Raw genomic sequence first — 144,179 nt, forward strand, 5'->3', positions numbered from 1 at the left:
TTACAAGCTTTTCCACTAATGGCTGTTTTATTTCTGTTCCGGGATCCCACATAGCATTTCTTTGTCATGTCTCCTTGGCCTCCTCCAATCTATGACAATTCTAATCTTTCTTTGTCTTTCATGACCTTGACCTTTTGAACAGTACTGGCCACATATTTTAGTAGAATGCCTCTTAATGTTGTTTTCATGATATTTTCTCAAGATTAGTTTGAGTTATGCACTTTAAAGAAAAATACTCAAAAGTCATGTGGCCTTCCCACTTCATCATGTTAGAGGAGTGCATGTTGCCAGTATATCTTCTTATTGGTGATGTTAACCTTGATTACTTGAATAAGGGCTTGTCTGACAGTTTTTTCCATTGCTAAGTGACTGTATTTCTCTTTGAAATTAATAAGTATTTTGGAGGGAATGTTTTGAGAATATGCAAATATCTTGCTCTTCCAAAACTCTTACCCACCAATTTTACCATTTATTGGTGGATTTTTTTTTTCAGAAATTATTACTATGGCATGCTAAGGATGCTTTTCTATGTCACTTGTTCCTTTTTATGTATTAATTAGAAATGTTTGGTAAGGAAGAGCTATCTCTTATCCCTTGATTATTTATTTGTCAATGTATTTAATAATTTAAATCAGTGTGGATTTATAGATATTTATTTTATTCTTTGGTTTATATTATTTTTAATTTTTTTGGAAAAATTGTTCCAGTTTTGGCCTTTGAAGGCTCTTTCAGATTGGCCCTTGTGTCTACTGGGCCTTTTGGGTAGGTCAATGTCTCCTTAATGTAGATAGAAAAGAGGAAGATTTACTTCCATTGATTCTGTTTGCTTATTTTATATCTGCCAGGAGATTTTATTTTTAAATGAATTTTTTAATATATATTTTAAAAATTGCTAAAACATATACAAAGGATACAACATGAAACGTGTATTAAAGAAAACCAAGCTACTCCACCAATATGTGACTGTTAGATCTCTCCCAATTTAATCAGGAATTATGACTAAGACTGGGAGAAAATGCTCCCTAACAGTATACGATTCAGTGATTGAGAATATACCAAAGCAAAGGCATCATCTAATCAAATATGGACAGCTGAGCAGATATATTCAATCACAACATATTGTAATATTTCCCACATGTCCATAGTATCTTAGCTGTTATAATTAAAAGTACATTATGGCATGAAGACTGACCATCTCTTTGTTCTATTTTAAGAATTATATTCCTCTGTTCACAAGTAAAGTTGAACTATATTATTTACATGTTTTTAAAATTTTAAAATCTATGAGTCTTATAAACAGAATAAAATTTGTTTTAAAGTCTTAATTTCCTTCAGTTCCATCATGTTGCCATGAATAACAGGAATGACAGGATATCATTCTTCTTTATGGCTGAATAGTATTCCACTGTGCATATATATATGCATATATATATATGTGTGCTTATATATATCACATTTGCTCTATCGATTTATTTGTTGTTGGACACTTTGCTTTCTTCCATATCTTGGCTATTGTGAATAGTGCTACAGTAAACATGTGGGTGCAGATAGGACCTTACATTAAGCGAATTAAGCCAGGAACAGAAAATTAAGCACTGCAAGTTCTCACTTATATATGGAAGCCAAAAAATGTTGATTTCGTAGAATCAAAAAGTAGAACAAAGGATACTAGAGGCTGGGAAGGGTAGAGGGAAAGGAAAGATAGGGAGAGATTTGTTAAAGGATACCAAATTACAGCTAGGTAGGAGGAATAAGTTCTAGTGTTCCATACCACTGTAGGATGACAATATTAACAATAATATATAGTTCCAAATAGCTGGAAGGGGAATATTGAATTTGTCCAGCACAAAGAAATGACAAAACTTTGAGATGTTGGATGTACCATTTACCCTGATCTGATCACTATACACTATGTGTATCAAAAACCACTATATACCCCATAAATATGTACAATCATTACCTGTCCATTCAAAATAAAATTAAAAAATTAAGTCTTAATTTCAATGGCACATTACATAAGTGCTCTAAGAGATCTTTTTCTATGTATTAATATTTTCTTGAGGCTGTCACATCATAACTTTGGTAAAAGAAGCTTTTGGACAAAATAAAATAACTTTTAAGAAATGCTCTAATATGGATACAGTTGGAAGTCATTATCCTAAGTGAATTAACACAGGAACAGAAAACCAAATACTGCATGTTCTAACTTTTAAATGTGAGCTAAACGATGGGTACTCATGGACATAAAAATGGCAACAGACACTGGGGACTGCAAGAAGGGGCATGGAGGGAGGGAGGCAAGGATTCAAAAACTATGCTCAGTGCCTGGGTGACAGGATGAATCACGCCCCAAACCTCAGCATCACACAATATACCAGCTAACAAACCTGCATATGTACCCCTGAATCTAAAATAAAATTAGAAACTAAAAGAAAAATAAATGCATAGAAAGGATCCCAACTCTTTGTTGCTTAGATGATGATTTCTCTGCACCAGCACACAGAGACTCATGCCATCAGGAACACTGGGCAGAGGTTGTTTTGTTCGTATACTGTGCTCCTGTAACAACTGGCCTCCCACTGTGCCCTGGGCAGTACAGCACAGATAGCACCTGCAAAGGTACAGAAACCAGGGCTCATGGGGACACCTATCAGCTGAGAAGAGTAACAATCTCACTTGATGCAATTAAGATGGCATAGATTTCAAGCAGTAATTGGTTTATTCTAATAGCTCCCAGTCTGCCCTATCCTTTGTTCCCCTCCCCCAGGCTATTTCTCCCTAATCTAGTATATCTCACCCTCAGCTTCCAGCTTCCTTGAAAAGGGAAACTTTGTTTTTCTTCTTGTCTGCCCCAGGATCCCTAAATCCCTCTCTGTTTCTTGCCTTATCCACTTTGAAACTCTTCCACTATCCTTCCTAACATGGCTGATAGCAGTGCACTGCCTACCACACACATCTTGACAGCTTGGTCCTTGGTTGACATCCTCATCATCTTATTATCTTATATTTAGAATAAGAGCTTGTCACCATCTTAGACCAGATCCATCTCATTCTCTTCTGATTTTTATATTGATGCCTTTTTCTAATATGCTAATTACCCAATCCTTCTCACTCTCGTTAACCTAATTCTGTGTACTCTTAAAATTTATATTTGAAAGAGCCATAAGAGGACCTTAAGATCCTTAAGAAGCATTTCTTTATTCTTTGTCCCATCCCCATCTCTCTTTCTCTTTCTCTCTCTCTCTCTCACACACACACACACAATTTTTTCTTTTTCTTTTTTTTACAACTCTGACACCTAATCCAACTCACTTTCATGACTTGCAACACAACCTCTATAAGGAAATATTGCCCGCTTTCCCCATCCCATCACTTAAATAGAACTTATGTTTCCTAGATTTTTAAACTTTTCTAGATTCAAATAGGCTGACAACTTTCAAATTTTCCTAGAACTCTTTTAAGTGTTTGGGATAGGGGAGTTTATTTTCATCACAAATGTGATAATGGTTGTCTTCCCCATGTGAACCTCTATAAGGTTCTGAAAGTTTAGTATAGTAAAATAACTTCCATTAACAATTTATTATCATTATGAAGGTATGCAAACTTTATTTGAACAAAATTCCATGTTCACTCTTTTAAGATTAAAGTATTAGTTTTTCCTCATGGGATTTTTTTTTCATGTTCTATATATGTTCATTCTTCATATTATATATGTTCTTCCAATTTTTAGCAAACCATTTGATGCAGCTTTCCTCCTTGATTTTATTTACTTACTAGAATAAATTTAGAGCCGAGGATTGGTTCAACATTGCAACAAACTGAAGAATAGCATTCACATCTCTGTATGAAAATCTGCGGTCTTAAACATAATTTCTTTTAAATAAGTGAGATTTCCAGTTAAAGAGAATTAAATGCAAGGACATGATAAAATATTGAGGAACGCAAATGATGTAACTCTACAAATGCAAAGAGAAGGTGGGAGAAGACATCAGTGGTGTGGAAGTTTCAATAGATCTTTGAAAAAACTGTAAGGTGATGGAGGAATTATAGTTGATTAAACAAGACACAGGAAGCCAAAGTTTAAAGGGTGTGCAGAGGGGAAAGAAATGATATGAGAGTCAGCTGTCCATAGGGAATCAGGAGAGGTGATGGAAGCAAAAGGTATGGGGACATGGGGTGAGAAATGCTGTGGAAAATTGGATGATTTGGATGTCTGTGTTGGAAACACTTCTCAAACATCCCTCAGCCCCATAACCCAGAATGCCAGGCAGAAAGCTGTAGGTCATTTAGGATGTTAAGCAGGATAGTCTTAGGACTCAGGGGCAGTAGAGCTGATGAAGGAAAGAGATGAGTCAAAAGGCTGAAAACTGAGTAGTGGGCATTCTGTGAAGGTGAAAATGAAAAATGAAAAACCTATCATTTCCCAACTGGAAATAATTTACTCTTCTCAGCCAAGCAGTTTTTGGAGCCAGCAGGCTGATGGAGATTGAAGCCCAGGAGCAAAGACCTGGACTCTTTTAGCAGCTCCTTGGAGAGAGCTCATGAAGGACTGTCTCAGCTCTGGATTCAATGGGGACCTGACATCCAGTGTCAGAAAGTCCATACTAAGCACAGCACATGGCAGGCTTCTAATGGCTCCTCAGAGAGAAGGCCATCAATCTATACGACTGTAACAGGTAGGACTGGAAACTGTAGAGCAAACACTGAACAAGAGGCCAAGCCCTCTCAATTTTCAAACCTGCAAACAAATAAACAAACCAAAGACAAGGGTGACAAAGACTGCCACTTGTTGTCTAAACAAGGGATTATTATACTGGCTAACGCTATACACCCGTCCCTAGAAGCAAAAACCAGTGTAATGTCAACATTTAAGATAACTCAGAGACCCAACCTGACAACCTGAGCCCCAGTTATTAGAAAAAGAATAATAATAACTCGGCTGGGCGCAGTGGCTCACACCTGTAATCCCAGCACTTTGGGAGGCCGAAGAAGGCGGATCACGAGGTCAGGAGATCGAGATCATCCTGGCTAACACGGTGAAACCCCGTCTCTACTAAAAATACAAAAAATTAGCCGGGAGTGGTGGTGAGCACCTGTAGTCCCAGCTACTCAGGAGGCTGAGGCAGGAGAATGGCGTGAACCCAGGAGGCGGAGCTTGCAGTGGGCTGAGATGGCGCCACTGTACTCCAGCCAGGGCGACAGAGCAAGATTCTGTCTCAAAAAAAAAAAAAAAAAAAAAGAAAAAGAGTAACAACTCACCCAAGTAGCCACAGCGCCACACAAACAACAATAAAACAACAACAAAAAACCAGAACTCTCAGAATAAGCCGCTGAAACCAGCACGTAACTTGAATTTAAAAAAAATGAGAATTTAATGAAATTTAGATAAGTGTAATTCCAAGGCCTTCACTTCATATACTGTGGTGGACAGATTTTTAGGTGGCCATCATGGTCCCTGCATTTTAATGATTGCTATTCCTTCCTCTTACATGTGGGTAGAACCTGTGATTTGCTTCTAATCAGTAGAAAACAGCAAAGGTGATGAAATGTATGTGACTATGTTACCTAAGGTTGAAGTGTCCGTTTCTCTGCCATTTCTCTCACCCTTACTGATTGTGAGGAGGAAAGCAGCCATGTTGGGGAAACCTACATGGCAAGGAACTGCCGGTCACCTCTGAGAGCTGGGAATGGCCTGTGACCAACAGAAACTAAAAGCTCTCAGTTCTGCAGTCACAAGGAACATAATGCTGCCAGCAACCATGAAAGCAGGGAAGTGGCTAATTTCCCATTCAAGCTCCAGATGATACTGCAGCCCTGGGTGTTCCACCTTGATTGCAGGCTTGTGAGACCCTAAAGCAGAGGACTCAGCTAAGCCATGCCCAGGCTCCTGATCCACAGGAACTGTGAGATAATTAATTTGTATTTGGGCCTCCAAGTTTGTGGAAATATTCTTATGTAGCAATAGATAACTCATGCATAGATCTCAATGTGATCTGATGTTTGCAATTCGCAATTTGCACAATCATGCATGGTAATCTTCAGTGGACAGGAGGAAGAGGACAAGATGGAAAGAGATACAGGTGAAAAAAGAAAAGACTTTATAAAAATATTTGGTACAGTCCCATTTGTGTTAAAATTATGTATGTTCATTAATAATTGGAAAATATGTCAGTGAAAAGCAGATGGTGTAGTAATGAATATATTCAGTAATTCTTTTTCATTAAAAATAATCAAACAAAATCAGCACATCACAATTTTCCATATGGGTAAATGCATTTATAGATTACTATGCATTTTTTGGCTCCATGACTTTTAGCTCTTTATAGCACAAGTATTCTGCCTTTGCAAACAAATCTCTAGTTTCATATAAGATGAAAATTTCTGAAACACTTCTTTCATACCTAGAAGATTCAGTGGTATTTCAGGGTTTAGGTTTCACACAACACTATGGCTCCGTGCTCTCCAGTTTTCTTTGATAAAATGTGTTTCATTAAATATTTTTCTATTGATTACTCAAGTTGATCCTCTACTCATTACCCTTCTGCGTTCCCTGTCATTAACAACACTTGCAATCTAAGACAGATGCAATTTCAATAGGCTGTCAATTACCTTTAATTTTCAAAGTGAGATGATGATTGAATTGTGAATTTATGTTCAATTTTAATCCCCTGGATTTGGAGAAGTTAATGATTCATTTTGATAACTTGCATTATTTCTTATTTCTCATCCTTGAAAGCACTTCATGAATAAGCTGTTCATTTAATTCGCCTTTTACAAAGGTATTAGCATTTTTACTCTCTTTTATAAATAATCTTGAAATGACATTTTATTTCAAAGCAATTCTAGGAAAATCACAGTAGGATAAAACAAAAGAAGGGTCTCAATAAGATGAAAGCATTTTTCATAATAGATATGTTTCTAGATTTTGAGTTCACAGATCACTAGGTTTGTAATCATGACTGCTCTCTGGAAAAAAGAAAGGAGGGTTTATATGTATTTTTTAAACAAACATGGAAAAATAATTTTACAATTTTTCAATAGCGTTGAAATATTTGTGCTACTCAGAATATAGCCTCATATCATTCATTAGTTCATCTAACCACTAGCTTTACCACACCTTTACAATCATGTATATGTATAATAAACATATATATGAATTGTAACTAAAGCATATGTGACTTTAAGATGTTTGCTGGTTTAGGTCTGTAGGTGTCAATTATTCATTTATTCAGCAAATTAGGCAACACTGCATTAGTTGGAAACTATGCAATACTGAGTAAGAAAACCAAAATATTCCTTAATCCCATGGAGCACACAGTATACACAATATATAGCAGAAAGAGTCTTATGAGAGAATCATACCAATAATTAAACTGTCACAAATATCGTAAGTCCTATTAAGAAGATACGTCTGTTGCCCTAAGTTGACATGTGGGAGAGACTTAGGAAGGTGGGTCAGGGCTTCCTTGAGAAAGTGAAGAGTGAGCTAACTCTGAAGGCAGAGCAGGATGACCCTAGTGAAAGTGTTTGGGGAGTGTTCCAGGATGGAGGAAAATCCTGTGCAAAGTCCTGGAATGAGAAGGAGCCTGACAGGTTGGAGGCACAGGACATCTGGGCAGGAGCACTGAGAGTGAAGGAAAACGGGGAAGACGTGAGCTGAAGGGGCCACAGGGACAAGACCAGGACTTCTGCAACAGGGTTGCCTTGGAAGTCACCTGGGTAGTGTGGGCCACCCAGACCCATTCAAGGAGGATCTCTAGGGCAGGACTTGGGCACTAGTATAAAGTGCCCCGGAGATTCCAAAGTCCATCCAGTGTTCAGAGATGCTTGACTAGGCCAGGCAGGGCCCTCAGCCATGTTAGGATTCTAGTTATTTTCCTAAGATCAATGTGTTTTTATTAAAACGTAACAAGTTCAGATTTGGGGGTTGAGAATAACATTTAAGCTACTATGTGGGAAATATATTAATGGCTCATGATATAGTGGATGCAAAGAGAATCAGGAGGCTATTGGAATAGTTCCCAAGAGGAGAAAATAATGAGATGGCTAGAGTACTGAAGAAATAAAATGAAATAAAAAAGTAATTTAAATACTATATTTTGACTGGGCACAGTGGATCATGCCTGTAATCCCAGCACTTTGGGAGGCCAAGGCAGGAGGACTTCTTGAGATCAGGAGCTTGAGACCAGCCTGGGCAACATGGCAAAACCCTGTCTCTACAAAAAATACAAAACTTAGCTGGGTGTGGTGGCGTGCATCTGTAATACCAGCTACTTGGGAGGTTAAGATGGGAGGATCACTTGAGCCCCGAGGCAGAGGTTGCAGTGAGCTGAGATCCAACCACTGCACTCTAGCCTGGGTGACAGAGCCAGACCCTGTCTCAAAATAATAATAACAGTTTTTTTTACTTTGTTTCAAGTGAGATTAAAGAACTTTTAAATAATTGTAATGGGTTTATTGGAGACATTACTCCACTGTCTTTATGTATCCAGTGTTGCTGTTGAAAAGTCTAACAGTCACACTCTTGTTCATTTTTAGGTGATTGCCTTTTTCTCCTCAGAAAATTTTAGAATATTCTCTTTTATGTTTGCAAGTCACAGTACAATGTGCTTAGCTGAAGTTTTAACGTTTTTAATTTTATATAATGTTTTCCTTATTTATCATGTTTGGCACTGTATGCATTTCTTCAGCCAGAAGTCTGATATATGTTTCTTTAATTCTAGGAAATTCTGGTTATTTTTTCAACTCTTCCCTCCTTCTTTTCATAAGACTTATATTAAATAATGCTGATCCTACTACTTCTAATTTCTCACTCTTTCTGTCTCTCACTCTGTAATCGGTATGTTTTTAAACATACATACTTTAAATAAACATATACATATGTGTTTTATATAGGTATATAAAATGCACATATATAAACATATATATATGTGTGTCTTTAACATTTGTTTCCTGCTTTTCATTATTTTTATCCCTTGTTGATTCATTCTGAGAGTTCTTCAACTTGAGCCTATAGTTTAAATCATTTTTCAGTGGTTTACATTCTTCTATTGTACCCATCCATTGCGTTCTCTATTTCAATAACAATAGATTTCATCCTAATATCTCCAACTGGATCCTCTCTATAATTGCTTGCTATTTCATCATGTTTCCAATATCTCCTCCTATTTCTCTGAGAATAATATGCTATTTTGAATATCTGTTCTGTGCATTCTGATAGTTTTCCAGTATAAGTTGTTTATTTGTAGTGTGGCTTTTTCCTCTGTTGTATTCTGGCTTCATAAGTGTGTTGAGTGGTAATATTGCTTTGGAGAAGGAAAAGAAAAAGAGCAAAAGTTTAGGTTTTGCTTTGTGCTCCTAAAAATGTCCAGATGTGCACAACAGGTGTGCACCTCAAGACCTATAATTTTGCAGTCAGACTTCTGCCATTCCCTTTTCATCCATCTACCTCCACTCTCAGTTCCCCACACCCCCCAACCAGTCGTCACCAGAACTCTTCCCAGGACTTCAGTCCTCCTCTTATGGGGTGGCTGCTTGTAACAGCCAATGGGTTGGGCTGTTCAGAGGCCAGCTAGGCAATCAGAACTCCTTGCATAAGGCTCCCAATTTAAGCTCACATATGGCACTTCCTTGTGTTCTCTCTTATCCTCATCTTTTGCTATTGCTTTCTTGTCCAGTATCAAATAGATGGAGAATAATCTAGGACTTTGGATTTCAAGGCAGTAGCACGGGCCTAGCCTGGGTAAAGAAATGAATGCAATTAGAATACTCTTCTCTTGCCATCCCCGGCTGGAATCCAGGCCACAGTTCCTCAGCTATGCCAATGCTCCTACTCCACTAGGAGCTTACTCTCAGTGATATACTTAGTCTTCTCAAGCTTTCGTCTTGGTTTCTTAGTTATTTACTGATTAGAGTTCTGAGATCTATCAGCCTCCCTCCTTCTGCTCTGCAGCCTCCACTGTTAGTTATATGAGTTGAGATAACAGCCATCAGAGCTTACCATTTCCTTATTGAATGATCCCCAGTAATTTAGAATCTCTTCTTATCTTTTACCAAGACCTTTTGTCAATATATGCATATGATTAATTTGCCCATTAACTTCTTCCACAATTAGTTTTCAATCTTCAGAAAACTCTCCTTCTTTTTCTGGGTTGTTTCTAAATACCTTCTCCCTGATTGCTTTACTTCTAGAAGAATGTAAACCACTATGATAGTTTTCCCAGGCATAAAAAGCATTACATTTTTTATAAAATTACACTGCTATCAATTTTTCTTATAGTTCCAGTTTTTACCTCATGTATTTAGATGCTCTGACATGTTTTGCATAAAAGTTTATGACTTTATGGGGTATTTAAAAATATTATTTATATGTAATGTTAAACCTTTAACTTAATACTGTGACTATACTTACAATATTTGTCAAATAAATCTTTTTCTTATTTGCTTTATATTATTTTTTAGGTATATCTCAGGTATAGATTAAATATTTTTAAAGATATTACATAATCTTTCACTTTTATGGAGGAGTATAAGCTTTCTATATTTATTACCATGTGATATACTTAGTTTTACTTTTGCCTGGTTTTCCTAATTTTGTTTATATTTATTTGTTTATATTTTATTGTCATTTTGTTTTGTCTTTTGCCACATGGATCATTTTATTTGCTAGTGATTCAGCAATTTGAACATTATATACTTTTAATTAATTTTAATTATTTTAATTAATTTTAATTATTTTAATTAATTTTTAAATAAGGATTTTCCTATTAAATGAAGGAAAACTATAAGGTGATAAATTTAACATATCATTATTCCTCTTACAGTATAAGCTCCCAGTAGTTTTAATATAATATGGACTTTGTTTTAAACCACTATTCCTTGTTATATTCCATATCCTCTCCTTGAGCAGCAATTTTTAACATTAGTAATCTTTTCGGATTTAAATTACAATGATTTTATCATTTCAGTTTTTAGCTGGTATAAATGCCAATTGCCAACTGTTTTATGCTATGACTTTTTCATTCTTGATGTTTGTATTAAATCGAGATGCTAACCTTGATTATCAGGATTGTAAGCATTTAAGATTCTCTAGTTGAAGTGCAAATATAGATTTGGCACAAAGCAATCATTTAATAAAACTAATAATTTTATTTATAGTCTTACTTTTTGGAGTGCATGAGAAGACTTTTTTTTTTTTTTGAGGTGGAGTCTCGCTCTGTTTTCCAGGCTGTAGTGCAGTGGCACAATCTCGGCTCACCACAAGCTCTGCCTCCCAGGTTCAAGTGATTCTCCTGCCTCAGCCTCCTGAATAGCTGGGACTACAGGCGTGCACCACCACAACCTGCTAATTTTTGTATTTTTAGTAGAGATGGGGTTTCACTATGTTGGCCAGGCTGGTCTTGAACTCCTGACCTCATGATCCTCCCGCCTTGGCCTCCCACCAAATTGCTGAGATTATAGGCATGAGCCACCATGCCCAACTGAGAAGACATTTTAAATAAGTAAAATAGTTACTATTTAAAAACTATTAATGACATTATTTGTAATTCGTCACATCAAAAATACATCTTCCGTAAGTTTTTTCCCAAGTAAAATTCAGAGTAGAATTTCTGTACCCTTGCACAGATAAACATTTTTTTCTGTCATCTGAATGCACACATTTGTTTAAGTATAATAGATTTGTAGCATATTTTTAAAATTTGCACATTTTTATCTTGAATTTGTTTCTGTGCTTAGTTTTTTAGAAGACAAATATGGGTTACCTTATTTTATCACCATTATAGCATGTTTTCTCTCCTCATTCCCCTTCCTCTTTCTTCTCTTCCTTCCTCTCTCATCTGGTTGCCTCTAGAACTTTTTCTTTGATGTAGTTTATGCTTTCATCTAGATGTAAATATATTTCTATCAACTCTGCCTGGGATATGGTTGATCCATTCCGGCAATACCTGTATCAGTGGGCCTTTGATTATCATTTCTTTTCAGTTATCTTTTTTGTTGCACTGGTTTCAATATTAGAAACTGTGATCAAGACCTAGAAACCAAAGTCAGACTCCTATCATCTCTATCCTCCAAATCCATCATCTTTTCTATAATCACATCCTGCACCTGTCTTTGTATTCTACATTCCTGGAAAAATTTTCAGAACAATTTCTGGTCAGTGTTCAGATTTTCTATTATCGCAGTAGTGTCCTTTACCGTATCCAAATAATTACTTAAACTTTGAAGTCACGTTATTTTTTTTTAACGATTTTTTGGCCTGTTTATCTACTCCTATTTTATATATTTTTCCCTGCTTCTCTCATCAATTTCCTCCCCTACCCCTGATTATGGGTGTTTTCATTCAGTTGCCAACATGCGAAAACAGATTTCTTAGAAATCTCATATGCTAGCTTTTTAGGAAGTAAGAGCTCTGACAACACTATATCTCAGATCCCACCTGTAACCATTGGCTGAGGCTCCCCTCTTTAGCTAGAACATTTTCTCTCCAATTTGTCACTGACTCCCCACTCCTTGACACTATGTTTCAGTTGTATTTTATTATTATACTTGTGAGTTTTTTCTTAAGCTAGTGCTAAATAGAAAATAAAATATTTTTATCTTATTTTGGACCCAAATTTCCATCAAAAGATAGGGGAGAGGGATGAAAGACAGAGTGAGGAGCTGCTTACTTAAGAAATATATTATAATGGATGTTTTCTTCTGTGGATGTGAAGAATGGTCCTTCATGGATCCTATGCAAGCAAAAACTATCTGTGCCTAAAGATCATGGGTTCAGACATCTTTATAAAACAAATCATAAAGAGACCAGGTAGAAAATACAGAAAAAAGCAAATGAAAAATTTAATAAGCTAAAAAACATTTAGCTAAAAATTAATAATCACATTTTAATATGCTAGAAGGTTTATTTTTAAAATGTTTTGGGTGATAAAATTGCCCCCAAATTAAAAGTTTCCTACAATGTTATGTTTATTTTTTAAAATTTATTGAATACAGAGAGATATGTTTTCCAAACAAGAACAAGCACTTACATTTAAAAATATAATTACAATTCTGCTGATTAGAATTTTTAATCTACGGTTTAGAAAAATTAAAGAAAAAACATGAATAATTTGGGGTGTTTTCTATTGCAACTATTGAAAACAGATAAAAAATATCACTGAGTTAGCCACATCTATAACCTTGATAAAAAAATTTAGCATGAACAATACATTTGGACATTAGTCTATGATAGGCAAAATTCTAGAAAATGCATTCTTTGTGTTAAAAATTTTGAAAAGGTGTAATGTTGTCCTAGCAAAATTAATGTTTATATATAAAGAATATTTCTGAAATTGTTGAAGTTGATCTCGGAACTGTAAGAAAACTTATATTTAAGTTGGTACATTTGGCAGGAATAGGGAACTTCAATTTAAAAACGATATAGGTAAATTTATTGACATAGGTTTGTGCTAAAAAGTTGAAAATGGAATACATAATGGACATAATAATTAACATTGTAAACAGAATTAATTCCCATGTCTTGACTCATCCATGAATTAGGTACACAGTAGAGTAGATAGTTGTGTTGCATTGAAGTCAGATCACAGACGGTGATGATGCTTTTTAAACCCTTGAAACAAATTAATTTGCTCATGCCTTTCAAAGAAGATTCGTACCTCATCTTCCCAATGGAAACATAGATCATAATTTTCTTTTTTAGTTTAATACCTCAACAAAATTTCCTTGAATATTTCTATGCAAGCAAATTTATTATTAATTACAAAAGTTTGTGATTTTCTCGTTTTAAATGAAAGCATGTTGTATTAGTTTTATGGCTTCTGTAATATATTACCATAAAACTTGGTGGCTTAAAACAACAGTCATTTATTCTCTTACAGTTCTGGAGGTCAGAATTCTTAAATCTGTTTCACTAGGCCAAAATCAAGATGTCGGCAGCTCAGGGCTCCCTCCCTCTGGAGGCCCTAAGTTAACACCTGTTCCTTGCCTCTTCCAGCTTCTGGTGGTTTCTGGTAATCTTCCATTTGTGGCTACATCATTCTAATCTCTGTCTTCATGGTCACATTGCCTCCTCCTCTTCTGTATGTCTAATCTTCCCCTGTCTCTCTCTCTTATAAGGACACATGTGATAGCATTTAGGGCCCAGCCAAATAATTCAAAACAATCTCCCAATCTCAAGGTCCTTAACTCTAATTACATCTGCAAAGATACTTTTTCCAAGGTAACAATGATAGATTCCAGAAATTAGGACTGGATATCTTTGGAGCCACTGTTCAGTTTACTACACATGCCTTTGGGAAACTCATTTGGCAAAGCAAAATCTGGCCTCTTTTCCTTTGCTGAAATTAGTTTTGAGAAATAAAAATAATTTTCTAAATTACATTTCCAATACTGTGGGGATAAAATTAAATTCAAAACAAGGTTTTATAGAGTTTATGAAAATGAAATAAAATTGATTAGTTCTCTTTCCCAATCAACACTAATGGTATGCATGAAAAAAATACAAATAAAAATTGTTGCACTGGAGGGCAAAATGGTACTGAAAAGTCACAGAAAGAAAATGGATATTCCTGATTGGTTGACAGCTTCTCTACAAATATTGATACAGGGACCAAGTGTCCTTCTGTCTCTTGACTTCATTATCTTCAAAACACAGCTTCCTGCACTGCTACAGAATAGAAAACAACATGGAAGCTGATAATGTGGGAGAGTTTTCTAGGCCAGGCCTGGCAGTGGTAACCCTCACTTTCTTTTATATCTTACTGTCTGTAACTCATGCTATGAACTGAATACTTGTATCTTCCCCCCAGATTTACACGTTGAAATCCCAACTCCCAAGATAATGGTGTTAGGAGGTAGAGCTTTGGGGAGGTAAACTGGTCTTGAGGGCAAAGCCCTCATGGGTGGGAATAATATTCTTACAAAAGAGACTCTAGACAGAACTGTCACCCCTTTCACAGTGTGAGGACACAGCAAGAAGGTGCCATATGTGAGGACGTGGACCCTCATCAGATAGGAGATCTGCTAGTTCCTTGATCTTGGACTTTCTAGCCTCCAGAACTGTGAGAAATAAGTTTCTGTTGTTCATAAGCTACCTAGTTCAAGGTATTTTTGTTACAGCAACCCAAATAGATGAAGACAACTCAGTTACACCTAAATTCAAATGAATATGAAATATATTATCTAACTGCTATCCCAGAAAAAAGAAGAAATGGATAAGTGAATAAGTAGCAGTCTCTTCCACAACTCTTCTTCCTAACCTAAAAACAAATAGAAAAGAAATTAAAAAAAATAAAAACAAGAATTTGATCTTCAATGAAACAAGAAAATGTCCCAGCCTTAAATCTTAAATCATACAATATCTGTGCATCAGTGATCATATAGAAACAAAAATTGGTAAGAACACAAAGAAGTAATATATGTTTTGAGAGTCTACATGCTTTTGTGAAAGAAGTTACAGTAAACAAAAGCATAGAATAGAATGACAAAATTTTCAACCAAGAATGAACCATTGAAGAACAAGATGATATCTCAGTCAAAACCCAGTTCATTCTGTATGATAGCAAGAGATGAGTAGTAGCTGCGGAAGAAGTCTTATTTATAAACCATCTTTGTTGCTAAATCATACCTCCTTTGTTTAAAGAAAGCACAGAAAATGAATCAATTTTTTAAAAAAAGAAGAAAGGAAAGAACTTAAATGAAAGGCAATGCGAACACACATTACAAGAAGAATATAAGAATTTCCCAAAGAAAAGGAAGTGTGCAACGAAACGGTTTCCACTATTCTCAAACAAACTATACGCACATGATTCCTTTTTAAAAAAGAGCTTAAAGATCACATGATAATGTCTAGGAAGAGATTGTACAAAAGAGAAAAACAGAAAACTGAACTGGGAGAACTTAGAAAAGAAATGGAAGAATACAGTGGAAGCATACAAAATGAAAAAATTAAAATAGTACAGATTGTAAAGACATATTTGAAATAATAAAAATACAATAAACCTGACTGAAAATGCCTTGGACATGGTGAATAGGTTAAAGATAAATCAAACAAAAGTGATATTGTGAAGATGGTAGATATTTACAAGGGACAAAGTAAATATTAAAATGACAATAAAAACAAACAGACAGAAACAAATAATCCAAGTTGTGGTATAAAAAAATACCTTCTTGAAATAAAGACAGAGAAGAGTTTTGAAATTTTAAGGGTCAAGACTTCCATTTAAAAACAACTCAGAGCATTGAAATTACTGAGCTTAAAGGGTTTTTTTTTTAAATTTTTGATGTTGTATAAGAACCCAAGCACATAAAGAAAATAGCACAAAACAGACTAGTGGGCTACCATAACAGAATGCCTGAGACTAGATAATTTATAATGAACAGAAATTTATTTTCTCATAGTTCTGGATGCTGGGAAGTCCAAGATCAAGGAATCAGCATCTGAGAAGAGTTTCTTCCCGCATCATTACATGTGGGAGGAAAAAAAAAAAAAAGCCAAAGAGAGCAAAGGGGGCAAAACTCACCCCTTTATAGTGGCATTAATCCCACCCAGAGGCCGGAGACTTTATGGACTAATCACCTCTTCACAGTCCCGCTTCCCTATACTGTCACATTAGCAATTAAATTTCAACATGAGTTTTGGAGAGGACAGACATAAAGATCATAACATTCTCCTTTAGCCTCCCAAAACTCATCTCCTTTTCACATACAAAATACATTCATTCCATCCCAATAGCTCTAAAAGTCTTAACTCATGATAACATCAACTCAAATGTCCCAAATCCAGAGTCTCATCTAAATTAGATGTGAATGAAACTTAAGGCATGATTCATCCAAAGGCAAATTCCCCTCCAGGTGTGAGCCTGTGAAATCAAAACAAGTTATCTCCTCCCAAAATACAATGGTGAGATAAGCATAGGATAGATATATCCATTTCATAAAGGAGAAACAGGAAAGAAGAAAGGGATAACTGGTCCCACATAAGTCCTTACCCCAATAGGTTGAATGACACTAAATTCTAATGGTTGAGAATAATCTCCTATGACTCTTGCCTGGGCACACTGGGGCAAGGGTTGGGCCCCTATGTCCTCAGGTAGCTCCACCCCTGTGGCTTTTCTGGCTTAGCCCATGCAGCAACTCTCACAGGTTGGAGTCTCTCTTGCCTGCAACTCTCCCAGACTGGCATTGGATGCTGATGTTGCTACAGTTCTAGGATCTCAGTAGTGACCCCACTCCTACAGCCCTACTAGGCCCTAGTGGATACTCTGTGCAGCAGCTGCACCCCACTGGCAGTTCTCTGTAGCGTCTTTTAAAATCTAAGTGGAGGCAAACATGCCACATAGCTTTCACACACCCTGTGCCTGCAGATTTAGTGCCACATGGACACTGCCAAGGTTTATGGCTTGCACCTCTCGGAACAGAGGCCAGAGATGCATTTGGACTTGCTTGAGCCACAGCTGGGAAGGCCAATGGTTGCTGTTTCAGAACACAAGGAACAGAGACTTGGGACATCACATGGCAGAGAATGCTGAGGTCCCACAGACACCCTTAGCCCCCCTCTGGAAACCTTTCTGTCCTCAATGTCTTAGCATTCTGGCCATGTGATGGGAAGGCAGCATCAAATGTATCTGAAATGCCTTTGGGATCTTTCTCCTCTTGTCTTTATGAATGGCACCTGGCTATCTTCTATCTGTACTAATCTGTTTATCAAGCTGTCACTTGGCCATAGGGAGTGTTTCAGGGAAGTTTCAGACTTTCCCTATACCTTTCCCCTTCTCCTGAGCCCTGACCAGAATCACTTAAAGCTCCATTAACGGCAATCTAGGCTTTTGAGGCTGCCCTGAGACTTCTCCACAGCCACGCTTCCTACTAGAAGACAGATATCAATGTCCTACTCCTCCAAATTCTTCCAGCTTCTATGCTTTACCCAGTTCCAAAGCTGCTTCCACATTTTTATGTATATGTTATAGTCATATCCCACTTCTCTAGCATTCATTTCTGTCTTAATCTGTTTAGTACTGCTATTACAGAATACCTGAAATGAGGCAATTTATAATGAAAACACATTTATTTTCTTACAGTTCGGGGGGCTGGGAAGTCCAAGATCAGGTGCTGGCATCTTGCATGGGCCTTCTTGCCACATCATCATATGGCAGAAGGCATCACACAACAGAAGAGCAAGGAGAGAGCAAGAGGGGGTGAACCCAGTTTCATGATAATGGACCCACTCCCACAATAATGGCATAATCCAAGCAGAGCCCTCATGGCCTAATCACCTCCTAAAGTAAAGGTTCCACCTCTAAATACTGTTGCAATGGCAATTACATTTCTACATGAGTTTTGTAGGGGACAAACATTCAAACCATATCACACATGGAAGAAATGTAGGTTGCCCTCAGACTTCTCCACAGCTACACTTTCTAACAGAAGACAGATATCAATGTCTAAAAATCATGAGAGAAACCATGACCCAGTAACTTTGTACTCAGTTAAATTTATAAAGGCCACAGAAAGACATTCCCAAGGATGGCTGAGGTCAGGGAATAAAATAACCATGAGGCTCTCTTGAAAAAATAAAAGATGATAATATGCAGTCTGTCAAGAGTATATTAAAATTAAAATGTAGAAAAGATATTGTTTAAGGATGGTTGTTGTATTTATGAAGATATATTAGTTTGTGCTGCAGTATGAAGCAATATTTGAATGTCAGGAGCTTAGCAAAACAAAGTCCATTTTTCCCCCACAGAATACATCTCTGCAGGTAAACATGGGTGTTGTCCATAGATAAGGGACCTGGGGTGACAGAAGCTGCATCTGCTCATAGCTGATCTGTGAACATGCAGCCTCCTCAGTTACTGTGGCTTGAGAAGAGACTGAAGAATCATATATAGTCTTTTCATTGCCTTTGCTCAGGACTGACACGTGCTACTTTGCTCAGAGTCGTTGTTCAGAAAGAGTCAATAGTGCCCTATAGTGAAGCTTGGAAATGAGTTTGAAACATTTTTACTTCAAAAGCGAGGTCACAAGGCCGGGTGTGGTGGCTCATGCCTGTAATCCCAGCAATTTGGGAGGCCAAGGTGAGAAGATCACTTGAGTCCAGGAGTTTGAAACCACCCTGGGCAACATAGCAAAACCCAGTCTCTACAGAAAAGAAAAAGAAAATTAGCCAAGTGTAGTGTCATGCAGCTGTACTTCCAGCTACTCAGGAGGCTGAGGTGGGAGTATCACTTGAGCTAAAGAGGTTGAGGCTAATGTGAGCTTTGACTGTGCCACTGTACTTAAGCCTGGGCAACAGAGCAAGACTGTCTCAAAGGAACAAAACAAAACAAAACAAAAGAGCCAAAAAAAAAAAAAACCCAGCAAGGTCATTATTTTCTCGGAAATGTTAGTGCAGATCCCTGGTTTTTTACTTATAAATTCAAACACAGAGTATATAGGCACATGTACATATGCATGCATATGAATACATGACAATATATACTGTATACACATATACAAATATATATAAAAGGTATAGCATTTACTGATACTAAAGGATTTTGGAAGCAAATAAGTAATATATAGAATGGTAGCTACAATATTATCTATTTTGGGATTTTGCATGTGTGTGTGTGTGTGTGCATTTCTTCATTTGGAGATTATAAAAATGTTGAATTGTTCTCTTTAGGTGTTAAGGTTACAGGCAAACTGTATGTTTTTCTCATCTGTTTTCCTCAGTTTTTCAAATTAACATGTATTACTTGTGCAATTAAGATTTTTTTAAAAAGAAAAAATGTATCAACTTATATTAATTGTTAAATAGGTGGAGAGAAATACGTATGGTTTTTAAGAACTGCTCAGTTTCCTACTTTGCACATAAAAACGTACTAAGGTAAATTAAGTAATGTACCCAATACCCTGGTGTCCTAAAATTGTGCTTTTACAACGGGCAAAGCAAAAAAATGCGTAACAAATAAACCCATTAGAACTCTTTGCAGAAAGTTTCCATTTTCTCTACCCTTTTCTTAATAAGAAATGTTTTAGCTCATGTGAATAGGCAAGGAAATTTTCCCAGCTGTTCAATGCCAAAAATTTTATGAAATCTCATCAGGCCAAACTATTTGTTCTCTTTTTCAGTTACATTGCACTGCGGTTTGCATTATTATTTACTAACTAGATTACAGTCTGCAGTTCTTTTCAACTATTTTCCAGTTGTTGTTTTTTTTTTTCCCATATGAGGATTTCTTTTCTCAAATGCTAGCAATTCATTCATTCAATTTCTGTGCAGAGGGTGAATAGCTACATAGCAATTTCAAAGCCACAAGAGAATGTCAAAGGCGTTTCTTAATCTGTTTTACAAATGATTATAACAGCTGAGAAGGAAGTCCAGGGTAGGAAATCACATTCTCCAACTAGGAATTTATTGTCCATTTAGGTCTAAGAAAAATCTAACTCAGTGAGGATGATTATATTTTCTTTTATTTTAAATATAGAAGATTTAGAAAAGACACACAAAGAGAAGTGCTTAGAGTTTTTGTATGAATATTTCAATCTAGCATGGTTTAGAGAACTGGAAATTTACAAGAGAATGCTGCCATAAGAAGACCCTTAGAAATATAGACATGGGAACAGCCAGCTAGATTCCATTTTTTTCCTTGAAACACGTTGCTTGTTTCTTATTTATTTTAGATGATACTAAGTCAGGTAGACCCACTCAGTGAAGGCCTTGACTTTCCTCACCTGTGACTAGAAGCAATAATTCAGAAGTATATCAGAGAGATAGGCAAGAATATCTTATTTCTGTAATACTGCTCTTTACAGATAAAAGGTATTTTTAAATATAACATATATTTAAATATAAATGTACTTGCATACTACATGCCTTTTAATATTTGAAAATTGTTAATTCTTTTAACTCTAAGTATTTTATCTTACAAAATAAAATGGGGTTTGCATATTCTTCAAACCCTCTCAATCTTCCTTTTTGCTCCAGCCATTGCTTCCCTAACCAGTTCTGCACCTGCTTGAACGAACCTTGCACAAGTGTAACCTGGCAAAACTTTTCTTGGGCCTACACAATGTACCTACTTATTGCTTTCTGCCCCAGGGCTTCTTCAACAGAGTGATGAGGGATACCTGTGGGAATTCATCTAACACTCAGGCATGTGCAATGAAGTGTTAATACCCAAAAGTCATCCTTGACCAATGGAAGATGGAATCCAAAGAGTGTGTTGCCCTTTCTCCTCTAAGGAGGACAGTTCAGGGACTTATTTCATTATACTCCCCAAGGGGTCTAATTGGCATTAGCACTAGTCACTTGCAGTGGTATTCAATGCAATTGGCTGTTATTTTCTTTTTTACTCTCCCTTTCTCTCACTCTTGCCTTCTGTGATTACTTTCCAGTTAAAATATCTGCAAACAATCGTTTGTATCAAGCTCTGCTTTCAGGGAAACCCAGATTAAAATAGAGATACCAAGAGCAACTTCAGAAAGCTATCAGGATAGATTTTGGAAATGGTAATAAGGACAAATTGCTGATGATGACTGAGGTAGATAGACATCATTCCTAGCCCACAGTAGCATCACAATGACAAAGAATCTCACTGGATTTGGGCTGAACTGAGATCCTGGTGGAAGGAGAAGCAAGGAATTGCACTGGAGCTGTGGCACTTGGATGAAATGGAGCTGACAGTAATTCTAAAATTATGGAGTTGCTTATTTTTATTTTCTAGTTTGGAAGGCTTGAAAAATGAAAATAAACTCAATTTAGTCAATTTTTAACTCAAGATATACCTTAAAACCAGAGGCCTTCTATGGTAAGGAAAACCCTTGTCTCCTACCACTGTGGGGGCAGATTGTGCCAAAAAGTCTGCATGCCTGTGATTTAATTAAAAGGGTGGAGAAGCTGCAAAGAAGAATCAGCACATGATCTCAAAAGTCACCTATATAAAAGACATCTCTTGCAAGGCAAAGAACAAGACTCTTGGTCTTGACATGGAGACATTTAGCTGGACAAGCTGGAGAGTCTTGAAATCTCAGATTGCCCAGAATCCTATGAGCCCAAATGAGAAGCACCCTCATTCTTGCTGTCAGAATCATGTTTACCAGTACTGCAAAGACCTCACCTGAGACATACTCACACAAGAGAACTTTTGTCCTTCCTAATATCTACTCCTGCTACTCCAAATGGCTGAGGCAAGCTAAGATAATTTACTTTGCTTTTAGTGGGATACACTTATGTGATTAACTGTTCCATCCATGAATAGTTAATATTACTGCAAAACATCCTGGCATAAAAAATGTTTCCATGAACACTCTTGCCATGTGATCTGTTCAATCACTAAAAGTCATGACACAAAAATGGCAGACTAACAGAGGTTGAACTAGCATGTGAAAATGTCTTGTGGTACTGGCACTATGTGGGTGGCAGAGAAGATGCAAATTTGAAAGATATCAAAACACAAATGGATCTGATGAAAACTCTTTCAAATTTTTAAACTTACATATAAAAGAAATTTGATAGAGGTTTTCATGTATTTGATAACAATCCTAAAAATAACATAACATTATGAATAAATTATATAACTGAAAGATACATTTCTAATCTACTACTAATAAAAGTATCCATTATGCTGAGAAAACATTTATTTTTCTATTTTCTTTATAGAAAACGTTACAAAATTGTCATATGAAGAAGTGATTGAAGAATATGTAGTCGAAAAAGAGTAACAGTATGATAGACGTGTGGTCGAGCACAGATTTGTTTTTTATTTTCTTTTTTTCTCATGTACAACAGACACTTTTCTTGAATTGATTAACTGGTGTATTCCATTTCTTCTTTTGTTAAGTTCTGGGATACATGTGCAGAACGTGCAGGTTTGTTACCTAGGTATATGTGTGCCATGATGGTTTGCTGCTCCTATCCACCCATCACCTAAGTTTTAAGCCCTGAAGGCATTAGCTATCTGTCCTGATGCTTTCTTTCCCCACGTCCCCACCGCCCACCCCAAACCCCCTGCCGATAGGTCCCAGTGTGTGTTGGTCCCCTTCCTTTCTCCATGTGTTCTTTTTGTTCAGCTCCCACTTATAAGTAAGAACATGCAGTGTTTGGTTTTCTTTTCCTGGGTTAGTTTGCTGAGGATGATGGCTTCCAGCTTCATCCAGGTTCCTGGAAAGGACATGATCTCATTCCTTTTTATGGCTGTATAGTATTCAATGGTGTATATGTACCACATTTTCTTTATCCAATGCATCACTGATGGGCATTTAGGTTGGTTCCATGTCTTTACTATTGTGAATAGTGCTGCAATAAACACACATGTGCATGTATCTTTATAGCAGGATAATTTATATTCCTTTGGGCATATACCCAGTAATGGGATTACTGGGTCAAATGGTATTTCTGGTTCTAGATCCTGGAGGAATCGCTACATTGTCTTCCACAACGGCTGAACTAATTTACGTTCCCATCAACAATGTAAAAGCATTCCTATTTCTCCACAGCTTCGCCAGCATCTGTTGTTTCTTGACTTTTTAATAATTGACATTCTCACTGGCGTGAGATGGTATCTTACTGTGGCTTTGATTTGCATTGTTCTGATCATGAGTGACATTGAGTTTTTTTTTTTTCATATGTTTGTCGGCCACATAAATTTCCTCTTTTGAGAAGTGTCTGTTCATATCCTTCGCCCACTTTTTGATGTGGTTGTTTGTTTTTTTCTTGTAAATTTGTCTTAAGTTCCTTGTAAATTCTGGATATTAGAACTTTGTCAGATAAGTAGATTGCTGTGATGGTTAATACTGAGTGTCAACTGATTGAATTGAAAGATAAAAAGTATTGATCCTGGGTGTGTCTGTGAGGGTGTTGCCAAAGGAGATTAACATTTGAGTCAGTGGGCTGGGAAAGGCAGACCCACCCTTAATCTGGGTAGGCACAATCTAATCAGCTGCCAGCATGGCTAGAATATAAACAGGCAGAAAAATGTGAAAAGAGAGACTGGCCTAGCCTCCCAGCCTACATCTTTCTCCCGTGCTGGATGCTTCCTGACCTCGAACACTGGGCTCCAAGTTCTTCAGTTTTGGAATTCAGACTGGCTCTCCTTGCTCCTTAGCCTGCAGATGGCATATTGTGGGACCTTATGATTGTGTGAAATAATACTTAACAAACTCCCCTTTATATATATAACTATTCCATTTGTTCTGATCCTCTGGCGAACCATGACTAATACAATTACAAAAGTTTTCTCTCATTCTGTAGGTTTCCTGTTCACCCTGATGATAATTTCTTTTGCTGTACAGAAGCTTTTTAGTTTAATTAGATCCCATTCATCAATTTTGGCTTTTGTTGCCATTGATTTTGGCGATTTCATAATAAAATCTTTGCCCATGCCTATGTCCTAAATGTAATTGCCTAGGCTTTCTTCTAGGGTTTTTATGGTTTTTGGTTTTACATTTAAATCTTTAATCCATCTTGAGTTAATTTCTGTATAAGATGTAAGGAAGGGGTCCAGTTTCAGTTTTCTGCATATGGCTAGCCAGTTTTCCCAGCACCATTTATTAAATAGGGAATAATTTCCCCATTGCTTGTTTTTGGCAGGTTTGTTGAAGATCAGATGGTTGTAGATGTGTAGTCTTACTTCTGAGATCTCTATTCTGTTCCATTGGTCTATATGTCTGTTTTGGCATCAGTTTTGGTTACCATGCTGTTTTGGTTACTGTAGCCTTGTGGTATAATTTGAAGTCAGGTAGCATAATGCCTGCAGCTTTGTTCTTTTTGCTTAGAATTGTCTTGGCTATGTGGGCTCTTTTTGGTTCCATATAAATTTTAAAGTAGTTTTTTCTAATTCTGTGAACAATATCAATGGTAGTTTGATGGGAATAGCATTGAATCTATAAATTACTTTGGCAATATGGCCATTTTCATGATATTGATTCTTCTGATCCATGGGGATGGAATATTTTACCATTTGTTAGTGTCCTCTCTTATTTCCTTGAACAGTGGTTTGTAGTTCTTCTTGAAGAGGTCCTTCATTTCCCTTGTAAGTTGTATTCCTAGGTATTTTATTCTCTTTGTAGTAATTGTGAATGAAGATTCAATCATGATTTGGCTCTCTGCTTGTCTATTATTGGTGTATAGGAATGCTTGTGATTTTTGCAATTTGATTTCGTATCCTGAGACTTTTGCTGGAGTTGCTTATCAGCTTAAGGAGTTTTTGGGCTGAGACAATGCTGTTTTCTAAATATAGAATCATGTCATCTGCAAACAGAGACAATTTGACTTCCCCTCTTCCTATTTGAATACGCTTTATTTCCTCCTCTTGCCTGATTGCCTTGGCCAGAACTTCCAGTACTATGTTGAATAGGAGTGGTGACAGAGGGCATCCTTGTCTTGTGCTGGTTTTCAACGGGAATGCTTCCAGCTTTGCACATTCAATGTGATATTGGCTGTGGATTTCTCATAAATAGCTCTTATTATTTTGAGATATGTTCCATCAATACCTAGTTTATTGAGAGTTTGTAGCATGAAGGGATGTTGAGTTTTATTCAAGGCCTTTTCTGCATCTATTGAGGTAATCATGTGGTCTTTGTCATTGGTTGTGTTTATGTGATGGATTATGTTTATTGATTTGCATAGGTTGAACCAGCCTTGCATCCCACAGATGAAGCCAACTTGATCATGGTAGATATGTTTTTTTGACGTGCTGCTGTATTTGGTTTGCCAGTATTTTATTGAGAATTTTCACATCAATATTCACCAGGGATATTGGCCTGAAGTTTTCTTTTGTTGTATCTTTGCCAAGTTTTGGTATCAGGATGATGCTGGCCTCATAAAATGTATTAGGAAGGAGTCCCTCCTTTTCAATTGTTTGGAATAATTTCAGAAGGCATGGTACCAGCTCCTCTTTTTATGTCTGGTAGAATTCAGCTGTGCATCTGTCTGGTCCTGGGTGGTTTTTGATTGACAGGCTATTAATTACTGCCTCAAGTTCAGAACTTGTTACTAGTCTATTAAGGGATTTGGTTTTTTCTTAGGTTAGTCTTCGGAGAGTTTATCTGCTCAGGAATTTGTCCATTTCTTCTAGATTTTCTAGTTTTCTTGCATAGAGGTGTTTATGGTATTCTCTGATGGTAGTTTGCATTTCGCTGGGGTCGGTGGTGATATCCCCTTTATCATGTTTTATTGTGTCTATTTGATTCTTCTCTCTTTTCTTCTTTATTATTCTAGCTGGCTGTCTGTCTATATCATTAATTTTTTCAAAAAACCAGTTCCTGGATTCACTGATTTTTTTAAGGGTTTTTCATGTCTCTATGTCCTTCAGTTCCGGTCTGATCTTAGTTAATTCTTGTCTTCTGCTAGTTTTTGGATTTGTTTGTTCTTGCTTCTCTAGTTCTTTTAATTGTGAGGCTAATGTGTCAATTTGAGATCTTTCCTGCTTTCTCCTGTGGGCATTTAGTGCTATAATTTCCCTCTAACCACTGTTTTATCTGCATTCCAGAGATTCTGGTATGTTGTCTCTTTGTTCTCATTGGTTTGAAAGAACTTCATGATTTCTGCCTTAATTTCATTGTTTACCCAGGAGTCATTCAGGAGCAGGTTGTTCAATTTCCATGTAATTGTGCAGTTTTGAGTGAGTTTCTTAATGTTGAGTTCTAATTTGATTGTACTATGGTCTGAGAGGCTGTTTGTTATTATTTCCATTCTGTTTCATTTGCTGAGAAGCATGTTACTTCCAATTATGTGGTCAATTTTAGAGTAAGTGCCATGTGGCACTGAGAAGAATGTATTTTCTGTTATTTTGGGGTGAAGAGTTCTGTAGATATCTATTAGGTTAATTTGATCCAGAGCTGTGTTCACATCAGGAATATCCTTGTTAAATTTTCTGTCTTGTTGAACTATCTAATATTGATAGTGGGGTGTTAAAGTCTCCTGCTATTATTGTGTGGGAGTCTTTAAGTCTCTTTTTTGGGTCTCTAAGAACTTGTTTTGTGAATCTGGGTGCTCCTGTATGGGGTGCATATATATTTAGGTTATATATAGTTATATAGTTAGCTATATATAGTTAGCTCTTCTTGTTGAATTGACCGCTTTACCATTATGTAATTCCTACTTTGTCTTTTCTGATCATTGTTGGTTTAAAGGCTGTTTTGTCAGAGACTAGGATTGCAACCCTTGCTTTTTTCTCCTTTCCATTTGCTTGGTAAATTTTCCTCCATTCTTTTATTTTGAGTCTATGTGTGTCTTTGCACATGAGATGGGTCTCTTGAATACGGCACACTGACGGGTCTTGACTCTTTATCCAATTCCTCTGAGCTAGTGGCGGGAAAGACTAAGTCTGCTGGTCCATGGAGACTATGGCCACCGCTCCCTCTAGGGGCTCAGGCCCAGGGAGATCAGCGTTCTGTCCCTGAGCCCCTGGCTGGAGTTAGAGTTCCTGCAGGGAGACCCTGCAGCCACAATGTTGGCTGCTGTCCCTCCCCCAAGGAGCTCAGATGCCTTAGACCACAAGCAGCCACAGTAGTGTTGATGGCCACCCCTCTCCCTGGGAACTCGGCAGGCTTAGGCCAATTCTAGCCGAGTAAGTGTTGAGAATCTGCATGGCTCTATGATTGGAGCTGAAGACCCTGGTGGTGTGGGCTCCTGAGTGGGATCTTCCAATCTGTGGGTTGCACAGTTTCATGGAAAAAGCACTGTTTCCCAGGCTGGGTAGTGCGCTCACTCACCACCTCCCTTGACTGGGAACGGGGGCTCCCCTACGCCCTGTGGCTTTCAGGAGAGCCACTGCACCACACTGTTCTTCCTTCCTCTCCATAGGTCATGCCAGCTGCCCAGTCAGTCCTAATGACAGAACCTGGATACCTCAGTTTCTGGTATAGGATTCGCATGCTGTTTTGGATATTTTTGATGGGAGCCTCTGATCATCATGGCTTCTAGTCGGCCATCTTGGCCCCCATGTTTTTTATTTGCTAGTGTTTTGTAACATTTTCTCAGGCATTCGTAAGTGACCACAGCTGGTCACATTTGAATCTAAGAATTCATAATGGTGATGGGACATTTTTGCGGGATTTAAGCCTGGAAGAATATCGTCCCTGGAGCTATAAGCTACTGTCTTTCAAGCATGTAGGGTTGGATAATGGATTCAATACCAAGGAGGCAATGCCTGATAATTAAGAGAAAGATAAATTATTTGAACCCTGGAATGAGCCATATCTGAAAGCATTTTTCCATTACATAAAGCAATATATTTCATTTTTCTTAAACATGTTTGAAAGGTTTTTCATCACTCAAAACAGAAAGTGAAGATACACATGCATCACTGTCATCTTGAACACAATGGAAGGCAGAGCTTTGTGCTTTCTGATAGAACAACCATATCCAATTATTTCCAATGTTGTTTCATACATGGCCCATGAGATCCTGAAGAAACCTTACATTTTCTTCATTGTATAGATTTCTTGTCACTGTCTCAGAAAAAAACTTTTTATGTTCTGAGTAGTTTGTTTTCCATGTTTTGCAGTCTCATAACCTTGTATTTCTTTTTCATGTTACACATAGATAAATGAGATATATAATAGATATGGATAAATTGATGAGATATATAATAGATAGATATACAATATGTTTTTTTAATGTCTTTCTCACAAGACATTAAGCTCCATGAGGGGAGGCTTTGTGTATACCTTTATTTTCAGAGTTATATCCCTAGCACCTAGCCCAATGTCTAGCATAGAAAGAATATTACTTGACTGAGGAAATACTGCTTCATGGAATAAATGAATGATTAAATTCAAATAAACATGAAAACCCAAAATCATGTAGTACTACTATGCTAAGTACATGCCTACATACATATGCATGTCTTTTTTTGTTTTCTTATTTTTAGACAGAGTCTTGCTCTGCTGCCCAGGCTGGAGTGCAGTGGTGTGATCTTGGCTCACTGCAGCCTCCACTTCCTGGTTTCAAGTGATTCTTCTGCCTCAGCCTCCCAAGTAGCTGGGATTATAGGTGTGTGCCACCACACCTGGCTAATACTTTTGTATTTTTAGTAGAGTTGGGGTTTTGCCATGTTGGCCAGGCTGGTCTCAAACTCCTGGCCTCAAGTGATCTGCCTGCCTTGGTCTTCCAAAGTTCTGGGATTACAGGCACGAGCCACCATGCCTGGCCCATATACATATCCATGTATACATATTTACATGTGTATGTGTGTATGTATATGTTTATATGTATGTGTATATATGTGTATGTACATGAGTATATATACGTATTTGTGTATATATGTGTGTGCACACACACATGCACATATACAGATATTCAAGAATGCAGAGGGCAGATTTATTTAGGCCTGAGACTCATGTAACAGCCACAGGGTTAAGATCTTTTCCAAACCCCACTTGATCTTAGAGTGAGATAGTGAGTAGAGTACTTGACAGAGAAAAACCAATGCGTGCAACTGAATGCAATTAGCAAATTTCTATTTTATTTTATTTTATTTTATTTTATTTTATTTTATTTTATTTTATTTTATTTTATTTTATGTTTTAGTGTTGTATTTCTTTACTAATTACATAAGAAAATGTTTAAATTAGCTTGGAATAATGTGTGATAAGAATAGCTAAACATTTGAGACAAGAATGTCATTAAGATCCTAGGCTAAAAGGATTAATTTTTTTTTACATCAAGAAATAACACTGAGCTTCTTGGTGAGTGTGGATAGCATGGGAAAAGGATTACTTTTTTTAAAATCAGGAAATAACACTGACCTTCTTGGTGAATGTGGATGACATGGGAAAAGAGTTCCACAGAAAGAGAAATTATTTGCTAGAATGACAATTTAAACCCAGGGGAGTGGGAGTGGGAACCCATCTTATCACTATTATAGTTAAATAAAATTCCTGGGATTTGCCAAATCAACCCCCTTACATACACACACACACACACACACACACACACACACACACACACACACACACACACACACATACATACACACACACACAAGATTTTATTCTGATGTAGTCAAGAAAAAGCAGTTGGGACTTGCAGATAAGATAAAAGAGAGTACAGCATTGTTGTTCAATGACGCTCTGGAGCATTTTGTTAATAGGCTCATCTGAGATTATTAATTCCCTTGGAGAATGTACCTGTGTTTAACTTTGCTATTTGCTGCTTGATTAGAACCCAGAATTTCTGAAGCTATATATTAACCTGGAGAATTTTTTCCCATAAAAAGTCCAGCCCAAAGTTTGTAGTGTTATTGGCCTGATGGACCTGAATAAGCTTTGAATTTTACCTCGACAACATGTTCATGTTTTAAATGTCCAAATAACTAGTTCCTGAAATATTTTTTGAACTAGGTTTGCCATTCTACTGGTTACATAATTAAGTGAGTTAACAAATTGGTGGTACATCTTCATTCTATATTTGTATAACTTTGTGTTTGATTTTTTTGAAAATTATCTTTCCAAAGAGTCTGTGCTCACTGTTATTTATCTAGCATGACAGTTTTGAGAAATAGTTAAGCTATTAGTAAATGTGTTTTGGAATTATCATTTTTCATTAACTATATGACAAAAAGTGTTTTATTTTTTGATAGCTAGAGCACTTTTTGTCTTTAGGTTGAGTGGATCTTATAAACTGGTTCTTCCATGTAACAGGGGGTCTCTCTTCTCATTGAAAATAGGTAAATTGGGGGTGGAGCCAAGATGGCCGAATAGGAACAGCTCCAGTCTATGGCTCCCAGTGTGAGTGACACAGAAGATGGGTGATTTCTGCATTTCCAACTGAGGTCCCAGGTTCATCTCACTGGGGAGTGTCAGACAGTGGGTGCAGGACATTGGGTGCAGCACACCGAGTGTGAGCCGAAGCAGGGTGAGGCACTGCCTCATCCAGGAAGTGCAAGGGGTCAGGGAATTCCCTTTCCTAGTCAAAGAAAGGGGTGACAGATGGTACCTGGAAAATCAGGTCACTCCCACCCTAATATTGCGCTTTTCCAATGGTCTTAGCAAATGGCACACCACGAGATTATATCCCGTGCATGGCTTGGAGGGTCCTATGCCAATGAAGCCTCGCTCTTGCTAGCACAGCAGTCTGAGATCATACTGCAAGGCGGCAGTGAGGCTGGGGGAGGGGCGCCCACCATTGCTGACGCTTGAGTAGGTAAACAAAGCAGCCAGGAAGCTTGAACTGGGTGGAACCCACCACAGCTCAAGGAGGCCTGCCTGCCTCTGTAGACTCCACCTCTAGGGGCAGGGTATAGCCAAACAAAAGGCAGCAGAAACCTCTGCAGATTAAATGTCCCTGTCTGACAGTTTTGAAGAGTGTAGTGGTTCTCCCAGCATGCAGCTTGAGATCTGAGAACGGACAGACTGCCTGCTCAAGTGGGTCCCTGACCCCTGAGTAGCCTAACTGGAAGGCACCCCCCCAGTAGGGGCAGACTGACACCTCACACAACCAGGTACTCCTCTGAGACAAAATTTCCAGAGGAACAATCAGGCAGCAACATTTGCTGTTCACCACTATCCACTGCTCTGCAGCCTCCGCTGCTGATACCCAGGCAAACAGGGTCTGGAGTGGACCTCCAGAAAACTCCAACAGACCTGCAGCTGAGGGCCTGACTGTTAGAAGGAAAACTAGGAAACAGAAAGGACATCCACACCAAAACCCATCTGTACGTCACCATCATCAAAGACCAAAGGTAGATAAAACCACAAAGATGGGGAAAAAACAGAGCAGAAAAACTGGAAACTCTAAAAATCAGAGCACCTCCCCTCCTCCAAAGGAACACAGCTCCTCACCAGCAACGGAACAAAGCTGGACAGAGAATGACCTTGACGAGTTGAGAGAAGAAGGCTTCAGACGATCAAACTAATCCAAGCTAAAGGAGGAAGTTCGAACCCATGGCAAAGAAGTTAAAAACCTTGAAAAAAAATTAGCCGAATGGCTTTCTAGAATAACCAATGCAGAGAAGTCCTTAAAGGACCTGATGGAGCTGAAAACCACGGCACGAGAACTATGTGAAGAATGCAGAAGCCTCAGTAGCTGATTGGATCAACTGGAAGAAGGGGTATCAGTGATGGAAGATCAAATGGATGAAATGAAGTGAGAAGAGAAGTTTAGAGAAAAAAGAATAAAAAGAAACGAACAAAGCCTCCAAGAAATATGGGACTATGTGAAAAGACCAAATCTACATCTGATTGGTGTACCTGAAAGTGACAGGGAGAATGGAACCAAGTTGGAAAACACTCTGCAGGATATTATCCAGGAGAACTTCCCCAATCTAGCAAGGCAGGCCAACATTCAAATTCAGAAAATACGGAGAATACCACAAAGATACTCCTCGAGAAGAGCAACTCCAAGACACATAATTGTCAGATTCACCAAAGTTGAAATGAAGGAAAAAATGTTAAGGGCAGCCAGAGAGAAAGGTCGGGATACCCACAAAGGGAAGCTCATCACACTAACAGCTGATCTCTCGGCAGAAACTCTACAAGCCAGAAGAGAGTGGGGGCCAATATTCAACATTCTTAAAGAAAAGAATTTTCAACCCAGAATTTCATATCCAGCCAAACTAAGCTTCATAAGTGAAGGAGAAATAAAATACTTTACACACAAGCAAATGCTGAGAGATTTTGTCACCACCAGGCCTGCCCTAAAAGGGCTCCTGAAGGAAGCACTAAACATGGAAAGGAACAACCGGTACCAGCCACTGCAAAAACATGCCAAATTGTAAAGACCATCGAGGCTAGGAAGAAACTGCATCAACTAACGAGCAAAAGAACCAGCTAACATCATGATGACAGGATCAAATTCACATGAAACCATATTAACCTTAAATGTAAGTGGGCTAAATGCTCCAATTAAAGGACACAGACTGGCAAATTGGATAAAGAGTCAAGACCTATCAGTGTGCTGTATTCAGGAAACCCATCTCATGTGCAGAGATACACATAGGCTCAAAATAAAAGGATGGAGGAAGATCTACCAAGCAAATGGAAAACAAAAAAAGGCAGGGGTTGCAATCCTAGTCTCTGATAAAACAGACTTTAAACCAACAATGATCAAAAGAGACAAAGAAGGCCATTACATAATTACAAAGGAATCAATTCAACAAGAAGAGCTAACTATCCTAAATATATATGCACCCAATACAGGAGCACCCAGATTCATAAAGCAAGTCCTTAGAGACCTACAAAGAGACTTAGACTCCCACACAATCATAATGGGAGACTTTAACACCCCACTGTCAACATTAGACAGATCAATGAGACAGAAAGTTAACAAGGATATCCAGGAACTGAACTGAGCTCTGCACCAAGAGGACCTAATAGATATCTACAGAACTCTCCACCCCAAATCAACAGAATATACATTCCTTTCAGCACTACACCACACCTATTCCAAAATTGACCACATGTTTGGAAGCAAAGCACTCCTCAGCAAATGTAAAAGAACAGAAATTATAACAAACTGTCTATCGGACCACAGTGCAATCAAACTAGAATGCAGGATTAAGAAATTCACTCAAAACTGCTCAACTACATGGAAACTGAACAACCTGTTCCTGAATGACTACTGGGTACGTAACAAAATGAAGGCAGAAATAAAGATGTTCTTTGAAACCAATGAGAACAAAGACACAACACACCAGAATCTCTGGGACACATTCAAAGCAGTGTGTAGAGGGAAATTTATAGCACTAAATGCCCACAAGAGAAAGCAGGAAAGATCTAAAATCGACACCCTAACATCACAATTAAAAGAACTAGAGAAGCAATGACAAACACATTCAAAAGATAGCAGAAGGCAAGAAATAACTAAGATCAGAGCAGAACTAAGGGAAATAGAGACACCAAAAATCCTTCAAAACATCAGTGAATCCAGGAGCTGGTTTTTTGAAAAGATCAACAAAATTGATAGACCGCTGACAAGATTAATAAAGAAGAAAAGAGAGCAGAATGAAATAGATGCAATAAAAATTGATGAAGGGGATATCACCACCGATCCCACAGAAATACAAACTACCATCAGAAAGTGCTATAAACACCTCTACATAAATAAACTAGAAAATCTAGAAGAAATTGATAAATTCCTCGACACGTACACCCTGCCAAGACTAAACCTGGAAGAAGTTGAATCTCTGAATAGACCAATAACAGGCTCTGAAATTGAGGCAATAATTAATAGTTTACCAACCAATAAAAGTCCAGGACCAGATGGATTCGCAGCCAAATTCTACCAGAGATACAAGGAGGAGCTGGTACCATTCCTTCTGAAACTATTCCAATCAATAGAAAAAGAGGGAATCTTTCCTAACTCATTTTATGAGGCCAGCATCATCCTGATACCAAAGCCTGGTGGAGACACAACAAAAAAAGAGAATTTTAGACCATTATCCCTGATGAACATCGATGCAAAAATCCTGAATAAAATACTGGCAAACCGAATCCAGCAGCACATCAAAAAGCTTATCCACCATGATCAAGTGGGCTTCATCCCTGGGATGCAAGGCTGGTTCAACATACGCAAATCAATAAATGTAATCCAGCATATAAACAGAACCAATGACAAAAACCACATGATTATCTCAATAGATGCAGAAAAGGCCTTTGACAAAATTCAACAGCCCTTCATGCTAAAAACTCTCAATAAATTAGCTATTGATGGGAAATATCTCAAAATAATAAGAGCTATCTATGACAAACCCACAGCCAATATCATACTGAATGGGCAAAAACTGGAAGTATTCCCTTTGAAAACTGGCACAAGACAGGGATGCCCTCTCTCACCACTCCTATTCAACATAGTGTTGGAAGTTCTGGCCAGGGCAATCAGGCAGCAGAAGGAAATAAAGGGTATTCAGATAGGAAGAGAGGAAGTCAAATTGTCCCTGCTTGCAGATGACATGATTGTATATCTAGAAAACCCCATCGTCTCAGCCCAAAATCTCCTTAAGCTGATAAGCAACTTCAGCAAAGTCTCAGGATACAAAATCAATGTGCAAAAACCACAAGCATTCTTATACACCAATAACAGACAAACAGCCAAATCATGAGTGAACTCCCATTCACAATTGCTTCAAAGAGAATAAAATACCTAGGAATCCAACTTATAAGGGATGTGAAGGACCTCTTCAAGGAGAACTACAAACCACTGCTCAATGAAATAAAAGAGGATACAAACAAATGGAAGAACATTCCATGCTCATGGGTAGGAAGAATCAATATTGTGAAAATGGCCATACTGCCCTAGGTAATTTATAGATTCAGTGCCATCCCCATCAAGCTACCAATGACTTTCTTCACAGAATTGGAAAAAACTACTTTAAAGTTCATATGGAACCAAAAAAGAGCCCGCATCGCCAAGTCAATACTAAGTCAAAAGAACAAAGCTGGAGGCATCACACTACCTGACTTCAAACTATACTACAAGGCTACAGTAACCAAAACAGCATGGTACTGGTACAAAAACAGAGATATAGACCAATGTAACAGAACAGAGCCCTCAGAAATAATGCCTCATATCTATAACTATCTGATCTTTGACAAACCTGTCAAAAACAAGAAATGGGGAAAGGATTCCCTATTTAATAAATGGTGCTGGGAAAACTGGCTAGCCATATGTAGAAAGCTGAAACTGGATCCCTTCCTTACACCTTATACAAAAATTAATTCAAGATGGATTAAAGACTTAAATGTTAGACCTAAAACCATAAAAACCCTAGAAGAAAACCTCGGCACTACCATTCAGGACATAGGCATGGGCAAGGACTTCATGTCTGAAACACCAAAAGCAATGGCAACAAAAGCCAAAATTGACAAATGGGATCTAATTAATCTAAAGAGTTCCTGCACAGTAAAAGAAACTACAATCAGAGTGAACAGGCCACCTACAGAATGGGAGAAAATTTTTGCAATCTACTCGTCTGACAAAGGGCTAATATCCAGAATCTACAATGAACTCAAACACATTTACAAGAAAAAAACAAACAACCCAATCAACAAGTGGATGAAGGATATGAACAGACACTTCTCAGAAGAAGACATTTGTGCAGCCAAAAGATACAGGAAAAAATGCTCATCATCACTGGCCATCAGAGAAATGCAAATCAAAACCACAATGAGATACCATCTCACAGCAGTTAGAATGGCAATCATTAAAAAGTCAGGAAACAACAAGTGCTGGAGAGGATGTGGAGAAATAGGAACACTTTTACACTGTTGGTGGGACTGTAAACTAGTTCAACCGTTGTGGAAGTCAGTGTGGCGATTCCTCAGGGATCTAGAACTGGAAATACCATCTGACTCAGCCATCCCATTACTGGGTACATACCCAAAGGATTATAAATCATGCTGCTGTAAAGACACATGCACACGTATGTTTATTGCAGCACTACTCACAATAGCAAAGACTTGGAACCAACCCAAATGCCCAACAATGATAGACTGGATTAAGAAAATGTGGCACATATACACCATGGAATACTATGCAGCCATAAAAAAGGATGAGTTCATGTCCTTTGCAGGGACATGGATGAAGCTGGAAACCATCATTCTCAGTAAACTATCGCAAGGACAAAAAACCAGACACCGCAAGTTCTCACTCATAGGTGGGAATTGAACAAGGAGAACACATGGACACAGGAAGGGGAACATCATGCACCGGGGCCTGTTGTGCAGTGGGGGGAGGGGGGAGGGATAGCATTAGGAGATATACCTAATGCTAAATGATGAATTAATGGATGCAGCACACCAACATGGCACATGTATACATATGAAACAAACCTGCACGTTGTGCCCATACATGTACCCTAAAACTTAAAGTCTAATAAAAAAAAATAGGTAAATTGCTCAGTCAGTGTCTATACATTTGACACTCACATAATAGGATTCAGCACATCATATAATCCTAATCACCCTCAGATACAGGCTGTGGGTGTTGGAAACTTCAAATGTTGGCCATTCTTGGCCTTTCTTTTTTCCACTTTGGTATTCTTTTTCAACTTTTAAAAGATCAGAAACCAGTAGGCAGCTCAAGGAAGTGACTTAGTAAGCGTTTGGAACCTCTTATTTCTAGATGTTATGGAAGCAATGTGAAATGTGACAGGGTCGCCAACATGGGTGAGTTGTTCCCAAGGCAGGAGGCCCAAGGGGGTGGTATTAAAAATGTCTTCTAAAGCCCTCTTTCTGGCGCCTCTGTCCCTGCAAAGCCAGTACACCATCTGGCATTTAGGCACTGTGCCATTTTAACAGATGGGTCTGAGTATTGAAGGCTCTCAGACTATGTACTACTATCAACTGTGGTGTTGGAACAGACATTTCAGTAGAAATACCCAACCAATTCTTTTTCACCTCATCTTTTAATTCTGCAGTAAAAGAAGATGATATTTCTTCCTTAGAGTGAGGAAAAGACAAGAAAGACCTTTCTCTTGGTGTCTGGCACTATCAGAATATGAGCTGATGCCAAATTTTGCACATGCTACATTATTCACATAGCTTTAACAAACTGACTCTTCCTTTAAAAAAAAAAGGAAACAGTTATTCCTTTCGAAACAGTTTACGACAGCCTAGATTTTACCCTTATAACTTGGTAGATGTATGGAAGCTTTTGGATGTGAATTAGAAACAAAACAGATTGAGTCGTATTTTTCCCTTTTGGATGTTCTAGAAAGTACTGAAAGGGAAAAACCTATCAATCATCTGCCAGTGGAAAAATTTGTATTGGACACTTAATTTAGGCATATTGATACATTATGATTCAAAGGACTAAATTACACAACTCTTTCCCTCAGGAAACAAGTTTGCTGAAGAAATAAAGTATATAACTAAAATGACAATATTTCTTCTTTCATTGGAAAAATATTGAAACTTTTCTTTGGTATAGAGTATTTGGAAAATACAGAAATGTGGAAGAAAAAAATCATTCATAGTCTCATCACACAAAAGCAATTTCTACTAATACTTTGGGGGTATTAATCTCCAGGGTATATGTTTTTGTTTTTGTTTCAATGCATGCTCTTTCAGTACGCTTCATGTATTTACGGTCTATTTATGGTATATATCCAGATTTGTATAATATTCTTTCTTAATATGCTATATCGCAAGCATATCTCCATGTTATAATAAATACTTTGTTAACATTATTTTAAAAACTGTATAAAGAGTAGATTAATTTAATGTACCATAGTTATTAAGTGTACATTTTGTTTCAGGTAGTAATATATAAGGCATTTATATCCACAAATCTTTCCTTAACATTCAAAACTACCAACCCAGGTACACATTTTAATTTCAATTTAATTGACAAGGCAACTAAGAGAGCCAGTAGTGAGTAAAATTCGAGGTCTACAAAGTTTGCCTTTTGACTTGTAATACAGTTCTCATTCCACCACACAACCCTGACTCCTTTAGATTGGATATGTTCAAAGGAAAGAATGCTTATTATTTATCTTCCTTCAAAAATGAGTAGTATAGTTTAATCATAAGCAAACATTTACTCCAGTGTGTTCTGATGACACTCCTACTTCTCTGTGTGAAGCCCTAGTCTTCTATCTCCCTAAAGATCCTTCTTTAAGTCTTCTAAGTCCTATCCTATGTCCAGGGGTTACTCCTGATGAAGGGAAGGAAGAATTATCAGTGGCAAAAAGTAGTTTGCACCCTGGTTGAGGAGCTCTCTGCAGAATGGAATCATAACTATACTCTGGCAAATTAGTGTATCTTCCCACTTGGTGATTTGGAAACATAAATGTATTACGAGAGCAAGAAATTTATAATGATGAGGATTCTGAATGTATCAAGTCAGAGTACATTTTCTGTATTTCAAGTTTTTCAAAAAACCAAATCAGAAAGATGCATTTGATTTATTAGTTTTGTTGTCATATTTTAATATGTGTTTTTCACGTACATGACTCATCTTCCCACCTCATTTTAACATCTTTGAAGTACAGAATCAGATCTCAGTTTCCTAAATATAGGAATCACTACAAAATTCCCATAGAATGGCATGCATTATTTACATGTTATAAACTACTTTTCTCTGGACAAAAAGGCAGATAAAATGTTGCACCACTAAATTATTCAGATATTGTTCTGGCCATGTTTGTACTCCTGAAAATTCATCAGGATGCATAAATATTCACATATCTTTTTATGAAGAAGTATTACAGATTATGTATATTTGTATTAATGTATCATTTTTTTTCTACTATATGGGATTTACACTGTCCTTGAATATCTCACAGCAAAAGTCTGGTATTTTGATAATACTCAGAAGGCCAGCTGTCATGGCTTTGCCACATTATTTTATTTGAGGCCATTTTATGTGTATTGACATTTCAGAGACCAACCTGTTGAAAAGTAGTGTTGGTGCTAGAATATTACTACACCAAAACCTATCTTGGTAGAAAATAATTCTGCAAATAAAATATATATTTGGATCTTTTCTTTCAGTTATACAAATTATGTGAACCAAAAAATATGTGAGTAATTACTGATGGATCAGAGATTCTTGTTGGGAATGTAATGAAATAAAGATTTACTCATTTCTCAAGTGGGATAAGTTTATAGTGGCTATTACTCTTCCATGACAAAAATAGCCACAAGCTTCAATTTTTAATGACCTTGACAGAATAGCTCCCTATGGTTCAATTTTAAAAATTTACCGAAAATACATTTTTGCTAGTGGAAAAGAAGATTATCACTCATATTCTTGCTATTGCAAGCAAAATTTAAAACATAGGTTTTATTCTAAATTATTCAAAATACTGACATAAAAAATCACAAGAAAACACAGTAGAGTCTTCTTCAAGAAGAGATGAAGAGCCAAAATGCTAGTAAAGAAAGATATGCACACACACCATCTCTCTGGCAAAATGAAATTCTTTCTTAGCTCTACACCCAGTGTCATTGATGCGTGCAGAAAAATCAAGCAAGGGACTTGCTTGAATAATAGTGCATCTTCTGTAGCAGGGTTGTTACAGTTCTCTCATCTAGTACTTATTCATATGGATCTTATATAAAAACTTGTTTAGTCACATTTAAAAACGCTATCATTGATTTCTATGGTCTGTAGTGAAAGCTCTGAGCATTTTCTTCAAATGTCACTTGAGAACTTCTAAAAATCTCTTGCACGTCTATAGTCCACCGCATGTACCAAAATCTTCACAGTTCATGATAGATAAACAGGCAAGTAACCACAGAAAAATTTTTAATCCCAAGCTGACAACAACTGCAAAATACATTTACAATGAAAACAGAAAAATTAAAATAATGGTATATTCATTTCAAAGAAAACTGGACATCAGTGAAAAGCAATGACCTACATTATACACATTAACATGGATAAATCTCAAAAGCTTTTATTTCCTAAAAAATATGAATGGATTCATAGAAACTTAGAAAATAGTAATACTTAACAAGTGGTAAAAATATAAATAGAAATATGAAATAATTAACTCAAACAGGTTTTTGGTTAGGTTAAATGCAATCTTATTTTTTTAAAAAGTTCTGTTAGGAGATCATGAGTTTTTTTTATTATTACTTATTCTACATAAATTTTATAGAACTGTATGTATGATACTTTCACAATAAGCAAGCATTTCAAAGTCTTATTTAAAATAAGTTACAAAAAATGCTTTACTACAATAATATTATTTAGAATAATAAATAATATAAGGGCATACAAATCATGAGAAATTCTCCAGAGAGCTAGACTTCGGACCCAGGTTGAAATTCCACTGCTGCCACTGACAATAAGAGCTTTGGACAAATTATTTAAATTCACTAAAGGCAGTGTTATTATATTTAACCTAAGGATAATTCACAGCCATTGCTTTATGATAGAATTGTTGTAGGTTCAAATGAGCTCTTGAAAAAATAGGTTAATATGCAGTTCAACTTTAGAGTTTAAAAAAATTTAAATTCATAAATGTTAAGAGAATATGGATTATACAGTCAAATTCTATAACATTGAAAACAATGTTTTTTGAAAACTTGGAAACATCTTCAAATCTAAGTCACAATATGCCATGAGTTTTTCAGTTGTCACATTTATTTCTAACATTCTGAAGTGTCAAACGCCATTAAGTCTTTGACTATTGATGAATAAAAAATAGCTTTCCACTTTAATATCAATTATAAAACTCAGGGAAAAGCAGAAGTTCCAGAATTACAGCTGATCAATATACCCAATGGCTGTTTTGCTGAAAATCAATTTCCTGAAAATGTCTTTACTGAGGGTTCAATATTCAAAATAGTGAATTCATGAATTGACAAAATATTCCAACTTGCCAACAATGTAGCTTTACCTGATGTACTTTTTCTGTTCCAGAATCCCACCTAGGATACATGACACTTAGCTATTATGTGTCCTTATGCTCCTCCTGGATGTGACAGTTTCTCAGACTTGCCTTGCTTTTGATGGGTATAAGAGTTTTGAACAGTTCCAGTCAGGAATATATTACAGAATGTTTCTCAAAGGGGATCTGTTTGATGTTTGTCCCATGATTAGACTGGTGTTAGGAGGAGGACCACAGAGGTAAGGGGCCATTTCCAACACATCACTTCGAGGATACACACTAGCAACATAACATTTACTGTTGATGTTGACCTGTCAGAAACATCACTGTCAGATTGTAAAATCACTTTTTCTCCTGGTCTCATACTGCACCCTTTGGAAAGAAGTTACTATATGCAGCCCACTCTTAATGAGTTGGGAGATTGCTCCACTTCCTTGATAGAAAACTCTCTACATATCATAAATTATTTAAAATTATTTTGCATTCTTCATTTTTTGTATTTTGTATTCTTTTGAAGTTTGCCTTTTTCAGGATTCCATGTAACCAGAATTATATAGTATGTAACCTTTTCTACTTAGCAATGTACATTTAAGATTCAACCATGTCTTTTTGTGGCCTGATAGCTCATTTATTTTTATCTTTTGTGACACAGTTTATTGATAGCTCATTCCTTTTTATGTTTTGTGACAGAATATATGTATCTATTCACCTACTAAAATACTCCTTTATAAATAAAGATTCTATAAACATTCACATATGGAGTTTTGTTGACATAAGTTTGTAAGGTTTCAAATTAGCTGGATAAATGCCTAATAGAACAATTGTATCAAATGGTGAGATCATGTTTAGCTTTGTAAGAAAATGCCAATTTGTCTTCCAAAGTGACTATGCCATTTTGCATTCTCACCAGCAATAAATTAGTTTCTGTTGCTATACATCTTCATCAGCAATTAGTATTGCCAGTTGATTTTTTTTTAATTTAGCCATTATAGTAGGCATATAGGGGTATGTAAAGGACAATGTGGAACTTGTTTCAAAAATTGAAAATGTGAATACCATCTGACAAGCAATTACACAGCCACCAATGTATGTAGTACATATGCTTGCAAATAGATAGACAGATGATAGACAGATAGATAGATGATAGATAGATGAATTGATAGGTTTATTATTGATATCTGTATCTATAAATAGTTATGAGCTGCATAACAATGTTTTGGTCAATGATTGATCACATATAAGATGATGGTCTCATGACATTATGATGAAGCTGAAAAATTCCTATTGCCTAGTGACATTGGGCCATTATAATACCCAAGTACAGCACATTACTCATCTCTTTGTGGTGATGTTGGTGTAAACAAACCTACTTTGCTGCCAGGAGTATAAAATGATAGCACATAAAATTATGAACAGTACATAATACTTGATAATAGTAATAAACAACTATGTTAATGATTATGTATTTAATATACTACACATTTCATCATTATCTTAAAGTGTACATATTCTACTTATAAAATAATGTTAACTATAAAATAGCCTCAAGCAGGTCCTTCTGAAGGTATTCCAAAAGAAGGCATTACTATCATAACAGATGACAGCTTCAGACTGCTTCTCTAGATTCTTCGTCTTTGGGTAGGGCTACTCTGAAAGAAAGGCACCCGCCCCAGGCAGGAGCTTATAGATAAAACTCCTATCTCCCTTGGACAGTGCACCTAGGGGAAGGGGCGGCTGTGGGTGCAGCTTCAGGGGACTTAAACATTCCCGCCTGCTAGCTCTGAAGAGAGCTGAAGATCTCCCAGCACAGTGCTCGAGTTCTGCTAAGGAACAGATTACCTCCTCAAGTTGGTGCTTGACCCCCATGCCTCCTGACTGGGAGACTCCTCCCAGCAGTGGTCAACAGACGCTTCCTAAAGAAGAGCTCCAGCTGGCATCTGGTGGATGCCCCTCTGGTGCACCCTCTGGCAGGTGCCTCCCTCTGTTCAAGAGGAAAGAACAGGCAGCAATCTTTGCTATTTTGCAGCCTCCACTGGTAATACCCAGGTAAACAGGGTCTGGAGTGGACCTCCAGCAAATTCCATCAGACCTGCAGCAGAGGGGCCTGACTGTTAGAAGGAAAGCTAACAAACAGAAGGGAATAGCATTGACATCAACAAAAAGGATGTCCACACAGAAACCCCATCTGAAGTTCACCAACATCAAATACCAAAGGTAGATAAATCCACAAAGATGAGGAAAAACCAGCGCAAAAAGGCTGAAAATTCCAAAAACCAGACGCCTCTTCTCCTCCAAAGGATCAAAAATACTCATCAGCAAGGGAACAAAACTGGAAAGAGAATGAGGTTGATGAATTGACAGAAGTAGGCTTCAGAAGGTGGGTAATAACAAACTCCTCCAAGCTAAAGGAGCATGTTCTAACCCAGTGCAAGGAAGCTAAGACCTTGGTAAATTGTTGCAGGAACTTCTAACTAGAATAGCCAGTTTAGAGAAGAACATACGTGACCTGATGTAGCTGAAAAACACAGCATGAGAACTTGGTGAAGCATACACAAGTATCAATAGCCGGATTGATCAGGTGGAAGAAAGGATATCAGAGATTGAAGATCAACTTAATGAAATAAAGCACGAAGACAAGATTAGAGAAAAAAGCGTGAAAAGGAATGAACAAAGCCTCCAATATGGACTATGTGAAAAGACCACACCTACGTTTAATTGGCATACTTGAAAGTGTCGGGGAGAATGAAACCAAGTTGGAAAATGCTCTTCAGAATATTATCCAGGAGAACTTCCCCAACCTAGCAAGACAGGCCAATATTGAAATTCAGGAAATACAGAGAACGCCACAAAGAAACTCCTCGAGAAGAGCAACCCCAAGACACATAATCGTCAGATTCACCAAGGCTGAAATGAAGGAAAAATTGTTAAGGGAGCCAGAGAGAAAGGTCGGGTTACACAGAAATGGAAGCCCATCAGACTAACAGCAGATCTTTCTGCAGAAACTGTACAAGCCAGAAGAGAGTGAGGGCCAATATTCAACATCTTAAAGAAAAGAATTTTCAACCCAGAATTTCATATCCAGCCAAACTAAGCTTCCTAAGAAAAGGAGAAAGAAAATCCTTTACAGACAAGCAAAGGCTGAGAGATTTTGTCACCACCAGGCTTACCTTACAAGAGCTGCTGAAGCAAGCATTAAACATGGAAAGGAAAACCCGGTACCGGCCACTGCAAAAACATACCAAATTGTAAAGACCATCGACACTATGAAGAAACTACATCAACTATCAGGCAAAATAACCAGCTAGCATCATAATGACAGGATCAAATTCACACACAACAATATTAACCTTAAATATAAATGGGCTAAATGCCCTGATTAACAGACAGACAGGCAAATTGGATAAAGAGTCAAGACCCATCAGTGTGCTGTATTCAGGAGACCAATTTCACGTGCAAAGACACACATAGGCTCAAAATAAAAGGATGGAGGAATATTTACAAAGCAAAAGAAAGCAGAGGTTGCAATCGTAGTCTCTGATAAAACAGACTTTAAACGCACAAAGCTCAAAAATGACAAAAAAGGGCATTACATGAGGGTAAAGGGATCAATGCAGCAAGAAGAGCTAACTATTCTAAATATATATGCACCCAATACAGGAGCACCCACATTCATAAAGCAAGTTCTTAGAGACCTGCAAAGAGACTTAGACTCCCACACAATAATGGTGGGATACTTTAACACCCCACTGTCAATATTAGACAGATCAGTGAGTCAGAGAATTAACAAGGATATTCAGGACTTGAACTCAGCTCTGGAACAAGCAGACCTAACAGACATCTGCAGAACTCTCCACCCCAAATTAACAGTGTATACATTCTTCTCAGTGCCACATCGCACTTATTCTAAAATTGACCACATAATTGGAAGTAAAACACTCCTCAGCAAATGAAAAAGAATGGAAATCATAACAAACAGTCTCTCAGACCACAGTGCAATCACATTAGAACTCAGGATTAAGAAACTCACTCAAAACTGCACAACTACATGGAAACTGAACAACCTGTTCCTGATAGACTACTGGCTAAATAACAAAATTAAAGCAGCAATAAATAAGTTTTTTGAAACCAATGAGAACAAAGACATGATGTACCAGAATCTCTGGGACACAGCTACAGCTGTGTTTAGAGGGAAATTTGTAGCACTAAATGCCCCACAGAAGAAAGCAGGAAAGATCTAAAATGGACACCCTAACATCACAATTAAAAGAACTAGAAAGCAAGAACAAACAAATTCAAAAGCTAGCTGAAGATAAGAAATAACTAAGATAAGAGCAGAACTGAAGGAGATAGAGACACGAAAAACCCTTCAAAAAATCAGTGAATCCAGGAGCTGGTTTTTTGAAAAGTTTTGAACAAAATAGATAAACTGCTAGCCAGACTAATAAAGAAGAAAAGAGAGAAGAATTAAATAGACAGAATGAAAAATGATAAAGGGGATATCACCACTGATCCCACAGAAATACTACCATCAGAGAATACTATAAACACCTCTACACAAATAAACTAGAAAATCTAGAAGAAATGGATAAATTCCTGAATACCTACACCCTCTCAAGACTAAAACACAAAGAAGTTGAATCCCTGAATAGGCCAATAACAAGTTCTAAAATTGAGGCAGTAATTAATATCCTGCCAACCAAAAAAAAGCTCAGGACCAGATGAATTCACAGCCAAATGCTACCAGAGGTAGAAAGGGGAGCTGGTACCACTCCTTCTGAAACTATTTCAAACAACAAAAAAAGAGGAATTCGTTTCTAACTCATTTTCTGAAGCCAGCATCATTCTGATACCAAAACCTGGCAGAGACACAACAACAAAAAAAAGAAAACTTCAGGTCAAAATCCCTAATGAATGTTGAGGCAAAAATCCTCAATAAAATACTGGCAAATAGAATCCAGCAGCACATCAGAAAGCTTATCCACCACGATCAAGCCTGTTTCATCCCTAGGATGCAAGGCTGGTTCAACATATGCAAATAAATAAATGCAATTTATCACATAAACAGAACCAATGACAAAAACCACATGATTCTGTCAATAGATACAGAAAAGGACTTTGATAAAATTCAACACCCCTTCATGCTAAAAACTCTGAATAAACTAGATATTGATGGAATGTATCTCAAAATAATAAGAGCTATTTATGACAAACCCACAGCCAATATCATACTGAATGGGCAAAAGCTGGAAGCACTCCCTTTGAAAACCAGCACAAGATAAGGATGTCCTCTCTCACCACTCCTATTCAACATAGTATTGGAAGTTCTGGCCAGGGCAATCAGGCAAGAGAAAGAAATAAAGCATATTCAAATAGGAAGAGAGGAAGTCAAATTATCTCTGTTTGCAGAAGACATGATTGTATATTTAGAAAACCCCATTGTCTTAGCCCCAAATCTCCTTAAGCTGATAAGCAACTTCAGCAAAGTCTCAGGATACAAAATCAATGGGCAAAAATCACAAGCATTCCTATACACCAATAATAGACAAACAGGGAGCCAAATCATGAGTTAACTCTCATTCACAATTGCTACAAAGAGAATAAAATACCTAGGAATAAAACTTACAATGGATGTGAAGGACCTCTTCAAGGAGAACTACAAACCACTGCTCAAGGAAATAAGAAAGGACACAAATAAATGGAAAAACATTCCATGCTCATGGATAGGAAGAATCAATTTTGTGACAGTGGCCATATTGCCCAAGGTAATTTATAGATTCAATGCTATTCCCATCAAGCTACCATTGACTTTCTTCATAGAATTAGAAAAAAACTACTTAAAATTTCATATGGAACCAAAAAAGAGCCTGTATAGCCAAGACAGTCCTAAGCGAAAAGAACAAAGCCTGAGGCATCACGCTACCTGACTTCAAACTGTACTACAAGGCTACAGTAACCAAAACAGCATGGTACTGGCACCAAAACAGCATGGTACTGGCACCAAAACAGCATTGTACTGGCACCAAAACAGATATATAGACCAACGGAATAGAATGGAGGCCTCAGAAATAACATCGCACACCTACAACCATGTGCTTGTTGACAAACCTGACAAAAACAAGCAATGGGGAAATGATTCTCTATTTAATAAATGGTCTTGGGAAAACTGGCTAGATATATGCAGGAAATTGAAACTGGAAACTTTCCTTACACCTTATACAAAAATTAACTCAAGATGGATTAAAGACTTAAACCTAAAACCATAAAAACCCTAGAAGAAAACCTGAGCAATACCATTCAGGACATAGGCATGGGGAAAGACTTCATAACTAAACACCAAAAGCAATGGCAACAAAAGCCAAAATTGACAAATGGGATCTAATTAAACCAAACAGCTTCTGCACAGCAAAGGAAACTATCATCAGAGTGAACAGGCAACCTACAGAATGGGAGAAAATTTTTACAATCTGTCCATCTGACAAAGGGCTAATATCCAAGGTCTACAAACAACTTAAACAAATTTACAAGAAAAAAGTAAACAACTGCATCAAAACATAGGCAAAGGATATGAACAGGCACTTATCAAAAGAAAACATGCTGCCAAGAAACTTATGAAGAAAAGCTCATCATCTCTGGTCATTAGGGAAATGCAAATCAAAACCACAATAAGATACCATCTCATGCCAGTTAGAATGGCGATCATTAAAAAGTCAGGAAACAGGCCAGGCGCGGTGGCTCACCCCTGCAATCCCAACACTTTGGGAGGCCGAGTTGGGTGGATCACGAGGTCAGGAGATCGAGACCATCTTGGCTAACATGGTGAAACCCTGTTTCTACTAAAAAAATTAGCCAGGCATGGTGGCAGGCCCCTGTAGTCCCAGCTACTCAGGAGGCTGAGGCAGGAGAATGGCGTGAACCGGGGATGTGGAGCTTGCAGTGAGCCAAGATCATGCCACTGCACTCCAGCCTGGGTGACAGAGTGAGACTCTGTCTCAAAAAAAAAAAAAAAAAAAGGAAACAATAGGTACTGGAGAGGATGTGGAGAAACAGAAACACTTTTACACCAATGGTGGGAATGTAAATTAGTTCCACCATTGTGGAAGACAGTGTGGCAATTCCTCAAGGATCTAGAACCAGAAATACCATTAGACCCAGCAATCCCATTACTGGGTATATACTCAAAGGATTATAAATCATTCTACTACAAAGACACATGCACACGTATGTTTATTGTGGCACTGTTCACAATAGCAAAGACTTGGAACCAACCCAAATGCCCATCAATGATAGCCTGGATAAAGAAAATGTGGCACATACACACCAAGGAATACTATGCATCCATAAAAAGGATGAGTTCACGTCCTTTGCAGGGACATGGATGAAGCTGGAAACCATCATTCTCAGCAAACTAACACAGGAACAGAAAACCAAACACCGCATGTTCTCACTCAAAAGTGGGAGTTGAATAATGAGAGCACATGGACACAGGAAGGGAACATTACACACCTGGACCTTCTGGGGAGTTGGGGGCTACTGAAGGGATAGCATTAGGAGAAATACCTAATGTAGATGATGGGTTAATGGGTACAGCAAACCACCATGGCACGTGTATACCTATGTAACAAACCTGCAACCTGCACGTTCTGCACATGTATCCTAGAACTTAAAGTATAATTAAAAAAAAAAGAAACAAATAACATTAGCAAAAAAATACAGCAACAAAATGAAAAGAAAAAAAGGAGATGATAGCTTCATGCATGTTATATCCCCTGCAGATTTTCCAATGGGACAAGACGTGGAGGTGAAAGACAAGGAGACTGGTGATCCTGACCCTGTGTAGGTCTAAACTAACGTGTGTGTTTGTGTCTTAGTTTTTATCAAAACAGTTTTAAAGTTTTAAAAAATTAAAAATTTAAAAATAGAAAAATACGTATAGAATAAGAATATAAAGAAAGAAAATCCTTTTGTACAGATGTACAATGTGATTGTGTTTTAACTGAAGTGTTCTTATAAAAACTTCAAAAACCTTGAAAAAAACTTTAAAATTTTATACAGCAAAAATGTTACAGTAAGCTAAGGTTAACTTATTTTTGAAGAGAGAATTTTTTATAAATTTACTGTAGCCTAACAGTACAGTGTACAGCAATGTCCTAGGGCTTCATATTCACTCACCATTTATCCACTGACTCACCCAGAGCAACTTCCAGCCCTGCAAGTTCCCTTCATGGTAAGTATTCTATACGCCGACGTACCATTTTTGTATCTTTTAATACTATATTCATACTATTTATACTATATGTTTAGGTACACAAATAGTTACCATTATGTTATCATTGCCTATAGTTTTTAGTAGAGTAACATGCTATACAGGTTTGTAGTCTAGTAGCACTAGGCTATGCCATATAGCTTTGGTGTGTAGTAGGCTATATAATGTAGGTTTGTGTAAGTACACTCTGTGATGTTCACACAATGACAAAATCTTCTAATGACACATTTCTCAGAACACATCTTTGATGTTAAGCGATGCATGACTCTCTCTCTCTCTCTATGTATATACACACACATATATGACTATATAATGTCTATACACGTATAAAAGTGTCCTAACTGGAGTATTATTTGTGAGTAAAAAAATATAAACTAATAATGCCCATCACTAAGAAGCTAGTTAAATTGATAATAACATATGTATTTAATAAATACTACATAGTGTTTAAAATAATAAGGTATATCTGCAAATAATGACATGAATATATATTGAAAATACATGATGAGATGATAAAAGATCAATTCATAGAATTATATGCAGAGTATGTTTACATTTGCATAAAAAGATATCTATGTAAATACACAGGACTTATCTGCAGGGGTAGACAGCAAACCATTACCAGTGTTTTCCTCTGGAGAAATTGAGAGCATTTAAGTTGGAGTTGTGGTGAAAAAAGAGGGAAGAACAGGAGAATAATTACTTTTTACTTTGTACCATCCTGTAGTGCTTCAATTTAACAAAAATATATTATCTTTTTAATAAAATTCAAATGCCTTACATTGGCTATAACTTTTAAAAAACAGTATCTCCCTAGAATCTGAAAAATATGGACTGAGATTATTTCAAAGTAATTCACTTCTTACATTTAAAAAATTAAGCTGAATTTCACTCCAAATTCAAATTCAGATTCTAATAAAATTTATGTTAAAACTAAGAATAAACGTTAAAATGATATGTGGACAATATTCTTACAACTTGTAGTTTATTCCTAACTTCTGACACTCTTCCTTTTTTTTTTTTTTTTTTTTTTTGAGACAGAGTCTCGCCTTGTCACCCAGGCTTGGAGTGCTGTGGCGCGATCTCAGCTCACTGCAAGCTCCCCCTCTCAGGTTCATGCCATTCTCCTGTCTCAGCCTCCTGAGTAGCTGGGACTACAAGTGCCCACCACCAGGCCTGGCTAATTTTTTGTATTTTTAGTAGAGACGGGGTTTCACCGTGTTAGCCAGGATGGTCTTGATCTCCTGACACGGTGATCCGCCCGCCTTGGCCTCCCAAAGTGCTGGGATTACAGGCATGAGCCACCGCGCCCAGCCCCTTCCATCTTTTTTTCAGAAGCTCCCTCCAATATCTGTGGCAATACTCCAAATCAAATCCATTATTTTTAGAATTCAGAAAGAATAATTTGAAGATTTGTAGATGGATGACTGAATATGTAGACAAGGTTAGGCAAGCCTGATGAAATACCTGTGCAAAAGAATTCAGTGTAAAGTATTTTATAGAAAAATAGACTTGGGAAACCTCTTTCCAGAAACAAACAAGAAAAGTAATCAATTAAGCAAACAAGACCATCTCAATCAGTCATCTATTTGGCAAACAGGTTTCTTCGTGTATTTTCGATGATGCTTAAGTGTACAAGGATTCACTGATTTTTCTGAGTTTAACAGATTTAATTCTTGATTTCCTGTGCTTACTCTTTTGTCCAGGCCAATTATGAAGAGAAACCAGCCAAAGATGAAAGGTTAGGTCTGGAAGTTAATGTACTTTTAAGAACATTAACCAACCAACCAAACAAAAAACATCATTTCAGTTAATAGTAAACAATAAATTGGAGCAGACATCTCAAAATCCTGCCAGTTGCAACCAGAATTTCTTCCCGAGTTCTGGAAGTGGTTGAGACTCATAGGAGAATTCAAATGATTCTGTGTAGAACCTGCATGCGGCTTCCAATACAGCAAGCTTTATATGTGCGACAGTACTCATAAAATGTGAACATTTGTTGGGAAAATCAATCTTAGAATTTTTAAAATAATAAATATTTGTAAATAATTACAATCATAAATGTGCAACAAGCTATCAATTTTTCTTCCTTTTCACCTTTTTTTGCCACTCATTTTTTTTTAAAAAAAATGTACCTTTTCAAGTTGCAGGTAGCAACTAATAAAGCTGATGACATGAAAATGTCACTGTTATGGAATGAATTGTATCCCCTCAAAGTCCTTAGTGTGAAGTACTTAGAATGTACTTAACAAACTATATTTGGAAACAGGACATTTAAAGAGATAATTAAGTTAAAAAGAGGCTCTTAAAATGGGCCCCCAAGCAATCTGACTTGTGTCCTTATAAGAAAAGGAGATTAGGAAAAGAAAAAGAGACACCAGAAACACATGCACCAAAAAAGACAGTGTGAGGACACAGCAAGAAGGTGGCCATCTGCAAGCCAAGGAGGGAGGCCTCAGAATGGGCTTGGACTTCTAGGCTCCAAAAGTGTGAGAACATAAGCTTCTGTTGTTTAAGCCACCCCGTCCATGATATTTTGCTGCAGCAGTGGAGCAAACGAATATAGTCACAGAAATCTCAGGGTCTTTAGGAAGAATTCTAATTACGAGTCAGAGGGTGCAATGTACATCTGTGTAAATGCCTAAGCATAAAATGCATTTTAGAGGAAGATTTTTAAGGCAGTACAAGTGTTAAGAGAACAAGCCTGACTTGATACCCAGTGCTCTCTCGAAGGAAATGGGAAGCAATCCATTGTGAGGAGAATACCAGGGCGTGAGGGCGAGGATACTTCAGCTTACAGACCCGAGTGTCCTGGGTATGCACCCCCCATGCCCAGAGCCCCTGCACAGAGAAAAGGCTAAGCCCAGCTACCTCCACAGAGAAGGCCAGAGCCAATAATTCCAAAGGACACAAATGTATAAATAACTCAGCAAAGTCCCCTTAATGTGATATTTTCTAATTATAATTTCCAACATGAAGGCTGCACACAATGTCAAGGTCTGAGATTTAATATTCACAGAAAGCATCTGAGAAATAAGTAGCATGTTTTCTCATCCAGCCTGTTCCTAAGCAGCTTATAGTTTTGGTATCTGACATTCTCAAGTTCAAAGCTAAAACCAGATCAAAATTTTCATTGTATTAAATGACCTCAATCAGCATAATCCTGGCAGATTTTAAATATATCAATCCCTTCTGAGTAGCTTCCCCCGACCAACACTAGAACCTTAATCAACTGTAAAACTAAACTGAGAGGTGAACAAATAACTTAGAAACGACACTGGAGGTAGAAGACTAAAGGAGAAGCCAGGCATGGGTTAACCCATGAAGCAGGACCGCATAGCAGGATTTAGTCAACTGCTGGAGAATGTCTGCATCGAACACTACTTGTCCAATTTATCTCTTGGTCCATTTTATATGGAGGCTATGTCCACCAGCCCTGGTGCAAATGCTTACAAATGATTCTGTGTAGAACTTGCATGCAGCTTCCAGTACAGCAAGCTCTCTGTCTGCAGCAGTACTCACACCATTTGAACATTTGTCAGGAAAATCAGTCTCAAAATTCTTTAAATAATAAATACTTGTAAATAATTACCATCATAAATTTCAAAGATTTCAAAGATTTTGATTGAGTTCTGAGTAGGGAAGGAATGATAAAATCAGAGAAATATGGCTATAAGTTGCTTTTGGAATAATGAAGGGTTTCCATTAGTCAAGGCACTTCTGTGCTACCATGCGCAATGCAAATTGTCTCTTTATAAACACACATCCTATGCAGAGTACCACAAAGTAGAACCAGTATGCATTATCAGCAATTGGAGTGACGTTGGTAAAGTTGTGGTTGTGGTGTGGGTTGGGAGATGATTCTGGAACTTTAGTCTGCCTGACTCTTTAAGGAAATCTAAATTTATTGAGCACTTTCCATGTGCCAACGCCTGTGATAAGCACTATGTATATTGCCTGATTTAGACATTCAATGAGGAAATGAGCTCAGCAAACTTGGATAATTCATCCCGGATGACCTATCTAGGAAGTCGTGAATCCAGAAACTGCACCCAGGTCTATTTGCCCCAATGTGTCCTCTCTTGAGTATTTTACTATATTTTTGTCTTTTTACTATGATCATTTAATTTATTTTAAAAATTCAACATGGTTAGAAAAGAAAGCATAGATACATGTGAGAAGGTGAAACATGAACTCTACTGCCAGCATATAGGCAAGGTAACTTAGAAGAGTGGAAGGTTGCTCACCTGTACTGACAAGAGAGGTGGCCAAAGAAAATGGAGCCATGAGGACAGACGGACAGCAGCATTGAACGGAAACTGATTACCTCACTCATCTCTTTACCTCCGCTTGTCTACCTGCTCATCTCCACTAACGCCAGCCTCCTCATTAGGGATCAAATATGTTGATCATGCTCTCACTTCAGGCCCTTTGTCCTTGCTGGTCCCATCGCCTGAATCATTCTTCCCCTAGACAGTCTCAGTGCTCTTTTTCTTGCCTCCTGCAGATCTTTGCTCAAATGGTAGCTTCTCCCAGGGCATTATTTGACATTGTATCCCTCTGGCATTCCCAGTCCCTCATTCCTGGCTCATTATATACAATATGTTTATTTTAAAACATCTATTTCTCCCAACATAATTAAAGCCTCTTTGAGGACAGGGATGTTTGTTTGTTATTTTGAATGTTTTATCCTTAGCACCAAGCACATGGTCTGACATATGGTTGGTCTGACATATGCCGTCAGTAAATATTTACTAAATAAATTCACTAATCAACAAATATCACAAAAATAATTCTTATGCCAAAGTGACATATTTTGGGGTGGCATACCCTGATCCCTTTCAGCTCCTTCCCCCATACTAAGCAAAGGTTACTGTTCTATATGGCTGCAAAAGCATCAGCCAGTGAAAAAGCAGTCATTCTATAGGCAAGCAGGCACATTCCTAGTATTCTTTAAGGTGGAAGTCATTCACTAGAGCTGACAAATCTTTGATTCTTTGAACTGGGGAATAATTGTTTTGGTTTCTAAGTCCTGCTTGGGTTGAGCAAACACATACCTGGCTTATTATCAATAACCTTCTTAGTTAGGCAAATAGGTGACAATGTCAATAGGAATTTCAAAAATATGTGTACTGGCAAAATAAACTCTGCCTTTGGAAACATCATCACAATTTAACTGGTTCTAAGTTACTCAGGCAGCCTAGGTCATTGTGTGCCACTGCACTGAAATTGCCCTTTAACAAAACTGGCACTGGCAGCTAGCAGTCAAAATTGAAATGTTTCAGCCAACAGAGCTGCTTTGGAATCTTTCCCACATACCAATAAATCTCTTGATCTTGGGAAAACATTTCCCGATATTCAGGGACTTTTCTATTGTTCCTTGCAACTTTCCCCAGAGGACACATAAGGCTTTCCTAGACCTTTTGACGCCCACATAACCTTCATATACTAAGCGCTCAGGTTAGAAGTAAGCAACATTCACTGGGGGCTGTGATTTGAACACTAACTTTCTGCTTTTTTAAAATGTAAGGGGTGAAGAAAGGGCCTGAGAATTTCTCTGCATTGAGGTGAAGTGTCATGTACGGAGTTTGAGTCTGCTCTGTCTTCATAGCGATGTCACTATAACATTGTCCCTAATGCACTCTCAGTGAGGAGCTAACTGCTACTGAAAGTTTCAAATTTTATGTAAAAATAAATCTGTGATAATCCCCTTTCTCCTGTTAACCAGCTTATTGTTGAAGTTAAGCATTCTTGAAGACACACACATTTGGTAATCTAATGTATGATCAGATTTTGGTGCTCTAAACAAATCACTTTTCCCACAGTATGTTCCTTAAACATTAACTCTATAAGGTCTCATGAAAAGGAAAGTTTTCTAAGACTAAGTGACTTATGAAATTCTGTATCTAATCCTCTTTTGTAGAGTTGTCATATATATTGGTGACCTGAAAAGGGCTACAAAGCCTAAATCTGTTTCACTTGGCTTATTCCAGAATTTGCCAAATTTGACTGTAATTCCCCTTTAGATCTAGTGACATTCTGCAGAACTAGCAAGCATTCTAGGAAACTCAACTTTGACAACACTATTCTAAATACAGCAAACACAATCAAACGTTGTTCAGAAGTCAGAGTTCTTAAAACTTCAGCTTTTGGTTTTTTGGCAGTCTCCATATGGGATTATTTTAGAATAGGGGTCTTCAAACTTCTGTAAAGGGACACATAGTAAATATGTTAGACGCTTTACAAGACACATAGTCTCTGTCCTTTGCAACTAGCTACTCAACTGTGCCATTGTAGTATGAAATTAGCCACAGATAATATGTAAACAAATGAGTGGCTGTGTTCAAACAAAACTTTATTATCAAAAACAGGCCACAGACTCAACTGAGCCGTAGGTTGTAGTTTGCAAACCTCTGTTTTAGAGTGGGGCAACCACATCTCATTCATATCTAATACCTAATCAGTTATCTAATTCATATCTAATATCATATCTAGTATCTCTCATTCATATCTAATACCTCTCATTTATATCTAATACCTAATCAGTTATCTAATTCATATCTAATATCTAATTATCAGTTATCTAATACCTTAAGTTATCTAATATTATACCTAATATCTAATCAGTTATCTAATACCTTAAGGGTACATGTAAGATTAAAAAGAAGGTCACTGTGACTTTGTTCGGCAGCCAAACTTGGCCAACCTTAACTTTTAAAAGACTGGAGCATAGTTCACTTAGGTCAGTATATAAAATCCATCTCATGTTAATCACAACCAAGATGAACCAGCATCCTCAGAGAAGATCCATAACTTGTCTGTCATTTGAAACTAAGAGAACAAGATACAGGTAAGTGCCCCACTGCTTTGATAATTTGCTTTAAAGCAAATGGCCAACTTTAAATGGCAAACTAGGAATTTCCCAGTAAAAAGCAAGTTGATTTACCAGCAGTACTCCAAACTTCGTTTTGGAGGTTAAGTAAAACAGGGAGGTTCTTAGAAAAGGAAATCTGCCTTAAGTACTAGAAAATTCCAAACTCATAATTATTTTAAGTCAAGCCCTATTGCAGAATCAACAGTCTCCATTATGCACAAGGGACCACCCACCAGAAGAGCATCCAAAGATAATAATCTATGAGAAAGGAGACCACAAAAATGCGGATACTGAATTTCTGGCAGGACCTTGGAGCTTATGTTTAAAGAAGTGATTGTCCCTTAGATACCAAGGCCATTTCTCTAGCTTTATTCTGGCAAGGTTTCTATTTATTGATGCTTTATCTTTGTGTGACTCTTTTTGTTAACCTTTTCCAATGCAAGTATTTTGGTTCCCCTGCAGTATCAACAACAAAAAAAAATACATATTTTTGAAAAGCTTTATTTTTATTTTTGTTGAAAAGCTTTATAAAAAGCTTCTAGATTAATAGAATAATAGGATTTTAGCACTGGAAGGAATCTAAAAATACCTAATCTAACTACCTTGAAAAGATCAACGAGGGATCTTGTCCGAGATACCAGATGATCATCCACGACTATCCATGAGAGCCAGGTTTCCTGGGTCATGCTGAAGGCTGTTCAGAGGACAGATTCTCAGAGTTGACATTCTAGACCTGTGAAGGTTCATTGTCAGGTTCTTGACTGGGTTTCTTTTCTCAGAATAAATGACATGTGCAACATCCCAAGGTAGGAAATGTTACAGAATGCAAGCACATTTGTTTCTACTTTGTTATAAATCATATGCACACTTTGAAAATAGTTAAGGCTTAGTGCCTAGGATATATGCATTCTCAAGTAGCAGGAGCATTTTGGCTAATACTCAACTGGGAAAGAAAATCTGGCTGTGCCTGCAAAACTAATGATCTGTACATCTTCTGCATGAGTTGGTGTGCATTGTGAAGAGATAGTGCTATTGAGAACTTGGGAAGAGTAAGTTTTAAGGGCAGTTCCCTGGAGGAGAAACAGGAAGTACAGAGGTTTGTATTTGTCTCCTTCTGCCCAGATCAACTAGACTAATGCATGAGCTTTCTGCAGGTAGAGGCCAAGAGGATTTTTTCACAAAAGCCTTTATAAAACTTGGGCTAACTGTGCTAACTTGAGGTCCAGAATTAGGGAAAATGGCTTTCTTTCATCTTATCTTCAGCATTGTGAAAGTTCAAGAGAACTCAGTGCATTTGGAGACTTGAGGGTTTTACAAGCCTTGGTAGCCAAAGGAGATGGCAGGCAGAAAAGCTGTTTTTCATAGAGTTGTTGGCAGCTGTGAAGTGTCCACTCAACTAAGCTTGAAGCATGCAGGGGAGGAAAAAAATGTCTTTTCTTTCAATCTTAAGGTCATAGCTGAAACTCCCATAAGAAAAGACACATTGACAAGTGAGAAGCATATAGATTTACTTAATAGAAGCTTTCTGTGACATGGGAGCCTTCAGAGATGAAAACACAAAGAAACAGGGAAACATAAGGTTTGATGAAGAGTGGACAGTCATGGAGAAATATGATTAGACAGAAGGGTATGGGAAAAAACTAAGGGCATCACAGCAAGGCCTGTTTGTTTAGATTCTCCTCTGTCTTCAGGATAAGGATGCACGTTTCCTCTGGGTATAGGGAGGGCACCCTCTATTGAGGGTCTTATGACCTGCTTTAGGGAAGAAAAAGGATGAAAGGAAGGTGAGAGTGGCCTTCCTGCTTCTGCTATTTCCTCAAAAGCTGAGTTGCCATATTTTGGAATAGTGTGTCCTGAACCCATCAGGAAGCCAGCATCTAGAGTCCCTGTGGCCTTGTGGGAGACCTGTCCTTGGGGCAGAGCACCAGGGGATTTGGGAAGGAGAGGGCTCTAAGGCCAGCCTACATTATACAGTTGGGGATGAGGTACCAGCAGCACTGGAACAGTCATATCAATGGGTTCCTATTTTTAGCCACAGACTACAGAATTCTGGGAAAGTTTTGGTTATACTTGGCAATATTAAGATTTAAACTCCACAAAGGAGTTTTAAAATACTTTACCCAAACAAAAGAGAAATTTTAACTTTCTGCAAGTCACGATTCATGTACTGTTGTTAAGCAACCACTAAAAAAGAAAAAAAGAAATAAAGGGAAAAACCCACTGAATTGAAAACTAAATATCTTAATGAAAACAGTCTATGGAAGGTGTGTTTTGTCTGCTTTCACGTGTTCGTTCTGTAGAGCAAATAACCTGCGGTTAATGTTCCTCTTCTCATTTAGATGCTAAGACACCCTCCCCATCAACAAACACCAAAAGCTTTGTACTAAAGGCAACATGGCCTGTCTATGGTGTTTATAGCACAGGACATTAATTAAAATATAGAGAAACATTGCTTCACCCAACCAATGCAAGAACATTAAATTCCAGCAATTCAGAACAACATCACTTTAAATAGTATATGCAAATTAAGGATATTTTGTGTTTTTATTTTAATTGCAAGAGGTAGAGTCTTTTGGTAAAGTGACATTTTGAAATGGTTCTTCTGTTAAATGCTCAAGAGATTTCTTTTCAAAGTGAATAATCATGCTTCGCCCAGGTGGTGAATCTCTACACCCACTAGACTTTTATATACTCCGTTGTTTTTGCCCACTCACTCAGCCACCCACATACTTGGAGTGGCTCTTCCTCCAAATATTCATGACACCCTGTGGGGCACTGAGAGGTTATTATGGCCATCCTTGGCCTCGCCTCCCAAATGAAGAACGTTCCCGGCTGAATTGCTCTTTCCGTATTTCCATCTACAGCTCATGCTTATTGGAGTGCACACCCTGCCCTCAGTATTACATCAATTTCTGGAGCTGTGTGTGATCTGGAGGTGGCTGACTGGGTATCTGTCATGTGATACGTCTAAGTGTTTCAACCCCGATGGCAGTCTTCCAGCAGCTGGGATTAACTTTCACATTTTGAAGATCAGTTTTCAAAGGTGGAAACCATGGGTGTGCCCACAACACTACCACATTTCTCATGCTCATAGAAACCCGGGCTTGCCTAAGCCATAAACCCTAACAGTAATGAAAATGCCACACATTCCAAGCCTGTCATCATTCCCCAGCTTTGATTATGCAATTGTAGCCTATGACTGGCCTCAACCATCCTGCCCATCAAAGGACTACTACCCACCATACTTTGAGTAGCCACATGCATCTCTACCTCCCTTTTGGCTTTCGGTCACATTATCACTTGAACTAAAATGTTCTTCCCAGCTTCTATGTACCCACATTCCATGGTCCCTTCACGCCCTAATTCCAGATCTACTTCCTCTGTGAGTTCTCTCCTAAATATGCCACCCACCAGGGTCCCACCTTCCTAGAACTTCCTCGCACTTACTGTCTCGATGCAGAGTTGCCTACATTCGCATTTTGCTTGATTACTTGTTTATTTTTCACTCTTGCACTTTTATGTAGCCTTTCTTGTGATTATGGTTTATGTTCACTGTTGTAAAACAGTTGGTTTATGTTTTACTCTTCAGGGTTTGCTAATTACCTTATCTCATTCTGTTAATCAGAACACTTAGTACGGATTTGGGCACAGAGTAGGTGGTCAGTGAACATAGTTTGAAAGACAGTCTCTGTATTTCCACTAGGAGGCTAGAAAGAAAAAACAAAATCTAGATGTTCCTTTTGTAAAATTTGTTGATTCCTCAGAATTAATTACTACTTTAATATCACATGATACAAATGGATCAAATTCATTTAATCCTAATCTAGTAATTAATTCCTCCAGCAAATAATGTGCCAAGTATGACATTACTGAATTGCAGAGTTTTGATGATAGAGTTCATATCCCAGTTTTTACTTCTCTTAATCATAAACAGTTGCTTAACTGTTTTAAGTCACAGTTTTTCTCCCTCTCCATCTCTCTCTTTCTGTTTGTGTATTTACTAGAAATTTAAATTATCCGATATAGATATAAATCATAGCGTTTTAAAAACAGCATTTTACAAACAACAAAGAAACATTTTTTGAATCAATTTTCTACACTAGGCTTTATGGAGGTACAAACGTGAGAATTTAAAAAATTAGTGAATTCAAGGAAATTCTTGTGAATTAAGAATTTTTTTATTATACTTTAAGTTTTAGGGTACATGTGCACAACATGGACACAGGAAGAATTTTTTATCTTTGCCTTCTTACAGCATATTCTTGTGTTTGCTTGTAAGTGTTTTTGTTATAACCCATGCACATTAATGCTGCCTCCAATGCCATTTTTTCACTTCCAGGAAAGCAACTTAATTCATTGATAGCTATTGTTGTTAACCCTTGTGTTCTAAAAATGCATAGGTCTGACAGGAGTATAACTTTGCACAATTGTTTGGAAAAACTGTCTGTCAGTATCTAGTAAAGCAAACCTATGGCTTAATAATTACACTTTTAGGTATACGCTAAGCAGAAATGCACACATATATTCACCAAAAAACATGTTTGTGGCAGCTTTATTCATAATACTTTAAACTGAAAATTACCCAAATGCCTATCAACAGTAGAATGGATAAATAAATTGTGGCAGTTTCATACAAGAGAAACCTACACATCACTGAGCATAAAGAAACTACATATCCATCAGCAGCATGGATGAAGTTCACAAAGATAATGTTGGACAGAAGAAGGCAGACACAAAAGACAGTGTACTGTAGGATTACTTACATAAAATAATTTCAGATAAAGGCAACATTTCCCAGGCCCTAGGAAGTTCCTCTTGGTGAGTAAGGGCATAGTGATAGAAGGGAAGCACAAGAAGGTTTCTGGGTTGCTGGTAATATTCTGTTTCTTGATTTGGGTGCTGGTTTCAACTGTGCAAATTCACTGAGCACTTTCCTGTATGTATATTATATTTGAATACAGTTTTTTTTTTTAAATCTTCCAGTCTGTCTGGACACTGTATGTTCTGGAATCACTCAGCACTCGCTGGCAGGCCACTGGCAATTCCTTTGCTCCTCTTCCATCATGCTGGCATCTCAACCACTGATCTGACTCTTGCCATGCCTACCTTTTCTTAAGACTCCAAACAGGAGGAAATGGCTGGTTGTCTCTCTCTGATTGTCCCAGTAGATTATTTTGAATTCACTTCTTGACTTCCATTAGCATCAATTCCAGGATTGTTTAGTTTGTGCTTCATTCTTTTCTCCATTTGCTAATTTTTTACACTAATTTATCTTCTTCAGTTGCTCCTCTTTCTTTCATATCCTTGACTGTTGTGAGATGCCTCTCGTCTTTTGCTTTACTTGCATTTTTCTTTTCTTTGGATTGTTACCTTTCCATTTGCCATCATTTCTCTGGTGACCAAGTGTTCTATGTATCTGCTGTGTGAATGGCACCATGAGGTGTCAGAGGTGGTCCAACTAGCAGCTGAAGACGTTCGGCTTAAGGAGTGTGTCATCTCCTCATCTAGCAGGGTACATGAACTACTATTTCTGCATTTCTGTGCTTGGATTCCTCTTTATCACATCTGGAGCTATTAATATGGTGTAACTGACATTAAAATGCTGGATTTTTTATCTTTGCCTTCTTAAGCACATTAAAATGCTGCTTAGAACTGTATTTGTAGCCAGCGTATGGCAGCCCAATGTGCAGAGCCTCCTTCTCCTGGGAAAGGCATCCAGGCAGGTAGATACTTCTATCATCCTGCTTAGTCTTGTTCATCATTATTATCCCTTGAGCACATCCTAATCTGTCTTTCTTATACAATTAATTTAAAACATGGCAATGTCTCAACTAATTTTGTTATTATATTTCAAGAAACAACTATATTTACCAAAATATAGTATGTAAAAATCTTTCCTCATAATGACAGTAAGGGATTATAACCCATTGAATAACATAAGAATGTATGGACCCGCAGAGTTAACACATATACCTACACATAAGTACATGAAAGGAGAGAGAGAAAGTTCTTCCCTATGGGAGGACACCACATAATAAATATAAAAAGAATAATGGAGGTAGAAAAAAAATCAGTGTTTCTAAAGAAATAGAAAAACATTTCACGCTCATGGAGAGGAATCAATATCATTAAAATGGCCATACTGCCCAAAGCAGTTTGTAGATTTAATGCTATTCCTATCAAAACTACCAATGACATTCTTCACAGAACTAGGAAAACTATTTTAATTCATATGGAACCAAAAACAGCCTAAATAGCCAAGGCAATCCTAAGCAAAAAGAACAAACCTGGAGGCCTTGAACTACCTGACTTCAAACTATGCTACAGGCCTACAGTAACCAGAACAGTATGGTGCTGATACAAAAACAGACACATAGACTACTGGAACAGGATAGAGAGCCCAGAAATAAGACTGCATACCTCCAACTATCTGATCTTCAACAAAGCTGACAAATACAAGCAATGGAGAAAGGACTCCCTATTCAACAAATGATCCTGGTTAGTAAAACTGGCTAGCCATATGTAGAAGACTGAAACTGGATGCCCCTTCCTTACACCATATACAAAAATCAACACAAGATGGATTAAAGACTTAAATGTAAAACCCAGAACTATAAAAACCCTAGAAGACAACCTATGCAATACCATTCTGGACATAGGAACTGGCAAAGATTTCATGTTGAAGACACCAAAAGCAATTGCAACAAAAGCAAAAATTGACACATGGGATCTAGTTAAACTAAAGAGCTTCTACACGACAAAAGAAACTATCAACAGAATAAACAGACAACCTTCAGAACAAAAAAAAAGTTTGCAAACTATGCATCTGACAAAGGTCTAATATCCAGCATCTATAAAGAACTTAAACAAATTTACAAGAAAAAAATCACCTCATAAAAAGTGGGCAAAGGACATGAACAGACACTTTTCAAAAGAAGACATACATGTGGTCAACAAGCACATGAAAAAAATCTCAACATCACTGATTATTAGATAAATGTAAATTAAAACTACAGTGAGATACCATCTCACACCAGTCAGAATGGCTGTTATTAAAGTCAAAAGATAACAGATGCTGGTGAGGTTACAGAGAAAAGGGAATGCTTATACACTGTTGGTGGGAGAGTAAATTAGTTCAACCATTGTGGAAAGCAGTGTGGTGATTCCCCAAAGAACTAAAAACAAAACTACCATTTGACCCAGCAATCCTGTTACTGGGTATATACCCAGAGGAATATAAATTATTCTACCATAAAGACACATGCAAGCAAATGTTCATTGCAGCACTATTCACATTAGTGAAGACATGGAATCAGTCTAAATGCCCTTCAGTGGTAGACTGGATAAGACAAAAATGTGGTAAATATAAACCATGGAATACCATACAGCTATAAAAAAGAATGAGATCCTGTCCTTTACAGGAACATGGATGGAGCTGGAGGCCATTATCCTTAGGACACTAACACAGGAACAGAAAACCAAATACTGCATGTTCTCACTTATAAGTGGGAGTTAAATGATAAGAATCCATAGATACATAGAGGGGAACAACAGACACTGGAGCCTACCTGAGGGTGGAGGAAAAGGATCAGAAAAAATAACTAATGGGTACTAGCCTGAATACCTAAGTGATAAAATAATCTGTACAACAAACATCCATGACAGTTGTTTACTATATAACAAACCTGCACATGTACCATGAACTTAAAATAAAAAACAGAGAACAAAAAAGAAAAACCAATGTTTCATCACATTATATTATGAGTGTATGTTTCATACACTCATCAATGGTGCCAAAACTAGTAGGTGAAAGTTTGATGGGGAACAGAGGGTTTGCATACTCTCAAAGTATCTCCCTGCAGAATATCTATTCATGAGAGAAAAAAGTAACTTTATTGCAGAAAAAACTGGCAGATTCCAATTTACCTAACCCATGATCAATCATGGAAAAAACTCAGCCCACTTGCCTTGCAATGTGATGTGCTGGGGACTAAACACCACTTATATTCCTGCCAAAAATCTACAAACTGAGTCTAATCATGAGAAGGATCAGATGAATCCAACTGACAGAAAATGTTCTCAAAAAATTAGTATTGGCTGGGTGCAGTGGCTTATGCCTGTAATCCCAGCAGTTTGGGAGCCTGAGATGGGAAAATCACTTGGGCCCAGGAGTTAGAGACAAACCTAGGCAATATAGAGAAGCCACTTCTCTACAAAAAAAAAAAAAAAAAAAAAAAAAAAAAATTAGCCGGGCATGATGGCCCATTCTTGTTGTCTCAGCTACTTGGGAGGCTGAGGTGAGAGGACTGCCTGGGCCCAGGAGGTCAAGGCTACATTGAGCCATGATCACACCACTGCACTCCAGCCTGGGTGACAGAGCGAGACTCCATGCCCCCCATTAAAAAAAGTATCATAAGAGAGAAAGAAAGACAGGAACTTTTCCAGATAAAAGGAGACAAAAGAGACTGAATAATCAAGTATGATGTGTTGTCTTTGATTGGATCTGAAATTCAAGAAAAGAAAAATAGCTATAAAGGGCACTATTGAGATAATCTGCAGAATTTGAATATGGATGGGATATTAAATAATGGCATTTTTATCAATGTCAAATTTCCTGTATTTGATAATTATACTGTGATTACATTATAATATGTACTTGATTTAGGAAATATTTGTTGAAATACTCTTAAAAATTCTCATGATACATAGAACTTACTCTAAAATACTTCAGGAAGATAGATAGATTGATATAGATAGATAGATGATAGATGGATAGTTGATAGATAGATGAATAGACAAATACTAAAATAGTAATAACTGGTGAATTCGGGTGAAGGCATACAACATTCTTGGGAACACTCTTTCAACACTTCTTCAGGTTGATATTCCAAAATAAAAAGTTAAAAATAAGAGTGGCACATAGCCTTTGAAATTTTTTTATAAGATGGGGCAGGTATAAGTTTAAGAAAAGCAATACTCTTTCCAACATATTGGAAATTACCTGATCCCCAAAGACTCCTGTTCCTGATATCTGAACTTCAGGCAGCACATTTCTCTGTCACCTCTACTGAGGTTATAATCAATGAATGTCCCACGATAAGATTCTAAAGTGGGTACTTTCTGATTGCCTTCTCTCATACTGACCCTCATTACATGATGTTTTTTCAAAATTCAGTGAGGTGGTCTTTGGCCTTTGCTGGCCTTTGGCCTTACTGAATTATATATGTGTATAATATATATTATATATTTGTATATGATATATGTATAATATATATTATATATTTGTATATGATATATGTATAATATATATTATATATTTGTATATGATATATGTATAATATATATTATATATTTGTATATGATATATGTATAATATATTATATATTTGTATATGATATATGTATAATATATATTATATATTTGTATATGATATATGTATAATATATATTATGTATTTGTATAGGATATATGTATATATATTTCCTTCAACTGGTTTCCTAAGTATAATTATTCTTAACAGCTAGACAGCATTGAATAAATACTTGTTTTCTTTCTTTCATATCAAAGCAAGTTGGGATCAGCAATTTATGAAATTTGGATGCATTTTCTAATTTTTATTCTTAAAGCAGTCTTAGGAAAAGTGTGTAGTGGTTTGTTTGGAGTGGAGCTAAGGGCTTGGCCATCTGAACTTATCTTTCAGAAATCATCCTTGTGTGGCTCTTGTTGGAAGGTTGGCCTAGGCCTCCCTTTGAGATAGCTGTGAAGAGCTGGTAAGAGTTCTTCTTCTAGAACTTACATGCCTGAAGCATGTGGTCTAAATTTGACCAATCTGATGCTTCTGCCAGGAATTTGGCTTCAGGACCAACCACCCCAAAGAAGCAGGATGGGTGGAACGTTATTTTGGTGGCAGCATTTCATGTCCAGTGTGCAGGAGCAGTGGTGACCCTGACAATCCTCCAACCATGCAATATCTTGGTTTGATGTGTGTTCTCAGACCCCACCTTTCTTGCTTTCTTTCTGTTTCCAAATATGGGTCTCCAGACTCTCAGCTGATTCTGTGAGCTTCCTTCCCTTCAGCAAAGCAATTTCTGACCTCTGTTGCTGAATTTGCTATGTGCTGTTTGTTTGACAGGTCTAGTTTATATTTTAACAAGGAATCGGAGGTTCCCAGGTATAATAAACTACCCAAATTTGCACAACAGGTGCATGTTTAAGAAGAATTTTACTTCCAGCTCATTGGCTTCAAAACCAGTTTTTATTTTGTATTACTGAATCATTTTCAAAACATGTTTTCATATTATTAATACTGTGGAATTTGCGAGCCACTCATCAATAATGAAGTTACCAACTAACAGAGATAGGAGAGCCGTGTCAGTGTTCTCCAGCCAAAATCCAACTGCCACATTCTTTGTTACCTCTCAGCAAACAGAATGGACTGCTTTTTGGACATATGTCATTGTGATTTCTTTGTACTGGTAAAAAAAAAAAAAAAATTCATTCTCTATGCTTTCCCTCCAGGTGACCTTGGAGCATGTTGTGTGTTATTCTGTAGCTGCAAATCTTTCTGCAAAGATGATAAAGATGTTTCATAATGGAGATTTTCTATTTAGCAGGGCTACCTCGATATTTTGACCCTGATCTTTGTAAGAATAGGTATTTTTTTTCAATGCAGAAAAATAAGTCATTGGTATCAGTAAAAAAAAAAAAGTTCTTTAGAATATGTTTGATCAAGGAGCTGTGCTTGTGTGCTCTTCTTTCTGTGTGAGAGCTTGTGTAGATTCTTCTGGCCCAAACATGTTTGACATTCTGATAATCCACAGGATTGGAAATGCTGCTTCTGAAAGAAATACATTGTAGAACGATGAAGAATGCCCTATTCAGGTCTTAAGTGGCACCATCTGTGTGTCTCTTAAAATATGGGTGCCCTGAAAAGCTTTGTCCCCTGAGAAAAATGTGGCTTCCCACAGGCCCCTAAGTACAATGATGTGTGAGGTGTTTTTCCTCATGCCCTTGGCTGGGGCTCTTTGAGAGGCTGACTTGAGAAGAGGCAAGCTCCACTTAGTTGTGCAAACCCTGGGAATAAAGATACACTGCCTGATGAAGAAGGCAAAATCCCAGCTGTCAAAGCAGAAGTTCCAAAGTGGACAGAGCCCTTCTTCATTTGCATGTAAATAGGTTGAAATAAACATCAAAAGGCAGGAAGAGTGCCTACATGGTCACTGACGAGAATTTTAATTTTTGGTTTTATCTAGCTTGTCTTCTTGATTCCTTTCAGATGTGATGAGGGTCAGAGGAGACTAGATGAAAAGACTGAATGTTATTCTAGAAACTGCCCCAAATTTTCCGCGGATGCGGCTACTACTGCACCACTCAAAATATTTTTCATTTGCAATTTAAGATTTTCAAAAATAAATATATATTTAAACCAATCATATATCACAGCCAAATCTCTCAAAGAAATATATTTAAACTTTGTTATTTCAAAATAACATATGTGTAGACATTAATAAAATTTAATTCTAGTAAATGCTCTTTTTTCTACTTCTGCTTTAGGAAACCAATTTCTTACTGAAATAGTGTAGCAGCCCCTAAAACCTAAAGATAGATAGATATATATGATACTTATTGCACCAATTTCAAATTATTAATTTGAAAATTTGTAGTTATTCCCAGAACATACTTAATACCACCAACTTTCCTGAATGTAAGTTCAGAAAATAGAATCTAACCATGCTGAATGAAGAAAGCAAGTCACTCTCCACTTCTGACAATAAAATCATCGGTAGAATTTAATTTACAAAATTATAAATCTTGATTTTGATAATAAGATGTAATACAATTTCTCCTTTTATCTGATTTTGGATTGTAGAATACTTAGAATGATTCTTCCTTGATTAATCCGAAGAGCTCCAGGTCTCTGTTTGCACACTAGGAAGGAATCCCTCAGTGAGGTCTGCTCACATGGCACTGGACTGCCCTCCCAATTAGAGCCCCACACTTCCCCAGGCACATGGTGTCTGCATTGTTCGTGTCTTTTGAAGCATTGCACAGTGTTTAGTGTGGTACTTAGCATGCAGCAGGCACGCCATGTTGCCAGTGGCCAGCATTTACACACTTCCCACACTGATGGACAAAATCTTGCTGAGTCTGGATATTTGTATCAGTCAACCCTGAATTATCTTTGCTTAAATATCTATCGGCAGATTTTCTGGATTATCTTTATCAGCTTTGCCATATGGGGAAAAGCACTAAGACTTCAGTTTTCTTGTTTATAAAATGAGGGAGGCATACAAAATGATGTCTGAGCACTCTCCTACATTGAAGGGCTGGGATCCTCTTATCTCTCTAATGACCTACCAAATATCTGTCTCTACTGGGTGTCTCACTGGCATGTTTAATTCAGCAAAATCCAAACTAAACTCCCTTTCACTCCAACACCTCAGTCTTGTCCTTGTTTCCTTTGATGGAATTGAAAGCCTTTTTCCTCTTTGAATCCGCCTTCTCCTATGTGCTGATATCCAATCCATCGCACGGCTCTCCATCTTCTTTTGGCTGTACTTTCTTTCCAGTTACACACTCCCCATTAACACCGAGACTGCCTGGCTCAAGACATTATGACTGCCTTCAATAACTATTAATTTTTCTGTCTATAGTTTGTCTACCTAGTTAAGTAGATACATATTTGTAACAACTATCCTTTGTAATAATATCCCAAACTACCTTGCTAAGTATTTGCCTCCTCTTTCCAATGTTTTCTATAGTCCAAATAACACTCCATGCTGTTCCATAACAGATTCCAAGTTTCCTTAGTCCAGCCATTTATTTAATACTTCAGTTGAAGGTTTCTGTCCTCTCTTCCTCTCAAATTCTGCCTGTCCTAGAACTTTATTGCAATTGCCATGACATCTTTTTTCATAAAAAATTCCTGATCCTTTAAGATATGATCACACTATCCTTTGAATTGCCACAGTATTTTATGTATATCATGTACATCTTCGTATGGAAATTTTTGCATTTATCTGTCTAATAAATTTTTAAATACCACGAGTCCTGTTGTGTCTTATTCATCTTTTTATGCTTTTAGGACTCTTTCTTAGTATCTTGTACATAGAAATTTGCAAAGAATTTGTTGAAGGAAACTGAATTTAAGTTTAAAAGATTATCTAAATAATCATTTCATTGCAAGTTATAGAAACACACATAAAAGAGCTCAAGAAAAGGAATAATTTTCTGGATGGAAATATATCACAGACCTTAAGGGCAGACAGATTTCCCTGCTTCCAACAGTATATGTGTTTCATTACTTTTTTCTCTCTCTTTCCAGAACTGTTGGCATCTCTAAGCCCAGGATAACATAACCTGAGGGATGCCCTCCTTGTTCAAACCTCCAGCAGAGATAAACTAGAGTCTGAGTTCACACCAAATTGTCAGAAGAAAATTTGATTAACTCCTCAGTTCAGGTGTCTACTGCTCGCTCAATAAACTTTGAACAAGGGAGATACTCTTGTCTGCCAGCTGCCCTCTCATTAAGAACGTTTGAATCAAAGTCTCTGAAAAGAGAACAAAAAAAATGTGGCTTAATGTGTTATCAGAGAAAGGGACACGATTGGCACACAACCTAAGAAAAACCACTCCAGAACACTGGCAGAATCTAACTTTGACCATGTAGATATACAGGTATATCTACCTGTATTGGATATATCTGTATGTATTAATACATACATGTATTAGAATTATTCTAAACTTCATGTAGACCCACAAAAAGACAATAGTATCTGAATCCCCATATGACTTCTGGAGCCTTCTGTCTTATTCTGCATAGCACATTGTATCACTGTCCTCAGTTATTTGCTCTAAGTCTTATGAGAGAGACATGTCTCCAAAAGAGACATAGATGTGGCTGTCTGTACATGATACTGGCTGGAATTAAATAAACAGCCAACTTAAGTTTTAGAGAAATTTGTACTATCAAAAGAGCCACTGGCCCACATTAGAAGAGATTGTAATTGGGCCAGGCACAATGGCTTATGTCTGTAATCCCAGCACATTGGGAGGCCAAAGCGAGTGGATCACTTGAGGTCAGGAGTTTGAGCCCACCCTGACTGACATGGTGAAACCCTGTCTCTACCAAAAATACAAAAATTAGCCAGGCGTGGTGGCGTGTGCCTGTAATCCCAGCTTCTTGCGGGGCTGATGCAGGAGAATCGCCTGAACATGGAAAACAGAGGTTGCAGTGAGCCAAGGTCATGCCACTGCACTCCAGCCTGGGCGACAGAGTGAGACCCTGTCTCAAAAACAAACAAACAAACAAACAAACAAACAAACACCACTATAATTGTTTGAGATTTAAACAACTTTTCTTTCCCAATCTTCAATAGCAGGAAGCAGGCCGAGGACGCTACACAGCTTTCAAAAAGGCACATTTCCAATGCTGTCTTCATATGCAGCCAAGAATGATCATGGGAAAGGAAGGCCCTCTCAGTGTGTAGTTAAGAACCCGTGGGATAAATGGTCTAGCAAGTGACTCCCAGGGAGCATACCCAGGAAGGAGGCCCTTGCAAAGCTTAACCAAAATTACTGAAAAATTTCAGAATTGCTGTAGACAATGACTGCTGTGAGCCTCACATTTTCCTCTTTTTTAATGGAACAATTTATTTTGGTTATTTTGTCCCTTAATTAACTGTTGTGCATGTGTGATGGGGAAGACAGGTAACTATTATTCAATTTTTGTTTGAAACTCATAGGTCTCTGGATCAAAAAAACCCCCATCTCTCCCTGATATAGATAACATCATAACATTTTGGACACTGACCTGATGCTATAACTGGGTTGGATAGGATTTTGGAATTTCTTCCTTGGAAAGAGGGAGAGTACATTTCATTTAAGGAAGAAACAGAAACAAAAATTTGTGACCAAAGAGTAGAATGGGTAAGTTGTGTAAAGAACATGATATTTCCTAATTATTTGCTGCCACTTTATGTATGAAGATAATTTCTCCTCATCTTTGCCTATTAGGCCTGGCCATGTGACTTGTTATGGTCAATGAAATGAAGTGGGATTAACACAAGTCACTGCTACCCGGAAGACTTAAACAGCATCTCGTGGATCTGTCATTGATTTTATTTATTTTCCTGGCATAATACTGTACGTCCCAGATAGGAGCTCCTTCTTCAATTTGGGTCCCAGGATGAAGACAGTGTTGTGTGTAACCATTGCCAAATCTGTGCTGAACAAGTAATATCAGTAAGAAATAAACAACATTAGTTACTGTAAGATACTGAGATTTGGAAATTACATCATAAAAGTTGATGGATGCAACCTGGTGGATGAAGTAATTTTTAAAATGGTTTACAAATGTGCTATCTCTTCTAGATTTGCCCCCTTAAAGAGTGCTAAAGCTCTCAAAATCCTAGGAAAGGACATAACAAAGTCATATAGCGGTTTTCAATTTATTTTATTCCTTCCACTTTCCTTAATTGTTCCTTTCTTTATTCTCCCCTATCTCCCTCCTTTCCTCCCTATTTAAAGCATTGATCCTATTTAAACAAAACTCAGTAAGAAGGGCAATATTAAATATCTAACAGTTGAGCTGTTCTGAAAATAGAGGAGGGGAGTGAGGGAAAGTAAGAACTAAACACTTTCTCCTTTGCTTCCTCACAGACCCTCTTCACACTTGATATGCTTGAGGTAAGGCTTTTTGCGTTCCTTCAGGTTAGAGCATCAAAGAGGTTTAAGGCCCAAGATAGGAATGTGCACAGAGCCTCACAACTTTTTTGTGAGCCAGGCAGGAGGCCATAAAGTGCAGTTGGCTTCAGAATAAGACAGATATGGGTTTGAATCTCTGCTCTGTTACCTATTAAAAATGACCCTGGGCTGCCTCTTCAGCATCTCCAAACCTCTATTTTCTCATCTGTAAAATGGGAACATTGAAACCTGCTTCATAAAACTATTGAGAGGAATTGATGAAGCAGTAAGTTTGCATGCAAAGTATTATTATTTTTTCTTTGTTTTGAGCCTGTTTTCTTTCCAACATACATGTCTTCACCAGAATCTTGGAAATTTTAGTAGAAAAATACATTTGAAGTAGTTTAGTTCTCACCTTTATTTTATAAGGGTGGTCACCTTGCTAGACCTAAAACCTGGGTCTCCTGTCCCCATATGCGGTGTACTCCTACTGAATCTCTGAAGGTCTCTGGGTTTAGGGTTACATGCCTTAGCGTTGCATGAAATCCTTGTTGTATTTACTGAAAGTTCTTCCTTATGTTGGAGTAAGCAACTGGTTGGTTTCACTGACATTCCTGGACTGAAATGCTCCTACTTAGCTCAGCAAAACCCAGCAAAGCATATCAGAAACTGAGAAAACTGTACTTTCGGGTTCAAATTGTAATTGATTCTGAAGAACTGTAAAATGCTAGTGTGAAAGATCCAGTTCCTCATTTCCCTGAAGACTTCTCATACCCAAATGACAGACAGTTGGTGTTATAAGATGAGAGGACTGAGACTAGCCATTTAAAGAATAGCTATCATGTCTCTTCTCTGGGATAAGAGAAATGGATGTGACTTCAACATCAAACATTTTCCAGCTAGCAGCAAGAGGGCCCAAGAAAGAAACCTACTGAGCAATGCAGCTCTGACTTGTCAGTTTTATGAAAATGGTGCATGACTTGCGTGACTTGAAAGTCAAGTATGTCCCTGAACTGCAAGGCTTCTTAATCATGTAACAGCAAGATTTTACTTCCAAGGCAGGAAGCAACCACATTTGGGCATGATCAATTAGGCATTACTTTGGCATTTCTCAGCTTGCCATTTTAGTAAATTTGCACAAATGTCTTTGGGGCTGAGAAGGTAGCTCATAATAAAACCACTTAAATTGAAAGTTCTTTAGAGGTTGCAGCCTCTGCCTACTAGGTCTTAGATTTTTCTCTCCACAGGACTTAGTACAATACTCAGAAAGCCAGGGCAGCACTAAACTAAATGTTCTCTTGAAGACCTTCATGCCCAAATCTGTTTATTGATGCAAAGAGAACACATTTAAAAGGTCTTCGCTTTTACTTCCATTTCAGGCCATTCTAATACTAAATTGGAATTGAGACTCTTGCATGAAAATACGTGCTTAATCAATTCTCTACTTTCATTTTGAAAGCTGGTTGGGATCCCAATAACTTGGTGTTCTTCCCTAGAACTAGTGATATTTCTCTGACACACTTGGGCTGAAGTGATGTGTTAGCACCTCTGGTTCTTGAAGCAGAGTGAAAACATTGGGCCTGGGGGTGAGATGGCACAGAGAGGTGCAGGGTGGGGTGCCCATCCTAGTTTAGTCCATGGAAAGTGAGTTGGGAGAGCGGCATGATGTCCTTCTCTTCTGAGGCCTTGCTAGCATATCCAGTGAAAAATGGCTGCCTTCAGGTATCTGCCTTCTCACCTTTGACATATAAGGGTGAAGTGACTTTGTTCTAGCGTTCCACACTGTGGCTAGGAGATGTGAATAGACAGCCCCAAAGGAAGTAAATGTTGCCAACTTCAGCATTACAAACAGGTTTCAATGTTTCTGGAGAAAGTCTAATAATAAGTTGGAAGAGTTCCAATAGGCTTTCATTCAACTTTATACTTACCTCAAAAAGCCTTTGTCTCCTCTTTGGAAAAAAAAAATGAGAAATTATTCATACCTTGTTACTGAGTCTACCTGATAGACAGTGGGTGTTTAACAGCTATTAGTTTTCTTAACACTCCTTAAATGATTGAAATAATTCTGGAAGTCTGGACGGCTCAGCTTACCATATTTTCAGAGTTATCTCAAAAAAATTATTTTTAGATTGCTCCTTTTATTGTCTTTGCCTTTTTTCATTTTAGCACTATTTTATTATATACTTTTATATGTTTTTAAAATATTCTTGCATTTAGTATAATTTGTTTTTGTAACGTACACTGTTCCACTGGCTAGTGGCTGTAGTCTGAGTGCATTAATATTCACAGTCTAGAAAATATGAAAATTCTGGCTGCTTTACCTGCAGGTGGGTCCATTTGTGTTATATCAAATGTTGCAGAGATGTAGGGTCTAGGCAGCTTTAGAGTTAGTGTGTTAGACAATGTAGTAGAAGAAAATAGGAATTGTGAATCGTGTGGAATTGCCCATAGTCTGGAGTTTTCCTGGGACTTTCTCAGTGTGGGAACCACAGAACACCAGCAGAATCACTCATGTTTATTTTTTTAATGTCAATTCCATGAACATGTTATATTAAAATAGTCTCCCTATTTAATAAATGGTGCTGGGAAAACTGGCTAGCCATATGTAGAAAGCTGAAACTGGATCGCTTCCTTACACCCCATACAAAAATTAATTTGAAATGGATTAAAGACTTAAATGTTAGACCTACAACCACAAAAACCCTAGAAGAAAACCTAGGCAATACCATTCAGGACATAGGCATGGGCAAGGACTTCATGTCTAAAACACCAAAAGCAATGGCAACAAAAGCCAAAATTGACAAATGGGATCTAATTAAACTAAAGAGCTTCTACACAGCAAAAAAACCTACCATTAGAGTGAAAAGGCAACCTACAGAATGGGAGAAAATTTTTGCAATATACTCATCTGACAAAGGGCTAATATCCAGAATCTACAATGAACTCAAACAAATTTACAAGAAAAAAAACAAACAACCCCATCAAAAAGTGGTTGAAGGATATGAACAGACCCTTCTCAAAAGAAGACATTTATGCAGCCAAAAGACACATGAAAAAATGCTCATCATCACTGGCAATCAGAGAAATGCAAATCAAAACCACAATGAAATACCATCTCATACCAGTTAGAATGGTGATCATTAAAAAGTCAGGAAACAGGTGCTGGAGACGACGTAGAGAAATAGGTGCACTTTTACACTGCTGGTGGGACTGTAAACTAGTTCAACCATTGTGGAAGTCAGTGTGGCAATTCCTCAGGGATCTAGAACTAGAAATACCATTTGACCCAGCCATCCCATTACTGGGTATATACCCAAAGGACTATAAATCATGCTGCTATAAAGACACATGCACATGTATGTTTATTGTGGCATTATTCACAGTAGCAAAGACTTGGAACCAACACAGATGTCCAACAATGATAGACTGGATTAAGAAAACGTGGCACATATACACCATGGAATACTAGGCAGCCATAAAAAAGGATGAGTTCATGTCCTTTGTAGGGACATGGATGAAGCTGGAAACCATCATTCTCAGCAAACTATCACAAGGACAAAAAACCAAACACCGCATGTTCTCAACTCATAGGTGGGAATTGAACAATGAAAACACATGGACACAGGAAGGGGAACATCACACACCAGGGCCTGTTGTGGGGTGGGGGAGGGGGAGGGATAGCATTAGGAGATATACCTAATGTTAAATGAAGAGTTAATGGGTGCAGCACACCAACATGGCATATGTATACATATGTAACAAACCTGCACGTTGTGCACATGTACCCTAAAACTTACAGTATAATAATAAAAATAAAATAGTCTCTGTGGATGAATCCTGGGAATCTGATTTTTACTTCTAACAACTCATGTGATTTTTGTGAATATGAAAATCTGAGAAAAAGTACCTATGTTATATTGTTAACACAACAAACGAGGACCCATTTGTTAATGTCCCAAATTACTCCCTTTGGCTAACAAAATAGAACGGTATTGGAGGCTCCAAGCAAAGTATGCTTGGAGTTAAGCAAAGTGTGCTTGGAGTTGGGCCAGAAAATGAACAAGAATTCACCTAATAAACATGATGAATTTTCCTGATATTTCAAATGTATGTGAGGATTTGGGAGAAAAGTTAACGTATTCATAATAATGCTTTGTAATTTTTTAAATGAATGTATTATGAGGCAGAATATAAGATTCACATGACTTAAATAAATACAGATGTCTTCTAAGAAATATAAATATCAAGTTGTGGTAAGTTTCTATGGGCTTCTTGCCAGAAAGTCTGTTGTAGCCACTCACCCTCCTCCTGTTCTGGACACTTTGCAGATAAAGAGGAGGGGATTTGACTGACAGGATCAGGAGAAATAATAGCAACTGATTCTTTTGAAATATATAGCAAAACCTTTATTAATAAAAACACTGTTAATTTGTCTACATTCCTCATTTATTAGAAAAGCAAATATCAAGTACTTAAATCCAGTGACAGATTTTTTTTTTAACTTTCAAAAGAGTTCACCTAGGAGATAATCCAGTATCATCTGTCTTCTACACCTGTATAGCATTTTCCAAAGATAACTGAGGCCTCTAATATCTATAACTGAGGCTTCTGCAGATGACTCTCAAGATGTGCAAAGTCCTCATTTAAACCAGAGGCCTTCCCCTCTCTCAGACTTGGAATCCTTCACTGACTTATTTTTAGTATTTTCCTATGTAACTTTAAATTATCCCCCTCTGTTTTAAGGACATCATTTTTAAGTGCAAATCTGATGTCTTTCCACTTTCTTTCACAGTGTTTATCACCCCCACAGTACAAGTCAGATGACCCAATATTGCATATGTGCTATGGCTCTGTCTTTTCATTCCTAGACTCACTTTCCATTGGTGTTGTAAATTGTCTATTTGTTCTAATGGTGCTAAACCAACAGCAGCGTCTCAAATACGCCATGCACCTCCGCCCCTCTTTACCAAAGCATGTGTTCTTTTCAATGAGGGGATAACTTTCTCACCAATAAACTCAACTAAAATGGCCTTGCTGAAGCTTCTTTTCATGCCATGTTCCCACTGGCAGTTAGTAGTAATACTCTTGCTACTTTGTCCCTATAGTACCATGAAAACAACTATTGCATAGAAATAAACACTCTATATTCTAAACGTTTATGACTAACAACTATTCTGCTGAATGTTTCTGGAAGCCATTAAAACATAGAATTCACCTTTTTATCTTTCACAGTGAGCCCAGAGGTTAGCACTCAACAGATGCTCAAAAATACTGATTTGAAAAAAATTCAAATATGTTATTTTAAATCTACACATATAAGGAAATAGAATTTCTTGTAAAAATATTAGGTGGACATGGTCTGTTGTAGGCAGATTGACTTGAGTTTTAATTTTATATTTTCTGAACACTAACACTGTGGTTTTGAGCAACTTGCTTTATCTTTCTGTGGCTGTTTTTTCCTCTATAAAAATAAAAATAATACAGACACGGTGAAGATAAATATTTTTTAAATCCACCACAATATTTGAGACAATAGTCAGTAAATTTAGTTTCTTTTTTCCACTTTCCAAAGGGTTGAATGAAGAAAGTGCTTTTGTTTCTTTGATTGTTTAATACCAAGTCAACCAGAAAATCTAATTAAATTAAATGGAAAACCAAACCCCCAATTCTCTAAGCTTTGCGGTTGATTATTACTGCCGTGTATGTTCTGATAAACAACAAAGGCCAAGGGTTTTTGTTTGTGCTGACAAGGAATTGGAACTGGTAAGTTTCAAAATAAAAAGTTTTCTAAGATACATGAGAGCATCCTTATCCACTGCCCAGCAAACTCATCATATTTTCTATAATCTGGCACAGATCCCAGAGCTCACAAGATACATATAATGGTTAAGCCTGCTGGAAATCTGTAATATTTCTACTGTATCCTGGTAAAAATGACTTTGCACAGCTGGCTCGGTAACTGCGATACACTGGGAAATTTCTTCATCCAACATGTTTACAAGCCCACTTCCACCCGTGGGGACAGGGGGAGCCAATCTGAATGGACTGATATTAATCTTGACCGTGTGGGAACATGAAGTATCTCAGAAGTTAGAAATTCTCCACACACAGGCAATTTGATTATTTTGGTTATAGGTTAGCACAGGCTATGGTTTTGGTCTGTTTTATTTTTAAAGGTTAAAAATGTACTGTTTCTTTTTCCAAAAAAGTATACGAATTTCCAAGGATTTTCTAACCATGTTAGTTTTGTTAATTGGTTTGGATACTTGTGTGAGAATTTCAGACAAGACCCACTTGAAATGGCAGTTCTGGTCTCCGAATGTTGTTGGAAAGCTAAACACTAAGGTCACTATGCATTTAGTGAAAAGTAATTTGGTGAGGCTTTTATCTCAAAGAAAGGACAGAAAATATTTTGTAAATGATTATGAACAATCTAGATTAACTATAAACTGTCAAAGAACTTGCTAAGCTAAGGTTTAACTAAAGGAAGTGAAGGCAATGGGAACAGGACGATGATCAAGAATAATAAATTGACTTGCCATTGGAGCCCTGATATTTTGACCCTGACATGAAGACCTCATGACAATTCTGCTCACACTTTTCTTCACATTAGTTAAATAAGTGAATGCCTTAGAAAATTGAGCTATTGCAAGACCCTGGGGATTGGCAGAGACAGGACCCAAATGCCAGAGCACGAAGGGCTGATTCTCATAGTGCAGAAGCTGAGACTTCATTCCAAATACCTTTTTTATGGAGAGTTATACAAGGGAATGTTCCCCTTACGTTGCATGCTCAACTGTAAGTGGGAAAAAGCACTACCAATGTGATTTATTCCTTAATGTAGAACCAAAGTGACTTCTTGACCATATAGCCTTGTCAGACATAATATGTTTGTCTGATTATTTACCTGATTGATTGACGGTGATGTTTTGCTGCAAGAAACTGAGGAGTATTTCCTATTGAGAAAGTTTCATGTTTGTCTTTCCAATAATTCTTTTGAATATAAATATTTTATAATTGAATACTGAGAAAAGGGTCAAACCAGTGTGAAGTCTCTTTGCTGTTGTAACACCAAATTCCCTAGGAAAGATTTCACTCCCAAATGAGTGGTTAGGACAGTGTACCTGGTAGCATCTATGCTGTTGGTTCCATTTCATCAGACAGTACCATTTACTTATATTGTTAATTTACATTTGTGGTTGCTCTGCATTCCTAAAATCACTGTAATTAATACTGAGCTAGGACAAAGGAGGCTGCTTCTATGTTGACCCCTCTTTACACCTCCTCCACTGGCAGGGAAGTTTCCCTATATTTATTTATTTATTTATATTCCAAAATTATAGTAGGTGCAGAGGATAAAACAAAAACAAATAGTAAGAGTATTAAGATTTAATTTTTTTAAAAAATTAAAAATCTCCTTCTACCAACCCACAGCCTTACAAAGGATAACAATTTCAGATTTTGTTTTCTGTGGTTAGATTCACAACACCAAATTACGTATTCATAACTCAATTTATTAATTTGTCAACTTCAGACTTTATTTACTTCCAAATATAAAAGAAGAGGAATCTAGCCCTATTTCAGTCTCCCCTTTCATTCTCTCACGCTTTCTACTTTCAGTTCTTCTGATGGTTAACATGACAATTGTTAAACACACATAAGTATATGTTTCTTAACCCACCAATTTTAGACAGACTCTATTGCCTTCACACTGTCTTAGATGAGAAAACAAATACACAAGCATTTTCTCCTACTTCTCTTTTTCCATATCTCCCTCTCAACTTTGGTTGGTTGTGACTTTGCTTTTTCATGGCCAAAATTTATTTCATGTATTCTTCTCTGTAACTGTAATAAAGTTTTCTACTTTAAATTGGTTGAAAACCAGTGAGTAGTATTTACAACATGTTTGTATTGCAAGAACCAAATAGTGTGATTATACTCAAGGAAAATAAATATGATTGGTATTATTCAGCTTTTCACTTGAATAACAATGTTCCAAATTTAAAGTCAAATAGAGTTTCCTGCTGTATACTCCGTGATTGGTGTAAAGTCATGCGAAATTTTACTTAGCTTCATATTTAGCCCATGCCTTTCTTGAACAATATTTTACTTTCTTTCATACAGAAGATGGGGAAGAATAATTTATTCAAGAATTTCACGGACTTGCCATTAGTGATTGTCCTGATTATAGCCCCTTCCTGCTTTCTGGCTTTGGGATCAGCTGAACCTGCTGAGCCCTTCTAAGTGAAGATAACTGTCCTTCCCAGTGTGATTGACTTGTGTACAACTTTGAAGTACAATCTTCTCTGTAGAGTCAATTCATTAATATGAATCTATCTACATTCTTTATTCTAGGAGCTTACCAACATTTCTAATCTATGGATGAATCCTGTATTAGTATTAGTTTGGGTTCTCCAGATAAACAGAACCAAGAAAATGTATATATATAAAATATATGGAATTGACTCATGTGATTATACAGTATGAGACATTTTAAGATCTGCAGTCAACAAGTTGGAAACCCAGGAGAGCTGATGGTGTAAGTTCCAGTCCCAGTCCAAGTCTGAGGCCTAAGGCAAAGGAAGACCCATGTCACAGCCCAAAGATGTTCAGGCAGAAGGAGCCAGTTCTCTCTTACTCAGACTTTTGTTGTATTTAGACCTTTGACAGATTGAATGAGGTCCAGTCACATGAGGGAGGGCAATTTGCTGTGCCCTTGTACTAATTCAAATGTTAATCTCATCCAGAAACACCCTAAATGACACACCCAGAATAACATCTAGCCAAATATCTGGGCACCCTGTGGTCCAGTCAACTTGACACATAAAATTAACCATCACAGATTTTGTTCTCATTTTCAGTTCCCTTATATCTTTTGTGACATTTCCATGGAATTTTTCAAGAGAGGGGAAATGAACACAGTCTATCCCTTTGAAACAGAATTATTGCCAGCTTCCTGGTGCTAGAGTGGTAACTAACATGATTATTTGTTCTTCTAGGTAATGCCCGCTGGTGCTCAGCCATTTCTTCCTCTCTTTTTGTCCCCTATTCTGTATTGAGGGGCTGGAGTCTGAAATTGCATTCCCAAAAACTCTCTTTCTAATTAGTTCCTATTAAATTTTTCCAGTAGGAAGCATTTCAGTGGGACTGCAAGGACCAAGAAAGAGAATGTCTTTCTGCTTCCGGCCAACAGTAGGAGTAATAGTCAACAATTACAGGTGACTATGGGTGACTGTGATCTCCAGCAGTCAGCAGATCTGGGAATAGCAGGAGGAGGAGTGGGGATGGCAGGTGACCATAGGCTCCAGTGGCATTGATGGCAACCGTCAATAGCAAATGCATATTTCTGGACTTTGGATAGTGCTGTTTTTTCCCTTTACTCCACTCAATGAAAATCTTTGCAGCCAATTCCATGTATAAAAATAACCTCTATGTGAAATATTCAGAACATTTCTGTTTTCCTGACTAGACCATGACTGATAGGCTCACTAACATTATATATCTTGCTTTTCTTTGAGATGATGTGATGTATCTTTAAACTACAGTATCAGTACAAAGGAAAAATTAAAGGTAAGACATGATTACCAACTTTCATTTGATGCTTTCTACTCAAAATAACCCTGTGGTAAATATTATTATACCCATTTGATGGATGATAGCACAGATTTGAATATATTTATTTGGCCAAAATCTCACAATACAAACTGCCTTCCAAATCAGATTCTACTCTTTTCATCTGAGGAAATTACATTGATGTGTTTTATTCCATTTTGCACCACTATGAAGAAATATCTGGGGCTGGGTAATTTGTAAAGCAGAGTCTTATTTTGTCTTATGGTTCTGCAGACTGTACAAGAAGTATGGTGCCAGCATCTGATTCTGGCAAAGCGTCAGGAAGATTTTAGTTGTCATGGAAGGGAAGGGGATCCGGTGTATCACATGGTGAGAGAGAAAGTAAGAGAGAGGGGGTAGTTTCCAGACTCTTTTTTTAACAACCATATCTTTTGTGAGCTTATTATCATGGGAAGAACATCAAGCCATTCATGAGGGATCCCCCTGCCATCACCTAAACACCTTCCAGTAGGCCTCACCTCTAACAATGGGCCATCAAATTTCAACCTCAGATTTGGAGAGGACAAACATCCAAACCACATTACAATGTTTGATACAAATCATAAGAAGAGGAGACGGCATGTGAATAACTTGAAAGTTCCTTCATACTTAAATTTTCTTTGTCAAATGAGAAGCCTTCTAATCACCTTGTATTCTTAGACTTTGGAAAGGTGATTGGCCTTTGATTAAAATAGCCCAGAACATGAGCTTCAGCAGAGCTCTGAAAGACAGACAATTCAGGTGGTAGATGTGCTGGTTGTTCTATTACTTCTTAGTCATTGATGTTTTTTAATAGCATGGTTTCTATTTTTGTTGTCTGAATAGTAGATTGAAAAAAAGCAAACCTTTTCTTAGAAGATGTTGCTGTTTCCATTAAAGTACTAAGGGAAAGGAGAAGGGGAGAATCATCTTGTACCTGACACAGTAGCACCACTGTATGCAACTGAAATTAGCAAAGTTCCACTTGCTTGTAGGTTTCAGGCAGTAAAGTCAAGCCAGTGACCTTGCTTATGCCAAATTAGGATGATCTTTCCTAACTGAATATTCTTTCACCAACAACAGAGGAAGGAGATCAGCTTAGGGAAGGTTTATTCCTTGGAACCGTTTTTAGAAAAGTAAATTCCAGGAAATTACCAAGCATATCTTCTAGTTTCCAGCATTTAATGTGACAGATTTTATCGATTGCCACCTTCCCTTTAAACTGTAATGCAAAACCAACAGTGTTTTTAAGAGCTCCTACGAACATTTAAAAGAATAACCCATTTTAGACATCACTATACCTGTACTTGTATTTGTTTCCCTCTGCATACAGCCACATAACCCAGGTAGAAGAGAAATCATGCTCTGCTCAGGAATGTAAGGATTTTTTTATGCATGCCTACCGGTCCTTTCTCTGCTCATTGACAGCCTTCCCTTCACAGGACTAGGAGAGCCCGAGTTAAGTAAGGAAAGATTAAACACACAGGGACTGCTGTACCCTGAGAAGTATACCAGATCCCTGGAGTCATTGCTCCTGGTGCTGGCTATGAGGCATCTGGATCTCCTACTTCCAAATGAGTACTTCTAGAGATCATACTCCACTGGCTTCCACTTTATTTAAGTTTTAATATGGTGCCATATGTATCATTGTTTTACCTATAAGGAAAGGGAAAATGCTCTCTTCTGAGACAAATAATAGAGCCCTGATAATGGGTTTGCATTATATGTATGCAAGCAAAAGTCACTCACCGCTTGAGAAGAGTTCCTTATTTACAAAAGCCTGCATTCAAATAGTCACAAGTACCTAATTCATCCTAGTGCACACCCAGATGGTTTTAATTTTGACAAAAATAAATTAGCAAGAAATTAAGTCTCAAATTAAATGACTTAAAATTCAGTGGCTTTTTACTTTTGAAGTTTCATTACCCTTTGCAGAATCATAAGATCACAAGTGCTAGAAATGGGAGAAATTCTAACAGTAAGTTTCATTAAGTTGATAGTATTAGCAAAAACAATTTGAAAAACAGGAGGAAACGCAAAGGCTCTATTTAGTAATGGGGCATTTTCCAGGTTTGTTTTTCTATCCTTTCAAATTGAAGGAGAGGCACTGATGTTCAATATGTGTCTCGATCAACAGACTTATCTGGCTTTGGCTGAGTTTTCTCTGACATCAAGGTAGCAGTTTTTAAAATAGCAGCAGCCTTAATTTGCTAGGCAAAACTCTTATATAAACATAATGTGCTTAGTTAATAGCCCACACTTTACAAGACTTTTTCCCAAGTATGATTAGTCAGACCTATGTAAAATTTGTTCCATAAATAGTGGGACACCTGCAAGATCCCATATTGCAAGCAGAATGGTAAAGCTGGACAGTTCCTGTGCATTTACTTATTATAATACCTTCATTTTGGGACTGTAATAACCAAGGCCAAGCAGGATTAGGTGGCAATTCAATACTGCCCAACTTGTAGTAGCGGAGCTCCTTAAAGCTATATTTTGAAATTAGTACATTATTCCATGTTAGAGTTTATGTGGTTCTTCACTTGCCCAGAAGAAATTCTGCTGGAGAGGCATGGGAACTCTAGAGCGACAAATACCAAATGCAGAGCATGCACTAAACACCAATCAGCATCATTCTGCTCCTGGCCACTGCAGGTTGCCCAACTGAAAGCCCATGTTTAGCGTATGAAGATGTAAGTTTGTAAACAAGGTGTCCTAATGTCCTTTGTATAAGAACTAGAGAGAAACTCTGAGTATGGCAAACATTTTTCTAACTCAAAATGAAGATACATGTTGTGAAGGATGTGAATATATTTAAGGCTATAATAAGCCCATACATGAGAATCAGAACTTTCCTCTACAATTGAGGACAGAGAAGTTGCTTTATTATAGAAATAGTCTTTTGTTACAATTGAATATTGCCTAAAGAATTCAGAAAAAAAAATGCTGTTAAGAATGAAAATCAGAGGATGTGAATCCCCTTCACTGTTACATTCCTGGTAACCAGCAGTGCTTTACAGTGGGGAAACTCACTTCTTACCATTGATCCTGGGGTGTAGAATTTAGAAAGAGGTGATTAAAAGGGTACGCCACACTAGAATGAAGTAATTGAGGTATTTACTTTGAGAGCAAAATTGAAGAGGCACCAAAATTTCAGAAATTGAGCTAAAGAATATTTTGATACAATATTTTCAAAAATAAAAGTTAATGAAATAAATTCATGCTGAACAAAATATCCATGTTTTGGGTGAAGACAAGATCTGACTCTGCGCCTGCATGAATTCATCTCATTTATGTCACTTCAATTCTGGCCTTGCCATACCCTGGTTTTAGGTATAATGTGGATATTTTGTTAATCATGGATTCTTTTGCATTATTTTTTAAATATTGCATTGGAATATTATTTATCTTGATTACTGAGTTTTTTGATGTCCCCTTCAACTTTGCTCTGTGGTGAATGTCTTACACTACTCACCTTAGTCCTGGTCTTAACTAGCGTGCTGCCTTACATATAAGTAAAAGAAGGAAGTTGTTAAAAGAATCATTGTGTGGTGAATAAATTAATGAATCACTATGAGAGTATCTTGTTTCTTTTTCTAATGACCTCTCTACAAATTTCTCATTGGAAGAGACAGAAGTACATGATATGTTCCAGACTTCTTATGTTGACAGGGCCATCTTTCTCCATGTTTTGAAATAATATAATACATGTTAAAAACTTTAATTGCTTAAATTATCCCATTATAACTAATTAATTGTCCTCAGGATGTTAAAGGCACGTATGGGAATTTCCATTCAAACCACAAGGACTCCTTAGCGTATTTCTACTTTATTCTCCAGAAAACAGTCCCTTTAGCTCCAGCATGTGAGAGCTGTCAGCTGGATGGTGGGTAGAAAGCGTAGTTCATCAAGCACACTCAGGAGTCTACAAAAGTGAGGCAAGATTAAAAATGGGAGCATGCCATACACAAAATCAGGAATTTAGAAAGGAAATAAGGAAATAAGGCATACGGGAACTGGGACAGATATTCCACTGCACTTGTATGTGCATGTGTATCTGTGCTTTTGTATGTTTGAAGGAAGAAACTTTTTTGCTTCAGCTGTGTATTCACTTCAGTCACCAAGTACCAAAAAAAAAAAAAAAAGTGCAAACTTTTCAATCTAAGTTTTGCAGCTAAAATATTTTTCTGCTCAAGTCTTTGAATGACTCAACTAAAATCCTGGTTCTCAGATCTGTTTCTATATGGGCTGAGGAACAGGGAAGTAGTAATAGACAGAGTAGAAACAAAAGCAAAACCCAAAACAAAACACCCTCTGTGCTTCCCTCGGGACATGGGAGTCCAGTCCACTGTAAATTAAGTACATGTAAGGTGAGACTGGAACAGAGTGAGAACTGAAATCCAGAATATCAGCTTTTTCCTTTGTGCTGAGTTAAGCTCAAGAGGGGAAGAGGAGGAATTCCTTCTGAACTCAAAGGTGTATTCCTCCTCAATGCCACATTTCAAGCTTTGTAAAATCATCCAGAATGTGATTTCTGTAAAGCAAGGCCAAAGCCTCTTGACAGTCACAGGGAATGGGGTTTCTTTTATCACTGATGATAGCAAGACCTACTTTCTTGCTCTGGACAGCTCCTATGAAAATATGGCATTCAGAACTGCTTCCCTCTTTTCCATCTCTTCCTCTTTACCTTTCCTTTGCAAGTTAATTTCTTTCTCCCTCTAGGTAAGAGACAAAGTTGGAAGGCGCTGGCTGGACACTAATTGAAGGAAGCAATCAAAGAGCTAGATAATGGGACAGAGAAGTAAAGAGCCTTTTGGGAACCCCCATGCAAAATCCTCTGCAGGAAATAGCATTTTAGCAAGCCCAGGAACGAGTTTCGGTGTCTTCCTTTTTCTGTCACTTCATCTTGCTTATTTGGGCTTAGGCAAGAAAGAGCATATATAATGCCATTTCTGCTTCTGTTACATAAGTACAAAGAACGAGTTTAGACCTAAATTGGAAAGTGCTTAGGATTGAAAGAAGGTGGGAAAACCAATCAACCCATTCTTCTATAGAACTAATCATCTCCATGTCAGAAATGAAAACCAGCTGATTTTCTGAGAACTCTAACATGCAAGCTAATTTTTCCAAAATTGTTTCGTGGAGCAAGTATGACCAGAGGTTAATATGATAAGATGTGATTTTCAGTTTTCCTCCAGTTATGATTGTGTTGTACAGATCATAGAACATATAGTTAAAGTTGTCATACATTAGCTGCTGCAGAGCAATTCCTCCTTCTCCCTAAAGGACACAGGAGATAGTTAAAGTTGTCATACGCTAGCTGCTGCAGAGCAATTCCTTCTTCTCCCAGTGTGTCTGTGTAAAGGAGTAAGGTCGCTTGTTAAACCCAGAAGCATATCTAGGGATCTAATTTAAGTGCATCAGCCTCCTAGCATGTTGATTTGAAATTTTACACTGGCAGAGCTGAAACCATGGGGACTTTATGAAATTGCATTTAATTTTAACTTGCATTTTGAAAATGATCTCTCTAGCTCTTTCTCTCCTCCCCTTATTAATAGACACATACTTTACTATTCCATTTCTTTTAATCCTTTGAGTAAGTGATTTTGCTTTTTTGTCATATTGCTCTTATTCTCCTGAAGCTTCTTTTATGTTAATAAGATGTTACAACTGTTTGGTGGATGACATGTTAGAGACGAGGTCCTTGGCTTACTTGTTCCTTATTACTCCTGGAATGTGGCAAGCTTTAGTTTTATTCAATAGAGTTTACACAGCTGTGCATAAGGACATTGCATGAGGCCTCACAGTGCAATCACTCAGCAAAATAAATCAATTAACAAATATTTATTAGACAAGGACTTTGTTGGTAAAACAAGGTATCTAGAGTTGGTGTTGGAATACATAGCTAATCCACAGAGAAAAATTTTAGCTCAAAAATTCTCAATAATCATCAAATATTCTAGATTATTATTTAGGAGGTGTTCAAAGGAGTTGGCTATGTTATGGAAGGTCTGTGTAACTTTTGTGTGTGTGTGTGTGTGTGTGTAGGTTCTGTGGAGTGACAGACACAAGTTTAAAATAACCTGCAATCCAGTATCAGGAGTCACCCCACATCCTCAGAATTGAACAAAACCAAATAAACAAATATGTAAACTACAAAAACAGCAAAAGACTTTCTTTGGAAATACAGGATTAATGTCTTTAAGTGAGTTTAACTTCTTGAACCATACATCATACAGACATTCTTTGATTAAAATGTAGACCAGATTAAACAAACAAACAAACAAAACAGCTGTCTCAGCGAGTCAACCTAGGAGCATAGCACAGAGCGAAGCCACAAACTCCATGAAAGTCGAGGCAAGGGTTCTCGAGAAGTGTCTGTGCTGCCTGTGGTCTGGAAGACACATTTTGGCACTTTCCATGCAACTTGAGTGCAGTGTTAATTCTTACCTGTCATAATAACAGCCACCTTCTGAGGCATTACCCTGCCAGGCACTGTTCTAGGCAGCTTACTATTTTAATACTGGATTGCAGGTTATTTTGAACTCGTGTCTGTCACTCCACAAAACCTTCACACAAAAAAATGTTTTCATAATTTTCTCAGCGTCAAACAGCTAATAAGTGGTAGTTAGGATTTCAGTCTCGTTCTTGACATCCATGCTCATACCCACAGCACATATTTTCATCAACTTGTAGAAGCTTATCCTTCTTGACATCATGTGTGGTTTTATGGGCAGGCTCTTTAGATTTATATATGGGTAAAGTATTTTAGAAGTATTTATAAATATGTTGCATGTCCACATGAATTTTCTGTCATTTCTCTCCCTTTTTGATGTTCGCTCATTTTTTCTATAGTTATTACTTTGCATGCTGTTATTGCCTACCTTGACTCTATTTTCCTGATAAATAAATGTTTATTGAGCAACAGGATGCGTGAACATTTCCCAAAACCTGCAACTCTAACAGCTAGATCCTTATCCATCATTATTAATATTGCATTTAATATATATATTTATATATAATATTGCATTTAATATATATAAATATATATAATATATATTAAATGTATATATAATATATTAAATATAAATATATTTATAAATATATAAATATTTATATAAATATAAAATATATATTAAATATAAATATATATTAAATATATATTAAATATAAATATATATTAAATATATATTAAATATAAATATATAATATATATTAAATATAAATATATAATATATATTAAATATAAATATATAATATATATTAAATATAAATATATAATATATATTAAATATAAATATATTAAATATATATTAAATATAAATACATTAAATATACATTAAATATAAATATATATATTAAATATAAATATATATTAAATATATATTAAATATAAATATATTAAATATACATTAAATATAAATATATTAAATATACATTAAATATAAATATATATATTAAATATATATTAAATATAAATATATATCAAATATATATTAAATATAAATATTAAATATATATTAAATATAAATATATATCAAATATATATTAAATATATATATATATTTAGTGTTTGGCCACAAGACAAGATCAATAATGGTTAGGTTCATTGAGATTTCTAATCTAACTTCTGGATAATGCAAAAGCTTCTCAAAGGGGGCAGAAAATTATGTCTTAATTCATGACTCTGTTCCTACCATATCTTAAATAGTATGCCCAATAATTATTTGCTGAATAATTTAATCATTATCATTACCTAAACATTATGAACCTGCATAAAAAGTATGCATAAGACACTAAATTAGGTAATGAATGGAATTCAGAAAAGCATAGTAATAACAGTGACAATATTTACCATGCCAGACATTGTGCTGAGAGCTTTCTTTTGATGCATTGCATCCTCCTAATGACCTCAGAGGTACTAACAATACCTTATTTTTGGTAATAGAAAACCTGACTACTAGAGAAGTTAAATAAGCTATTTTCCCAAGGTCCCATAGCAAGTAAAGTGGCAGAGCCTGGATTCCAACCTAAGGCAGGTATTCATTCCAAAGCTATTTCGAGTAGTCTTTAGTATGACAGAAACCCTCTTACTTGGCATTAAAATTTTTATTTATTTAAATAGCCATTTAAAATAATTCATAATAATTAAATATGTTTTCCTTTAGCTTAAAAATATAAAAGTCTATTATTTTGCCGAACTTTTGCTATAAAACAAGCCTTGCTATTGAGTATGAATCATTCCCTTAGAATTCTATGTTGTCGTTCTTATACAAGCCACCTCTATAGTACATCGTCCACAATTTCCAGTTCCAGTTTCTATTTAGTGGGGCCAGAATTTATAGACATCTGAAAAATAATTTCTGGTTTGTCCTCAATCTGTTCATTGCTTCAGTAACACCTAATCCAAGGCATTTAAAAACAACAACGACAACAGCAACAACTTATCTTTATCAAGTTTCTCCAAAGCCTTTGACCTAGTTCTCATACAAACAACTGTCTTTTGAGTGCATATTTAATAAGCTTACTTATATGATTTAGTTATGTAATAACAAAACAAAAGTAACTGTCATATATAGAACAGGGAATAAACATAACGAAGTCTCGATAAGCAAACAATTCTACTGGTGAGAGCAGTGGTAAACAAAAGAATGACCTAATAAACATGAGTATTCAGGGTCTTAAAGCATTGACTAATGCTTTTTAGAGCCAATGGGACATTAATTAATTGAGTGGAGTTTACTTAAGCCAACTTCTACTCTATTACTTACATGTATTTTTCTTTGTCGAACCTTGATCCAGCACTTTACTATGTGCCAATCACTGTTCTAAGTGCTTTAAAAATATTCACTTATTTAATCCTCAAAATTACTCTCTGGGGTACACAGTATTATTATCTAATTTTACAGAAGAGGAAACTGATGGTCTGAGAGGTTACTTACCTTGCCCTAAATATACTCCTTGTATGTGGTGAAGCAAGGATTTGATCTTAAGTGCATACTCTTAATCCGGTGCCTACCAAACAAAAGTCATCGTACCTCCTTTTCAAAAGCCTACAATCCAGACAGAAAAGGCCACACACACGTACTGCTCATACAAACTTGTAAATGATAATTATCTAACGAGGGGTCCAGGAGTACACAAACATCCCTAATCATGTCAACTGAAGCATGAAAATGCATATTCAGTCCCCATATGGTAAGCGTCTCATTTATAGGAGCCAGTTTCCATTTTTCTTCTCCCTTTTCCTTCCCCAAATGATTATAATGAACAAGGGCATTTGATTTTTCTTTTGTTAAGCATTCTTGCTTATCTCTTTACAACCATTTCCTGTATATGTTACTATTCTTTATGGCTTCCAGGCCCTGGATCGCTAATGCAGACCACGTGTAGGAGACCTGCAGGCCAAGGAGCACCCTGGAAATTCTCTGGAATGTGTCCTGGAGGAGTACCTCCATCCTTTTATCTCAATCTTGTGGATTATGTACGATAATCCCCACAACTTCCTAAGATTCTGGGCTCAAGATTATAATTTTCCTCTCTCAATGAAACCACACATTTTAATCTGATCCAAACATCTTTACTTTTGATGTCACAAAAACTACTTCCATGGTCTACTTTATTTATAGGCTTATAAGTAAGAGGAAATGAATCTAAATTCTTCACAATTTTATATTGTCAATGACCTCCTCCACTTGGAAAGTAATTTTGACCATCAGGACATATGCATAATTTATATCAAGAAAAATGTGTTGCATTTTTTAAAATCATGTAATGTTTCTTTTAAGAAGGTCATATACACATGGTTCAAATATCAGAAGTACAAAATTTCTATAGAAAGCCTTCCTCTTAACTCTGTGCCCCAGTTACCTTTGCCATCTCTGGGAGGCACACACTATTCCCTAGTATGAGGAACATTTTAAAAATAAATATTTAAATGGCCTGAAATGTGTTACTCAATCGATAAGATGAATGGCTTTGATTAACTAAGAAGATAAATATTTGGTGCCACATTTGAACTAAACTATTGCTTCAAAATAACAGCTTTTCTGAAATCCTCTTAATATCCTATTAACACTGAGAGTAGCTAAAAAAAAGATATAAGGTGAGGACTTGGTTTTGATTTCAAGCAAGTGAGGCTCAGGTCAATCTCGTCAAGATTTCCATGCACACATTAAGTAAAATGAGCTTGCTTTCAATGAGCAAATCTGCTAATATCATAGAATAAATAGATTACTCCCTTTCCAGGCATCCTGGGAAAACTGGGTTATGTTCAGTTCTGGCATGAACTTGCCTGCTTTTCACTGTGTATTTTCTTTCACATTTGCTGTTCATAAAAGCACAATCCTTGGGTAGTGCATGTTATAAGATGCTTACAAATCTCCATTGTATAAAAGAATGTGACAGGGAGCAATAATTTATATTTTATTTCTCAGAGAGGGCACTGGATTTCTTCAGAAAAACCCTCAAGTGATATATGCATATTTGGTTTGTGAGTCAGGTTTGCCTGTACACAAAGGCAAATCTAACTTATAACATATTCATGATTAATTGTCCTTCTGGGGGACAGGAAGAACATAATTGAATTCCAAAAAGAGTCTCTCAAACTCATTTATTGATTATCTTATTCCTTCCCACCTCACCCTCATCTTTTGGAAAATAGAAATGCTGTAAGCAAAATTAGAAGACACGAATTTCATTTCCTTTCATTTCTCCTGGTCTTCTTAGCTCCTAGCTATTAAACAAGCAGCAGAGAGGGGAACTGTGACTTGAATGTGCTTAAGGAAGCCACAAACTAGATGTTTAAAATGCCTCTGAATATTTATGATTTGATTAAGATAATGACCCTCATGCTATTGATACTATATTCTGAAAATAATATATTATGAGTATGGTTGATTGCCAGGTTGAAAATAATAACCTATGTCTGGTCTTTGGTGCTATAATGACATTTATTTTAGTATGGCCATCATTATCATCATCACCATCATTATATAAAATCACAGTTTGCACATGTTATATATGACCTCAATTTAGGCCTTGGCTAGGCTGAATGGCCCCTGTCCATTAACAGAAAACCATTGTATCCATGTTCATATGTTTCAGCATTCAAAGATTGTTTTCATGACTCTAACAAACAGATCTTATAATTTAGGGTCAAAGATCCCCAGTGATCACTGAAGCTTCTATCATGTTTTATGCAAAGACATAGTCTATGTGGAATGAAACAAATAAAAATGGGTCAAATGAAATGATATGAAAACAAAACAAAACAAAACAAATAGTTGCTGAACACCTACTCTGTGTCAGGCATCCTGCTAAGGGTGAGATACCAGGGTATACAAAATCTACACTGTCTCTATTTTTGTGGAGATTAGGTACCCTTGGGAGAGAGAGAAAAAATAATGAGGGCTATTTAGGGAAAGTCTAAAAATCTGTGCAGGTACATAGCAAGGCACTTTACTCAGGCTCGGCAGGTGGAATATTAGGGAAGACTTCACCAAGTGCTGCTGATTTGAGACATAAAGTCTTTATAAGAACTAGCCAAACATGAGAGGCTGGGGAATGAAATGGTAGTTCTAGGAAGAAAAGTCCTTTTGTTAAAGGTACAGGGCCCAAAGGGAGCAGGAGTGTCCCAGAAAAGGAAAGATACTTAGTATGATGAATGGCAGGGCAAAAAGAGGAGAAAGTGTTGAGAGATGAGGCTAGAAAGCAAGGCAGAGTCCAAAGCAGATCACGCAGAGACCTATTCAAATTAATTGTGAAATAGGAGATTATCCTAAGAGCAATTGGAAAGCACCAAAAGGGCTTTGAAAATAAAATCAATATAATTACGTTTGGATTTTAAAAATATCACAATGACTGGTGTAGAGAGAATAGAACAATGGTAGGCAAAACAGGAAACAATTACAGCAATTCAACTGAGAGATAATGGAGGCAATGATGGCAACGATGACAAAAAGGACTAAATGGTTACTTAGATACGTATAGCAAATATATAGAAGTATTAATTCCCTTGGTGAATAAGCAGCTGTGATGAATATGAAACCCAAGTTCTTGGTTGGCTCACAGAAAGATGACCCAGACTGGGCAAAAAGCTGATGAGTTCTATTGTGGCAATGTTACAATTCAGGTGTTGGTGGGAGACCCAAGTGGAACTATCTAGATGACTGCTAGATATAAGAATCTCAAATCAGGTGTCAAACCTGTGAAAAGCTGTACAATTGGGAACAATTCACATAGAGCCTTTGAAGTAGATGGAGTTATAAAAACGGTGTTTGGTAAGAGAAAGAAGCAGCTCTGAACAGACTATTAAGGGATGCAGGGAGAAGAGGAACCCAAAAAAGAGGCTGAAAAGGTCAGAAAAGTGGAAGAAAAATCTGCAAATGTGTAGAAGGTGGTACCAAGAAAGCTAAGGGATTAGAGCATTTCAAGAGCGAGCATTAGTGCTGCAGAGAAGTCAGATAAAACTGTGAATGAGATATGTCAATTGCATTTGGCAACAAATAGGTCACTGGTGACCTTGGCAATAGCAGTCTCAGTGAAGTGGTATTAACAAAATCCCCATGGCAGGAAGTTGAGCTGTGGGAGGTGCAGGGGTGGTGACACTAAGTATATGCAGCACTTTCAAGATGTTTGGTTTTGAAATAGAAGAGAGAAGTAAAACAACTTTCTTTACAAAAATAAAATTCTTTATAGCAGTTAAACATCATTTAATATTGCACAGTATTGTTGTTAAGATAGAAACAGTTATAGAGAACATTTCAAAGGAAAGGCCTTCATCTCCAATTCTTAAATATTTTGAATTTGTGCCAGTGCTTAATGTTCAAAATTCTTGTTTAGCATATTTCTTTTCAATGTACTACATTTCTCTTAAATGAAAGAAGTCAAATATCTCTCCTAAGGGCATATTTGGCTCCACAACCATGTGGCTTTCAGCCATTTTTGTCATCAAAAGCCCTTTAGCTTTCTGGCTTACACAGCCAACTAAGAGAGAGTACTGTACACAAATGAGGGGGAAAGTCTAGGCCTTTACGCCTTCTCCAGTATTTTGTCTCTTTTTTTCAAAGAAAGAACTGAGTGATTTGAAAGTCCAACTAATTTAACCTTGGTTTAGAGATGGGGAAATAGATGCTTATAAAATTATTGTATATTCAAAATATAGAATATGTAAGTGGCAAAATGAAATCCGTGACACTGATCTTAATCATTTGGCTGTATATTCCATCTTTTCCCATTGAATCCAAAGTGTAAAGTTTAAAACTATGAGGTGAATTCTCTCTCCTTTATATTAATAACTATTAGTGGTTACTTAAAATGCCAGACTCTTCTATGTCATCTGCTCATATGAAGGACCTCTATGTGGGATCGGATAGAAACAACTTCAGCAAGAGTGCCCCTTAGAGTTAATTTCAACAAGAGTTTGGTTCCCTACTATACTAAAACATGTTAACACTCTGTTTGACAAGTTAACCAAGAATGTAGAGATCTAAAAGAATTCTGTGATTCCAACTATTGAACAAGTTTTCCTAAATGTGCCGGACAAAAACTTTGCCAAACACTGTAGATATTGGAAAAATTCTGTTCCATAATATGAAGCCACTCTAGACTTTAAGCAGAAAATTTGATTGCTCAAAATCCATCTGTTGCTGTGGTTTAACAATGGGGGTGGGGGGTGGGTGGGGGGGAATATTGTTGGAAGAAAACTAGTGAAGAAATGATTGAAGAAAATAATACCAGAACCTAAATAAAAGCATAAAAGCCTTGGCTATTGCAATGACTGTATTTGGGGGAAACACACACACACACACACGCACACACACACACACATCTTTAGTTGCAAGAAAGCGATAACCTAAAACTACTATGAGGATCGTTTTTTTTTTTTTTAGTCTTGGGTACAAAAAAATGTTTTCCGTATGTCTTCTTCAAAATGACTGGTTCCAAGTTTTTCGTACACCATTTTTTCACCCCATGAACTAGTGTATTATTAGAAATCAACAATGCCTTTTTATATCATAGTGGCAGCATCACACGTGCTTCAAAATTTAGAAATTGACAAAACTTTGATGCGTTTTATCTACCTTCCCTTCAATTTTACTTTGATTATATAATTTAAACTTATTATACTCTTTATCAAATGTTTCTAGTAAATATTATTTTATCATAAAAAGTGAATAAAAATAAATTTACATGGATAAATGTAAACAAAACCTTTATATACAGTATGAAAAATGAAGCTATTTTCTAAATGAAAATATTAAACAAAAGATGTCAAAAATTTAAAGTTCAATCACATAAAGATGCCAATGAAATTGGACTAATTTTGGAGGCTTAATCATGGTTGCATCTGTATCACTTAACTCAAAGCATATTCGATAAAATTAGGAATAAAAGGGGGAACTGATAGTGTTCTTGTTTTTTCTATACCGGGATTTTTTTTTTGGTTCAGTATATGCTAGGATACTAAACAAATATATGACAATAGATTATTTTCTTTCTTTCTTCTTTCCTTTTTTTTTTTTTTTTTTTTTTTTTTTAACAGAGTTTCGCTCTTATTGTTGCCCAGGCTGGAGTGCAATGGCGCGATCTCGGCTCACCGCAACCTCTGCCTCCTGGGCTCAAGCGATTCTCCTGCCTCTGCCTGACAATAGGTTATTTTCTAAAGGGCTGAATGTAGACAGCAGGATTTTTGTTTGTATAAATTTAGTTCAATAATAAAAATAAAATAGTCTCAGAAACAGATATAGTCTGAGATTGAGGAAATAATGTAAAACTAAATCGTTTTACAGAAACTGCTAGTAACATTTTACGTGTAAAAATGTCCCATTAAAAGTGTTTTATTATATCTTTGCTCATTGTTATTATAAAATATGGGCTTATGTTGTACACAGGTTTACAAGGTTCAAAATGCTTTTGCTTGCTATATCTCTTAATCTCATAACCATTTTGGCAAGTAGTTAAAAAGTCTTAAGTATTACTTTTTCGGATGAAGAAACTGAGGCTCAAAGATTAAGGGTTTTTAAATGGTCACTTGAAACTTAACACAGAGTTCTTTGCATTTACCATTGTGATATGAATCAGAAAAGACTCATATTCCTGTTGACTTATCAAGTCATTTATTCTGATTTATTAGATCAGAGTATGTATTCACATAAGTAATAAAGGAAAATATGTAAATACTTATTAATTATGCTTTAATGCATTCTACTCTTTGTTTTTAAAACACTAAAATTATATCATAAAATAGCAACCATAGTCTTCAGATACTTTTAGTTTACCCTCTCATGAGCTTTTAGCTTAGATTTGAGCTCCTTATCTCAAGGCAGGAGAAATTTCTGAGTATAGACACTAAGAGAGTGTGTTATCTGTGTAAGGCTTAAAATAAGATTAAAATAAGAAATCGAACTACAAGTTAGTCTTTCTTTTATAAGTCATATACTACAGCAATTCTAAACAATGTCAGTTTCAACGTAATACCCATTGCCAAGGTGTACTATCCCACTGTCTGAACTGACCCTACCACAGTGGAGAATTCCTCTGTTATAGCCCATGAATCACATGTGACACTTAAACTTCTTTATCAGAGCCACCCCAAAATAATCTGTGGTGCGTAAATTGACAAGTACTATTCTCCATTAATTTGCCATGACAGTGAAAAGCCAGAACTCATGGAAGCACATGTGTCCACATACTGTCTCCTCAATAATGCTTCCCCAACATACACATTTAAAAAACATTCCTATAGTTTAATTTCATAGGAGAAGCTAATAATACTGCTTATATGAACACTAAGGTTTACAAAGGTGACATAAACAGGGAATCCTATGAATTATGCAGAATCCTTGTTGATGACCATTTGGTACATAGCATATTTTTGTTATCAAAATGACTACTTGAAGGGAAAATGAGCTTCAATTGGTTAAGTGTGAATAACATGATGAATAACGACTTAAAAACCTGTGAAAGAGCACCATTTCACTATGTATCTGCACACACACACACTCTATAACATTGTGATCAATGGAACTTGAATAAAATCACTAAAATAAAGCCTAGTGAATTTAATCATTTTTCCTTTTTGTGAAAGCTAATTATTTACTTGTCTTTGTGAAAATCATTAATAAATCTCTTGATTTCAGGAAGTAGTTGACAATGTCTCTAGCTGTACCTGTGGATAAAGGAAAAATATATAAATTGGGAGATTTCTATATCTGGTAATAGCAGGGTACGTAATTCAACCAACACTCCTGCCAAAGACTGCTATCAAAGCTGGACAAAATATGTTGTTAAATATCTTTGATGGCACTGGGAAGTTAACAAAAGGATAAAGAACTACTGAGTATTTTGGAGCTGTTTTTCTCTTAGTACACTTTCTCATTTCATTGGTAGTAGCTGAGAGCGTAAAAGACTTCATGGTGCTTTTAATGCCTCACTAAAAGGGCCATTCCACTAGTGAGAAAGGGATTGGATTTCAAGGCTACACTGGGAGCCCTGATGAAAGTTCTTTGCATGCCATTGGAATCAGAAATATCAGAATCCTCGGAATTATAGTAAATTGCAAGTAGACGGTGGTACTGAAGACCACAGCATAGTATTTAATGATCTTGATTCCTGAAATTGGATTGATGGGATCAGAGGGACCTAGCAGGGTAGAATATAATGTCATTTAGGCCTCAAATTATTTCTGCAAAATATTTTGCTAATACAATGACTAGCAACAAACCAAAGTAACAACACACTTTTAAAAAAACAAGCCAAGATGAGTAAACGACAAATAGAAACGGAACTGAGCAACCACAGGGGCTCCAGATATTAGACTCATCAAAAACAGGCTTTAAAACAATTATGCTTTTTTTTTTCTCTTCAAGATGACTGACTAGGGACATTGTATACTAGTTCCTCAGAAGGAAGATTAAAGTTATTAGTGAATTGCTAAGTTTTGAGTGGAAAACGGAGGGAGGAGAGCTAGGACCCACCAGAGAGCACATGCAAAGATGCTGGGATAAACAGTGAAAAAAAGCAGTAAAAGTCTGCTGAGATAGAACCCTGAGGAGCTCAGAGCCCAGTGGAAAGTATATGTGGAAACACTTCTCTGCTTCTCTCACCCTTCTGACACTCTGCTAACTGTTAAGTGCAGAGCTTACTTGAGGAGTGCCTGTGCCCCCACAACCAAGGGCAACACTATCGGTGGCAATTAGAGATCTTCCCGGGAATAGAGAACTGGGTGACCAGCTCGTATAGCCATGCCACACTCCTGTCACACACAGACTGAAACAACAGGCAGCATACTGGCTGTGTACCCATGGTGCCACTCTCCTCCCTGGGTATCTTCTACTCTTGAGCCATAGCACCAGCAGGCCGCCCACAAATGTGTGCCACAACCCGCTCTGACTTTGGCAAGGCCAGGGAACCAGTGGATCCTCTGGGAGTTGTGGGTCCCTTGGAGATCTAACCGTTAGTGTAAACTGCCCCTAAGGGAAGGGGACTGCAGCCCACCAAAGCCCCCCTGGGCCACAGGAAACATGGATGCGGTGCCAACTGCTGCCACCAAAGCCCAGGAACAGACACGAAGAGGGGGTCATCTCTTATTTCCTGTGCCCCTCCCCAGTGCACTGTTGCAGACATGGCAGTGTTTATTCCCACTGGGGACTGTTGAGCATGCGCTGGAAGGAGGGACTTTTTGTACTTCTCCAGTGGCTCTACACCCAATGCAAGCAAGGGCACACTGGAGGAGGGTATTTTCTGTGGTTTTTAGCAGCTCTGCCCCCACTGAGGGCAAGCACATGCTGAGAGTCTCTACCTGATGGTGGTTACATTAAGGGCCATCTATTGCACTGCATCCTGAATTACACGACCAAAAAAAAAAAAAAATGCATTGCTTCAACAAGCAGTACCTGAAAAAGCCACTACACAAACTTATCTGCAACCAAGGAAGCTGTACAGAGCCTTGACACTCTGAAAGCACCCAGAAACAAAGCCAATCAATCATACATAACATACACCACAGTCATAAACTCAAGGGAAAAAAAAGAATTTAAAACTCAAAAAGTCCTATCCAAGTGATAGCATATTCACAAAAAGAAGCATCAGCTTCCTCAGATGAGGAAGAATCAGTGCAAGAACGCCAGCAATACAAAAAGCCAAAGTGTTTCGTCACTTCACAAGGATCACACTAGCTCCCTAGCAATGGACCTTAACCAGACTGAAATGTCTGAAATGAACAGATATAGAATTCAGAATATAGTTGGCAAAGACACTCAATGAGATCCAAGAGAAAGTTGAAATCCAGTACAAAAAATCCAGAGGAAAGATCCAAGATATGAAAGACAACATAGCTATATTAAGAAAGAACCAAACAGAAATTCTGGAATTGAAAAATTCATGACAGGGATTTCAAACACAGTTGGAAGCCTTAACAACAGACAAGACCAAGCAGAAGAAAGAATTGTAGAACTTGAAGACCAGTTTTTTGAATTAACCCAGTCAGACAAAAGCAAAGCTTCAAAAACTGTGGGATTATGTAAAGCAGCCAAACCTACAGCATATTGGCATTTCTGAGAGAGAACAACAAAAACTAAGTAAATTGGAAAACATATTTCAGGTCATAATTCAGGAAAATTTCTCCAATCTTGAAAGAAAGGTTGACATGCAGATACAAGAAATTCAGAGTACACCTGCAAGATACTACATAAGACAATTATCCCAAAGGCACATAGTCATCAGACTATCCAAGGTGAAAGTGAAAGGAAAAATCTTAAAAGCAGCTAGAGAAAAGGGCCAAATTAACTATAAAGGAAATCCTATCAGATTAACAGTGGACTTCTCAGCAGAAACCTTACAAGTCAGAAGAGACTGGGAGCCTATTTTGAGCCTTCTGAAAGAAATGCCAAGCAAGAATTTCATATCCCATCAAACTGAGCTTCATAAATGAAGGAGAAATAAAATCTTTCCCAGGCAAAATCACAAAACAAACAAAACACTAAGAGAATTCATCACCACCAGACCGGACCCACAAGAAATAGTCAAAGGAGCTCTAAACATGGAAAGGAAAGAATGATACTTGCTACCATAAAGCACACCTATATACAAAGCCCATAGACCCTATAAAGCAACTACCCAATCAAGACTACAAAGCAACTAGCTAACCACATTATGGCAGGAACAAAACCTCACATATCAATATTAACCTTGAAAGTAAACAGCCTAAATGCTTCATTCATTTAAAAGATAGAGTAGCAAATTGGATTTAAAAAAAAAAAAAAGACCCAACCTCATGCTGACTTCAATAGACCTATCTCACATGTAATAAAACCTATAGTGAGCCTAGGGTTGGAGAACAATCTGTCATGCAAATAAAAAACAACAAAGAGCAGAGGCCACTATTCTTATATCAGATAACATATACTTTAACAACAACAAAAAAGGACCAAAAAGGGCATGACATGATGAAAAAGCGTTCAATTCAACAAAAATAACTATCCTAAATATACGCACACCCAACTTTGGAATACCCAGATTCATAAAACAATTAGTTACAGAACTAGGAGAAAACTTAGACAGCCACACAATAATAGTGGGGGACTTCAACATCCCACGGCCAGCATTAGACAGATCATCGAGGCAGAAAACTAACAAAGAAATTCTAGAATTAAATTGGATGCTTGACTAATTGGACCTAATAGAAATCTACAGAATACTCCACCCATCAACCACAGAATATGCATTCTTCTCCTCTGTGCATGGAACATACTCTAAGATTGACTACATGCTTGGTAATAAAGCAAGTCTCAATAAATTCAAAGAAATCAAAATCATCCTAAGCATCTTTTCAAACCATAGTGGAATAAAAATAGAAACTAAGTGTATACTGTCAAAACCACGCAAATCATGGAAACTAAACAAATTCCTCCTTAATAACTGGGAAAATAATAAAATAAAGGGAAAAATTTAAAAAAATTCTTGGAAACAAATGAAATTAGAAACACAACATATCAAACCCCTGAAAGCAGCAAAAACAATGTTAAGAGGAAAGTTTAGAGCCCCAAAAATCTATATCAAGAAGATAGAAAGATCTCAAATTAACAACCTAACATTGCACCTAAAGAAACTAGAAAAACAAGAACAAACTAAACCGAAAGCTAAAATAAGAAAAGAAATAACGAAAATCAGGGCAAAACTAAATGAAATTGACACCAAAAAAACATAAAAAGTATCAAGGAAACAAAAAGTTGTTTATTTGAAAGAATAAACAAGCTTGGTAGGCTCCTAGCTAGATTAACAAATAAAAAAAATATCCAAAGAAGCATACTCAGAAATGACAGGTGACATTACAACTGATCCCACAGAAACTTAAAAAAAAAGAATCTCTAGAGACTACTATAAACATATCTATGTGCCCAAACTAGAAAGTCTAGAGTAAATGGATGAATTCCTGGAAACATACAACCTTCCGAGATTGAACCAGGAAGAAACTGAAACTCTAAACTGACCAATAACAAGTTACAAAACCAAATCACGAATAAAAAATCTACCAACAAAAATATCAGTGGACCAGATGAATAAACAGCCAAATTCTCCTATACATACAAAAAATAGTTGGTATCAGTCCTACTGAAACTATTCCAAAAAATCAAGGAAGGATTCCTCCCTATGGCAGTCTACAAAATCAGTATCATCCTGATAGGAAAATCTGGCAAGGAGGCAAGAAAACAAAACAACAGGCCAACATGTCTGATGAACATAGACCCAAAAATCCTCAACAAAATACTAACTAACCAAATCCAGCAGCACATCAAAAAGATAATTCATCACAATCAAGTGGTCTTTATTCCTGGGACACTAGGATGGCTCAATATATGCAGATCAATAAATGTGATTCACCACGCGAACAGAATGATAAACAAAAACCATATGATCATCTTAAGAGGCTTGAAAAAAACCTCAAGAAAATCCAGTAGTCCTTCATGATAAAAAAAAATCCTCAACAAACTAGGCATTGAAGGAATATACCTCAAAATAATAAAAGCCCTCTATGACAGACCCTCAGCCAACATCATACTGAATGGGCAAAACTTGGAAGCATCCCCCCTAAGAACTGGAACAAGACAAGAATATCTACTCTCACCTCTCCTATTCAACACAGTACTGGCAGTCCCACCCAGAGCAATCAGGCAAAAGAGAGAAATAAAAGGCATCCAAATAGGAGGAGAAAGCCTAATTATCTGTGTTCACTGATGATATGATTCTATACCTTGAAACCCACCAAAAGACTCCTAGAATGACAAACAACTTCAGGAAAGTTTTAGGACACAAAATAAATGTACAAAAATTAGTAGCATTGCTATACACCAATAATGTTTAGACTGAGAATCAAATGAAGAATGCAATCCCATTTACAACAGCCACGCATACCTAGGAATACATCTAATCAGGGAAGTGATTAGATGGAATCACCTACATCTAATCACCTAAAGGAAGGACTACAAAACACGACTGAAATAAGCCATAAATGTCACAAACATATGGAAAAACATTCCATGTTAATGAATTAGAAGACTCAATATCATTAAAATGTTCATATTACCTTAAGCAATCTATAGATTCAAAACAATTCCTATCAAATTACCAATGTCATTTTTTCACAGAATTAAAAAAAAACTATTCCAAAATTCATATGGAACCACAAAAGAACCTGAATAACTAAAGCAATCCTAAGCAAAAAGAACAAAGCCAGAAGCATCACGTTACTTGACTTCAAACTATACTACAAGGCTATAGTGAAACTGTTTACTACACCTACTGTGAAAATGTTGGAGGATTTTTTTTTTTTGAGATTGAGAACAATCCAATGTTTCTTGCTATTACTACTTCTATTCAACATTGCACTGGAAGTTCTAGTCAGTTAATCAAGAAAAATAAATTAGTTATATGAGTTAAAAATTAAAAAATTAGAACATATTTCCCCAAAAAGATCTGCACAAAAAATTAGAATTCAGAATTGAATTCTGCAAGGCTTCCAGATGCAAGGGAAGTGCTGCAAAATCAATTGCATTTCTATATACAAGAAAGAAACAAAATTTAGAAAAATATATTACTTGCACCCCAAAAAGGGTGTGCAAATATCTCAAAATAAATTTAACAACCTGTGTGCAACTTCCAACATAGAAAACTATAAGATATTAATAATAGAAATCAAAGATGATCTAAATAAAGTGATATGCCACATTCATGGTTTGGAAGACTCAATATTTTAAAGATATTAATGTACCTCATATTGATTCAACACAATACTAAATAAAATTCCAACATAATTTTGTTTGCATGTTTGTATTTTTTTAAACACTGTTGTTTTGAAAAACTGATTCTAAAATGTGTATGTTGATGCAGATGATCAAGAGTAGGCAAGGTGCTCTTGAAGAAGAAGACAAAGGTGGGGAGTTTTGTTGTCTCAACTATGGAATCTGTAAAGTTGTAGTAACTATGATACTGTAATCCTTGTACAAAGATAAGTAGACTAGTATAACAGATCAGAGAACTCAAAAGCAATCCCCTCATACACGGATGCTTTATTAACAACAAAGGGCAAATACAAAGCATTGAGAAAGCAGAGCTTCCCAAAAGACAGTTCTGGGGATATTGGTTCTTGGTAGTGATAAAATGAATCTTGGTCCCCTACATTACACCATGCAAAAGATAATTAATTTCAGATTCATTGGAAACTATGTGTGAAAGATGAAACAAGGTAAAGTTTCTAAAAGGCAAAATAGGAGATGATCTTCATGATCTGAGTAGGGAAAGAATATTCCTCATGTAAGAGGAACATACAAGAAAGAATGATAAATTAAACTATATGAAAATTAAGAACTTCTGTTTTCCAAAAGAGACCAACCAGGAGTATTAAGAAGACATGATAATGATTTCATTTACATAGACTTCAAAAAACAAGCAAAATTAAACTCTTGTACGTAATGGTTAAAACTATAAAGCAAAACAGTGACATGCATAAAAATCTGGTGTGAGAGAAAGAAGAGTAATGACTAAATTCTGTCAGAAGAAGAGTTTCTATTTCCTGATGAGGGTAGAAATTATACAGTTTACTTTGTGATAATTTATGAAGCTGTTTGTTTTTGTTTGGGGCACCTTTTATTATATATTTTATATTTTACAATATAAAATGCGAAAAACAACAATAAAAACATATGGACTAGCTGAATGGTCACTACAAAATAGAACTACTTAGTGTATTGATAGTCAGTTAAGGTATCTGAAAGGTTCTCAGTTTTCTATGTTAATTTGAATCTGTCAGTGTTTAGATTCAGGATTTATATAATATTGAAGGAGCCACGACTATGAAATTTTCAGATTGTTTATAGCTGAGACAGATGACAGAACTGAGATTTAAAATGGTCTTGACGGACTTGTAATTCTAGCCCCAAATCAACAAGAGGAAATGTATCAGGGATAATGTATGCATAGCATACCAAACACTGGCTGTCAGGGGGTTAGGCAGAGAGGCCCCAGGGCTCCCGCTGCCAAGAAATTTTTCACAAGGTCCCCGTGAGAATGTCAGACAGAGCTCCATGAGTTGGCCTTGCTTTGGGATGCCATTGAACAATGGCTCTTGGCATCCAAAAGGAATTTTTAAAACCCACCCAAATGCAGGAACACATACAACAGAGAGGGTCAGCAAAGGGAACAGACAAAACAAGGTCTTCAAAACCTAAAAAGAAAAAGCAGCAGCAGCAGCTCACACTTCTTCCCACTATCTGAGCGAACAGGCAAGCCGAGTTTGGGAGGAAAGCACGGCTCAGTACTACAGAACGGTTCTTTAAGCAGCTGCATGAATAACAACTCACTGAGAGCAGTCATATATGCTGAATCACATCCCAGACACCTCATTACAGTCATGGGGGAAAGGGAGCAAATCAAAGAGGGTTCAGAGAAACCAGAAGAGAAGTGGTTACCTCCACCACTCTGAAATCCTGATTGGAGAGTATAAGACTATATAATGAAATAGTTATAAATCTCACTACATAGCCAAAGTCCAGTCATTCGCATCAAATCTTATTGCTATACCTGTAACATTCCAACTTATAGAACCCTTCCAGGTGGTGTTAAATATACATACCAGAACCTACCCCATTAACACAGGCAAGATTCCTACACTCCAGATGAGCAAGATGATTTCAGCTGTACACCTTCAAGAATCCTGTCCACAGCCCCAAACCATCTCTGGATCAAGTTGGGTGTATTTATAAATCATTCATTATGCTGGAACAGCTTAGGTCAGAACTAGCCTAAAAGTATAATTGTGGCTTTGCTTGTCTGAATCCCAACTCTGGTAAGGCAGGAACGGTGTCTGACATGTTTCCCACTGGATTTCTAGGGCCAAACCCCAAGTAACACTCTGTGATTCTTGAGGGAAGGAAACGATGCTGTCAGACAGAAAGGCAGGAAGGAAAATTCAGATAAAAAGCCCTAGGATTTATGACTAGCCATAACTTTGCCATAAGACAACAGTAGAATACGATTATTTAACAAGCAAACATATTGCTAGACTGCAGCAACAGAAGCTTACAATCTAGATAATGAGGGAGAAAAAAGCTTCCATCCACTCTAGTCATAACACATCTGCAGCACTGAGTTCCACACCCAGTGGCCACATTTAAACAACACATTAAGAAAGTTAAGTTCAGGGATGGTGAGCGGAGTAATAACAGATATGTAAAATAACCCCAAGATCAGTTGAAGAAGCCAGAGCTGTGTGCCTTGGAAAGGAGAGGGAAGAAAATGGTCATCTTCCATGGAGGAGAAGATGTAGTCATGTTTCTCAAACCTGGCTGTGTAGCCATGTCACCTATCGGAGCTATGCAAAAATACTGGGTCCTCAGGCCACTCCAGACCTGTTGAAACTCTCAGGATGATACTTGGAGCTGTGTGTTTGCACAAAGCAAACACACTAGATGACTCTAATGCAAAATCAACGTTGAGAACCTCTGATGTAGACCTATTCTGTTTTTCTAATTGAAAGTCTTAGGATCAATGTGTACAAGTTGTAGAGGAATGGATATAAGCTTTAAAAATAATAAATAATCTTGTTAACGAATACTCCACAATAGAATATCTAGGTTGGCAACAAAGTTGTTTTAGCAAACCTTTGGAAATATTCAGAAGAGACAGCAATAGCAACAGCAAAATCTTCTGAGGATACTGCCAAAAAAAAAAAAAAAATTCCCTGTACAAAAGGAGGGCTACTAAAGAAATCTGATGTCCTTTCTGAAGTGAAGGTCTTTGAAGCTAGGTACAGAGCAGCCTCATTTGGCTAAAATTCAGGTTTCTGGCAACTTTAAGCTTCCAAATGCAATCATTCAGATCCTTAGTGGGTTTTACTGCAAAATTTGACAGTAACAAATGATCAAGCTTATCAAACCCTTGATTAATAAATGTGATTATTTGTCTTTTTTCCAGCCTCCAACAGATTAGGAGAAAATGAGAAGTGAGGACGAGAAAGCTATTACTGCACAGTCTATTCATAAATGCTCAAAACGATGTCCCTGAGTCACTTAAATGTGTTTGACTTATGGTGGGTATCCTCTTATAAAAAGGCAGTTTTCACAGAATAGTAGAATTTGGTTAAAAAAAAAAAGACTATTAGAAAAATTTACTTTAACCTCCTTTCCTTTTTTCTAACTTTTTAATGAAATATAATATTCATGCAGAAAACTATCAAATTAAAGTGTATAGCTCACTACATTAAAAAAAATGTGTATTGTGATCAGCATCCAGATTAAAGAAAGAAAGAAAGATTATTTCCAGAAACCAATAACTCTCTTACCCTTTTTCAATCACCACATTCCCCACCCTCCCAAAGATAGTTGCTGTCCTACTTCTAACAGCATTGCCTTTGTACTTTATATAAATAGACTCATACAGTATGCACCCTTGTACTACTTTGTGTCTGAATTATTTTAACTTTTTTTTTTTTTAAATAATGACACCCAGGATGTGACAGGCACACAAATGATGACCAAGCAAGGAATACAAGAAGCCACAGGTCTTCATCTTTGGACTAAAGCAATTCTCACTAGCTCTTTCAGAAAGTTTTTGCTCCATAAGACTTTAAGACATTTTCATCTTAAAAGATGTTTCAACTATATGAATCAACAAAGAAACAAAGATATAAAAAACAATAAAATTAAACATCTAAGTAAATAATTTATTATATGCAAAATGAGTAGCTGCAATGTCAAATTTTGTCTGCTTAATCTCACGTGTAATCCAGATATAAATAAGTTATTGTTTTGAATGATAACTTTATTTTTATGTCCTCTATGCCTCCACAAAATTAATTGTACCTAACTGGCCAATTTTCAGAAGGTTAACTTATCTCTATGAATATATAACTTCAATAATTCTCATCTTTGCATAGATGTGTGATGATCAATGTGGAAGTAAAAATGGCTGAAAAAACAAACAAAAAAATTAGTACATTGACTCCAGAATACTAATGCTGTGGTCCTTTGCATCAGAGATTAACTATGCTTCACTAGAAGCGTGGAGGTAGGCCAGCTGAATCCTGTGGTCACTCACCAGCTGAATGCCCCCCAAACCCTCGGTCTTGGCCTGAAAGTTATTTTATTTTTCTTTAGTGACTATTGATAATATATTATTTTGGAGACAACCTAAAATCGGTAACAGAAGTTAGTTATGTCTATTAATAAAACAGATTTATTTATAAAAAAGAAGTATCCCAAAATGGCAGACATATTTAGAAATCCCTAAAATTCTTAAAGAAAAATGTTTGAATTAATAATGTTCCATTTTCCCTAGCATTTCTATTTCCCGTTTGGGGAAACTGTCAATATGATGTCCTGCAATGTTGTTTTTTTAGGTTTGTGATTAGTTTTTGTAATGCTCCTTATTTTTATCTGGTCTAATGTAACACTGCACTTAGCATGAACTAAAAATTGTTATTACTAATTGATTTAATTTCATAGGCATTATATTGCATAATAAAATGCAATAAAAATTGTATTCTCTCTATATCTAACAACTCAAGTTTAGGGGAATAAATTTAGCAGAGGCCCATGCAAATCTATAGGTCCTTTTTCCAAATAAAAATTTGGAACTTGAAAAGGAACAAAAATTTATCACATGTATAAAATGTAGAAAAGCGTAACTTTAGCACGCACGCAGTTGGCTGATATCTAAAAAAACAGCCACCCCCATAAGATATATAAGCAAGTGAAAAAGGACACATATAGAAACAATATCATTTCCGTTCTCAGCTCAGAGGTCACATGTGAAAGATTATTAAAAAGAAAATTGTTTGCTGGTTGAAGTTAACCCTTCCCACATACCATGTCTGTGTAATGTCTAAGTTGACACATTGTAATTATGTGAAAACCATATTTAAACATGAAGTTTTCAGATGTATATTTTTATGAATCACTTTGAATCACTCTTCTGTATGAAACATTCATTTGAAAGGCATTTAAGGTAAGATTTTCAAATCCGTTTTAAGAGGTGGTTGAGTTTAACCAAAGGTTTAAAATTAATTTCACTTGCTATTTGTCTTTAAAGCCCCCACGGTGACCTCAGAAAGTCCAGACTTTCTACTGAAACGTAACAGGAGATCTAAAATTATCACAAGGGTTTCAGAAAATTTTAAAATCCAGATTGATTTTAATTTGAAAAAAGTCAATACTTTATCTTCTGAATGTGAGAACTTTAAATAAGCTGAACAGCACTGAGTTACTTAAACAAGTTGATTTCAAATGTGGAACAAAGGCTTTTCTTTTTCACTCGTGGGCATTTCCCATTTTGGAAAATGGCATGTGGCTGAGGCAGCGGAACCTGTCTTGGTATGGCAAGAACAGTGGCATCAAGGAACAGTGCTTAGGAAGTCATCAGTACCTGTCTTGGAAAGCAGCCCATTTGTATGTGCATTGTGTTTTTTTTAACAAAATGTATATCTGCTTGCCTGTGGGAGTGCCTCGTGTATGTGTGTATACTGCAGATCATTTCACTGTGTCTCAATTTCCTCATCTATGAGATGGTCACAGACACTGCCGTCAGCATTCCTCAAATTCCTAAACCTAGGCTTTTGAAAACCAGCTAAGGATTCCAAAGTAAATGATGGGGCTCGGAGGTATAAAGAAAAATGAAACTGAGCTGTTATAACTCTTTTCCACGTTTCCAAACTTGAGCACACCCATTCCCGACCAGATCCCCTTTCCCATAATTTCCACTTCTGATGTTGGACCATGACTGGAAAAAAAGGAAAGCTGGAAGAAATAACTGAAAAATCCAAGAGGAAAGAGTGAAACTAAATCTCCTAATAGAAAAAGTGGAACATGATTGTCCTAATTTCCTAACCGTCTGCTCCTGAGTTACTGGTAAAAGCACTAAGAGACGTCCCAGATATTATGATCCTTTTACACAGCATGCAGATGGAAAATCAGGGTGGGATAAAGGAAGAGAAGAACAGAGAAAAGGCAGATTAACAGAATCAAATTCCAGATGGGAAAGGATGGAGAAAGGCAAATGGCATTCGGGCTCTCCCTGTCAACTATTCATGCTTTTTCCTATGGGAGAAAAGGGAGGTGGTTTCTTCTGGATGCTCTAAGTCTGGGCAGACAATAAAACATCACCACAGTGACAGCCGGATTATTACTTTCCAGCTTGTGACCAAAATGAGACCCCAGTGTGGCAGAATTAAAATTCGCAATCTCATCCATGAAAGGATTTTCTGTACCAGACGTTTTGTTAAAGGTCTTTAAAAAACAGCCTAATGTGTTAATATTGAAAATAGATGCATGTAATTTGAGAATGAGTATAAAATACCATGTGTATTGAATTAATAATGTTTCATTACTCACCATCACAGAGTCATTATTTTAAATAACCATATTTCATTTCAGTGGACAGAGTGTAAATGAGTATGTATTTTTATGTAAAGTGGACCTGCATCATTATTTATTCATGAGTTTTAAAAGGATCATTATTTTTGACAGACAGCTCCTGTCAAAAGATTTATGCATAAGAGCTCATGTTTCCCCACAATAATCATCAATCAATAAACTTTGGAACTTGGTACTTAAAATTCAGTGTTACAGAGATGCACATTTTGTTCTAATTAAACACATGTTTGCATTTGGAAAATAAACTGCAACCTCAGTTCAAATATATAAAATATAAAATATCAATATTGCCTAGGCAGGGTGAGTCATGATTTTAGTTTGGGAATGCACCTTGTTACATTTTAAGTAATTGCTTTGCTTCTGCGCATCAGGCTTTTTTGTGTGTGTGGCTGTGAGGCAGATGGGGAAGCTCACAAGATCTGGCTTTTAACATTGTGATTGGTTATCAGTGATGGTAGTTTTCCGAGCAATGATATTATAGCTCCCTGCTTTCAGCCTTATTTGAAGGGAACTAGGAGGGCATAAACAAGGCATTCCGGTGGAACAGAAAACATCACATGGCTTTCAGTATGGGGCTTGGAAGTCAGTTCAGAAGATGGGGAGACATGATGAACAGATGATAACATATAATTGCAAAACAGCAAAACTGCAACTGAAACTGACGACAAAGCTGAAGGAAAACAATTTCTGAACTTCCAAGATGAACCAAAAAGGTGATGAATTACCAGTATGATGCAAAGATTTACTGCTCAGAGAAGAATTCGTAGTGGTGATACAGCCTTAACCTCAGAGAAAATAACTGAAAGATTTGAAAGTCTCTTGGGACCAGCTGTCCCTTCGGGATTTCCATAGACATTCCATTAATGTGCTATCCCCAAATCACTCTGTCTCCAGATAAGCTAATAATGCTGAAGATGATTATTATCTGAAATGCCCTTTTGAGTAATCTAAATCTAAATGCCTGAATTAAGTAGAATTTCCCACTTGGCAAAGTCCATTTTCATATCTGGATTTTTAGAATTTAGATTATCCATTATTTTGATATATCACTTTAGTATCAGACACTCAACACCTAGTTTCCTTTCCATCAGAGTTTAGAACTGGGCAGTGGTGCATCCATCTCTCATGCCTTCCCCTATGAGCGGAGCAGTCAGGTAAAGCCTGGGGCGCAGACAGGAAGAAGCCCAGGTACAGGACACTTTTAACCTTTGTCTGGAAGATATGCAAATTCTATTTCTCTTTGATCAAGCAACTAAACAGCTAAACTAATGAATAAAATGTCAGGCCTTTCCTTGATGGGGAGTGGGTGGAGAGAGAGACATGCAAGAGGGAGAAGGGAGATGGGAGACGTGGAAGGTCAGAAGAGACAGCTGACCACTTTATGAACAGCTAGTGAAAATAAATGAGTCCTGAGAATGGATGGGACTAAGGCACTATAGAACAATTGCAAAGATAATGTCATCTCTATTTTTGTTTTAATTAGATTAGAAGTTTAACTTTCAGAGCTATCAACAGACTTTCAGGAAGTAAATTGTCAGTTTAAGAACACATTAAAAGGTGAATTCAGTTTTTTACATAAAGCTCTCTGGACAATGCTGAAATAAGTTTTGGGGGAAGAGGTGGAGAAATGGAAAGTTGAACTTTTCTCTATGGGAAGTGAGTAGTTTTGGAGCAATACCAGAGTGATAGACATGAAGTCAACTTGGGGAGATGTAGGAAAAGTCACACTGCTGAAGAATCGGAGGCTTTAGTAGAAAAACCTGCCAGTGAGAAATACTCTGAGTTGGGAATGTCTGAGAGCCAAGAGTTGGATGTTTAAGGTTATGAACAGACTTTTTAAAGTGTGCTTTAGGGAAAATTAGGAAAGGAGCCTCTTCCATCAGTTTATATTGCACAAAAGAGAATAGCTGCAGAGGCAAGATTAGGATAATGGGGGAAGCAGAAATGAGAGAGAGATGATCATTACAAAATATGCTCAGAAATTCACATTCTGAGAAAGCTTTTTGTAGGACATGGGATAGGAGCTGTAGGTAGGGATGCCATAGAGAGAAAGATACCCCAAGGTATGGTGCATTGGTATGCTGAGCACTTTAAATTAAAAGAAATTGGAAGGACTCAGAAATTCGTCTCAAAACCAAGGTCTACCAGCCCCTGTCTTTCTGAATCCTCTTTCTTTTTCAGAGAGAGATTCACAGGGATTCTCTCCGGAGTTTTATTTTCTGACCAAGATAATTTCTTCCCAAAAGGAAAGCAATTGTCTTAAGACTCTTTCCCTGGGAATCTCATTAAATAACCAGGAAAGATTAACCCTCTTCCCATTTAGAAAAAAAAGTGCAGCTTGCTGCCAGTACTCATTTAATTTTACATAAACACGCTCTTTGAGGCAGAAGCAAATCTGACTGATTTTCAAAGTGAAAATAAAACATGAAAACTGTTCTTGGAGTTATTTCTAAACAGAACTAACATCAGCATCATCTGAATCATCAGAATCATCTATTTCAGAAAAATCGGCTCCATCGAATCAATCTCTGGCCAACAACTGTTGGAGAACGATGTTAACATCTCACGTGGGCATGCTACATTTTCTAGGATTTGACATTTTCAGCAAACAAGAATTACTATATTTTGTAAATGGAAATACCACTACTAACACCAGAATGCTATAAATAAGATGATGTCTTTTAAGTCAATATACTACAGCAATGCTAAAATAATAAAAGTGAGATATTTCATGGCAAAGTTAAGTCGGGATAAACACTGCAGCTGCAAGGGCTGCCACCGAGTATGCTCAGGGCAAACGGGAAAAGGGTTAACTACAGAAAAGAGAAAAAACTAAAAGTCGTCACCACACCCAGATAGACTTTCCATCTATTCTTCTGAGGGCAGCTCTGAGAGATCGCCTGGGACACTTTATCTGCATAATAAGACAACCTTTGTTCACAATGCAGTTCCACTCCTCACCTTCTCATAACTTGTAAGTCCCATTCCAATTCCAAAGAGAATCATTTACAAAGCATTGGCTGGTCTTCTGGATCCATTCATTCCCTCTAAAAATTATTGACTAGCCCTCTAAAAATTGCCTACAACACACCCTCCACTGCCGCTCCCATTTCCATCTTCCTTGAAGAAGGTATTTAAGCCCCAACCATCTGGCCTGTTTGGAGTCTCATATTTGAGTGACTTCCATGTTCATATTCACGCTAATACATTTGTTACGTTTTTTTTTCCTGTTAATTTGTATATTGTCATTCATTTTAGGGGATCTTCAAGGAAGGTAGAAGGGAAGCCTTCTCTCCATCCCTACACTACAAAATATGTTATTGAGAATTCTGTCGTACTTCATGCTTATTAATAAAGTCTTAGGTCATTATTAACTTTTTTTCTGGATAAATTTCCAAGAGACAGATTACCATTTTAAGAAATATGAAAGCTAGCAGATGTCAACTTGATGTGTAAGGAAAGGAAGATGCCAAGGCTCTGGTAATTTTAAGCTATTAGTACACCTAGTCATTTTCCAGGTGGAAAGCAAAGATCCACTTCGCCCTCGTTAGAAGAGAATAATTGAATCTATGAAGGTGTTTAGTGTCTAATTGGTGAGAAACCTAGAGAGTCAGTATTTCTGAGAAGCTAGAGGTTATAGGTTTCTGTTTGTCAATACAAGAAAAGATTTTATACCCTGCTTTTGGTCTGGTAGCTAATTGGTTAATACGCATGTATATTTATAAAGCATGAGATATAAATAGATGTGTGCCATATGTACTTTAAGTCACTTAATTATTTTATATTAATGTAAAATATATACCTGCATATGCATTTGGCAGTATTCTGAGGTGGGGCCATAGCCTTTTCTTTGAGTTCTTATTGGTTTCACATCCTCCTTTTATACACAGATTTTATTCATAATGCATTATTTTTCAGTTTCAGTGGCTTTAAAGTGGAGTGAGAAGATACAGATACTTGCTCAACAATCTGAGTGTTGCAACCGTCTATGTTCATATTTTCTGTTTGTTCTTTTCTTGGTTGTTGTTTTCCACAAAACTTAAGTGAAAGTAATTCTTTTTAAGTAAGACTTTTAATTGAATACGTGAATAGACTACACTCAAATTAAGTGTGAATATAATTTTTCAGATACATTTTCTGCAAGTGAACACACCTTTGTGACTGCTACCTAGATCAAGAAATAAAACATTGTCAACATCCCCAAAGTCCCTCTCCATCACTTTCCTACCATCCACCCCCCAAATTAATCAATATTCTGACTTCTGTCATCAGAGATAATCTGTTTTTGACCTCTACTTAAATGAAATCGTACTGAACATACACTCTTTTGTGTCTTGCTTCTTTTGCTCAACTTTCTATTTGTGAGATTCATCCAGGTGGTTAGGTGTCAACGTCATGGGCTCATTGTTATTGCTCCGAACTATTCTATTGTATAACTAAACCACCATTTCATTTGACTTCTAATAGGCATTTAGATTGCTTCTCATTTTTTGCTATTATCATAGGTCTACTATATAAATTCCAGTATGTGTCTGCTAGTGAACACACTGTATCTTTGTCTTGGCTATATACCTGGAAGTTGAATTGTTGGATCACAGAGTATATAATTTTCATGATTAGTAATGCTGTCACTTTTCAAAAGTAGTTGCATTAATTTATACTTCCACAGCACGTGAGAGTTCTAGCTACTCTGTATCCACCATCATTAGCTCTATGTATTGTCAGTCATTTTTATTTTAGTCATTCAGATACACATGTAGTGGCATGGCATTCTGGTTTGAATTCATATTTCCCTGATAATTAACGTGGTTGAGTACATTTTCATATTTTATTCTCTTTTTGTTAAATGCCCAATAATGTCACACATTTTTAATTAGTTTTCTGTCTTTTCTCATTGTGTCATATTGATTCTTGTTGATATATACAAATACAGTATCTAAGTGGCTTACCTGGATAGAAGCTCTAACAAAGCAACTGATGTGTTTTTCGATAGAACAAAACTACCTGTTTTCTGCACTCATATTTCAGTAGTTTTCTTCATAGTTAACAATTTTCACAATTACAATAAGAACAACTATAATAAATACTTAAAAGCATAAAAATTGTAATACAAAAGTGAATTGTAAAAGGATGATATAAAAGATAAATAAAGATAGAAGCTCGGAGGTTTTACTGCAGCAACCAGGTGCATCATTTCGTGCAACTTAAGGGTACACACATCCCACATATCTTGGAGCATTGAGCATTTCACAAAATACTGAAAAAGCACTAATATCCTAATAAGTCTTCCTGCTGTGCTAACATAGTCTCTTCCAAATGGCAAACCCTCCGCTCTAAAACCAAAGGCTATTTGTTCATGGCAGCAAAGGACAAATTTTACCACAGCAAAATGATACCTAAAAAATTTCATCTGGATCCACCCACTTTTACTTCCTAATTCCTGTTTCTTGTATTTTATTTTTTTTTTCAATCTTTACTTGCCGGTTTTGTTTGCTTGCTTTGGCTAAACTTTTTACTGAGGCATAATTTACATAAAATAACATGCGTGGATTTTAAGTGTACTGTCCAACACATTTTGACAAATTCATATACCCATGTAACCACCAATCTAATCAATAAATGGAATGGTTCTATTAAGAGAGAAAATTCCTTTGTGTCTCTTCCAAGTCATCACCCCCTCAGATTGTCACTATTGTGATTCTATCACCACAACTTAATTTTTCCTGTGCACTAACTCGGCCAGCCAGAATTTCATGTGTATGCCACACTGTGTTTTTTGTGCTCACCCTTACTCAGGCTTGACAAAGTCAATTGAGGCCTCTGTTTACTCACCTGAGTTCCCTCATACATTACCCTGTGGTTTCCTAATTGCAATTATTGGCATTAATTGATGCTGGTGCCATTTTTGATCATGTGGGGCTATCTTGAGTGCCTTGCATTTCCAAAGGGCTTAACATTCTGAGAGCCACAGCATGTTTGAGTCAAAGTGTCACAAGATACGTTATGTTTGCATTAATTACATTTCTGATTAAATGAAATGTGTTAAAGATATGTAATATTTTATATCATGATGCTGGTAATAATAAAATGATGATAATGATAATAAAAATACATTGGTACAGTTTGGTACCTGCTTTGGCTTTGCTACTCCTGTATTGTTGAGGAAATCTCTAAGGGTATCTATCCTGTAGCGGGTGGGAAATGAAACTCTCTGAGAGTCATCGTACGTCACCAGAGGCTCCTTCCAGACTGCAAAGGTCAGAGTCTTTGTATTCTGCTCCCATTTTGTTTTATATCTTTCTGCAAGAGGGAGAACTACAGTGTTTCTTATATAAGTTACCTTATAGAGTCTTGTTATCACTAGGAGAGAGTAAAGGATTCAGGGTTGAGCCTGTGCTACCAAACCATTTGGAAGAAATAAACAATCATAAGATCAGGTGCCAGCAATCATTGTACATCTAGTATTGCCTACAGACTAAAACAGTAATAGCACAACAAGAACTCTTCAAAGTTAAAGTTGTGCCATGGCATAAAAACATTTATGAATCCATGCTCCAAAGTATGTGGGATGTATGTACCCCAAAGTTGCATCAGATGATACATCTAGTTGCAGCAGTAAAAGATGAGTTTCTATTTATCTTTACCTCTTCTTTTTACAACTCACTTTTGTACATATATGTTTTAAAATGTAAAAACATAATGCTACAAAAGGACATCTTGCATAAACAAGGACATTCAAAAAGTATGGGCTTCCTATATTATAATAGAAAAGGGTTGGCAGGTACATCTGGTAGACCCAGGTGTGCACTTGCTGCCCCATCTGAAAGCTTATTTGGCTCCACAGGGTCGAGTGATGAGGTTGTTCCTTTGATGGCATTTACTGCCTGAAAGTTTCCTCTCTTCCTGGTCAATTCTGAAACAAATATATACCTTAAATACTTTGGTATGCTGTATTTTTGCCTTATCTCAGGGCAGAGAGGACAATGGAAACAGTTTAGAGAGGTACATAATTTTACATTTTCCCAATGTCTCTATTCTAAATTTCATTAATGTTTTGGGAGCCTAACTTCCCCACTCAATGGTACCTGTAAAATTATCACTATTTTTTTTCACATGTGCCACTTAGCTTTTCCATTGTCTCTTGGAAACCTATTCCTGGAGAGAATTTACAAGTCCCAGCTCAGTTCCTCAAGGAAGAAAAGGATGGAGGAAATCCTCAAGAGCAACTGCTGCTGGGGAGGAAGAGAGATCAGGAAAAAAGGCCTGAAATTCTGTTGAAACAATCACTAATATTAGACACAAATGCATCCATGGTGGTGAAGGATGGGACCTAGAGGGTATTCAAAAAAATTATAGATTTAATTATAAAAGAGGTGTCATTGATACCATGTCAGCCAGATTATTCTTTCTAGGAGAACTGGTACTTCATACTTGTATTAGTCTGTTCTCATGCTGCTAATAAAGACATACCCGAGAGCGGCTAATTTATGAAGAGAAGAGGTTTAATTGACTCACAGTTCCACATAGCTAGGAAAGCCTCATAATCATGGCAAAAGGTGAATGAGGAGCAAAGTCATATCTTACATGGTGGCAGGCAAGAGAGCTTGTGCAAGGGAACTAACTCCCTTTTATAAAACCATCAGATGTCATGAGACATATTCACTATCATGAGAACAGCACAGGAAAGACCCATCCCCATGATTCAATTACCTCCCAACAGGTTTCCCCATGACACATAGGAATTATGGGAGCTACAATTAAAGATAAGATTTGGGTGGGGACATAGCCAAACCATATCAATACTGAACTACGTATTCACAATTTCTATCTGTTCTTCCAGGTGAACAGTATTCTGTATTTGTACACTTAAATTATGTGTATACTAAATCTTTGTTGCTGTATACATTCATGAAATATATACTTTGCCCTTGATATGGTTTGGCTCTCTGTCCCCACCCTAATCTCATGTTGAATTGTAATCCCTAGTGTTGTTGATGGGGCCTAGTGGGAAGTCATTGAATCATGGGGGTGGACTTCCCCATTGCTGTTCTTGTGATAGAATTCTCACAAGATCTCCTTGTTCGAAAGTGTGTAGCACCTCCCCCCAACACCCGCCCCTGCCGCTTCTCTCTCTCTCTCTCTCTCCTTCTCTGGCACTGTAAGATGTGCTTGCTTCCCCTTCACCTTCTGCCATGATTGTAAGTTTCCTGAGGCCTCCCCAGAAGCCCATACATCCTGCAGAACCATGAGCTGATTAAACCTCTTTTCTTTATAAATGACCCAGTCTCAGGTATGTCTTTATAGCAGTGCAAGAATGGACTAATACAGTCCTAAAAGAGCAGGTTTGCTAAAACACCTAGTTATTCTGACATAGAGATCTATTAAAAGTTGTGTTAACATAACTGTTTACGCAAGTAAAATCTCAGCTGAGTTCAAATCAAAGTGTCACAAGATATGTTTGTATTAATTACATATCCAATTAAACTAAATGAAATGTGTTAAAGATATGTAATATTTTATATAATGATGCTGGTAATAATATAATGATCATAATGGTAATAAAAATACATTGGTAATTGATTTCACTGCTACTGATGGATGTAGCTGTTATTCTTTATTATCTTAAATGGCAGATATAACAGATTAGAAATGCAGAGCCAATGGCGAGGGGAATATACAATTGTAACGCAGGACCTCAGCTTTTTATTTGCATTATGCAGCATTCAGTGCTGAAACAATGTTAATCCATAAGCTCTTGGCTCAGACAGAAGGAAGTAAGCCACTGCCCTGAGTCCTATGAACTGTGTAAGTCTTCAATAGACCCAATAGGAGGTCACCCATGGTTAGTGGAGCTGCATATTTCATGAGATCTGCATTTATATGTTTCCTGAAAAGCAAGTGACATTTGAGGATACATTCCTTTGCTTAAACACACCTAAGACCAACAGAAAAAGCTAGGTGGGCTTCCTTTTTTTCTTTATGACAAACTTGTATGCTGCATCTAAAAAAAACCATAGACTTACTCTGCCCTTAAATAAGAAATCTTATTTTCAACTCCAAATACTTTTTTCTCATTCAAGCCAATAAAAACATTTATTAAATGCAATTGCCCCCTGGAGCATACCTAAAGAAGAGTACTTTAATATCACTTGGGAGGCAAATTGCTATTAAAAATATATGTGTGATTACACAACTTCACAGCCATACTGGTGAATTATTACACTCCCTGCAACTCTTACAGGTATAGGAAAGGTAGGCCATGAATGGAGTCCTCAGTGGCATGTATAATTTCAAGGGGTGATGGATTTTCAAGGCTGATTTCACTAATGGCCTTCAGGAAGAAGATCCTTGAACATGGCATATTGAAAGCAAATTTGACTCAAACATGCTGTGGCTCTCAGAATGTCAAGACCTTTGGAAATGCAAAGCACTCAAGACAGCCCCACATGATCAAAAATGGCACCAGCATCAATTAATGCCAACAATTGCAATTAGAAAACCACAGATGAATAAGGACATGAGAAGCTCTAATTTCCCATTGCTTGGGATCTCTGTTTCTGGTGACACCTGTCATGTTTCATTGATATGAATACTTTTGGAGGCTAGTCACCACCTTCTTGAAAATTGCATTTCTGACCAGAGTTCCCAAGGCACAGTGTCAATTTATCTTCATTTGCAATAGCTCCCTGAACAGATGCTGAGCACTCCTAGAGATAGAGCCTTTATATTTGTAGAAGGGTACAAAGCAACGACTAGCTGAAACCATGCAGTTAAACCCAGTCTTTGGGGAAAAATAAGATTAGTTAGTATGTAGGGAAATCAATGTCACAAGCATTGAGAGAAAATAGGACAGTAGCACTTGGAAATGCCTTCCTATCAATATTCAGTAAATTAGGATCAAGAGAAGCAGTCTTACACTTTGGAAATGTAATCTAAAAGACTGAGAAACAATAAAATGTTATACTCATTTTAAAAATGTCATAAGGAAAAATTATACAAGGATGATGAAGGCAGAATGATCTCTTTCTATTTGTCTGTTAACTTTTTTAAAATGTAGTTCCTGTTCATAGTTGCAAACATGTCAGTTTTTAGGGAGAAAGAGGGTGGCAGTTAGAACAAAAGATTTTCACACAAACACACACACTTCACATTAAATAACATTGTGTAGTAAAACATTAATTATGGAAAAGCATCTTCAGATCTACTAGCACTTAATGAAACCCAGAAACTAATTGCTTCTGTCCTTAACTTTCTCATGAAGACATGGAAATCCGGAAGATGGAGATATATTTTCTTGGTATCTTTCTTTTTAAAAGAACTTGGAAATCTTAGATATCAATCCAAATGCAAATGCAAGTTTGCCCCTGGCAAACTTCAAATATCAGCTTCAGATAGACAAATTTGTGAACTATATGGCAGTTTGGTGTGATGTTGTTTTGGTTTTCTTTCTTTTCTTGGAGGTCTTTTAAGAAAGCATTTTTCTGGACCTTTAGGTTTCACCTAGAGTGTTCAACAAAAGTTGTACTACAAGGATGCATATTAAGAGCATAATTTTATACTGGGTTGGTGTTTTTTTTTTTCTTACCTATTAGAATTGAGTTTAACACATGAAATCTTGATGGATGATCCTAAGTGGTTAATCGAATCTCATCTTTTCATTAATCTAATTTTATTGTTACAGATGTGGTCTCAGCAGTTTATCTTTAGCCGTAATCAGGTTTCATTTTTAATCCAAATAAGTTCAATTGGGTTTTAACTTTTATACGTTTTTCTTGTTCTGCCAACATTGATCTAGAGATGATTAGGATTCTACCAGGGCCTCCTACAAGGCTTCTTTTGTATTGATATTATTTAATTGCTCCTCTTTATGTACTATGTATGTGCCCCATAACCAAGATGAATATGCAGCAGAGGTAGGAGGCGATGGCAGGTTTAAAAGCTAATGACAGGGTAGACAGGTAGAAAGAGCTGACGACCTTGAAGGGAACAAGTCAAGTACCTCATTTGTAAAATGGGAGTATATTAATATTTACCTGATAGAACTGCGGTGATAATGAAATGAGATGGAAGTGTGACACAGAGTGCAGACATTGAGAAATGAGTGTTACTCTCATTATGAGGTTCTAAAGTCTGAATGCTGATGTTAAGCTGGTATTAGTAGATAATATTTAATAATGCTTCAAAGAAAACATGATAATTTTTTAGAGAAGGAATTCTGATGTGTCTTTCCTTAGTATTTGGAAAACTAATAGTGCGTGTGAGTAGGATATTTAATTTTATGTATATACAATATTTTGGTGGACAGGAGAAAAGATTGTTCCACAAATGAGTGTGAGTACTGGTGGAGAATGCCACAAAGTAAACCAGGTCTACTGCAGAATTAGGGGAGTGGCAGGCATCCTCCTGTACACTCACTCTTCAAAATTGAAAGGCACTCCTGTCTGAGCCTCACAGCCAACCATGAGTGAATTTCATCAGAAAAGAATGAAAGATGATACCAACCAAAAATCATTCAGTCCAAGTGCCATCTTTGTTAAGTATACTGTGGTAGGTTTCCTCTGATTTCAAATTCTTTTTTGTTTTAGAGTCACACTATCTAATACAGTATTGACTAGCCAAGTGTGTGTCCATTTACATCTAAATTAACTAAAATTAAATAAAAGTAAAGCTTTGTTTCCTCAGTTGCGCTAGCCTCGTTTCAAGTCCTCAATAGCCACACGTGATGAGTACCTAACATTGGCTGGTGCAGCTTTAGAACATTCCCGTCCTTCACAGAAGGCACAGCATTGCCAGACTGTTTCAGAAGGCAGAAGAGACGGGGATGCAGTGATATGGCATCAGCTAGAGAAACACCAAAGTAGGTGTATCGATTCTAGCCCCAAAGTTAACTTGCTCTATGGCCTTATGCTGCTTATTTAACCTCTCTGAGCTTTATTTTCCTCAACTCTTAAGTGAGGATTAATAATACCTATTTTGTCAACTATATCATGATTATTAAAGGTATGAAAAGTCTGTCTTGGTGTCTGACCCAGAGTAAGTGCCCAGTAAATGGCATTTGTTATAATTATTAATAACTGCAAATGTGGCTGGGCACGGTGGCTCATGCCTGTAATCCCAGCACTTTGGGAGGCCAATTTATGCAGATTACAAGGTCAGGAGTTTGAGACCAGCCTGCCTAACATGGTAAAACCCTGTCTCTACTAAAAATACAAAAATTAGCTGGATGTGGTGGCAGGTGCCTGTAATCCCAGTTACTCATAATGCTGAGGCAAGGGAATCATTTGAAACCTGGAGGCGGAGGTTGCAGTGACCTGAGATCGCACCACTGCACTCCAGCCTGATGACAGAGCAATACTTCATCTCAAAATAAATAAATAAATAAATAAATAAAACAGCAAATGCTAAAATAAATACATTAATTAAAGGCCCTAAATAATGATCACTAAATTGTGGCATTTCTGGCAGACAAGGTAAATATTTAGTGAGATCTTGCCAGCACATTTCAGTTTTATTACAGTGATGTGTGCTTTCCCCAAATGCCACTAATTATAATGGATCTATACTTCTGCATGTCTGTCTTATATATATAGATTCCTTTGCAATTCGATTTGGAAGTAAGGGAAAAGAATAAGGAACTAGGTGATTTTTTAAGAGAGAAAAGTTTTAGATGTAAATGTTAAATATCCATTTTCAATGCATGATCAACTCTAAGCATGAAAGCTCCTTTCCTATCAAAAACATATCCTTTTGTACAGTTATTGTTAGTTTTTTCCTACTTAATATGCAAAATGTACTGTGACAAAAGGTGGCCCCAGGCAGAAAAAAAAGGCCAGAATTGCTCATTACAATGACAATGAAATAATGTTTTCTAGAAAACAATGTTTTCTTTTGTTTTCCCCATCCTGATAGGAAACTGTGAAAACTGAAGCTCTATTCAATTTATCCTTTAGTTCCACTTCAAACGCATTTCTGACAGCCATTTAAAAGCCTTCCCTAAACTGAAATGAATATTTTCCAGACTAGTTTTAAGAACAGAAGCTTGTTTGCCTGATTCTCTAGCAACCAACACAATAACTATCATTGCATAACAAAGCCAGTGGGGATGTGCTGGGGCACAGAGGGGCTGGTGAAAAATAATTCAGATTCCTGGGTTATTTCTGTGGGATCATCAGACATTAATCCTGCATTTCTACTCCAGTCAACTCCAATCATTCTTTTTCCTCTCCAAGTAGCTTTGTTTTGGGAAGAATGCCAAATTCCTTTGCAAGATATTCTCTTTTCTTCTCAAAAAACCTGAGGGATGTTCTGTATTCTATAGCTCTGGATCCTGGTCCAGGATCCCATTGGCCCTGATGGGTGCAATTCCAGTTCCATCTGCTCTGAATTGAGCAGAGGCTGTTTGGTCAAGGTAAGGTCATGTTATGCCAATACTATTGACTGGCATATTGTCAACATTATGCTTGAGAAACATATTTGTCCTGCTGGTGATAATGACAGTTTATGAATGAGTGGATTTTGATATTAGTTAATTAGAAGAAACTTTATTGGAGCATCTGTCACTCAACAGCAAACAATTTTTTCTGTGTGTTGTTCAGATAATTTTCCTTATGGTATAAAAGCTGGCTAATACAAGAGTGTGTCAACAATCAAGAGATTAAGAAATACACCATTTTTTTTTTCCTAGGAAATGTAAGGTATGTTTGTATGATGGCATCTAATCAAAACTGTACATAATTAGTAATAATAGAAATAAAGTGAACATATTGAGTCTTATAATGTATCAGCTGCTCTTCTAAGTGCTCTATTAGAGTTTATTCAATATAGGCATAAGTTTTCTAATTATTCTAAATGTCCAAAAATTGAATAAACTATCTTGAGAAATAACTCCACCTAACTTTGAGGAAGACAATAGCAAAAACCTCTTTAAATTTTATAAAAACTGTAAGATGGGGTGATATGCAGAAGTATTACTTTGACTCTCTGAGCTCTAAGCCAATTTACAGAAAGCAGGTTAGGGTGTTTCTGTAAAAATGTAGATGATTAAAGATCCCTGTTTTTTGTTGTTGTTGTTTTGTTTTGTGTGTGTGTGTTTCGTTTTGTTTTGCTTTTTGAGATGGAGTCTCGCTCTGTCGCCCAGGCTGGAGTGCAGTGGCCGGATCTCAGCTCACTGCAAGTTCAGCCTCCAGGGTTCACACCATTCTCCTGCCTCAGTCTCTCGAGTAGCTGGGACTCCAGGCGCCCGCCACCACGCCCGGATAATTTTTTGTATTTTTAGTAGAGACAGGGTTTCACCATGTTAGCCAGGATGGTCTCGATCTCCTGACCTCATGATCCACCCGCCTTGGTCTCCCAAAGTGTTGGGATTACAGGCGTGAACCACCACGCTCAGCCAAAGATCCCTGTTTTTAAGTTAGCAATTACAGCAAATTCCTCCTGCTTCAGAGTTTGTCCTTTTTCTGTCTTTTTTTGCCTCCTACTTGCTATGTAGTTGATTTTACAATGAAGTGTGTGTCAAAGTCTAGTAGTACCATTATAATAGTAAGGTGAAATCTAATAGCATAAGCAAAATAAAGTGGATTCAAGTAACAAAAATGGCCCCCGGTGAGGAGAAAAGCCTTTGGTAGAATTCTTTGAAACTCCTGAAATTGGAATATACTTTTTTTCCTTTATTTCTGATCTAGATTCACTTCCTGAACCAAGGTTCTGGGGTCCCCTACGAAAAGCTGTGGTGTGAAGTCTTGTCAGTGCCCCTTGACGACTTGCCACACTGACCACTGGGTGCTCTAGTCACCTCCTCAGACCCCAGAGCCTGCCTGGCTCCTATCTGTCCTGGCTCTGCCAATTCCTTGCTGCCTGGCCTTAAGCATATGTCCTGATCTTTCTATGCCTCCATTTTATCATCTGGAAAACGAAGATGATCATGATAGTATTTGTCTCATAAGGCAGTTGTGAGGATGAAATGTACATAAAGGATTACTACTGTGAACAATGCCTGGCAATTGGCTTTTTGGATCATGAACTATACCTCTCTTCTTCTCTTCTGTTTCCTGGACTGGCTCTAGTTTCCTTGGTTTCTGTTTCAGGTCGATGTCTTCATTTCACCAGGGACAACAGTGGAAACCGCAGCTTTGGTTTTTTATAACAACAGCCAAAAACTTCTGGGATTTGGAATCCAAATGCAGCTGTCATTTCTGTCTCCAGAACTATTTTTTTTCCAAATTAAAATAACCCTATTGACTTTACTCTTTTTTCTAACTTACCTTTTTATGTTTAACAACTGTTCAAAAGAGTAGAAAATGCTTTAGGTATAATTACCCAGATGTGATATGTGTGTGTGTGTGTGTGTGTGTGTGTGTGTGTGTGGCGTGACAGAGAAAGAGAGAGAGAGAGAAGAGAGAGGTAGGAGGAAGAAAAGTTTTTACAAAAAGAAATAAACATAAAAACAAAAGTAAGGTGAGACAGCCAGGCAGAGTACGTATTGAGCAGAGGGGGAAGATAAACAGAGGTGGCCTGCATATTTCTAATTGGAAAATTGGTGTCACGAAGTTGGCCCATTTTTAACCTTTTTATAACTGAGGTTTTGACGGCAATAGTTCCAACCAGATTTGGTGACAGAAAAGCATTGCCAATCACAGAATCAGAAAAGCAAGGGAGGTAATAAGGGCTCAATGTTAAACATGTCACACTATTAGTAACATAATTTCTCCAGGCAGGGAATCCATGATAAATATATATCCACCAACAGTAAATTCACCTTGACTCTTTCATAAAGCCCACCCTCATCTCCCTCCCTCTTCTAAGACTGAGATGCACACTCCTTCTCTATTTGTCCATAACACTCTGGGAATATATCTCTCTATAAGAGACACCATTTTTGACATTGCATTGTGACTATCTGCTTATGCTTCTTGTCTTGTTTACTAGATGGTGACAGATGATTCTTGACCACATAGCCTATGACTTACTCCCTTACCAACCATTGTCTGGGCTCAGGAAATGTTTGTAGAGTGAATAGGATGTGTTGTCATATCTAGTCTCAACTTCATGCCCTGTGCACGTAGTGTACAGCAGAGAGACTTCGAGTTAAGATGATAAATTGTCGTTAGGAATTTTAAGCAACATGAGATTTCTGGAAAGTGTTCACGCTGCTTTAAAGGGCTACCAAAAACAGGGCTTGCCTGGGCAAGAGCTTCACATGTATTCTATGATTCCTCAAAATATGCTTTGGGATGATGGCCAGAATGACTGGTTGACCTTAAATGCATATGTAACACTGTTAAACAAAGTAGGCTGGCCTGCATAAATGAGGCATTGTGCTAGTCTTCTGTTTCTCCACGCTGCATTGAGAGTTGCTTAGATATTTCAATATAGCAATCTTTGCCCTTTACATGTTCTCTTAGAGGAGACTTGTTTGATCATTTCTCTCTTCCACACTCAACAGGGGGTACACACTAAAAGGTTTTCTCCACAATGGCTCTCCCATCCCCTGGCCCCTTTCTTCTGTGGCTCGCATCAAATCTACTTGCATTATACAGATGCTCTGGCAATCGGAGGCAGAGAAAGGCGTCCTGTGGCTGGTGGGCAGGCCTAGGAGAATGAGATGGCAGCATTTACATAGGATGCTGTGCCTCCACTTCAAGTGCAAATGTCTTTACAATGGACCTTTGTCTATTAGCGTAGAAGAGACTTTAAAAGACTGCTTTAAATAGATGCAGATTCTCAGGGTGAACTCCTATTTCAGGACAGCTTGGCTGGAGCTGCTGAGTAGCTTCTGGGAGCAGATTGAGGATATGATGATGATTTCCCGTCTTGGCTGTAATGTAGAGACAGGGAAAGCCTGATGCAGGTTTGTTTTTATGGGGCCTAAAACTGATGCCAAGATAGAAGTTCCTGGTGTTCTGTTTTCCGTCAAATGGCATCAGTGCTCTACATGTAGCCAGATAGAGGAAAATAAATAGGAATGTGAGTGTTTACCTTCAATGACTAAACAATAATTTAAAAAGAAGAGGGTAGGTAGTATTGATGTAAGTTGCACTGTAATAGTTTAGCAGAATCAAAGTAACAATGGGATATGTAGCAAGAAGTTGGCATGACAGGTGGTAAGATATCATTTGAAACGCTTTTGCAAATATGTTCCATATTGAATGAGAAACATACTGATCTAAGACATCTCACAGTCAATTCCATAGGTAAAATATATATGACAAGACATTGACAGTCACCAAGACTGTCGTAGTCATCATGGCATGGCCATCTGACAAAGCAGAGTGTAGCGGTTGAAACAAGTGCAGATTCTAGAGCCAGATTTCCTGGGTCTGAATCCTGGATCTGTTATTTGTTATCTGTTGACAATAATACTTCCTCATGCCTCAGTTTCTTCTTCTGTAAAATAAGAATGTTAGTAATAGAACTTATCTAATTAGATTCATACAAAGATTATATTAGTCTATTTTTCAAATATATTAACACATCAGTGGTTGACACCTAGTAAGAACTATTTGGATATTTGATTACTAAATAATGGAGTCATCAAACACTTCCTCAATATTTTACTACACATTCTCTGAGAGTAAAAGCCTCTCTGAATTAAAGCATTTATTATATTTTTCTTTGGTGTTGTGGATGTGTAGAGAGACATGCAAAATGGACTCTGCTCTCAAAGAAATTACAGTGTAGTTGGAAAGCAAAACATACAGCTATGAAAGGTTGAACACTCATAACAAGAAGAACATTATTAAACACGACACATTAAAACAAATACTACATGAAATTAATTTCTGAATGGACATTTAAACAATAGTCATGACAGGACATCAGAAAAAAAGAATTCCCTTTGTTTCTAGATTATTACCTAATGCTTGTTAGGGAATGTTCTGGTGGGGGGCGGGGGCAGGGGCAGGGTAGCTCTACATGAACCAGCTAATTTCTATCTAAGAGTAATTTACATTCTGAGGAAAATGGAAGGCATGCTTTGGGATGAGACATATATCCTTGGCTGTAAGTCTCTTTTTACTAAAAAGCGTGTATTACCTTGGTCATTCACACATATGTAGTCAACAAGATATACATACATTACTTATTTAGTAGTAGCACATTTTACTTCATTTTTTTCTTAATGGTTTGTGAGCACAGAAAAAAGATTTACTGTTAATCTTCACAGGTTTTCTTGTACTCCATCCAAATTAGTACATCTGGTTCATGTGATACCAGGCTTTGCTTTCCACACCATCAGAAAAAAAGGGGTTTTTTTTTTTCTGTTATACAATATGTTTAGAATCCAAACCTACTAAAAATAAAACCAGTATGGCTACTAGCAAATAGAAAACAAAATAATGAGTAACACACAGTTAGAAATTATATTGGTTCCCAAATATCTGAGTTGTTCACATAATCAAACTAATGCTCATGACAGCATAATATAACGAAGCAAAAATACTGAACAGAAATACTTTGATGTTTTTGTTGTTGTGCTGCTGTTTCCTCTTCCCCTCAACTTTCCTTCTCCCGTTTTGTATATTTTCTTTTGCTGCTTTTCCTCACTTTCTCTTCTATTGTTTTTGTCATTCAACATTTTTGCATTTTGCAAAGCCATCACAGATAACAATGTTGCAATCTGAGTTTACTGTGTGTTAGTTACCTGTCATTTATTTAATCTTGGTGCATGTATTTATTTTATAATTAATAAAGAGAAAACATGCATCAATATTGTTTGTTTGTAAGTGTGACTTACAACATGTATGGTTTTTCTTGAGGTTTTAATTAGTGTAATATAGACAACAGTTTGTAACAGTATGTGCCCATAAGATCCATTTTCATAAATATCTCCATGACATTGTGATAATAGTCTACAGAGAAATGCACCTAACCTGAAGACTAATCTTGTTGGAATTACTTAATGGACTTAAAATGTCATGCTTTGTGCATTATAGCTTTAGCTGGATAAAAAAACATGCTCTTTGTATCTAAAGCTCCATATATCCTATTAAAGTAGAATCATCTTAGCTACCTTGTGCTCACCTTTTAGGATATTACCTTATCTTTAAAAGAGGCTTTTGAATTCACATTTCTCACACCAGGAGCAACTAAAGGCAAGGTAACAAAGTCTTAATATATAATGAAGAATACTGTCAACAGAGCCAAAATGAAATGGAGAAATGGCAATGACCTAGAATCAACAGTGATGAATCATTTAAGCCAAACCATCTACTCTAGGTACTGAATGCTCTTACATGAATATTTATTTGGAGTGAATTCACTAGAGCAATAATTTCTTACAGCTGTTCCCAAAGAGCTACCCTATGAAAAATATTTTATTGTTAAATAAGATGGAAATTATAAAATTCTGTATCTGTATCTTAGAAATTTATAATGCACATTAGCCAAAGAACTCCTTAGAGAGATCCTGCAATTTTTAAGCATTGAGATAGAATTCATATACTATCAGCATACCATTATTAATTGTACAATTCAGTATAGTTTAATATATTCCCAAGGTTGTAACCAACATTACTATCTAATTTCAGAATATTTTCATCACCTCACAAATCTGCACACTTTAGGCAGCCTTCCCCATTCATCCCTCTCCCCCATCCCCTGGAAAATACTAATCTACTTTCTCTTTCCATTGATTTGTCTATTCTAGAAATTTCATATAAATGCAATCATACAATATGTGACTTTTCATGTATAATTTCTTCCACATAGCATAATATTTTTGAAATTCATTCATGTTGTAGCATGTATCAGTATTATGTTATATTCCTTTTTATGGCTGAATAATATTCCATTGCATGGATATATCACATTTTGTTTAGCCATTCATCATTTGATGGAGATTTGGGTTGTTTCCACCTTTGGGCTACTATGAATAATGCTGCTATGAATGTCTAAGTTTTTGTGTGAATACGTATTTTCAGTTCTCTTGAGTATCTACCTAAGAGTGAAATTTTGAGATGACATAGTAACTGTTTAACTTTTAAAGAACTGGAAACTGTTTTTCCTAGCAGCTGTATCGTTTTACATTCTTATCAGTAATGTATGAGGGTTCCAATTTCTCCACATCCTCTCCAACATGTATTATTTTCAAGTTATCCTGGTAGATATAAATTGGTATATAACTGTGGCTTTGATTTGCATTTCCCAGAAGGCTAATGATGTTGAGCACCTTTAAATATGCTTATTGGACATTTGTATATCTTCTTTGTGGAAATATTTATTCAAATCCTTTGTTCAATTTTAAATTGGGTTGTCTTTTTATTTTGAGTTGTAAGAGTTCTTTATATACTATAGATAGTAGATACTAGACATTTAGCAAATATATGGGTTGCAAGTATTTTATCTTTGTATGAGTTGTCTTTTTGCTTTTTATTATTTTATTTTATATATTTATTTATTAGAGATGGGGTTTACTCTGTTGCCTAGGCTGGTGTGCAGAGGCACGGTCATGGTTCACTGTAGCATTGATTTCCTGGGTTCAAGGGATTCTCCTGCTTTAGCCTCTCAAGTAGCTAGGACACCACTGTACTTGGCTTTTTTTTTTTTAATGTTTTTGTAGAGACTGGATTTAGCTATGTTGTCCAGACTGGTCTCAAGTTCCTGGGCTCAAGCTATGGTCCTGCTTTAGCATCCCAAAGTGGTGATATCACAGGTGTGAGCCATAGCACCCAACTTCACTTTTTTATTAGTATAATCTTATAGTTGATTTTTAAAAAGTGCTTATTTATATTTAATCACAAATTTTCTAATTCTAGTTGACAACAATAAAATAATCTTTTTAAATGCCTTGGTAAATGCTGAGGTAGGCCTATGTTCAACTTTCTCTTTCTTTGGATTATATACATAACACCCTAGCAAAGGACATCAATATGTAGACATACGACAAAGGACAAAAATGTTCACATTTCAGCCTTGATGAAAGAGTCAAATAGTTATGGTGATCTGTATATATAATAGTAGCACACATTAAAACATAATTCTAGACTATCTTAAATTGATTTTTCTACTAGTCCATGACAATGAAGTGATGTTAATGGAGAGATAATATATTGCCCTAGTCATCCTATAAATCTCCAGCAGAGAAGGGATTGAATCAATCTTCCAAGTTATAGAGCACCAACAAAACATGCACCACTATTTTCAACCTATAGGTCCTGGTGTAAGTAAGGTAAGATAATCTCAAGGACAGCAAAACAGGAAGTAGAGGAGAGAAGGAGATCCTTTCCAATGCAGGCCTTGGTCTGAGAATTTTTGACTCTGTAAATATCCATGTAGCAGTTGCCTGAGAAAAGACACTGTGAGCTCCAGGTTAGATGACTCTGGGTGATTACTTCAAACTGGTGGAAGCTGAAAAAAAAAGAGGAGCCCTAGGTATTTTACATAGGATAGCTACCAATCTTGCAACAACTTTGCTAGGCAGGTGGCATTGCTTCCACTTTACAGTGGAAAACACCTATGGCCAAAGAGGCCAGAGGCCAGTGATTTTCCTAAGCCAAATAGATAAAGGGTATGACTGGAATCATACCCTTTGCACATATCTTTGTGCATATCATTTGCACAATAAAGAGAAGATAAACAATTCTACCTTATTGTTCCAGACTAAGTTCTAAGAGAACAATCTGAAGAATAAACCATTGTCCATCATCATATATGTAAGGGAATTGTAAGATAAGGATCAGTTTGTTCTCATAGGTACCTGAGAAGAGAAGTAATGATTGCAGGAACTCCTTCTCTGGGCCCCCAAAGTATGTTTTACTTATAGTGAATACTAAACACCTTACATAATGCTAGATAATTTTCACATCTGTTTTTTTCTCTTCCTCTGAGAGTTCATGGATGCTATTAATCTTATTCTCTATTGTGTTATCAGAGTTTAATATAGTGTCAGACACATAGTAGAACCTTGTAAATAACTTAGCAAAAGAAGTGCATAAACAATTGCATGGATAAAATAATACAGAAATAATAAGAGTTAACAGTTACATAATTCTTAATATGTGGAGATATTAATATAAACACATTTTATCTATATACTCACATAAATTATATGTCAAAAAATAGATACACTTCGACTGAGATGGTGGAGTAAGAGACACGAGCCTTCATCCCCCAACAAAAAACAAATATAGACTATTATTCATAAACCAAAACAGTCCTGAGAGGGCTTAAGAACCTATTAAATAATCTACATCAACACAGTAGAGCAAAAAAATGGAGATTATTCACACAGAAAGGATCACCAGTGAGATATGAAATGTGATGGCTGGGAATGAAGAAGATAGCTGGAGGATATTGGTATCAGCTACGTGGCAGACACCACTGTGGTCCCCAGTAGCCTGCTTTGCAGAAGACATCAGCATCTTTTGCCAGTGAGATAATCAACGGCCATTTTCACTGGGGAACCTCAGAGAGAGAGAGAGACATGGCTACGTACTTCCCCTGGCTCAAGAAGCAGCCATTGTTGAAATGCTTCAGATCTGGAACCACCACTTCTCCCAACTCTGCACATGCCCTGATCCCTAAACCATGCCCACCCCACAAGTGCTGACACTCTATACCTGGGTTTTCTGGCTGCACTGTGCCTTCCCATGTCTCAAAAACTGGGGCCATCACCGTATCAATCTAGTTTGCACTCTGGATCCCAGATCCAAGTTTTCTCTAAGCATGTTTGCACCCCAGGTACCAGCTGAGCTGCCACAGAGAGCTAGGCTCTGCCATGATCCTGAAGCTACTGTAACTCTGCATACACTTGTGTTCTTGTTATGGCTTCTTGGCTGCCTCATAAGCATAGGTGCCTTACATTCCATTGCCAACAAGGAAAACTGGGGTGCTTGTATCCCAGACACCAGTGCCACCACCATCCCAGAACTCAGAACCTTAGACCTCTCCATGTGTGCTTGTGCTTTAGGCCTTGGACCTGTGACTACTCCATGAGTGCCACTCATTAAACACTGGTGCTGTTGTTACTGCAAGTGGATCCACAAGTGAGATCCAACCCCAAGGGGGATTCCTTTAACCACAACTTCCCTGGTTGGAGAAAGAGATTGGGAGAAATTTAGAGGGCATTGTCATCAAAGACCCCAACAACGCTCACCATCACTGTGGCCATCTACATTGATGACCACCAAAATTCCTTAAAAATCTTTATTAACACTGGCCTTAGTTAACAGAATGGCATGGAAACTACTTAACTGTATTCTGACTGGTGCCAGAAATGTTGCACTCCACAGAGTGAGCATCTTTGCAACCTTGCTTTTCTCCTCAGAGAAAAGTCTTTCCACACTGAAACTCACCTGTAAAGTCAGGAAAAGATAATTGCCGCATCAAATGTTCAGATATCAGTATAAGGTAACAAGAAACATAAAAAAAACAAGGAAACATATTAACACCAAAAGAACACAACAATTTCTCAGTTTCTGACCCCAAAGAGCTGAAGATATATGAACCACCTGACAAAAATGCAAAATAATTGTTTCAAGGAAGCTCAACAAACTTGAAGAAAATACAAAGGAAAAATTCAACAAAATCAAGAAAACAATAAATGAACAAAATAAGATATACAATAAATAAGAAAATATAATAAATTAAATTGTAAAATGCCATAGATAGCACCAACATCTAAATTGATAAAGTAGAGTAACAAAAGCTATAGACTTGAGGTTATTTGAAGATATAGAGTCAGATAAAATAAAGAAGCAAATTAAAAGGAATGAAGAAATTATGAGAAATGTATGGGATAGCATCAAGAGAGCAAACATTTGAATGATAGGGGTGGAAAGAGACAAAGTGACAGAGAAATTATTTAAATAAATAGCCACTGAAAACTTTCAAAATCTGGGAGAATAAATAAATATCCAGGCACACAAAGGTCAACAGTCTCCAATCAGATTCAGTCCAAACAAGAGTATTTCAAGATATATTACAAGCAAACTGTCAAAAATTAAAAAAAAAAACAAGGGAATCATGAAAGCAGCAAGAGAGAAAAAGTATATCACATATAAGCAAGTTCTGATAAGGTTAGCAGTAGATTTCTAAGTATAAATTTCATAAGCCAGGAGAGAAGGAAATAACACATTTGAAGCACTAAAGAAAAAAACTACCAAATTAGAACACTTTACTTGGCAAAGGTGTCCTTCAGCTTTGTCCTGAATTTATTTGTTAGTTTTCTGTCTTGATGATCTGTCTAATGCTATGAATGACTCCTCCCTAACTCGTTCTACAAGGTCAGCAACAACCTGATACCAAAATAAGGTAAAGACACAATAAATAAAAGAAAACTACAGGCAAGTCCCCCTGATGAACATACGTATAAAAATCAACAAAATACTATAAAACCAAATCCAGCAGCACTTGAAAAAGTTAAGGATTCACTACAATCAAGTGGCTTCATTACAATCAAGTGGCTTCATTCCTGTATGTACAGTTGGTTCAGCATGTGTGTAAATCAATAAATGCAATTCACCAAATGAACACAATTAAAAGCAAAAACCATTTGATTATTTAAATAGATGTGGTAAAAGCCTTCAATGAAATCCAACATCCTTTCACAATCGAAACCCTCAACAAATTATGCATCTAAGGGACATACGTTCAAGTAATAAGAGCCATCTATGACAAACCCATAGCTAACATCACACTGAACAGGCAGAAGCTAGAAGCATTCCTCTTGAGAACTAAAACAAGACAAGGGTGCCTACTCTTTTCACTCCTATTCAACATAGTACCAGAAGTTCTACCCAGAGCAGCCAGGCAACAGAAATAAATAAAAGACTTCCAAATAGGAAAAGAAGATGTCAAACTATCTCTGTTCATTGATGATATGATTCTATAGTAGAAAACCCCTAAAGACTTCACCAAAAGGCTCCAGGAACTTACAAACAAGTTCAGTAAAGTTTCAGTATACAAAATCAATGTTCAAAAATCAGTAGTATTTCCATACAGCAATAACTTTCATTCTGAGAGCCAAATCAAGAACACAATTTCATTTGCAATAGTCACAAAAAAAAAAAAAAAACCTAGGAATACATCTAACCAAGAAAGTGAAAGATCTCCATAAGGAGAACCACAAAAAATTGCTAAAAGAAATCACAGATGACACAAATAAAAGAAAAAACATTCCATATTCATGGATTAAATGAATCAATATCATTAAAATGGCCATACTGCCCACAGCAATCTACAGATTTAATGCTATTCCTACCAAACTACCAATGTCATTCTTCATAGAATTAGGAAACACTATTCCAAAACTCATGAAGAGCCAAAAAAGAGCCCAAACAGCCAAAGAAATCCTAAGCAAAATAAACTAAGCCAGAGGCATCCCATTACCCAGCTTCAAATTATATTACAATGCTAGAGTAACCAAACTGGCATGGTAATGGTACAAAAATAGAAACATCAACAAATAGAACAGGATAGAGAACCCAGAAAGAAAGCCACACACCCAGAACCAACTGATTTTTAACAAAACTGACAAAAATAAGCAATGAGGGAAAGATTTTCTATTCAATAAACAGTGCTGGGATACTTATTTGGCTAGTCATATGAAGATGAATGAAACTGAACCCCTACACTTCACCATATACAAAACTGTATTTAAGATGGAATAAAGATTCAAATATAATACCTCAAACTAGAAGAATCATAGAAGAAAACCTAGGAAACACCATGCTGGACATTGGCCTTGGGAAAGAATTTATGACTAAGTTCTCAAAAGCAATTTCAACAAAAACAAAAATTGACAAGTGGGACCAAATTAAACTAAAGAGCTTCTGCACAGCAAAAGAAACTCAACAGAGTAAAGAGACAACCTATAGAATAGAAGAAAATATTTGCAAACTAAGCATCCAACAAAGGTCTAATATCCAGAATCTATAAGGAACTTAAACAAATTAACAAGGAAAAAACAAACAAGTTCATTGAAAAGTGGGGAAAGGCCATGAGCAGACCCTTTGCAGAAGAAGACATACAAGCAGCCAACAAATATGAAAAAATGGTTAACATCACTAATCATCAGAGAAATGCAAATCAAAATCACAATCAAATAGCATCTCACAAGAGTCAGAATGGTTATTACTAAAACGTCAAAAAACAACAGGCGCTGGTGAGGCTCCATGGAAGGGGAATGCTCATACAATGCTGGTAGGAATGTGAAGTAGTTCAGTCACAGTGGAAAGCAGTTTGGAGATTTCTCAGTGAAATAGAACTACCACTTAACTAAGCAATCCCGTTACTGGGTATATATCCAAAAGAAAATAAATTATTCTACCAAAAACACACAAACACTCATATGTTCATTACAGCACTATTCATAATAGCAAACACATGCAATCGACCTAGGCGTTCATCAATGGTTGATTGAATAAAGAAAATATGGTACATGTACACTATGAAATACTATGCAACCATAAAAAAGAAAGAAATCATGTCTTTAGAAGCAACATGGATGCAACTGAAGGCTATTATCCTAATCAAATTAATGCAGGAACAGAAAACCAAATACCACATGTTATCATTTGTAAGTGGGAACTAAGCATTGGCTATTTATGGACATAAAGATGGCAACAATAGACAATGGGGACTGCTAGAAGGGGGAGGGAAGACAAGGGGCAAGGATTGAAAAACTATTGGGTACTATGCTCACTACCTGTGTGACAGGATTACAAGTGGAACAAAGACCTGAATAGTCTTTCCCAGAAGAATACATGCAAATGGCCACAGGTATTTGAAAAAGTGCTCAACATCACTAATTATCAGAGAAATGCAAATCAAAATCACAATGAGACAGTACTTCATACCTGTTAAAATGGCTACTGTCAAAAAGACAAGAGATTATAAGTGTTGACAAAGATATGGAAAAAGAGGAAACCATTGAACACTGTTGATGGAAATGTAAGTTAAAATAGTCATTATGGAAAACAGTTGGACATTCCTCAAAAAAATTACAAATAAAACCACCATTTGATCAAGCAGTCTTACTATTGGGCATATAGCTGAAGGAAATAAAATCTGCCTGTCAAAGAGATATCTGCACTCTTATGTTTATTGCAGCATTATTTATTGTAGCTAGAATATGGAATCAACCTAAGTATTCATCAACAGATTAATGAATAATGAAAATGTGGTATATATACACAATGAAATACTACTCAGCCTCAAAACCAAATGAAATTCTATCATTTATGACAAAGTGGATGAACTTGGATGATGTTATGCCTATTGAAATAAGCCAGGCAGTGAAAGACAAATATCTCATGATCTTATATATATGTGAAATCTAAAAAAGTTTAACTCCTAAAACAGTAGAATAGTGGATACCAGAGGTTATTGATTGGGTGGAGGCTTGAGGAGATGTTGGTCAGAAGACACAACATTTTAGTTAGCTAGGAAGAATAAGCTCAAGAATAAGTTAGCTAGGAAGAATAAGTTCAAGACATCTCTAAATCATAGAGACTATAGTTAATAATAATATATTCCATGCTTTAAAATTACTATGGAAATAGATTTTAAATTTTCTCACAACAAATAAGTATGTGAGATAAAAACATGTTAATTAGTGCAATTTAGCCATTAGCAATGTACACATATATCAAACATCATGTTTTACACCATAAATACACACTATTTTTGTCAATTAAATAAGAAACACATGTAAATGCCTTCATTTTACAAATGAGAACATTGGGATTCAGGAGTCTAGATCTGCAGCCCATGCTTTTAGTCACTATGTTGACAAGCTTTTCCCCAAACCAGAAAGGAAAAAAACAAAAAACCTGTTTGAGGTGTCATAAATTATTCAGGATCTAAAAAGTAATGACCTCACAATCCAGACTTTGGGACCTTATGTAGCGGCATTTCTTAGCAAATACACATTCAACTGAAGGTGATGCAGTGAATGCTAAAAACCAGTGTATTAGTCAGGGTTCTCCAGAGAAACAGAACTAATAGGATATACGGATAGAGATATACTGTAAGAGATTTATTATGAAGGATTAACTCACTCAAATTCAGACACTGAGAAATCTCATGATCTGCCTTCCATAAACTGGAGGTCCAGGAAAGTTGGAGATATAGATTCCGTCCAAGGCCAAAAGCCTAAGAACCAGCAGTCTAAGGGAAGGAGAAGATTGAAGTCCCATCTCAAGCAGAAAGAACAAATTCACCCTTCTTCTACCTTCTACCTTTCTATTCTATTTGCATCCTGAAGGAATTAGATGATGTCCACCCACATTGGGGGTCTACCAATTCAAATGTCAATCTCTTCTGAAAACACTCTCACACAGACACAGACAGAAATAATGTTTAATAAGATGTCTGGGCAACCCGTGGCCCAGTCAACTTGACACATAAACTTAACCACAACCAGTCCTCCATATTTTCCCTTCTCCTTCCTCCATTGATGACTGTTGCAGGAAGGCCAGGGTCACTGCGGACTTCATCCATGCCTGCTTCTGGGAGCAACACAGAAGCCAGAGTTGCTCATAGAAAGAATAGATCCCCAGAATGGTCAAGAAAGCCATTCATATGATTCAGCAGATGAACAGCACGTTAGCAGTAGTGACTGGATGTTTTAAATGTATTTGTTCTGACTCTGAAACTACACATCATCTTTGGTAAAGTGATTCAGCCTTGACGTTATGCCACTGTCTAATACATAGATAATATAAAACACAGACTACCATTTCTCCTGCTTACTTAGGGCAAATGCTAACTGGGAAAGGGGGTTTAAGAGGTACAGGATTTGTTCTGTTCTCAGGAGATCATAAAAACATCTGTCCAAGTATCTTTATCTTAGTGATCTCCTGAGGGAAACAGTCTAAGTCTGAATTACTTAAAGCAAGCACAGTAGATCTTTCCACTCTGACATGGTTGTATATGACTACTGTGTTGCTAATTTCTCTCTCAGTGCAGAAAAAGTGCAGCCCTGTTTAAGACCAAACAGATATATCACTGAGTGTTCAGCTTCTCAACTTATCATTGGTATTATAAATCCACTGATTCACAAATTTACTTAGCTGCTTATTGGAATTACGCATGGAGCTTAAAAAATACTGATGTCTGCATTCTTCCCTGGCACATTCCAATTTAAATATCCTGGGGTGGGGCCTGGATACAGAGATTATTGCAAGCTCCAGAATGGCTCTACTATGCAGTCACCACTGAAACCCACTGTCTTGGAATGCTGCTTATAAACTGCTCATGCACAAATAAGCATGTTTACTACGTACATTGACAAGCTTTTTTTTTTTTTGATATCTTGCAAAGTAAGAGTCAAATGAGGTAATGTCTGCAAATTGCTCAGCAAAGTTTCTGGCAAAAAAATAAGATCTCAATAAATACTAATCCTTATTTGCCCCAAATACTAATCCTTATTTGTGCACATGAGTGCACACACACACACACAAACACACACACACACCCAGCATTACCACCCTACAATCAAACCACAAGTTAATAACATTACAGAAAAGTTTTAGTATAAAGATATATATATATAAAGTTCACTTTTTTTGTCCTAACTGTATAAAATTGTTATAAATTATAGCTCATTTTTCTGCTTAAGGATGTGAAGTCTAAATGACAAAAACATATCTTCTTTGGATGTTTGGGTGTTGCTTTAGAATTTTTTAATAATTCATATTATTTCAATTTTAATAATTTATTTAACCCAAACTATCCAAAATATTACCATTTAAATATGTAATTGTCTTAAAATGTTATCACAGATATTTTAGATTTTTTTGTACTAAATTTTCAAGGTGGTATGTATTCTACATTTATAGCACATCTTTTTTTTTTTTTTTCTTAATTATACTTTAAGTTCTAGGGTACATGAGCATAATGTGCAGGTTTGTTACATAGGTATACATGTGCCATGTTGGTTTGCTGCACCCATCAACTCATAATTTACATTAGGTATTTCTCCTACTACCATCCCTCCCTCATCCCCCCACCCTCCGACAGGCCCTGGTGTGTGATGTTCCCCACCCTGTGTCCATGTGTTCTCATTGTTCAACTCCCACCTGTGAATGAGAACATGGGGTGTTTGGTTGTCTGTCCTTGTGATAGTTTGCTTAGAATGATGGTTTCCAGCTTCATCCATGTCCCTGCAAAGGACTTGAACTCATCCTTTTTCATGGCTGCATAGAATTCCATGGTGTATATGTGCCACATTTTTTAAATCCAGTCTGTCATTGATGGACATTTGGGTTGGTTCCAAGTCTTTGCTATTGTGAATAGTGCTGCAATAAACATATGTGTCCGTGTGTCTTTGTAGTAGCATGATTTATAATCCTTTGGGTATATACCCAGTAATGGGACCGCTGGGTCAAATGGTATTTCTAGTTCTAGATCCTTGAGGAATCGCCACACTGTCTTCCACAATGGTTGAACTAATTTACACTCCCACCAACAACGTAAAAGAGTTCCTATTTCTCCACATCCTCTCCAGCATCCGCTGTTTCTTGATGTTTTAATGATCACCATTCTAACTGGCATGAGATGGTATCTCATTGTGGTTTTCATTTGCGTTTCTCTAAGGACCAGTGATGATGAGCCTTTTTTCATATGTCTGTTGGCTGCATAAATGTCTTCTTTTGAGAAGTGTCTGTTCATATCCTTTGCCCACTTTTTGATGGGGCTGTTTGTTTGTTTTCTTGTAAATTTGTTTAAGTTCTTTGTAGATTCTGGATATTAGCCCTTTGCCAGATGGGTAGATTGCAAAGATTTTCTCCCATTCTGTAAGTTGCCTGTTCACTCTGATGATAGTTTCTTTTGCTGTGCAGAAACTCTTTAGTTTAAGTAGATCCCATTTGTCTATTTTGGCTTTTGTTGCCATTGCTTTTGGAGTTTTAGTCATGAAGTCTTTGCCCATGCCTATGTCCTGAATGGTACTGCCTAGGTTTTCTTCTAGGGTTTTTATGGTGTTAGGTCTTACATTTAAGTCTTCAAACCACCTTGAGTTAATTTTTGTATATGGTGTAAGGAAGAGATATATATAATATATAATGTAATTCTTATTATTTTCTACATATGGATAGTACTAGGAAGCTTAGATATGGGAATTCAGGCCTTATTCAAAAATTAATGTTCTATTTTAATAAACTCTAGTTATTTAATTTTTAGTAATTTGCCTCTTATCCTTCACTATGGAACATTAAAAGAAATTTGGTCAATTTAAAGTCCTGGACAGTTAGATGATTATTATTATTTTAAATGCATTAAAATTGAAGAAAAGGAAGTCAAATTGTCCCTCTTTGCAGATGACATGATTTTATATCTACTAATCCTAAAAAATGTTAAATCTAATAATTTCAGTAACATGGCAGGATACAAAATCTACATACAAAAATCAGTAGTGTTTCTATACACCAATAATGACCTGGCTGTAAAAGAAATCAAGATGGCAATTCAATTTATAAAATCAGTAGCTAAAAAATAAAATAAAATAAAATGCCTCGGAATAAATTTAACCAAGCAGGTTAAAGACATCTATAAGAAAAATGAAAAAACATGGATGAAAGAAATTAAAGAGGATATAATGGAAAAACATCCTATGCTTATGGATCAGAAGAATTTATATCATTAAAATGACCATACTTCCCAAAGCAATCTACAAATTCAATGCAATCCTTATCAAAATATGTCATTTTTCACAGAAAAAAAATCCTAAAATTTATATATAACCAAAACAGAGACCAAATAACAAAAGCAATCAAACACAAAACAAAACTTGAGTCATCACACTGTCTGAATTCAAAATATATTTTAAGTCTCAAGTAACCAAAACAGCATAATATTGGTATAAAAATAGACACAGAGATCAATGAAACAGAATAAAGAGTCCAGAAATAAATCTAAATCCATGTATTTACAGTCAAATGATCTTCAATAAAGAAGCATACCTTGAGGAAAGGACATACCCTTCATTAAATGGTTTTGTGAAAATTGGACATCCATATGCAGAAAAAAAAGTTGGACCCCTGTCTTTCACCATACATAAAGATCAACTCAATTTGGATTAAAGACTTAAATATAAAACCAATATATAAAACCATTAGAAGAAAACATAAGGGAAACATTTCAGGACATTGGTCTAGGCAAAGATTTTATGACTAAGACCTTAAAAGCACAGGCAACAAAAATAAGGAAAAGACAAATGGGGCTGTAATAAATTAAAAAGCTTCTGCATAGCAAAGAAAAAAATCAACAGAGTGAAGAGACAACCTACAGAATAGTAGAAAATACCTATAAACTCTTCGTACAACAAGGGACTAATATCCAGAATATACAAGTAACTCAAACAATTCAACAGAAAAAAAAAATCCCATTAAAAGTGGGTAAAGCCTGTAATCCCAGCACTTTGGGAGGCTGAGGCGGGTGGATCACTTGAGGTCAGGAGTTTGAGACCAACCTGACCAACATGGCAAAACCCCATCTCTACTAAAAACGCAAAAATTAGCTGGGGATAGTGGCAAGTGCCTGTAATCCTAGCTACTCAGGAGGCTGAGACATGAGAATAGCTTGAACCCAGGAGGCAGAGGTTGCAGTGAGCCGAGATCGCACCATTGCACTCCAGCCTGGGTGACAGAGTGAGACTCTGTCTCAAAAAAAAAAAAAAAAAAAAAAGAAAGTGGGTAAAGGACATGAATAGACATTTCTCAAAAGAAGACATACAAATGGCCAACAGATATATGAAAAAATGCTTCACATCACTAATCATCAGAGAAATGCAAATCAAAACCACAATGAGATATTATCTTAGTCCTGTGAGAGGCTATTATTAAAAAGACAAAATAAATAACAGATCCTGGTGAGGATGTGGAGAAAGGGGAACTCTTGTACATTGTCGGCGGAAATGTAAATTAGTACAGCTACTATGGAAAACAGTATGGAGATTTTTTAAACAACTAAAAATAGAACTAACATATGACTCAGCAATTCCACTACTGGGTATTTATCCAAACGAAAAGAAATCAGTATATCAAAGGAGTAACTGCACTCACATGTTTATCACAGCACTATTCACAATAGCCCAGATATGGAATCAATATAAATATCTGTCAATGGATGAATGGATAAAGAAAATAAGGTATATATACACAATAGAATACTATTTGGTCACAACAAAAAATAAAATTATATTATTTGCATCAACGTGGATGGAACTGGAGGTCATTATGTTAAGTGAAATAAGCCCTGGACAGAAAAACAAACATCACATGTTCTCACACATGAGGGAGATAAAAACATTGATTTCATGGAGGTAGAGAATAGAATGATAGATACCAGAGGCTGGAAAGGTATGTGTGGACAAGAGCAGAGGAAGGCAGGGAGGAATAAAAAGAGGTTGGTTAATAGGTACAAACATAGAGTTAGAAGGAATAAATTCTAGTGTTCAAAAGCAGAGCTGGTTGACTATAGTTAACAATATATTGCATATTTCAAAATAGCTAGAAGAAAGGACTGAAATGACCCCAGAACAAAGAAATGGTAAATACTCAAGGTGATGGACATCCCAAACACTCTGACTTAATCTTTATACAGTCTCTGTGTGGAAGAAAATATCATGTATGTATCCATAT

The sequence above is a fragment of the Gorilla gorilla genome, chromosome 11, assembly GCF_029281585.2.
Source record: "Gorilla gorilla gorilla isolate KB3781 chromosome 11, NHGRI_mGorGor1-v2.1_pri, whole genome shotgun sequence".
In the NCBI taxonomy this organism is placed as follows: domain Eukaryota; kingdom Metazoa; phylum Chordata; class Mammalia; order Primates; family Hominidae; genus Gorilla; species Gorilla gorilla.